Here is a 140232-nt window from a genome sequence, read left to right on the forward strand (position 1 = left end):
AATCACAAAAAAAACCTCCATCATTGCAAATTATAGAGAGCTTGACAAATCCCCTGCCATCAACTCCATAATTGTCAATAAAACCATCATTGGAAATTAGAGTTGGGGTTCAAATCCGGTGGGTTAATTAAAATGACTCGATGGGTACTAATTAGTCTCTTAAACGACAACACTTTGGTTGCAATTAATACTGCTAAAGTACCATTAAATTCAAGTGTGGTCCACTCTCAAGTCTCAACAGCACGCCAAAACTAGGGCCCCACTTCTGAAGTTATTGTTCATCATAGGGAGGGCAATGAGTGTACAGGCGCCCACACAACTTCAAACCTAAGTAAACGGTGTGACAAAAACTTTGACAATTGACAAAGAAAAGATGGATGAAAAAAAGGAGCTGCTGCTTCTACTCAGATGTGAAGGATCACCAACCACCTTCTTCTTCTCAGTAATTGCTTTATATTTGGCAACGTGGGCCTCCAGTGTTCCAACCCTTTATGACACTTTCTGTAAAGAAAGTTCTGTTTGGTGTGTAGTATTAATGTCATATTCATTAACAACAATGCCATGCAAGTCAAGTAGAATCCAATGTAACCACAACTAGGTTGCCTGTTTTCACCCCCCCCCCCCCCCCCCCCCCCCCCCCCCCCCCAAAAAAAAAAAGTCTTTTGGTTGTCTTTGCCTCTTGGTTCATCAGGTTCTGTTCACTCAATTGGTTTGGGACTCAAGATTCTCTTAGATTTCTTGTCCCCGGATAATTAATAGAGGCTCTCGGTAGAGCCTACATGACCAAGTAGGTCTTTAATTATTTGAATATCTGTTGGGACGGGTAAACCGTATAAAAAAATTTCACACTTTGAACCTTTTGCAATCCAGGCAGGGAATTGTAGCCAATCCCGATCCATTATTTTGAGACTTTGAGCCGAGCATTGAAGAATGTTGGGGTGGCCATTGATACCCATGTATTTTCACTAGTTTTTATTATCGATGTTAGCGAGAAGTGAGAACTTCTCACAAACCCTATTATGTTTTGGTTCCAGTTCATCCAACCAATTGAAAGATAATATAATGCGAAATATAAAAATAAGCAGACACACAAAATTATATGGTTTGGTCTATAATCCACGTCTACGGGATAAAATCCAAATGGCTACATTTTGCTCTTCTTTCTTTTAGTAATGTTTACAACATAACAAACTTCTATTAATAGGAGAATTAGATAATACAAACAAATTTCAACTATAACTAAATAACCGTAGCTAAGTGATAGACTTCAATTGTAGTTATGTCATAATCTTCACCCGTAGTTAAGATCAAATGTAGACCATTGATTGCCTAGGGTGTTTTGGCCCTCCCATCCAATTGACTTTGGACTACTTTAATCAGGTCAGGAGACTCAGGACGAGTATCAAACAAACTAGTCGAAATAGTTATACCATACCTACTTTTGCTTTAAGGACACCTTCCTTTGATTTTTTTTATTTTTTATTTTTTCTCTCCACCCTTTTGGCTTATTTTTCTCCAAAACAAAAAATACTATGGGATAAATATAAAAAACCTCAATCAACTATTGGTCATTTTAAATAGAGCCTCACAAGGTGATAAGGGTGACAGTTTGATACGTCAAATTATCATTTTGTCAAAAATAAAAATGTCACTTTTCTATCATTCTTCCTAAAACACCCCTATTTTATTAAAAACTAAAATAAAAATACTAAACAAACGAAATTGAAAAGGTGGCATTTCTTATTTTAGTTTTTTAATTTTTTTATTTTTTTTATTTTTGTTTTGAAGAAAATAGGGGTATTTTATGAACAAATGACAGAAAAGTGGCTTTTTTAACACAAAATAGTAGTTTGATGTATCTAATGTCACCCCTCACTTTGTGGGGTTTTATTGAAAATGATTGATAGCTGAAAGAGTTTTTTATATTTTTTTCAAAATATTAATAAACACTTCAAAACACAAAATACTCAAAAACTACTTTTATATTTACGTTATACGAACATATTTTCAAACAATAAACATAAAACACCCTCCTATAGAAAGCATTAACAAACGGAGCAATTGCTGTAAACTTGATGTTTTTTCATTCAAAGTTGAAATAAACATGAACTCAAATTTGTTCCAACTTAAGTTTGATATATAGTATATATATATATATAAAGGAGGACAAATTCAAAAACTGACTTGATTTGCACTTTAGATTTGGTTCAAAACCAAACATCCCTATAAAAATAAAAATACAAATACAAATACAAATACAGCGTATAGCATTGCTCGATGATTCAGGTTGTTGGTGAACTCAACAACCAAATGCACTGCCGAAAGAGAGGGACCATTGGCCTACTAATTAATTGTCGTGGTCATGTGATTGGGACCAAAAAATTTGTCATATTCATAGTTATTGTTGTTAAATTAAAATAAAGTTGAGAGTTTGTGGACAGGTAACCAGGTTGTAAGCCTAATAACTACAGGCTATACAATATATGCATGATCTTATCTTGTACTACACGGTTCAGACAAAGAGCATGCTTGGAGTCTTGGAAAGAAAAAGAAGACAAGTAACAAAAACATTTTTTCTATTCTTTTACGAGAATAAATAAAGAAAAAGCAACAAGGTCAAAACACCTTTTGTTTTCCTACATATGCTATATATTCCTTATTCCACTGTCTTTAACGAAGTGAAATCCCATCTAAGTTCGCCTACTCCACTACCATGTAGTACCACCAATCAAAACGAATGAATGGTTATGGCTTTTAGGTAGAGAATAAAAATAATGTACATTTTTTTGTACATTAAATTAAGAAAGAAATAAAGAAATGGCATGATGATAAAAAGGATAAAGATGAATACAACAGCAATGGCAAATAGCTAAATAGTATTACTCAAATCATCCTAATCTCTCCCTATAAACAAAACATAGAAAGATATGTGGTGCGAGAAATTCAAGAATAAAGTATTTCGATTCGTTTGGACAAACAAACCAAAACACCCTAATATTTATTCCATCTCACTCCAAATCTTGGTCTGTTTCGACCTGTTCTACTCCTCTTCGTATATGATCATCATGTCAGCTAAATGAAATTTAAGGATCTAAAATAGTGAAGAACAGTTTAGTCCAATCACACTCAATCCCTCAACCAATCACCCACATCTTTTTTCCTCCTCCTCCACGCCCAATCCAAACCACCATAATCGCCACCTCCACTAGTACCACCGTTACTATCAACCACCATAGAATCTAGCTCTCATTCACCTTTACTTTCTCCCAATATGTCGCCGTCCAAAACCTCAACGGTGTCGTCTTCTCCTACTTAGACAACACGCTCCAACTCCTCTACTCAGCCTCTAGGTTAGGTTTATGTTCCATACCTGTCAACTAGATCCACCCGGGTCAGACCCGCCTACTATAATAACTTTAACCTCAACACCACGGACAAGCTCAACGAATAGACCATCCAACAAATTGTGCAGTCTAGATGCGGCATTCTTGGCGTCGTCAATAGCTCGACAACCATAGACTCTAAGAAAGGAAGCGATGGCGACATAGAGTTGTCCAATGGAGTGTTGGGAACGAAGCCACACGTTCTTGTCATCGAGCGAGCGATTCTGCTTGGATGGTGACAAGGCAGGCGTGTATGGTTTTTGGTGACATCAGCGCCTCCTCTACGACAATCGAGGGTGGCAGTAGACATGAATTTAAGCAATAAATTGAAAGAAATGGGATCGAACTCAATTGAAGGTGAGCTCTGAGCTGTCCCATTTAAGATATATATTGACTTTTTCACATTTTTAAAGTTTAAGAACTAATTTTGTCAAATTTTCTCAGAATACATTTCAAGCTTATTTTGTGCTCATCAATGTATATACATACAGACATACTTGTAATTTGTAAATACATTTCTTAAAGAAAGAGCATTGAGAGGTGATAAAGACCTCCGCGCTTCCGGTCCGTCAGATCAAAGCGAATCGAAAGCAAAAGGGGAACCGAACCGCGCAAAACGCAACGAAGCACTGCGTCAGATCCCAGCCGACACTTTGCTCAAAATCCACATTTCCTCCGTACACTCGCTTTCTTCTAAGAATCTAAGTAGAGTGAGTCTATACTCCCGCTTTTTTTACTTTTCCTGTTTACCAAACACAGACACACACGCGCGCACGCTATAGTCATACTCGTAGTTGCTGAAAGCTATGATGGGTTCTGTTGCTTTTTTTATAATCTCATCCTCTGCTCCGCGAAGCCATCTTTCTGCAAGTATGTGTGTGTGTCGGTGAGATCGGAAGCTACCACACAGTAATCATTATGATATTTAATGATGTCTCTGGGTTCTCTTTGCTTGTTCGTTGTAGCTATATGGAATCGGGTTTCTTTGCATTGATGGCCTTCTTCTCGGCTCTGATAATCCATGCACCGTGAGACCCGGTGAGAGTGCCTTGACGTCCTTCAGATTCAGTGTCTTGTTGATGGTGACTTGGTGGGCATTGGCAATGTGAGATTTGTCGGTTGTCACACTGATCGGTTGGTGAATTTTTTAGTGACGGCCAGCTCACTTATACATGCATTGATGCAAATACTTATAATTGTTTGAGTTTGTCCGGGATTTGGTGGGTGGTGGCCTCTTTTTCTGTGAGTTTTTTCAAATTTTTTTTTTTTAATTACATTTTTATGTGTTCGTACCCATGTTCGAATGAGCAAAACCTTTTGAATTCAATGCTTGATATGTGGCCTTTGGAAAGGCACAAGGTTGTGTAATCTGCAGTATGTAGCTGTAAGAAGTAAACGTGTCACGCTGCTAGTGGTTAGATTTAGAAAAGGAGACTGTGTTTTACTGTTTTGGGTATTGTTTAATGTTTAGTTGGCATATTTGGGTACTTACTAGAGAAATAGGAGTACATTCAGCTGCCCAAAATTTTGTTTTGTACGGTGGAGAATTTCTAGTGTAATAGCCTTTTGGGTGCTTTGAATTTTTCTACTGTATTAAATGGCTGTTTAGTGCATTGGCTAGTATGTTTGTGAAAATTGAGACTTTGGCCTCTTGAAACATGGTTGCCAGTGGTGAACCTCAATGTTCTTTGGTTTTCACGAAAACTTGTTGCAAGAAAAGTCATCATGACCGGATCTTTTTTTCTAGAGATACTTGAATATATATATGGTCAGAATAGATTGCTAATATGAAACAACAATAATAATATTTCTTCTTTCATTTTCAATGCAGATTCCTTGTATGAGATCCTTATAATATTCAAGCTGCACTTGGTAATACAATGGACCAAAAGACATGGCTTTGGAGGAAGAAATCTTCAGAGAAGGCCATTGTCACAACTGACAAAATAAACTCCTCTTCAAAAGGAAATGAAGAAGAGGTAATTCAATTGCTGTTTTGCTCGCTCATTATTTCTTTGCTGCTAATTCTACTGCAAAATTGAATGGTTGATATTCTTCATAATGGATCATTGTTTAAGTTTATAGCACTGTGAGTTCCACAATTCCGTGTTCTCATCAAGCCAATAGGTTCACTGCACTGACATGTTAACATGTTAAAGTCCAGTGCTTTAGCAATTAAGTGTTTAAGCTTCATTCTTTCCTCGTATAATAATGAGGATGTCGTCCCCGGACTATTTGTTGGTCAAATGTACAGTTGATTTCGCAAGGAGTTTAACCATTGAAAGCTTAAATTCTCTTAGGCGACCTTGAATAAAATGCTTCTTTACTTAATATGCTGGATATATATTTTTTTTTTTGTTGAAATGAGATTATTATTAGCGTTAGTTGGGTTTTTCTCACCCAGTCTACTAAAATAAAAGGTCATTTTATTAAGGGGCTGAACCTCAGCTGTCAGATGATTGAATTTATAATTTATAATTAAATGAAAGCAAAGCAGTTTGCTGTTGTAAGGAGGGAAATTTTAGCATTATAATATGTCATGCATGACTTAGAGAGAGGGAACCAACAAAAGCGAAATTGTTTAACTAAACGGAATTGATGGAATCAGGTTTTGGATTTAATGGATCTATCTTTATCTTTTCGGGATCCTAATTTGATATTCTACAAGGGAGTAGGCCAGTAAGGTAATGACGACAAACATCTTAATCAGAATAATAGAATTGACAACCTTTTATCTGCATTCTTGCCATGAACCCTTCCGCTTACAGATTAATTTTCCACATTAGTCGGAGGTTGTCACTGAAAAGCTTGTGTTATGTGAAATTAGCATAACATCTAATAAAAGGATTTGTTTCCATCAGAGTACATCATGGTTGCTTCCCCCCACCCCCACCCAAAAAAAAAGGTTTCCCATTGCTAATACCAAACAATTAATTTAGAAAGAATGGTTGAAATAGAGGTTTGTAAAAAATTTGGTACACTATAAGATGGAAGTAACCTCTTTGAAGGATCAGAGTTCCTTTTTCAGTTCAGCAACTATCTTCAAGGACACACATTAGCATGTTTCGAATCATCCATCTCCACAAAGTAATGCTCCTCAACTGGTGAAAATAATTAAAATTCTCAATAAAGAGATGACATCTGTGGGCAAAGCTTCCTATGAATACTAGATATGCTTCGCCTGTGTGGCTGTAAAAATGTCCAAGCTTTACCAGACTTTGACTATTGAGTATAACAACCTAGCAACTATCATCAAGAAGTTGGTCCCTTGTCAGTATGTGCAAAGAACTTCAAAACTGATTTCCCAAGAGGCATTCGCTCTTGAGCAGCTTTCTGCTGCCTGTCCTTGGTTGTTATTAGTTTTCATTTGGGAACTTTTTTATGCACTCTGAGGCAGTGGTAATACCTTAACTCTTTTTTCTTTAGATACAGACACTTCTAACTGAGAAAGCCGAATTGGAGAAAGACCTGAGAATTTCAAATGATAAGCTTTCTTCAGCCCTTTCCGAGTGTGATGCTAAAGATGAACTTGTGAAGAAACAAGCAAAGATGGCGCAGGAAGCAACTGCAGGTAATATAATGTGCTTTTCCTGCCTTTCCAGGTTCCCTTGTACTTCGTTATGAAGGCCTCCTTTGTTTGAAAAGTAAAATTTTGATGCATAAAAATATCGGTTATGGGTCGCAAATTGCCAATCACATTTTGATGTGCACTTGGTTAAATTATGTCTTCGCTTGACAACATAGTAATCTCTTTGTTAAATGATTTTTACGTAGGCTGGGAGAAGGCAGAAGCAGAAGCAGTGTCTCTAAAGCGAGAATTAGATGAAGCTTCACAGCAGAGAGTAGCTGGTGAAGAACGAGTAGCTCATTTGGATGCAGCACTCAGGGAATGTATGCAACAGCTACGTTTTGTTCGAGAAGAGCAGGAGAAAAGAATTCATGATGCTGTTACGAAGACATCGAAGGATTTTGAAAAATCCCAGATGATTTTAGAGGAGAAGTTATCGGAGACCAGTAAGAGGCTTGCTAAACTAGGTGTTGAAAATTCTCATATTAGCAATGCTCTCCTAGTGAAGGAAAAGTTGATAGAAGATGTCAATAAACAGTTGACTCAGATGGAGTCAGATTTTAGTGCGCTAATGACTAGATTACAATCCACAGAAAAAGATAATGCTTCTTTGAAGTATGAGGTTCGAGTGCTTGAGAAGGAGCTTGAGATCCGAAATGAGGAGAGAGAATTTAATCGTCGAACAGCTGATGCATCACACAAGCAACACCTAGAGAGTGTGAAGAAAATTGCAAAGTTAGAATCAGAGTGTCAGAGGTTGCGTCTCCTGGTCAGGAAGCGATTGCCAGGTCCTGCTGCGTTGGCAAAAATGAAGAATGAAGTCGAAATGCTGGGAAGGGATTCAGTTGAAATGAGGAGGAGAAAGTTGAATGCAACGGCTTTCATGGTTGACTCTGCAGTTGATGACTCTCCTGAAAATCTCACTAAAAGGATTGGTAATCTGACTGAGGAATTATGTTCTATGGAAGAAGAAAACAAGAATCTCAGGGAAGCCCTTCATAAAAAGGCAAATGAACTACAATTTTCGAGGGAAATATATACACGCACAGCTTCCAGTTTATCACAAGTTGAGTTGCAGCTTGATGAAGTGTCAAAAGGTCAGCGAATCGTAGAGCCAACAAGGAGAAGTCTTACATCACGTGATCTTTCTCTGGCATCGATGTCTGAAATTGGCAGTGATGATAAGGTTAGCTGTGCAGAATCATGGGCTTCTGCTTTGATTTCAGAACTGGAGCACTTTAGAAATGGAAAACAAAAGGGCTCACCATCATCTAAAACTGTTGGAACTTCAGACATTAATCTGATGGATGACTTTGTTGAAATGGAAAGATTAGCGTTAGTCTCTGTTGATAAACCATTTGGGAGTTCTCATGTTTCTCCACATGACACTAATGCAATTTATCACCCTTTGGAAACCGAGTTAAACAGGAATCCCTCAGAGTTAACAGGTAGTGAGATTGTTCCAAGGCCTGACTCTGAATCAGGCTTCAGTGCATCAAACCAAGAAATCAGGTCCAACAATGCATTAATGGGAAAAGTTCCTGGTTGGCTTCAGGATATACTGAAAGTGATCTTGGAGCAAAACTGTGTCAGGCAGAGAAATCCAGATGAAATACTTGAGGATATTAGAGCAGCTTTGGCATATATAAATAGTCCAAATCGCACTGAAGTTGTTGATGCAAGGGAAGGCTCAAACGATCCTGATGCATCAAATCCTCCACTTGCAAGTGGTCACATCTCATGGAAACAATTAAATAAATCTTTGGTGGTGATGGATTCATCTGATCGTGTAACTGATGTTGACATATCGTTGGCAGGAAAGAGCAATCCACAGTTGCATTTGGATCTTGGTAAGTCAATAGGCAAAATAATTGAGCTTATTGAAGGTATTAGTATGCCATCTGTGGATGATGATAACCCTGAGACCTTGTCCAGAAAGGATGGGAATATATTCACATATAAGAATTCAGAATCACCTACAGGGTACATGGTTCGGGTTTTCCAGTGGAAAACTTCTGAACTCAGTGCTGTTTTACACCAGTTTGTTCATACTTGCTATGATCTGTTGAATGGAAAAACTAATATAGACAAATTTGCCCAAGGATTAACCACTGCTTTAGACTGGATTATGAACCATTGCTTTTCCCTACAAGATGTTTCAAACATGAGGGATGCAATTATGAAACATTTTGATTGGGATGAATCACGAAGTGAAAGTGAAGCCGAAGTTGGAATGATTAGTCATTTTTCTGAAGCAGGACGTGTTCCAAGAGAACAGTTAGCATATTTGCCCATGACTGCTGCTTCCAATGGCAATCATCTTCGAATTGAAGAACTTCAGTCTATTGTGAGGGAAGAAAATAGGAATCTGAGGGATGAATTGACGAATTTGAAATCTGCAAAGAAAGACTTGGAAATAAGGCTTCAGTCAGCCACTGATAAGAGTGAATCCCTGACGAATCAACTCCTCAAATCAGAAAAAGCAATTGCGAGCTTGCAAACAGAGTTGGAAACTCTGAAACGATCAAAAGGAACGACTGGGGAACAAACCGAAAGTCGCAAGTTGATGAATGAAGATCTTGATAGACAGCTTACAGTGGCTAGATTGGAATTACATGAGGCTCGGCAGAGGTTTTTATCACTAGAAGCGGAGCTGGATGATAAAAATAACTGTTATGAAGAATTAGAGGCCACTTGTCTTGAACTGCAGCTCCAGCTTGAAAGGTACTGATAATTTTTCTTTTTCTGATTTTACTTCGGTAAATATGATGATTACTTATAATATCTGAAATGTTGAGGTGTCTCTTGTATCTGATATATTTCAGCATTACAAAGAAGGAAAGCCCGGACAATGACCTCAATCAGGAAGAAAAGCAACTTCGGACTGTAAGTTCATATTGTCTTTACTGGATGTACCTTAGTTGTGGAGAAATACTCCCTTTTGTTTTTGGCAGTTTTACCATCTGATAAGTTTGATGATAACTCAAGCTGCCTCACTTTAAATGTAAACTCTTTAAGAGTTTATATACATATTTCACTAACATTGGCAATGTAGAAAGGGTATTTCCCTTCTTAAATTCTTTTGTTGCACAGAGAGAATATATATCAGACTATAAGAATTGCCTTTTTTTTTTTTTCTCAATAAACAAATAAATGTGCTTCTCCTACTGGAGCATGATGTTTGAATTGCTTGAAACTGTTTTGAGTTTGTCTTCTCCAGAAAAATGAATCAGCTTTGATCACTGCTGGAAGTTTCTTTATTCTGTATGAAGCCTTGCATGGGAAATCCATGCAGAAAACGACCAAGAAGTCGTAAGGATTAGCATTAAAGTGACCTGGTTAAATTTGATTTCTCCATATGACAAATACCATAGAAAATCAACCACCCCGCCCCCCCCCCCCCCCCCCCCCCCCCCCCCCCAATCCCCCTTTGTGCGTTTTTGAGAATCGCAGTAAGGAATTGTGAAAAGCGAGGAGTTTATGTTGAAAATAAAAATAAAAAAGTGGAAAAATTATTATAAACTATTGAATGTCACTATTTGCGATGTTATTGTAATTTAGAGATGTATGGATGTTTACTTACTGGTGCTTAAGTTATATTGTACACATTACTTGGACTTGAGTGAAGGGCTTTTGATCAATCTGCAGGATTGGGAGATTACAGCTGCTTCAGAAAAGTTGGCGGAGTGCCAGGAGACTATCCTAAACCTTGGAAAGCAGTTGAAGGCATTGGCTGCTCCAAGGGAAGCAGCCCTTTTTGACAAGGTCATTGCTACCCCCACTGACACAGTTACCTCCACCACCATCACAGCCACAGCCACAACCCCAACCCCGCCCAAGGACAAGATCATGAACCAGCGCTCCTCTCTACTTGATCAGATGCTAGCAGAGGATGATTCTGCAGCCAAGTATCTTAAATTCCGTAAGACCAAAGAAACCAATGGCAATTCCACTAGAAAAGATAATGGAGCATTCCAGACTCTAGAAAAAATTATTGTTTTAAATGGGGTTACACGCGAGGATGATGATGCGACAGCCGGTTCGTTGGCTATTGTGCCTAAGAAACGGGGAGGAGGGAGTTTGTGGAGAAAGCTGCTGTGGAGAAAGAAGAAAGTCAATAGCAAGAAACCTCCTCATCCATTTTGCCCGTGACAAACATCTTAAGAGTAATAATGAACTGATGGCAAGCTTGCTTCTCAGGGTTCCTTGTTTGGTTTGTTGTAGAGGAGGTGGGAATTATTAGTCTTTGGCTTTTATTAGTCTTATTATGAGAAAGACAGTGAGAAAGATAATTTTACATGTGTGTATTACTGCTGTATATAAAACTGATGCCGGGACAATTATAGAGTTTACAACGTAATGAAGATGTCCCTAAGGTGATGAAATTTGAGCAATGTCTAATAGTTGTATTAGCAATTGCAAATAAGCCTTCTTGGTTATCCAAAACAGCGGGCCATGCAAGTGAACACGAGGTGCTTCAATGGGTAGCGTTAACTTTATGCCTAAGACAGGGCTGACAATTTTTATTTCATTTCATTAAATGAGTCGAGTTAGAGTTGACCTATATAGTATTATACATATATCTCGACACAGCCTAAACTTAACACCCAACATTTAGAGCTAACAATGTTTGACACAACTTACAAATTCATAACGAACACAGCACAAAATTAACATGTTAAAGTTATTGATCCGTTTAATTAAATGGATCGAGTTAAAATTAATCTATATAACCTTATACTCATGCCTTGAACGACCCGAGCTTGAGATGTAAATGCAAATTGACACCGCTAGCAGACAATACAAATAAAGTTCTTTCTCGTAATTTGGATACCCTGTTTTGAATACGAGATAAAAATAAATAAATAAATAAATGACCATTATGCCAACTCTGGAACCCAATGAAAACGAGTCGAAGCCTTTATTTTGGGTCGGGTTGGGTACTTCTCCTTGGCAGTTGGATTGACATTCTAACACATACATCGCAAGATACAGTTGGGAATAATGGAATATGAGTGTACAGATATCTTGTCAGCAATACATGCATTTTGGCACGAGGAAAATATTCCTTAAGTTCTTAACCCTTGTGAAGAAAAGAAAGCCAAATCCAAGAGTTCTATGACACAGAGGTAAATCCAACATTTGATAACTTTAGTAATCCAATATTTTTCAATATTTACCGTACGATGTACCACCCAATATCTTTCAGTTTACTATTCTTTAAATTGAAAGTCCAGAATTCCAAAACATTTCTAATATTCTGATTCCCTCTTGCATTTAGAAGCAAAAATGACATCCAAAATTTTAACCAAATATGGGTATATTATATTAGATTGCTTACAGAAAGAGGATTAAAAGATATAAAAAGAAACAGATGGACACAAAGTCCCTCTGTGTTCATACTCAATCTCTGTATAGTATGAATCTCGCAACATCAGGGAGTCCAGCTTCTCTGTAACATTCAGAAATCCGCTCAACAGACTCATCCCAAGTCCCTTCAACAGAGGACAAATCCAACAAAAAGGCAGCTTCGTCCAATGCAACCTGCACATTTGAATTAAAGAGGTCGATCAACAGATTGAGGATAAAGATTTTCGTTTGAGATGAATTTTCATATTGAAGTTCATGACATGGTTACTGAAATAATAAATACTGAGCTATAGTTATAGTACCTGAGCAGGTGCCTTTCCCTTCTTAAGATCTTCTTGCTTTCCCTCTTCTGTCACCTTCTCCTTAATGTACTCAATCTGCTCATCCTCCCATTCTGCTATTTCAGCAACCTCCTGGATATAAACTGATCAGACCCATATAATACCAGAAAAGGAGGAGAGGAAAAAGAAGGAAGATAATAAGAGAGAGCTTACAAAGGCAATGCAGGAGATTTCTTGAAAAAGGGTCCATACCTGGTATTTACAGCCCAAAGTCCACCATGGTGATTTTAAAGCTCCCCGGGCAGCATCTTTAGCTTCTGGCTTGCGACCAACCCTTTGAAATACCCCCCAAAAAAATTCCTTTGAGGATGAGGATGAAAGCTAAGCATGTTGGTCAAAAATTAAGAAATACCACTAGTAGAAGGTAATTAGAGATTTCTAGCAACCTTAGCAAAACCTCTGCATTGAACACAAATGGCCGAGCAAATCCTGGAAAATGCTCCTTCTTGGTATAAAACTCTCCAGTCACCAAAGCTGAAACCTTTCACGAAGCACATATATATAATTAAAATTTTATGTTCACTAACCAAATACCGCTTAGAAACAATATCACCAAATCAGTTGTCTTACATGGTCCCCTTCCTCAAAATGACGCATCACTTTGCGCTCTAAGACATCTGGAAATAAACCAACCTGAAAATGAAACATTTCTTATAAAAAAATTGTTATCCAGATTTGAGATCTTGAAATAAACCAACTTTAAAAAAAGAATAAGTGCCATATTCATCACAATGGTCAAGTACAAATTCAGAGATCCCTTTTGTACCTTTCTTAAGAGGTAGACATCTAGGTTTGAGATCTGAGACTTGGCATAGTCACCCTTTCTGTAAAGTTTCTCCCCAGCATCAGCTGAAGCATGAAATAGCTCGTCATTGCTTTCTGGAGAGTTGTTGGCATCTTCTTCAACCAAGAGTCTGTGAACAAATTGGTCCACCTGTATGCAGAACAGAGGCAAAACCAAAATGCATTTACAGTGAATTCTACCCATGCTTCAACACACAATACTATTCATGCTTCACTAACATTCTTGGCTAAAAGCCACACCCCATGCTTTCTGACTTCTACCACTGGCATCTCCATGCTGAGGGTATCGAAGAAGATTAATCAAGCAAAATAAAAGCAACCTTTAAGAAGCCGGTGAAAAGTATACAAATTATTTATACCCAGGTGGAGCTGTAGGCCATCTCAGCAATGCAGTTACAGCACCTGTTAACAAGGCAATCATATAACAGCCTCAACTCAAATATTTCTCAGGAATATCCAGGGCCAAACATATGCAATGCCTTAGCTATACCTGAGCTTTTTTTTGTCAGTGGAATGGCAAGCGGGATTAAACCCTGCTTGGCTCCAGGAGACAAAACGGATTCACCTATAACAGAGCAATAATTATGAGAGATCGTGTTAGAATCTAATAGTAATGAGACAACTAACAAGCATTTACTATATATAAAAGTATAGAACTCATGGGGGCAAATGTTGGTCCACAAATGGCACTTGTGCACTGTAGAAAATAATATATCTATGTCCAACCCAGATTTGTTGGCTCCCTGGATACTAGGACTATTGAAAACTGAAGTTCATGACTAGAGTATGAAGAAAACATCAGTAACCAGAACTGGACAGTAAAAACTCCAAGACAACAAAAGCCTCCTCTCGCATGTTTGTTAAGACAAGCAAAAGCACCAGTTAACAAGCCAGAAATCTTTTTACTCCTTGGAATGCACAGAGAGAAGTAAAACAAAATGGAATCAGATAAAATTTCAAAACCTATCTTGGTAAAAGTAATTCTTTCTTGTAAAGACATTTGGTACAAAAAGTCCGCTTGGGTCAACGATTTCACAGGCCAAAAGTGCATTTTTACACAAAATCATGGATAGTATACCATTTGGGAGCCTAGCTGTAAGGTAGACACTTTGGATCCTGATTGGACAAAATGGAAGATAAATATCAGGCATTTCTCTCTAAAACCAGCAATCCAATCCTTAGAATATTGCCGCCTGTTGAGCTTGCTGATCAAAGACTACAAAAATCAAGGACCTATACGGCACATTCAATCATGAGCATGAATTCTCATTGAGAGGCACTGTACTTTATTTTGACACACGAAACACATTCTGCAAACATAAATTCTGAGACTGCGTTTTTTTTTTAAGAGTATAAATTCTACGACGCATTAATGTTGGGAAAAATAAACACCTGGGGAGTCTTCAATTCCATCACACGCGAGACTCCAACACATAATATGTCACATTCAATGAGACATACATTACCATTGAAGGAAACAACTGACATAATATTCATCCAAAAAAGAAACAACTGACATAAAACAAGATATCCAAGAAACCAAGTGACAATTTCATCCAAAAAAAGACCAAGTGGCAAGAAAACAACATGTTATCAACTTCTGGGAAATCTAGGAACAACAAAATTGATCTTCTTAAACGGACAAACATGCATAATCTATTGTTTCAATAAATACGCTCAACTACCCAAAAAAGAAAAAAAGATTTAAGAGGTTGAGCAATTGACGACCCACCCACCTCTAGTCTTGAGCATTCCCATCAACTGACTCAAATGCTCAGGAGGCTGAGCCGAGGCCACATCCTTTATGAAAGTCATATGGTCTGCATTTCAACAATGCCAACTATCAAAGCAAGCACTTCGAAAAAACCAAGAGAGTTTTTGTCAGCGTTACCGGGAGTTGCAGAGGAAGCACAGCAGCGAAGACGCGCTCTGCCATTTCCGAGAAACAGAGTGGGCAGAGCGGCGCCACGTGAACCACCGCACACCACTCCGCCTCCAACCTTCATGCTTTCAGCCACCGATTTCTTCTGGTGCTTAACTGGCTTCAGGTTCGTCCTTTATCTTCTATTTTTTTTCGGGTCTCTTTGGGCCTAAGATATTTGACCCACGTTACCTCACCCTGATCATGACAAGTCAGAATATTACACCAATATTTGACAACTTTTTAACTAGATTTATGTTTTCTTAAGCTTATTGTTGAATTATAATATCCATTACACACTTACCACGCACATTAAATTTCATGTCAATTATTAGATATCATTCACTATCTGATTCAAAACTTACTTGTTTAATAGATTTTTAATATTAAAAAAAAAAAAAAAAACCCTATAATGTTGAATATTAATGTTTAGATGAGTGAGTATATACACTGATATTTGATAAGTATGATAGGCCTATGAAAGTCTTATAATTCCAAGTAGTTAAAAATGTCGAAACATTTTACACCGAAACAAACGGAGCATTAATAGATTTTGATTCACAAAAGCAAAATTAAAAGATAGGGTTGAACCAAAAAAAAAAATTGGTTAAAAATATTGAACACTATATAACTCACAAAATAAATAAGCAATTCAACAAAATTTAATTATCATGTAAAGCATATATAAATGTAACTTGTTATTTATTTCTTCACGCATAACTTAATTTATTCAATTATTTTTGACGAATTATTATTTTTTGAAATCGCTTGATGATAATTTTTTCTTCTTCTTCATAATTGATATATAGTCCTAATTATATGAACATTAGTCATACAATGCATGAACACAAAAACATGTGATGGGCAATACTTATCAGCATGGGTACGTCATTGATGTTTAATTTGTTATGTATCAAATATATTGATCATGTTAGTTATGTTTAATTGGAAATTAAAGCAAAATTTAGGAAAAGTACTAGTCTAACAATTTATGGTGCATGTGAGAAAGACCGAGAACGGCAAATAGGGTTTTTCCATAACCAAAACTTAATTAAATTCTTTGTTTGTGTATTCAAGCATCCAATTCCTTTGGCATCATTGTGTCCCATTGAGTATTCAAGCCGAAAGGTAAGCCGAAAGCTAGAGAGAGAGAGAACAATAAATATAGGGATAATTACACTTAACCCCTCTGATTTATCCACAGTGTGGCGATTTACCCCCCAATGTACCAAAATTGGTACATGACCCCCCTGAACTTGCCAACGTGTGGCCAAATCAACCTTCCGCCCAATCGACCGTTCATTTGGACGGAAAGTCGGTCACGTGCAAGTCACGTGACTTGGGGAGGGTCTCTGTCTTAAATGGTCATGTGACTTGCACATGACCGATTTTCTGTCCAAACGAACGGTCGATTGGACGGAAGGTTGATTTTGCCACACGTTGACAAGTTCGAGGGGGTCATGTACCAATTTTGGTACATTGGGAGGTAAATCGCCACACCGTGGATAAATCATGAGAGTTAAGTGTAATTATCCCATAAATATATATGTAATTGTTATATGATACATAATGAGCTCTATCTAATTTATGCCTGATACGTAAGCAACAACAGCCAATAATAAACTGATTCGTCCAGTGCTGAGAAGTACGTATGAAATATGCATGTGGCCGATTCTAGGATCACTACAAGAAGATTTGACTTTAGTGACGACAAAAATTTGTTAATGAGTTTTAGCGACGACATGCCGTCGTTAATAAGTCGTTGTTGATTGTTGAATTTGTAAATAAGGTTATTCAATACTCGCTAATATATCATTATCAGCGACAACAAAATGTCGTTGTTGATATATAGCATTATATGTCGTCGCCAAAAATGGCTCAGGTGAGGAGATATGTTGTCGTTGACTGCATAACTTTATGTTGTCGCTGATGATAAGCGTATCAATTAAGACAACTATGCACATATTGATATGTCACTTTTATAATTAACAAGAAATTAATTAATATATTGCATGTCTTGAAATGAAAGGAGAAGCTGACCAGGCTTTGTGAACCTAAGTCATTGGATCAAGGAAGCCTTGATAATTAATTATATTAATTTAATTAAACGTGTTGGACCCATTTACTCTAATTCGTTAATTTCGTATTGAGTTTGTGAGCCATGTTAAAAGTTGTCAACTCAAGCTTCAAGCTCTCATTGGTAGCAGAAACCAGTTTTTTATCATCATACTCTTTCAAATGCATGTACAACTTTTTATTAGTATTATAATGTTCAATGGATCTAAACTTCATCTCTAGCTCTGCAAGTCTCAAATTCCATGGGTTTTAAGGTATTTTTCTCTGCAGATAACTTGCCTTATGCAAAAACCCATATCGCATTTGTGTTGATGAACTGTTCAAACTTTAATCCTTTTAGTGGGTGGAAAGCACGATGAAGCTTTAATGCGTTCTTTACTTTTAAATTCAGCCATCCAAAACAATGCTATGATCAGCATTTAGCATTATTTGTTTCGGTTGAGTTGCGTGCTATGACAGTCACGTAACCTTTGCACAATGGCAGACAATGCTAAAGCCCTGTCTCTCTGTTTTCTTTGAGTCTTCTCTCTTCCATAGCCCTTTCCCAGTGAGCATGGTTTTCACTAGGAGGGGGTGCCTTTCGGTGGTGTTTTTTGTCTGGCTCCTTGTGAGCTAGGATGTTTTTTGTTCTCCTGGCTTCTAGTGGGGTTAATTTTTCTCCCAACCACTAGAGTTGTAGAGCTTTTGTTCTCCTGACTAAATCCAGTGGTGGCCGTGTTTCTCTGAACTTTTAAAGCTATGGAGTTTGTTTTTTCTTCTAGTCATTCTCTAACAGGAAGGTTCATCTTGAGACGTCCGGAGGGGAGCTTGTTATCGTTCGTATAGCCGGTGGAGCGTTTGGCCGGTCTTCATTTTCCTATTTTGATGCCAGATTTTCGCTTTTCCATCGACTTTTGAGAGACATGCACCATTCAGATGGGTCCACCGTGGTTTTCTGGTCCTACCGTCGTTTGCAGCGGCTGTGTGGGTTATTGATGACCGGCGCATGGCTGTCACGCATTAGGGAGATTTTCTTCTTGAGCTGCGTGTAACTATCACGCTCCGTCTTTTTTCGTCGTGCAAAGGTGGCGTCGGGAAACAGGGTGGCCGATCTGATGTTTGAGATGCTTCGGGGGCTGGCGCGTGTCGTACACGTGCCAGCCTCCAACGATGACAGTGGCCCTACAGCCGGCTTGGGTTGATTTTCTGTTAGATGTGTGTTTGTGTATTCCTTTGTTTCTATATACAATTTACCTATGTATGACTCAAATTTTATTGAAAATTTTTATTGTAAGTGGGCTTCTATATAATTCTAATGAGATTTGTGATTCTGCCTAGGTAGCTGCTTGTTAAGTCAGATCCTTCTGACTTAGAGTATGGGGGGTGTAACGCCCCGAATTTGAGCTAGCAAATTCGTAAACAGAAACCTTCGGTTTCCACGTGACATTACTACATCAGAGATAACTCTCGCAGCAGAATATATTTTTCTTTCTCTAAAGTCTTAGGAATTTATAGCATAACACGTTAGAGCTGACTGAAATACCTCGAAACATTAATTAAAAGTTGCTTAGGTTATCATTACACGCTATTTGCACACTAGGTGCATTAAAAATAAGTGCCACAAACGGCACATAAACATACAACATAAAATATTCCAAACAAAACATCATCATAATTATTACAAGCCATGAAATGAAATACACATAAATATGACTAGCACTTTCTAAGCTAACACATATTTCTTCGGCAATGGTTTCAAAAACCATTAAAACTGGCATATGAGTCCATGCCTTCCTCTTCTAGATCTGCATCAGTAACTATGCAAATATGGCGTTATCATATTTGTATAGACAAACAAGTGAGTCATCCATTTTCATATCTAAGTTACCATCAAACTAATAACAGTTCATAAAGAATGCAAATGCGAGGGTTGTATGAATATGCATCGTAGTAACCATTTAGTTTGATGTTTTATGATCATCTTTCTTTAGACCTCTCGTCCTAGGTTATCTGAATCCGTTTACGTCCGTTGCCTCTCACTTTGAAGTCTTACCTGTTTTTACTGGAATCCTACCGGTCCCAGTATTAGTTATTTATTAGGACTTCGGACTCTCCTGCGTCACTCTGAACCCCTTAGGTCCATTGATTAGCCTTCCTTCCACTTGCTACTACATCAGCTATTTAATGGCTATCTCTTCAGCCGTTATATTAATTGGACACAAAATGCAATGCATGAACAACCACATGCAATAAACACACACCACACAGTCCTAATGAAATATAGAATCATTCCTCAGTAAGTACATCCATACTTACTCTCTTTGGTATAGTTTCTTCGCTCCTTTTCTGCATATAAATCAATCCATATAATAAATATATATTAATTATCTATCAAACAAAACATTGTTTATAGACACTCATCTTTTTAAATTTATTATTATCCATTACTTCATTTTTTTTGAGATGATCACTTATAAAAATTTAAAACCTTGGTTCATGATTTGGTGACGAGGCTATATGACCAATACCACCAAATACGAACTTAAAGGATTTAAAATATATCATAAGGACAATAAAAGTAAATACGATCAACGATTCATGTTTAAGCACCGAAACACAGCGTAGCTCTTGTTGACATAACGCTCAAACATGAATCTTAATAATTAATATGGAATGCTATATGATAAATACACAAGTAATAAAAATTACCTATGATGATCCAAGACCATCACAAAGTTGAAATAAAACAAGAATAATATACATATATATCCATAATTTCATAAAATTCATAATAACATCAAATAAGATCAAAGAGAGGTATATGTGTTCTTTTCTTGAATTCTCTTCTTTTTAACCTTAATTATTTCTTTTGCACATAATGAACATAATCAAACTTGAACTAATGAAATCAAAACTTAAACCATAAAATCAATGAAACAAATTATTGGAAGCTTACCAAAATACTTCCTAGCACACTTCAAGATTTGAACCACACAAAACTACACAAATTTCACAATTTTCTCTCTTGATCATGGATGTGTATGTGTGTGAAGCTTGATGGGTAATGCATCATTCCACCTTGGTTCTATTTATAGGAGAATGAATGGTTAAGATCAAGTGGACACATTTTGATCTAATGGATGGGAGTTGATGCATCATAGCCTTATCTCCAATGCAAATGGGTTTCACCATTACTAAGGTAATGCATTTGCATTATAATTAAAGAAATGAAATTTAAGCCAATTCTCTCTCTCTCTCTCTCTCTCACTCATGATGGCTTGGCCACTAGGGGATTTTAATACAAAAATACAGATCTGGAAGATATAAGGGCCGGCTAGTGTTAAGCTTCTAATTCATTTTTGCTAAAAATTGGACAATTGGATCAATTAGGCACCGGTTTTGGTTAAAAAGTCAACTGTTACCAAATTGAATTCTAACTTCACAGGATTTAAGTATAAACTTAATATATACAATATTGAATAATTAAAAACCATAAAAATATATTTATCAAGCTTAAATTTAGAGGTCAAAGTTCAACTAAAAGTGCCACTTGGCACCTAAATAGTCAACTATAAACCCAAAAAGTAAACTGGTAGACTTTTTACCAAATTTTACCATAGGATAGATCTTTCTTTTGTGAGAACAAGGGTCTTTGAATCAACTAAATCCGAGTCCGTTTGACCAGTTTTCGGTTCGATCAAAGTTTAAGGTCTGTTTTGAACTTTTATCAAATTGAAACTATAAACATTTTTTAATCAATGAATATTTATTTTCATAAATATTCATATTTATTCTTTTGCCTTATTATTAGGTCTTAAATCTAATTGAAGACATTAAATCTTATGTCTTAAAATCTGGAGCGTTACATGGGGTATGTCCCTCTATTCTCATCTTGTATGCCTTTGGGCTTCCAAAATTAATGATAGCACATGCTATTAGTAAAAAAAAAAAAAAAAAAACACCTATATATATATAATATGAAAATGCAACTAGTCTTGCAAATAACATCTACCTCCTTCAGCTTTTGCACAAAGCAAATTAACATGGTTCGCTTCCTTTCAATCAGCACTATCCGACCCACGAGTCACCATGACTCAACTCGAAGGATCGAATTAACTCCATGGGATCTCATAGTCCTTTCACTTCATCATATTCAAAGGGGTCTCCTCTTTCTCAAACCTACACTTCTACAAGAACGAGAGCTTAAAACCAACGTGATTGATCACCTAAAGTCCTCCCTCTCCCTCGCATTGGACATTTTCTACCCGCTTGCTGGCCGCCTCGCCATGATCGAATACGACGATAAGACCACCTCTTTCTTCATTGACTGCAATAACCTTGGAGCCCAGTTCGTCCACGCAGCAGCAGATTGTGTCACCGTGGCTGACATCCTTGACTCAATCTATGTTCCCCAGATTGTGGATTCCTTCTTTCTCCTCAATCGTGTTCCTAACTTTGAAGGCATCTCCAAGCCGTTTCTCTCTGTACAAGTAACCGAGCTTGTTGACGGTTTCTTCATCGGTTGCACTGTAAACCATGCGGTCGCCGATGGAACCTCCTTCTGGCATTTCTTTAACACTTGGTCTGAAATTTCCCAGGGCTCCGGTATCAAGTTGCAAGAGTTTCCCATTTTCGAACGCAGTCTTTTTGATGGTATCATCAACTTCCCGGTTCGCTTACCAAACCCCCACAAAGAGAACGCTGATGGGTTTGTTTCTCCACAGCTGAAACAGAGGTTTTTTCCTTTTACCAAGGAAAAGATCGCACAACTTAAAACAGAGACCAACGCCGAAATGGGCACCGACAAGATCTCATCTCTGCAAGCACTGATGGGTCATTTTTGGCGATGCGTAACTCGCAGTCGGTGTCTGGATGCCGATCAACAGGTTAAGTACCTGGTGGCCGTGGGCGCGAGGCAAAGAATGCATCCACCATTGCCAAAACACTACTTCGGGAATGCAGTCCAAGCAGGGATAGTCCTAAGCAGAACAGGGGAGCTGGTAGAACACGGACACGGCTGGGCAGCTTGGCGTATAAACAACATGATTGCTTCAAAGACGCCAGAAGAAGTTAGGAAGTATTTGGGTGATTGGGCGAAAAATCCTTGGCGGCTGTGGAACTTTAGCAGCTCAAGTAATACAATATTGCTTACGGGAAGCTCACCGTGGTTCAACGTGTACGGTAATGACTTTGGTTGGGGAAGGCCCGTCGCGGTGAGAAGTGGTTCTGCGCAAAAGCTTGATGTGAAGTTGAATGTGTTACCTGGGAAGGAAGAGGGTAGCATTGATTTTGAAGCTTGCTTTCTGCCTCAGACGCTGGAAGCCATGGCAGAGGATGCATACTTTATGGAGGCTGTGGCCACATGAACTAATTAACTGTTCATTGTAGACAGTGCTCTTCTCTTATTAGCTATCCTTGTATTGCAATTTATGATGAAGCCCTTGTTGCATTATTGGCTGTTAGTCTGCTCTCTCTTTGAAGATATTTTCTTTTATTTTAGAAGGTAATTCAATTACTATTATTTTGGCTCTTTATCGGCGGCTATCATACAAGATTAACAAATTGTAAATTTATGTGCCCATTATGTAGTAATTTGAGCCGCAACCAGATTACATTTTTGCTATATTCTCATTCTCTCGCATTTATCTGGATCTTCTCGGACCTCTCCCACCTGTTTTGGAAAGGAATTCTCCTCCTCTTTATTTGTTCCTTAGATTTATTTCTCGTGTTTACTGTACTTAAAAAATAAAAAAATTAACTCTTCATTATGTGTAAAAAGCTGGTGGATTTTCTTAGTCCAGACGGTGGTGATCACATCTATGATTAATTTTGGCTCCTGCGTTTTTATTTTTATTGTTAGTAATTCAGATTTAATTTTAAGTTTTCACACACAAAAAAAGAGAGAGAGAGAGAGAGAGAGAATAAAATAAATATAAACCCTTGAAAAAATTACATAAAATTTTGTAATTTTTTTCCCGAGACCTAAACCAATTACCGGTAGATGCCTATTAATTTTTCGTTGGCCTCACTCCTGCTCATTTTACTTTCATGGGATGTTCTATCTTGGAGAATTTAAATTAATTTTCTCAATTTTTATTTTTTTTTTTAATAAGAATCTTGAATTTCAAAATTTTACAATCAAGTCATTCCGTAGGATTTTTGGTTAATTTCATAACATAAAACATATCAAATTCATTTGATAAATGATATTTGGTCACCCATGACATAACTATTAGTTTTTTTTTTTAAAAAAAAAAAAAACACTAAACAATACTCCAACTTATTTACACGGTTTTGTGGCTTTTTCTTTCTTTCTTTCTTTCTTTTTTTTTTAAAAAAAAAAATAGATAATTATGATATGGGGTGGCCAAATATCATTCTCATTTAATTTAATCTCTAAAATCATTTAAAAAAACTATAAATACAGAAAAAAAAAAAAAAAAAAAAAAAAAACTTGAAAGCTTGTTAGAGACCTTGAGTTGAGGTGGTGAACTGACCACCCCTCGTAGGCTTTTTTTTTATTATTATTTTTTAACATTTTTTGTATTTCATAAATTTTTAATTATGTAATTAAAATTTTAACAAGATGATGATCTTATTAAAAGTTTTCAAAAATCTGTAATTGTTATTGAAAAATTAATTAAAACCAAAGTGGTTAATTTATAATTAAAAATCAAGCTGATAACTTCAATTTTTTTTTTTTTTTGTTCCATTTTTAAGAAGCGGATTTAGAAAAGTTTTGCATCCTAGACGTATATTTTCCAGTTATTGGACTGGACAAATTGAACCCCATCTTCACCCACTAGTTTACCTACTCTCCAATCTCCATCAACTTTTGCCCAAAAATCTGTAATTGCCCAATAGAGCTAGATGCCTATATACATGTGAATTCTACGTGTGGATCCCACACAACATGAGAGTCGTAAAGGAATATTTAAAAAAAAAAAAAAAAGAAATTGACAGAAGGAGAGCAGGGGATTCTATAGAGAAGTGGACTCTATCTGGGGAAAGGGGTGGGGGAGAAAATGGGAAAAAATAAAAATGGATATGGAGAAAGAATAGATATGAGCAACCAGGTTTTTAAGAGAATAATTTTTCGATAGAGAGAGAGAGAGAGAGAGAGAGAGAGAGCTGATGCTGTGATGCACGATTGATTTGGGAAAAAAACAGGAGAAAGAAATTAAAACAGAAGAGGTTTTAGAAAGAGAAAAAATAAAAAAGGAATAGAGAAGTATAATTTTTTTTTATTAAAAAAAGGTGCCAGACAGACCACATGCTGACGCAGTAGATGCCTTCTTGGGTCCTTCAAACGCACTACTCCTTTTCTTTTCGCCTTATTATTACGAGGCATCATTGCCTCTTCACAACAGTTTTGTACATGTATGTTGTGCAGAGTGAGTGTAGACACGTGGAATCAGTTTACAGTCTTGCCTCTTTTATTTTCTTATGTGAGGGACCGGACAACGCATCAGTCGTGCATCAGCTTTCTCTCGAGCTCTCGGGCTCTGACATTTCTCTATAAACCCAGGTCTGGTCTGCGTAGCAGCATAGGCGGAACAGGATCCTCTCCATTTATTGAAATGGAGGGGTATTGTTGTTTTTTTTTATAATTTTATAGTATGTAAAATGACAATTATATCTTTACTTTATAATTAAATTGAGAGAAAATGGAGAGATCCAAAATTAGAATAAATGATTTTTTTTAAAAAAAAATTAAAAATTTAATCTATTGGTCCCTGTCCAAAAATTTATTTGGCCACCTACCTCTGCCTCCAGAGAGCATAGAGATAGCAAAGATGACAAACATTCGCTTCGTATCCATGAATACCGTCTGGCCAGCGAGTCAACCCCAAGGATTGAGCTGACTCCATGGGATCTTAAATTCCTCGTAGCTAATCACATCCAAAAGGGCCTCCTCTTCCTCAAACCTACACCCTCACAAGAAGAAAAACTAAAACCCACTCTCATTGATCACCTAAAGACCTCTCTGCCCCGCACATTGGACATTTTCTATCCTCTCGCTGGCCGCCTTGTCATGGTTGAAAACGACGATGAGACTGCCTCTTTCTTTGTCGACTACAAAAACATTGGAGCCCAATTTGTCTATGCAAAGGAAAAGCGCTAGTCACATTTGCGCTATCACCCCAAAAAGACTAGTCGATTTGAAACTTCCCTAGAATCCATTATAAAGCTTAGTTTCACTTAGTAACTAGGCAATGTGGGACTTAGCACCCATGAATATTTTTATAAAACCATTCATTCTATGTGAGCTATGCATCTCTTCTTAATATGGGATCGGGGTATTACAAACTTTCCCCCTTAAACCCCTGACGTCCTCATCAGGGCTATGTCATGCGGTGCTCTGGTATCACATGACCTGGCGTTACTAGATGGATCTGATACCATTTCTAACGACCCAAGGAAAAGCCCTAACCACATCTGCGCTATCACCCCAAAAGGACTAATCAATTTGAAGCTTCCCTAAAATCTATTATGAAGCCCAGTTTTACTTAATAACTAGGCAATGTGGGACTTAGTACCCATGAGTATCTTTATAAAACCATTCATCTCTTCTCAATATGAGATCGGGGTGTTACAAACTTCCCCCCTTAAACCCCTGACGTCCTCGTTAGGGCTATGTCATGCGGTGCTCTGGTACCACATGACCTAGCGTTACTAGATGGATCTGATACCATTTCTAACGACCCAAGGAAAAACGCTAGTCACATTTGCGCTATCACCTCAAAAGGACTAATCAATTTGAAGCTTCCCTAGAATCCATTATGAAGCCCAGTTTCACTTAGTAACTAGGCAATGTGAGACTTAGCACCCATGAGTATCTTTATAAAACCATTCACTCTATGTGAGCTATTCATCTCTTCTCAATATGGGATCGGGGTGTTACAAACTTCCCTCCTTAAACCCCTAACGTCCTCGTCAAGGCTATGTCATGCGGTGCTCTGGTACCACATGACCTGGCGTTACTAGATGGCTCTGATACCATTTATAACGACCCAAGGAAAAGCGTTAGCCACATCTGTGCTATCACCCCAAAAGAACTAGTCAATTTGAAGCTTCTCTATAATCCATTATAAAGCTCAGTTTCACCTAGTAACTAGGCAATGTGGGACTTAGCACCCATAACTATCTTTATAAACCATTCACTCTATGTGAGCTATTCATCTCTTCTCAATATGGGATCGGGGTGTTACACAGATGGCGTCGCCATGTCCGGTATCCTTCAGCCCCTCTACGTTCCCGATGTTGTCAACTCATTCTTTTTGATGAATAGGGTGTCGAACTACGAAGGTGTTTCCAAGCCATTGCTAGCAATGCAAGTGACTAAGCTCGTTGACGGTATCTTCATCGGTTGCACTTTAAACCACAGCGTTGCAGATGGCACCTCCTTCTGTCGTTTCTTCAATAATTGGTCTGGGATCTCTAAGGGTTCTGATCCCACATCACTTGGTCTGGGTCCTCCAATCATCCTATTGAGTCATCTTGATGGTATTATCGATCTCCCCATTCGATTTCCTTTCCATGAGCGTAATGACATTCAGGAGAAATCCACTGCTCCACCACTGAAACAAAGATTTTTTCATTTTTCAAAGGAGAAAATTCAACAACTTAAAGCAAAAGCAAATGCTGAAATGAGCACCGACAAGATATCGTCCTTTCAAGCGGTTCTGGCTTATCTTTGGCGTTCTATGGTTCGCAACTGCCATCTCAATGCCGATGAAGAGGTTTGTTACTTTGTATCTATGGGAATGAGACAAAGATTACAACCACCATTGCCGGAAGAGTATCTAGGAAACACGATTCAATCTGGGAACGTAACGGCCACTGCAGGCGATCTTGAACATGGACTAGGCTGGGCGGCTTGGCAGATAAACAAGACGATTGCTTCTCAAACAACAGAAGAAGGAAGGAAGTACGTGGAGGATTGGATAAAAACCCCCAAGTTTATAAGAATTAGTGCCATGCTAATTAGTAATAAATTGCTCACAAGAAGCTCGCCATGGTTCAATGTGTACGGTAATGACTTCGGTTGGGGAAGACCCCTCATGGTCCGGAGTGGTGTTGCGAACAAGTTTGACGGGCAGTTAACAGTGTTTCCTGGGCCAGAAGAAGGAAGTATGGATCTTGAAGCTTGCCTCTCACCTGAGCAGTTGCTGGCTGGTAGCCGCGAATCGGCTGTATGGATTTTAAATTTATAAATTTTACCACTTCGCAATAGTACGAATCAATTGTACTATAGTAAGGGTTATCGAACCACAAAGATTGGGGGTTGTTTTGTGTAACGGAATACTTAAAGAGCATATTTAACTTAACTTACAAATAAAAATAAAAATAAAGTTGTAGAGAATTGAAGCTACAACGAGTAAAGTAAAGGAAAGCGAAAAATGAAAACTGATATGAATTTTAATTGTACTCGCAAGTGCACGAATCTTTTGCAATAAAGGGTTTTACAAGTGCGAGGTCGATCCCACAGGGAATTGTGTTCTTGAAAAATAATTTTGTTTCTAAACTAATTAAATCTTAACCTAGTTCCAAAACAATGTTTGATTTTTTATAAAAAGAAAAACAACATAAAGTAAATAAAGTAAAATAAAACAAAAGAAAAGATACTAAGGTTTTGGAATCCACACCCACAAAATCATAGCAACATATTCTCATGTTCATCAATACACATCCGAAGTTCTCACCATACAAATCTTATGTATGTTCTACTATGCTTCAAAAAATCATTAAATCATTCAATGAATCCGTTCTTTGCACAAATCACAAAAGATATCCGGTATTAACCAAATCATCAAATGTATCCGTAGAACGAAACACAATGAATATCCAACGTTTTGATAAATAAAAACCCAAGCAATCAATTATGTGAAATTATCTCAAATCATCAAATGTATCCTTGAATCACAAAAGATATCCAAGAATCATCCCACAAATTGAAAAGAAGTAAAACATATGAAAAATTAAACCAAATAAAATCGGATAGTATAAACTTACATGAAAATATTGTTGCTCTTCAATAGTGAGGCTTCATCCTCAACCTTAGTTGAAAAACTAGCTACACATGACTATTGAAAATAAAACCTAAACTAAAGAAAAGCTAAACTAAAAAGAAAAGAATATTTTGGTCTCTAGCTTCTCTCCATTTTTCTTGAGCCTTAGAGGTCTATTTATAGGGAGAAAACAAATCCTAGAAGCTCTAGAATTCTTAGAAAAATTGGAGGTTAATCTCCTAGTTTGAGTAGGAGACTCAAAACACAATCCAAGAAGGAAAAGGACTCCAAATCCGTCCAAATTTGCTGTATTTTATTGCGAGGCACTTTTGGCATAGTAAACGTCCGAATTAGGAAAATCCTATTTCATAAGGATTTGTATAAAATTGAGTTAGCTTTCCAAAGCCACTTGATTCACCTTAATCGGATACTTGAGATGAAAGTTATGGTCAAAATACTATAACCTGTGCAGAATCTGAATTCTAATCCGATTTTGACTCCAATTAGAGAAATTCCGATTTAGTCCTCTCAGAGAAATTCCGATTTAGTCCTCTCCTTGATTTGGTTGAACATAACCACATTATCTAGGTCTTCTCAAAGTGTGCTTTCTTTCACCTTAAAGCTATTGTTTTCTCTCAATGACCTGCAAAATACTAAAATACCAAAACTAACCAAAAACATTAGAAAATAACAAAACTAAAGGTTTAGTAAATGCAAATTAAGGGGTCTACATATGCAATATTTGGTACTCATCAAATACCCCCAAACTTACATTTTGCTAGTCCCTTAGCAAAACAAAACAAAACATAAAATGAAAGCTTGAAACATAAATCCTCTTTTGTGGGAGAAACGATTGCATTTAGCGTATGCAACAAGCCTTTTAAACCTCTAGGACTCCCTAGTGGACGAGTGAAGTCTCGTGAGGGTTTGCCAGGAATGATACCCACAAACATCTTAAAGCACTATGTTGTTGAAAAACAAGAATTCCACACAAACACATAGTTTATACATCATGAGTAAGTTTAACACACTGAACAACACACTCACATCATTAGGACATCAAAAATCATTCAACTCATAGCTAGAAAATTGAGACAACTCAGGTTCAAATGTGTGCAAAGTGAGATTAACATAGACTCATGAGGTTTCAATTTTTCTCAAAGTTTGTGTACCCCAAAATTCATAGGAATCTTGTCAGATGAAACAACCAAGGCTTAAATCATTTTTTTTTTTTTTTTTTTTTTGTGTGTGTAGGCTGTGCAATGTCTGACTCCCTTAAGCTTTCTAGTTGACCCATGTAACGAGTGTTGGGCCAGTGACTCCCAAACCAGATGGTTTTAAGGCACTAGATGTAGAAACATTACTAAGGGCTTAATTACTCAAGTCAAAAAGGCTACGAAGTCAAACTAGTTATATGATCAACCAAATTGAATCTCTCATCTTTTGACGCGAACACTCAATGCTTAGTGAGGCAAGAGGCCCGGTTACTCAATAAGAACCCAAACTGATGATATTATTGTTTTTTTTTTTTTTTTTTGAATTTAAGCCAAGGTTTCGTCAACAAATCATCCTACAAATCTCAAGATACACATACCTCAATTCAAATCTCATACCTCATAGAACCAATGTTAATGTGCTTGTGATAAATAATTCAAACAAGTGAAGTCTCTATAATCCAGCGGACAAGTCAAAAGATTCAGATTTCTAAATACGTGCAGTGTTCAACATGTTAAACGAACCAATGATAGGCAAACCATAGTTGCGATGTAATCATGCTCAATCAACAACATAACACAATTTTATTTTATTTTTTTTTGAAAAGATTTTAGAACAAAAAGACAAATAAACATTGTTTTTTTTTTTTTTTTTAGTTCAAAAAGACAAATAAACAAAGTGTTTTTCCATACCCCCAAACTTGAATTACACATTGCCCTCAATGTGTAGTTTAGAAATACATTACCAGAAGTAAGGAAACATCAAGGTGTGAACAAGGCCAGGGCGTTCCCCAAACTTAAACACCAAAACACCTGTCTACAAAACTACCAGCAATATTTTCTCATAGAAACAAACATCAAAAGGTTAATTACTGTCAGTTCAAAAAATAAAATGACAAGAAATAAAATGAAAAAGGAAAAAGAACTCAAAAATTAAATGCAGAAAATAAAATAACAAAAAGAATTACCATACCTGCCCCGATCATGTGGATGTCCAACCAATCCCTTCCACCCTTTCTTCTTTAAAATTTGATAGCACTCTGGGAGGATATTTCCCCATCGTAGGTAGCCAACTTGCTTGCTTAGAAATATTTTCTTGGAACGATGATTCCTAGATTTATGCCATTGTCTGCATAAATCCTTGAGAATCTTGGCATACGATAGCTCTTTGAGACATTGAAGAATTGAAGCTTTGGATTCATGATGTGTCGCAAGAGGGATAATGATGAAGGAATGAGCTTCAGTACTCACTTCCTTGTCATTGGATGGACTTGTATCTGCTGGGGGCTCAATTTTTTCTTCATGTTCAACTTGCTCCTCTTGTTCAATTTGGTCTCTGTGTTCAATTTGCTCATCTTTCTCTTCTTGTTCCTCTATGTGCTCAATTTGGTCCATCTGCTCAATTTGCTCCTTTTTGTGCCCAATTTGCTCCTCTTTTCCTTTTTCCTCATTGTGCTCAATTTGCTCCTCTTTTCCTTCCTCCTCATTGTTATCAATTTCATTACTCTCGAATATGATGGTGTCAGGGACATGCTCATAACAAGAATGGCTAGCATCATCCTCATCAATCATGTAGTGCCCTTCAGACATCAACTGACTTTGAAGCTCTTCTTCCTCCATTCTGTTGAATTCAGCAACCAGATAATCAATATGTCCTTCTATCTTGGCAAGATTCTATATATTCTCGTTATCGCTTATAGAGGCGGTCTTAAGCTCTTGCATAATCTGGTCGTTGCTCATGGTGACACTCTTAAGCTCTTGCATCATCTGGTTGTTGCTCATGGTGACACTCTTAAGCTCTTGCATCATCTGGTTGTTGCTCATGGTTACCTTCTTAAGCTCTTGTATATTTCGGTTGCTTGTCTGAATGAATGCTTGGAGTGTTTCTTCCAATGATAATCTTTGTGCCGGATAATTGTAGGATGAAGGAGGAGAATATTGGTGATTGATCTGCGGATACTCGGGATGGTGCAGATCATGGTATTGGGGAGCACAATTTCCCATGGCTTGAGCTTGCCACGAGAAATTAGGATGGTTCCTCCAGTCTGAATTGTAAACATTGGAATTTGACTCAAATTCCGGATTGGAGAAATTTTGGTTCATTTGATCATATGAAAAATTGGAGCCTCGTCCCCAGGATGGACAACTACTAGAACTGTGATAAGGATTGGAGCAATATGAACATGATTTATGTGGGTAACAATTGTGAGTGTAGTTGATAGGAGCAAGTGTCCTACCACTAGGCGAAGCATTTTGTGTAGAAAAATTGTTATAATTATTATAAGAAAAATCCATGCTTCGTTCTCACTTTTTAACATGCAAATATCCCACATAAAACATCAACAAATTTTTTTATTTTTTATTTTTATTTTTTATTTTTTTTTTAAGAAATAGGAATAACAAAAACAAATTGCAAATAAAAAATATCCTAATTATAACTAGTAGAAAGAAAAAAATCAATTTAGAAATAAACAGTTTTCAAAAATTCAAACAATTCCCCGGTAACGGCGCCAAAAATTTGTTTCTAAACTAATTAAATCTTAACCTAGTTCCAAAACAATGTTTGATTTTTTATAAAAAGAAAAACAACATAAAGTAAATAAAGTAAAATAAAACAAAAGAAAAGATACTAAGGTTTTGGAATCCACACCCACAAAATCATAGCAACATATTCTCATGTTCATCAATACACATCCGAAGTTCTCACCATACAAATCTTATGTATGTTCTACTATGCTTCAAAAAATCATTAAATCATTCAATGAATCCGTTCTTTGCACAAATCACAAAAGATATCCGGTATTAACCAAATCATCAAATGTATCCGTAGAACGAAACACAATGAATATCCAACGTTTTGATAAATAAAAACCCAAGCAATCAATTATGTGAAATTATCTCAAATCATCAAATGTATCATTGAATCACAAAAGATATCCAAGAATCATCCCACAAATTGAAAAGAAGTAAAACATAGGAAAAATTAAACCAAATAAAATCGGATAGTATAAACTTACATGAAAATATTGTTGCTCTTCAATAGTGAGGCTTCATCCTCAACCTTAGTTGAAAAACTAGCTACACATGACTATTGAAAATAAAACCTAAACTAAAGAAAAGCTAAACTAAAAAGAAAAGAATATTTTGGTCTCTAGCTTCTCTCCATTTTTCTTGAGCCTTAGAGGTCTATTTATAGGGAGAAAACAAATCCTAGAAGCTCTAGAATTCTTAGAAAAATTGGAGGTTAATCTCTTAGTTTGAGTAGGAGACTCAAAACACAATCCAATAAGGAAAAGGACTCCAAATCCGTCCAAATTTGCTGTATTTTATTGCGAGGCACTTTTGGCATAGCAAACGTCCGAATTAGGAAAATCCTATTTCATAAATATTTGTATAAAATTGAGTTATCTTTCCAACGCCACTTGATTCACCTTAATTGGATACTTGAGCTGAAAGTTATGGTCAAAATACTATAACCTGTGCAGAATCTGAATTCTAATCCGATTTTGACTCCAATTAGAGAAATTCCGATTTAGTCCTCTCCTTGATTTGGTTGAACATAACCACATTATCTAGGTCTTCTCAAAGTGTGCTTTCTTTCACCTTAAAGCTATTGTTTTCTCTCAATGACCTGCAAAATACTAAAATACCAAAACTAACCAAAAACATTAGAAAATAACAAAACTAAAGGTTTAGTAAATGCAAATTAAGGGGTCTACATATGCAATATTTGGTACTCATCAAAAACAAACTTAAAAGAAAACTTAGGGTGATGATCTTATTAAATCCTCAACCAATGAAATGCTTCACATCTATATGGATCTTCCTAATATGCATGATATGAGCGCATAATGGGCGTCAACCATTACGATGACCTCGACATGAAAATACTTTTGTTAAGACGTAATCATAAAGCACCTAGTTTCACATCAAACACTTACCACGTAAAGATTTAAACTATAATTGAAAAACGATTATACTACCAAAGATATGGGGGATTGATGCTCCCTAGCTTACTACTCTATAACACATCTTAATAAGCATACACAATACGTGAACACCCTAGCTAGGCCACAATGATAAGGTATCTTAGTTTCACACCGATCTATTCCATGTAAAGATTAAACTACAATGGAAAGACATTTTACACTACCAAAGGTATGAAATGACTGGTGCTCCCTAGCATACCCTATAAGGTGACTCTAATAGGTAAACGCACATCATGTCAAATAGAACTATTGCAAAATGCATCGTTCTCTTTCAAGAACGTTGATTTTATTCATGAATCTAAGAAAACTCATAGACAAGCAATATTATTTTTTTCATGAATAAATGGATTGGAATATTAGATATTTACCAAATATCTTAAATGATATATATATATATATATTTTATTTTTTATTTTATTTTTTTGCAAAAGCCACACACTAGAATTGGCCAAGTCAGAGTTAAAAGAGAGTTTATTCTTTTTCCGTTTTATATATATATATTTCCTTCTTGTTTTCTTTTCTTTTTGTCTTTTTTTTTTGTTCTTTCATTTTCTTTTGAAGAAATGCACTAATCTTAGCCTTTAAAAGAAATTCACTAAAAACCAAAAGGGAGAGAAACTTACGAGAGAGATGGGTCCCCTTCTAGAGAATTCTTCCTGTTTTCTTTTTCGTTCTTTTATGTTCTTCTACCTTTTTGGCCACACATACACACAGAGAGAGAGAGAGAGAAAGAGAGAGAGAGAGAGAGAGAGAGAGAGAGAGAGAGAGAGTCTTTTTCTAGAAAATGATTCTTTCTCGCTTCTATTCTTTTCCTTTGTGAGCCAAAGAGATGGGAGAGGGCCGAGACTTGGGTTCCAGTTTTCTGCAGAAAACATAAACAGAGGAGAGAAGGGAGTTGCTGGGCCGTGTGGGTGTTCTTCTTGTTTCTTAACTTTCTACTAGTTGCTGGAAATAGAGAGACAAGAACGAAGAGAGCGATGAGAGTTAAGAGATGGGGAGTTGCTGGAATTTTAGAGAAATAGAGAGTTTCTGCTGGGGAAAACGAGAGAAATCGAGAAGGGAAGAGAAGAGAAAATGTGAAGAAGAAGGGGGGCTGCTCTCCTCAATTTATACATATTTGGACGGTCAAGATCGCTTGAGCAGATTGTGATCAATGGCTGGGGAAAGATTCATCTCACTTGCGCGTTGAGCTGGGCGGTGACTCATCTCAGAGAGGAACGAAATCAGAGAAAGAAAGAAAGAGGAACGTAGAAGAGGGCTGCACCTTGCTTGGACAGCTGGATTTCTTGGGCTAATTGATCAAAGGTTGGCGTATTGGCAAGTGTCCTATGAGCTAGTTCATAGGTGGAAGAAAATCTGTAAATGATAAGATTCTCTCATCTGTAACTAATTGATACTCAGATCTCAACTAAGAATTTTAATTGAATTCTCCTTCAGTTTGCTTAAGTTGAGCCGGTTCTGGAAGTGGTAGAAATGAGCTTTTTTGATGTTCTAATTGTAGGTGGAATGGGTTGGGTATCAATTGTTTATGGGCTAGGCACTATGAACGTGTGGGCTGAGTTCCTGAAAAATTAAAATGGGCCCATAAACATTAATGTTAAATTTTCGTCCAAAATAAAGATATTATTTTTCGCGGGTGTTTTCATATCCTTAATGAATTCCAAAAATTATAAAATTCAGAGGATAGCTAAAAGACTTCGAGACAAGCGTTTTGGCTTTTGAATCAACCAAAACGGAGTTTGTTTGACCCTATTTCTGTTATTCTAAATTTTAAGGTCTGTTTGAGTTTTTATCAAATTAAAATTATAAATGCTTCTAAATGAATATTTATTTTCATAAGTATTCATATTTATTCTTTTACCTTATTATTAGGTCATAAATCATATTTTAAGATATTTTATTCAATATCTTAAAATATGGGGTATTACACTAGCAAACTTTTAGCAGTCGTTGCCTTCTCCCTTAGACATAACCGTTAGGTTATGTCTGAGATGCACATAACATGGGGGTGGTTCGGCCACCCCCATGGGCAAACCCTCTAAATGTTTTTAGAGGTTTTGACCATTGGGGGTGGCGGCCGGCCTGGGGGTGGCCGAACCATCCCTATGACCCTTGGGGGTGGTTCGACCACCCCTAATGGCCAAAACCCTTCAATTATTTATTTATTTTATTATTTTTTCTGCCATGGGGTGGCCGAACCACCCCCATGGGTGGTTCAACCACCCCAGACCGGCCAAGGGGGTGGCTCAACCACCTCCTCTTCTTTTTTTTCTTTGTTTTTTTTTTTTTTTTTTTTTTTTTTTTTTTTCTTTTTTCAATTAATTTTTAAAGATGGGGTGATTTGACAATTATGTGGGTGCTGACGTGTCGCAAGGAACATGTGTCGTGTTCCTAGTGGTGCTAAGTGGTAGTGACGTGGCGGGTCGTTAGTTTTGGACATAAAACTTGACTGAGGTACTAATTTGGTCTTTTCCCAAAACGGAGGTACAATTTGTGATGCGAATTGAAACTCAAGTACCAAAAAATAAAGTTTTCAAAATTCTGGTACTAAAAACGTATTTAACCAAAAAAAATTAACAGACACCTTATCATATAACACTATAGCATATTCTGGATAAAAATGCTAAAAAGTAAAATAAAGCATGTAATAAAGCAGGTCATGATTTTCACAAAGATCAGGTCATGATTTCCTTTGAAGAGATAGTACAACATGGTATGCTAATAATAATATTTTGCAGAAAATGGTATAATTAACAAAATCATAAGGTTTTCAAGAATAAATTAACTTGTTGCTCTCGTTGGGCCGATTAAAAAAAAAACAAAAAACAAAAGAAAAAAGAAGGCCAAATGATTTTTGGGGCATCGATGCAAGCTATTTGCAGTCATGATCAGTTTCGACACATTTTAAGCCACTTACAGCTTGAGCACAACTGCCTGCAAATGGTTCCCGATCTTTCACTTCAGATAGAGTAAAAAAATAAACACACTAAAATGGAACCTTCTTGATCTAATCGAAACTCTCTCCATCAGAAGCCAATTCATGATGGATCCTGAACCATATCTTTTAAATACCTTAGAACTCAACTGACCTGAGACGGCCTTTAAATCTTTGTAGTTTCATTTCATTTTGATCCTCAACGTACTATTGTAAATATCTTAGAACTCAGCTAAATTAGCTCACAAATATGTGTTTCTTGTTGCTGTTGATACTACACTCTAAATGGCCGTATTAGTAGCCATCAAAACCCCACGTACACACTCGAGGACAAAAGGCATGGTGGTTCAAACCATGTTCAAGCAAAAATATATAGCCATCTCCAGGCTGTCAAAATGCAATATGGACATATTTCAAATTACATTTCCAACATGCCCACATGGAAGAAAGTTCACAAGGAAGTTTATGAGACCAATGCCTCGTTGAACTCTACATCGTCTGCCATATCCAGTGATAAGTCTTGAATTATTCAATTCAAGACCCCTTAATTTGCATTTGTTAGACCTAGTTTGTGTTGTATATATAACGTTTTGTTGTAGTTTTGTGTTATGTCTTATTTTCTGGTCTTAGTTGAAATCTAGTTCAAAACACTTGAATTAGACCTGAAAATACATCAAGGGCAATTTGGTCATTTCTAGAGTTCGAGGTTAATCCTAAAAAGATAAAAAATCGTCCAAGGCATTTCGATTGATCGATTATTTGTACAGCCAATAATTCGATCGATTGACTTTCAGTCGACCCAACTTTGATCGATCGAGATGCGATCGATCGATTCTCAAAGCATACAAAAATCGATCGAAATATGTTCGATCGATCAACTTCGCATCTTCCAGAAGGTCCAGATATTTCCAAATCTTTGTGCGATCCAAATTAAACGTTGAGTTCTATAAACAGAAATGGACGGCGACCAGCTCTGTTTGTGCGGCTATAATTGATCCTTGATGAGTCTTTTGTAAATCTAAATCTCTATATATATGAGATGAGGGTTTAGGGTTTAAACATGCATCTTTTGGGGGTTTCAGATTTTCTCAGGTGTATCACTTTAATTTCTTGTGTTTTAGTTTACTTTGATGCACGTTTTCTGGGCCAAAATCCAGAGAGCAACTTATTCTTTTTTTACTTCTTTGCTCTTCATGTTTTAGCTTAGGTTTTATTTTTCTTTTGTAATCCGAATTTCATAATTTTAATATAGTTGTTTTTGATTCATTTTCTTCTTGTTTCTTTACTATTTTTCATAGATTTCATGCTTAGATTAGATTCAATTATGCATAGCTAAATTAATTCTTAGGATTTGATCAAAATCCTCTCCAAAAACAATGAAGTGTTCTTGATGTTTTTGTTTTTTTCTTGAGATGTTTGATGATTGTGAAAGGCTAGATGATTGCAAAACCCATGCTAAAAGATTTTGTCTTCAAGATTCCAATCCATTTGTTCATGAAAAAAGAATATTGCTTGTCTATGAGTTTTCTTAGATTCATGAGTAAAATCAACGTTCTTGAAAGAGAACGATGTCTTTTTCAATGGTTCTATTTGACATGATGTGTGTTTACCTATTAGAGTCACCTTATAGGGTATGCTAGAGAGCACCGGTCATTTCATACCTTTGGTAGTGTAAAATGTCTTTCCATTGTAGTTTAATCTTTACATGGAATAGATCGGTGTGAAACTGAGATACCTTATCATTGTGGCCTAACTAGGGTGTTCACGTGTTGTGTATGCTTATTAGGATGTGTTATAGAGTAGTAAGCTAGGGAGCATCAATCCCCCACACCTTTGGTAGTATAATCGTTTTTCAATTATAGTTTAAATCTTTATGTGGTAAGTGTTTGATGTGAAACTAGGTGCTATATGATTACGTCTTAACGAAAGTATTTTCATGTCGAGGTCGTCGTAGACTCGTAATGGTTGACGCCCATTATGCGCTCATATCATGCATATTAGGAAGATCCACATAGATGTGAAGCATTCTATTGGTTGAGGATTTGATAAGATCATCACCCTAAGTCTTCTTTTAAGTTTGTTTTCATTTTCCGCTTTCCTTTACTTTACTTGTTGTAGCTTCAATTCTACAACTTTACTTTATTTTTAAGTTAAGTTAAGTTAAATACGCTCTTAAAGTATCCTGTTATGCAAAACAACCCCTAATCCCTGTGGTTCGATAACCCTTATTATAGTACAATTGATTCGTACTATTGCGAAGTAGTAAAACTTATAAATTTAAAATCCACGTAGCCGGTTCGCGGCTACCAATTTTTGGCGCCGTTGCCGGGGATCTAACGGTTGTTTATGGGATATTTAGGATTGTATTTAGTTTGATTTAGTACATATTGTAGATTCTGTCCATAAGCTGTTTTTGGTTCTGTATAAAAATTGTTTTTATTGTTTTAAGTGTTTTAATTCAGTTCTGTCTGTTTTCTGCAGAATTCTGTTTCTACAGAAAATTCGATCGATCGACTTCAGTGAGCTAAAATTTTTGATCGATTGACATAAAATCCAATCGATCGATTTTTGTTTTGGGCAGCATTTCTTTTCTGCTGACTCTAGACTGAACCTACATTTAATTTCTTATTGTCCTGTGCTTATTTAGACTTTGATTTTGTTTAGATTTATTTTTTTGCATTTCTGTTGCATTTTCCTTTCTGCAGAGAATCATTCGATCGATCTAAATTTCGATCGATCACTTTTAAAGTTGATCGATCTACTTTTCCTGCAGTAGCACTCCAGTTGCTGTTGTATTGTCTCACTGCAGAACCGGTTAGTTTTTCTTCCTTTTTTTCATTTTATTTCTTTTCTGTACCTTGTATATATAGATTAAATTTTGTTGGTACATGTTTGGTCGTCGTTCATTATCATTGCCTATTTTTCCATACGACCCAAACTTAGAGCGGATTTCTAGACGAAGTAGATCCAAACGGAACTCACGTCTAAGAGCCCGTTCTAAAGACCCAATGGCTGAAGAACCAAAGCCTGTGCTGTTGAGGGACCACTATGTCCCCTCGGCATACACACCTACTTCAAGCCTTTAGTTGCCAGACATTATGGCAGCTCATTTTGAAATTAAGTCCGGATTCATTCAAATGCTTCCATTATTTTACGGACTTAGTACCGAGGACCCTTATAAGCATTTAGATGAATTTATTGAAATCTGCTACACCATAAGGTTGCAGAATTTTTCAGAAGATGCTTTAAGGATGCGCCTGTTTCCGTTCTCTCTGAAAGATAAAGCTAAGTATTGGTTGAATTCCCTAGAGACTAATTTCATTACTTCTTGGGCTCAGATGCAACACGAGTTCCTTAAGATGTATTTTACTATAGGGAAAACAAATCAAATAAGAAAGGCCATAACTACTTTTTCGCAAATAGAGGGAGAACCATTTCATGAGAATTGGGAGAGGATGAAAGACCTTTTACGAAAGTGTCCACATCATGCTATTCCCAAGTGGCAGTTAGTACAATGCTTCTATGATGGTTTGACTGAGCCTCATAGACAGATGGTAGATGCCTCATGTGGGGGCATGTTTATGTTAAAGAGTGAGGATGATGCATGGATACTTTTTGAAAATTTGTCCGAAAACTCTTTACACCATTCATCATCCGGTCGTAGGACAAACGCTAAGAGCCAAACTCTCTATGAGGTATCCCAACCTTTGGACTTGAATGTCAAAGTGGATGCTTTATCTAGAAAGTTAGATCAATTACTTGCATATAGTTTTGTTCTTGCGACTGCATCTCATATACACACACCACATGATGCATGTTCATTTTGTTCCGACCCATCTCATCAGGCCGAAAAATTGTCCTATTGTTAGACAGTTTTCTGAGCCTCCAGCTGAGCAAATGAACGCAGCTTTCTCTAGATCGGGTGGTGATCATTTTAATAATTCTTATAACCCAGGTTTGAGAAACAATAGTAATATGTGGCGGCCTAATGTTCCACAGTTTAATGGATTGCAAAACCAAGCATATCAGCAGTCCAACAATAAATTTTCTCAGCCGCCACCTAATAGTTGTCCTCCCAACCCACAATAGCAATCAACCCTTCCACCTCCTAGAAATTCTACATTTGAGGAAAAGGTGTTGACCAGTCTCAGTAAATTTGAGTCACAGACTTAGATTCTGAATTCCCATTCTCAGTTTATAGCAAAGCTAGAAGTGCAACTTGGACAACTAGTTAAGTCATTTAACGAGAGAGAGCAAGGGAAGTGTTCTAGTCCACCTGTTACAAATCCTAGGAGTGGGTAGTCGTTAACCCAAAGGTGGGAGAGACAAAGACCGAACCAACAGGGCAATTAAAAAAGACAAAAGTTGCCAAGGGTAAGGGAGTGTTTACCGAAGCACCACACTTCACAACACAATTCCTTGATGCACATTTTAAACCTGAGGTGCCATATCCCTTAAGTCTCAAGGATCCTAATCCGAATGGGCACGAAATGATAAATTTTGCCCAACCACTGCTAGACACAAATCCATTCATTAGCAGTGAGTTTGAGGGTGTGATAAGTCTTGAATTATTCAATTCAAGACCCCTTAATTTGCATTTGTTAGACGTAGTTTGTATTGTATGTATAACATTTTGTTGTAGTTTTGTGTTATGTCTTATTTTCAGGTCTTAGTTGAAATCTAGTTCAAAACAGTTGAATTAGACCTGAAAATACATCAAGGGCAATTTGGTCATTTCCAGAGTTCGAGGTTGATCCTGAAAAGATGAAAAATCGTCCAAGGTATTTCGATCGATCGATTATTTGTACAACCAATAATTTGATCGATCGACTTTCAGTCGACCCAACTTTGATCGATCCAGATGCGATCGATCGATTCTTAAAGCATATAAAAATAGATCGATTGACTTCGCATCTTTCAGAAGGTCCAGATATTTCCAAATCTTTGTGCGATCCAAATTGAAAGTTGAGTTTTATGGACAGAAATGGACGGCGACCAGCTCTGTTTGTGCGGCTAGAATTGATCCTTGATGAGTCTTTTGTAAATCTAAATCTCTATATATATGAGATGAGGGTTTAGGGTTTAAGCATGCATCTTGTGGGGGTTTCGGATTTTCTCAGGTGTATCACTTTAATTTCTTGTGTTTTAGTTTACTTTGATGCACGTTTTCTGGGCCAAAATCCAGAGAGCAACTTATTCTTCTTTTACTTCTTTGCTCTTCATGTTTTAGCTTAGGTTTTATTTTTCTTTTGTAATCCGAATTTCATAATTTTAATATAATTGTTTTTGATTCATTTCCTTCTTGTTTCTTTACTGTTTTTCATAGATTTTATGCTTAGATTAGATTCAATTATGCATAGCTAAATTAGTTCTTAGGGTTTGATCAAAATCCTCTCCAAAAACCATGAAGTGTTCTTGATGATTTATTTTATGTAATTTTTAAGTTATTAACCTTGTTTTAATATTTTAATATTTTATGATTTTATAGTTTTTATTATTTTAAGTATCTAATGTTTTAAGTTGTGTTTTAACAGGGTATTCCAAGTGGCATATTTAAATAATAAATCACGTCGTTATGATGCCCGAGTAAAAAGTAATATTTTACAAAAGCGCTGTTATGCCGCCTAAAATTCTAAAAGTATTTTTAGGCATTAGTAACACTAATGCTGTTATTCCACCAAAATTTCATAAGATTAAAATAAGGATTCTTTATACTGTACCGCTTGTATACTTTTAAAATATAAAATCCGCTATTTATATTAATGGAATTATTATGTTTATTTGATAAAAATATATAAGCTTTTATATTGCCATTTTACTTAAAGGATATTGTGGATATTAATTAATAAATGCCGTAATAATGTCCGCATAAATATGTGGTAATATAATTAACCTATTTTATGCCGTTATAATATCTAAGTGACATTAGAAATTGGGATAAGTGATTTAGAAGTCGAAAGTGATAAACGTGATAAAATAGGTTTCTTAGCAATTTTATACTAACACACTATCACATGCACAAAATTGTATTGCAGTGAGCACTTGTGTGAATATTGTCTAAAGCAGGATAGAACGGTAAGTATTTATTACTTACTGAGGATGATGCTGAATTTTCATAATGTTATGATTTTTGCTTTATTTAATTGTTTGCGCATGTGGAATTTGCATATTTTGTTATTTTAATTTATGAATTTATTTATAAAAGAGTTGGGAGTGACGTCTATATGTGCCAAAAATATCAATAAAAAACAAAGTAGGGAGTGACGTCTGCCTGTGTCAAAAAGATAATAAATTATTAGAGGAGTGACGTCTCCTTAGAACTCGCTAAACGGGAGTGACGTCTCCTATCATTCGCTAAACGGGAGTTACATCTCCTATAACACGTTAGACAAGAGTTACGTCTCCTAGATTTTATATACTGGAGTGACGTCTCCTTGAATCTATTTGTTAGAGTTACGTCTCTATAAGGTGAATGCTAGAAGAAAATGGTTATTTAAATAAATAAGACTATGCATATAAAACTGTCATTTTATTATGTCATTACATTATGTTCTTTATTTCTAATAAATCAGCAATCATAATATTATTAAAAACAGTGGACTCACTAGGTATTTTTGTATTATTGTTTCTCTCTGTATTATATATTAATACAGGTTATGAGGAGGAGGAGGAGTATCAGGATTGTCCAGACCCTTAGATGATCTTGTTGGCAGTATTTGAGGCTAGGTTACCTCCCATTTTTGTGGACTACTGTGTTTAATCCATTATTATAATATTCAGATAACAATATTTATATTTTTGTTGGTATGTATTAATGATGCTATGAATATAATGTTTGTAAAATTATTTGTGCCATACATGGCACAAATACTATTTTAATGTGTAATTATTCAATTACACTCTTTCTATATATTTTGAAGTGTTTTTTTTAAAAGCTCTGATGTGTTAATGTTAAGAAAAAAATATATTCCGCTATTAATTTATAACTCTGATAATGTCGTAATGTCACGTGAAAATCAAAATTTTCACTTACGCCTTTTTGTAAAAGGCGAGGCGTTACAGCTAGGGTTGGAGAAAAGAAGCGAAGGCTTGTAGATTGATGTTTCTGGAAAAGACGTGGCATCATATCCTCTCGTGCACTTAAGGAGAAAGTGAAATACAGCTAGTGAGCAATTAACTAGGAGGTGGATTACAGCTGGCATGCATTGAAGGCTTGGATTGCAGCTGGTGAAGCTACCAGATGAGTTTTGGAGAAGGGGATATCACACACGTTGCTGTTATACAGGAACATGCGTGGGCCGAAAATTCAGCCTGAACTTTAGGGCTGAATTTGTTAGTTGTCTTTTCGTTTGGGCTTTAAGTAGTTTTACTGAGCCTTGTAATAATTCATTGAAAGTTTTAGCCTGTTTGTTCTTTGTGACTTTAGAGACCTTGGGCTTCTCAAATTGCTCAGACCTATGTTCCTTTGATTCAATATAGCTACGACAGTTGTTCTATCCATTCCTATTCATTCATCATTTCCTGAGTACAATTCTATAAAATCAACCATTCATATAACTCTCCTTCCATTATAGCAGAAATTACAGCAAAAGATATTAAGTTCTTTACAATTGATATCAGATTTAGACGATCCTACAAATGGCAAACAACACAAGGATGACGCAGATGCAACGTGATCTTGATGCTATGTAGAAGCAGGTGGGCGATTTAGCTGAGATGAAGAAGCAAATGGAGACCTTGACAACAACTATGAATGCCCTGTTGCATGAGAAATCAGTGCGGTCAGAGAATGAAGATAGAAGGCAGTATCAAGATTAATATGAAGGGAACAGTTCGGAAGGTGGGAGACCTAACCAACATCGGTTCAACAGGATATACTTTCCAAAGTTTGATGGGGAAAATCCTACAAATTGGCTATACAAAGCTACTCAGTATTTTGATTTCAATCAAATCCAAGGTATGGACAGAATTCCCATTGCTTCTTTTCATATGGAGGGTGAAGCCCTTATTTAGTTTTGGGAGGCTGAATTTAGTGGGCTAATCAATACATGGGATACTTTTGCTAAAGCTTGTTTAGTAAGATTTGGACCGACTGCCTATGATGACCCAATGGAGTCCCCAACCCGATTGAGACAAACTCATTATGTGGTTGCTTATAAGGCCCAGTTTGAAGCCTTGTCCAATAGATTAAAGGGCTTAACTGAACCCTACAAACTTAGTTGTTTTTTGAGTAGTCTTAAGGATGATATAAGGCTGCCAGTTCGAATGTTGGCTTCTACAAGTCTTGGGCAAGCTTTTGGCTTAGCTACGATACAAGAAGAGTATGTGTTGAGTTCTAGAAAAGCAATCAGGTTCTTCTGGTTTTTCAGTCTATGGCAAATAGACAACCTATGGCTAGTCCAGTAATTTTGGTGACCAGAATTTGGGTCCTAAGAGGGATGATAATTTAAACCCTTTTGTCAAAAAAGTTTCCCCTACTTTGCCGATTCATAGGATATCTCCTGCCCGTATGAGGGAAAGGTAGGCTAAAGGCCTTTGTTACTCTTGCGATGAGAAGTGGAATTCTTCTCATATTTGCAAGACTCCTAAGTTGTATCTGATGACAAGAGTGGAAATTCAACAAAGCGAGCCAGATGAGGAAGTTTTCTTCTATGGGTGGGATTAATATGGTTGAGGAACAAAATTCTGTGGAGTGTGTAGAAACTCCATAAATTTCTATTCATGCTATTTTTGGTTCTAATAGCCCTAGTACCATGCGGATTGTGGGAATTTTTCAGCAGCAAGTGGTAGTCATTTTAGTGGATTCAGGAAGTACATACAACTTCTTGGATTCGGCTATTGTTTCTTAGGTGTGTTTGCCTAAGTTGACATCTAAGGTGATTGGTGTGAAGGTTGCTAATGGTCAACTTATGTCTAGTTAAGGCACATGTCCTGCAGTGTCTATACGGGTGCAAGTGAATACTTTTTACACAGAATTTTACCTTAGGTCCTATTATTTGGGACTTCTTGAAGTTAACTATGCTCTTTAGTTGGAAGGGAGATCAGATTTTGTTGCAAGGATTGACTCCCACTGAGATTTCAATAGCGGAAGGTTCTACGTTTCTGCAGTCTTCTAATAAAGGGGTGTTGTTACAGTTGATGGGCGGCGAGGATCCTGAACCTCTAGAAACTATTAATCCCTTGTTTAAGAAGTTGTTGACTAAGTTCCAAGTGATTTTTGAAGAATCTACAGGGCTACCTCCTATGAGCACCCATGACCACATAATTTTGGTGAAGGAAAACACGAAGCCAGTGTGTGTTCGGCCCTATAGATACCCTTATTACCATAAAATGAAAATTGAAAAAATTGTACAGAACTTGTTGAAATCAGGGGTCATTCGAGCCAGTCAAAGCCCCCTTTCTTCACCCGTTTTACTGGTTATGATGGTTGATAGGAGTTGGAGAATGTGTATAGATTACAGGGCTTTGAACTAGGAAACTATAAAGGATAAATTTCCAATTCTAGTCATTGATGAGCTGCTGGATGAACTTTTTGGTGCTCGAATATTTCCGAAGTTGGATCTCAAATCGGGATACCTTCAAATTAGAGTAAAGGATGAGGACATTCCTAAAACAACATTTAGGACCCATGAGGGTCACAATGAATTTCTAGTTATGCCTTTTGGGCTAACCAATGCACCATCTACATTTCACGGCTTAATGAATGAAGTTTTCAAGCCTTTCCTCATAAAATTTGTCTTAGTTTTCTTTGATGACATATTGGTGTATAGCAAGTCAACTTAGGAACATGAGGGTCATTTGCGACAAGTGCTGAGAGTGTTGCAAACTCATCAATTGTATGCTAAGAAGTCCAAGTGCAGATTTGGGGTAGGGGTGATCGATTACTTGGGCCATTTCATTTCAGAACAGGGGGTAAGCACTGACCCTTCTAAAATTACAACAATGTCTAATTGGCCAACACCCTCAACAATTAAGTGTCTAAGGGGTTTTTTGGGACTTACCGGATATTATAGAAAATTTATCCGAGGCTATTGGGTTATTGTTGCTCCTCTAACTGCCTTACTCAGATAAAATTCTTTTAAATGGAGTGAAGATGCTACTAAGGCCTTCCAAGCACTTAAGCATGCAGTCACACACCCACCAGTTTTAAGGCTGCTAGATTTTACTAAGCCCTTTACGATTGAATGTGATGCTAGTGGGCTCGGAATAGGGGCAGTTTTGATACAAGAAGGACAACTGGTTGCTTTTATGAGTCAGGCTCTAAAAGGTAAAGCTCTTTTCTTTTCTACATATGAGAAAGAGTTATTATCCTAGTTTCAGCAGTGCAGAAGTGGAGACCATATCTCCTAGGTTGGTCTTTTATTATTAAAATTGACCAGCAATCTTTAAAGTTTCTTTTAGAGCAGAAAATGGGTAGAGTCACTTAGCAAATGTGGATGTCTAAGCTGTTGGGCTATGACTTTGTTATTGAGTATAAGAAAGGAAAGGAAAATAAGGTAGCAGATGCCTTATCATGAGCGTTTGAAGATCCGAGGTTGCAGAAACCTAATTGTTCTTTAATCTCCTTTCCTACACCTACTTGGTTATAGGAGTTGAAGCTCAGTTACTCTACAGACCCAAAGACCTAAAATCTGTTACAGCAGTTGAAAGAAGGCTCTAATGCTCCTAAGGGATTTACTCTACAGTAGGAATTAATATTGAGGAAGGGTAGAATTTATATAGTCAAGTCCTCCCCCTTTAAGGAGAAAATTCTGCATTACATTCATTCAAACCCCCAAGTTGGTCATTCGGGGTATCATAAAATAATGAAAAGAGCTAAAGCTGATTTCTATTGGCCTGGAATGAGGAAGGATATCAGAAAGTTGATTCGGGAATGTTCAGTTTGTCAAGCTTCTAAGGTTGAGAATGGCCATCCTACAAGGTTATTACAACCTTTATCCATCCCAAGTCAGAGTTGGTCTGATAATTCTATGGATTTTATAGATGGATTACCTCTCTCTCATGGTCACAGTGTGATACTAGTCGTTGTGGATCGTCTGACTAAGTGTGGTCATTTCTTCTCCCTGTCCCATCCTTACACAGCAGTGACAGTGGCCAACTTATTCTTTACTCAAGTCTTTAAACTACATGGTCTACCTCAAACTATAGTTTCTGACAGAGATGCTGTTTTTACTAGTTCCTTTTGGAAGGAACTATTTCGATTACAGGGAACTAATTTGGCCTTTAGTTCAGCTTACCATCTTTAGTCAGATGGTCAGACCGAAGCTTTAAATAAGTGTTTAGAAGGGTATCTCAAATGTTATGTGGGAATGAAGGCTACGGCTTGGACTCAATGGTTGCTTATGGAAGAATGGTGGTATAACACTAACCACCATTCTTTTACTGGGTTCACTCCATTTGAAGCTTTATATGGGTATCCTCCCCCTAGGCTGTTATCCTGTGTTTCAGGAACTACAGCCAATGCAGCAGTTGACAATCAGTTAAAGAGCAGGCAACAGATTATTCAACTATTCAAGGAAAATTTGCAAAAAGCACAGAGCAGGATGAGACTTTATGCTGACAAACTCAGAACAGAGAGGAGTTTTGAGATAGGTGACTGGGTTTACCTGCGCTTTCAACCTTACCGTTAGAAATCAGTGGCCCTGTGTAGGAATCTGAAGCTTGCACCCAGGTTCTTTGGTCCCTATCAGATCATTTAGAAAATGGGATCAGTAGCATACAAGCTTGATCTACCCCCAACATCGAAAATACATCTCATATTTCATGCCACCGGTTGATCGACATGGGGAGTTGAAACCCGAACCTGAGACCATCTTGGAGTGCCAGATGCAGAAGATTGGCCACCGACCTGCAACTGAGGTATTGGTCTAGTGGTGTGGCGCACCGAGAGAAGACAACACTTGGGAACTTTTGTACAAATTGCAAGACACACCCACACCTTTTGGGCAAGGTGTTTTAAAGGAGGGACATTTGTTATGTGCATCTCAGACAGCCTAACGGCTATGTCTGAGGGAGGAGGCAACGACTGCTAGAAGTTTGCTAGGGTTGGAGAAAAGAAACAAAGGCTTGTAGATAGATGTTTCTGGAAAAGACGTGGCATCCTCTCGTGCACTAAATGAGGAAGTGAAATACAGCTGGTGAGCAATTAACTAGGAGGTGGATTATAACTGGCGTGCATTGAAGGCTTGGATTGCAATTGGTGAAGCTACCCGGTGCGTTTTGGAGAAGGGGATATCACGCACGTTGCTGTTATACAGGAACGTGCGTGGGCCAGAAATTCAGCCTGAATTTTAGGGCTGAATTTGTTAGTTGTCTTTTCGTTTGGGCTTTAAGTAGTTTTACTGAGCCTTGTAATAATTCATTGAAAGTTTTGGCATGTTTGTTCTTTGTGACTTTGGAGACCTTGGGCCTCTCGAATTGCTCAAACCTATGTTCCTTTGATCCATTCAATATAGCTACGGCAGTTGTTCTATTCATTCATATTCATTCATCATTTCCTGATTACAATTCTATACAATCAACCATTCATATAACTCTCCTTCCATTACAGGAGAAATTACAGTAAAAGATATTAAGTTCTTTACACCCCATGGGCCACGAGGGTGGCCAAAACCCTTCATTTTTATTTTATTTTTTAGTTTTATTATTTTTAATTAATTTTTAAAGATGTGGGTGATTTGACAATTATGTGGGTGCTGACGTGTCAAAAGGGACAAGTGTCGCGTTCCTAGTGATGCTAAGTGGCAGTGACGTGGCAGACTGTTAGTTTTTAAACGAAAAACTTGACTAAGGTACTAATTTTGTCTTTTCCCAAAACGGAGGTACCATCTGTGATGCAAATTGAAACTCAAGTACCAAAAAATAAAGTTTTCAAAACTTAAGTACTAAAAACGTATTTAACCCATTATTTTTTGTTTCAATAAATATCTTTTAAATCAGAATATGTGTTAGAGAATTATGTAATGGGATGTATCTTACATCATATTAAATTTCATCATTATGCATAAGGGTTCTATGAAATCATGCTTTTGTATTTTTCATAAATTTCTTGTTCGTTTAGGATCCATCAACAGAGTTGTAACTAACGAAACAAACCAGATTTGCCTTCACGTTTTCTATTAGACAGGACAAAAGTGCTATGGTTTTTTATTTTTTATTTATTTTTTAAATTTGATTTGCACATGTTGGATTGATAGGTCATGGGTCTGTTGGACTACTTTATTATATGACAATTTGTTCAATACGTGTCTGTTGGACTACTTTATTATTGACATTCAGATTACTTGCTACTTTCTATTATCCCAAACTAATGTGCTACAAAAAAAAAAAAAAAAAAAAGAAGGCATTTCTTGACATTTATATAAATGTCAGGATAATATTTTTTATTGTGTCACATTGTCAAAAAATGTCATGAAAAAAAAAATCTTGGCATTTCACAATGTGCCAAGAATGTTAAATTTTCTTGACACATAATTTTATTGGTTAGAAAAATTGTAAAAAAAATTATGGCGTTTAAATATGTGACAAAATATTATAATTTAATGTCATATAAATTTAAATTCCTGACAGTTAGACATATGCCATAAATTTTTTTGCCAAAATCCAAATCCCGCCTAATACTAATTCTGCTTTCGCGCTTGATATGATCTAGTCAGTCAGTTTTCCACCACTAACTGGTGCACACGTACGCATTAATTTTTTTTTCCTATCTTTTTGCCCTCATCTCCCGTAAGTACGCATTATTTTTTTTTTTTTTCCTATCTTTTTCCCCTCATCTCTCTCTCTCTCTCTCTCTCTATCTTCCATACATGTTATCTTTCAGAGAATGATAAACTACTGATGATCTTTATTTAGAGTTTTCTTATTATGTGAGGTCAGCTTTAGGGTTTTCGTTTTAGAATTTTTAGAGTAAATTAAAATATGCTCTGTTCATAAGCATGTTTGAATCCCTGTTTTGATGGTTTGTAGCCTTTATGATGTTCACTCAAACTATTTTCTTTTATTCTATATGATGGTCTGTTTTGGTGCAAATAAAAGCGGCTTGGACATGGGATTCATCTATTGGGGAGGTGTTGAACTGGGCATTTCTGATGTAGGCTCGTAGCACAGATGTGTAGGAAGGGCTGCTTTGAGCGACTACTTTAGAGATTTGGTCTGGGTGGTTGGTTTGTTTTGATAGGCATTGGACAAATGTATCATAGATTGAATCTGAGTCAGCCCATGAGGTAAGGATTTTAAAAAGAAGAAGCAGAGGAATCATGATAGATACAAAAGGTTTTAAGAAGGAGGTTGATTTTCTCACTGGTATCTAACTGTTTTGGTTTGAAACAATTAATAAGAAGCAAAGCAATCCGCACATCTCATTCCACTTGTAGATTAAAACACAATTCTAGCTCAGTTTATAAAATTGTTGTATTTTCTTAATTTGAGCACGAGCTTCTCACGTACTAAGAGATACATGATAGTTTTATAGATCGTGTTTAAGAAAATTCTTCAAAAATTTATTTATGTCCTAAAAACATCATCAAAATAACATACTTGAAAGTGGGGTGGTCGCTAGCTTAGGAGGAGGATGGGGTGGGTCATGCTTAGGATTAGCCGGCGGGTTGTCGTAGTCATCGACGACCAAATTCTTTTGACTCCCTGGAAACATGCAACCACTATCATATATATATATACACAAATAAGTCTGTTGGCCGCCATTGTTATGACGATCAAAGAATAACATAGGATAATTAACATACCTAAAGGGGCTTCACGAGCAAAGCACATTACGACAGAGGTAAAGAGGAGGAAGAAGAAGCACAACCGAGCTTGAAAACCCATCTCTCTCTTTCACTCCTCCAGGACTGATGATCTCTTGCAAAAACTATCATAGAGAAGTTATATCAAGAAAAAATTAGTCCATGCAATCAAAATTCGTTAAAATATTTGACGAATTGTGTTAGGTGTCACGTTAGCGCCAATAAAATAACGATATATGTCATTCTTAACAAAAAAAAAAAAGGAAAGAAAGAAAGATATATACATTTATTAAAAATATGAATATATAAAATTAAACCAAAAAAAAAAAAAAAAGGCAAAGGGGCGGCTGTCGGTTGGAGGTGGCATGCGAGCCACCCCAACCGGATCTAGGGGTAACTGCTTGTTGGACCGCCACACTTTTCCTTTTTTTGCTTTTCTTTTTTTTTTAAAAAAAAATTTAATTTTAAAAAGAATAACTTTTTTAGTTTGTGATTTATATATTTTTTTTTTTATTAAGAATGACTCATGTAGTTGGCTTCTAGGTGTTGACGTAGTACCTATTAGAGAGTGCGGTCCAAATAATCAAAGCATATTGAAGTAAACTGTCATTCTATTCGAGAAGCCGTGGACACTTGTGTTATATCTCTTCCTCATGTTTATACTAATCTCCAGATCGCTGACGTCTTCACCAAGGCCTTGGCACGCCAGCGCCATCAGTTTCTTGTGGGCAAATTGATGCTTCTTGATCAACCAGCATCAATTTGAGAGGGAATGTTAGCATATATTTAGCCTTGATTTGTTAGCATATATTTAGCCTTGATTATAGTTGTAGATATTCTGTAACTATAGGTTAGTGATGGTTACCTTATTTGATTTTCGAGAATCGTGTAATTGCTGATATTCAGCATTGTAATTAACTGATTTATTTTCTATATAATACGAGAACCCTCACAATGAAAGGCATTCGATCCAATTGACAGGGTAGCTGCTTGTTGGGTCGCTACACTTTTCATTTTTTTCATTTTTTTTTGTTTGAATTTTTAATTTTAAAAAAGATAACGTTTTTAGTTTGTGATTTATATATTTTTTTTTTATTAAAAATGACTCATGTAGTTGGTTTCTAGGTGTTGACGTGGTACCTATTAAAGAGTGCGGTCCAAATAATTAAATCATATTGTCTTTGTCATAAAGATGTGATAGATATAAGTTTCCACGATCAAAGTCAATGGAAAAAACGTAGAGCTAATGCTCACCTAATATCAATTCCTCTTTATTTTGACAACTGACAATCAACTCTCCGTTTTTTCCAAACCAGCCAGCACGCCAAGCTTTAATTTGCTTGCCCAAAACTAGTTCATATAATTAATCATATTGAAATGTCCAGGTACAGAAATCGCCAAAGTCTAATCCCTTGCAGGCTCTTTAATTAGCTTCCTCTCTCTCCGTCTACGCAGTTTTATTGTTGAAGGCGACTTGCATATCCGAGTATTTCACAAGATTGGAAAATTGCATCCCTCGTTATTGACTTTATTGGCTCTATCCAAGCTCTCTCTCATTGGGATAAGAGCTTGAAAAAAAAATCTTATTCATCATGTGAGATTTTTCATGATCTTTTTACACTAAGCCGGAAAACCGAATTTCTTTACAGATAACTTATGTATTAAGAATTTTTCCTACCACATAATTAATGGGTCAGAAAATTGTGTTTTTTTACAAATATATTATGCATCAGAAAATCAAATTTCCTAACATATAATTTATGTGTTAAGAAATTTTTCTGTCACATAAGTTATGTGTCAAAAAAACAAACTTTCTCGACGTCAAAGCTATGACAATAGAAATAGGTAAAGAATTAAAGGTCATGAATGGTTTCTTTTTTCTTTCTTTTTCTTTTTTTTTTTTTTGAAAAATAAAAAATAAAAAATTAAGTGAACATGATTGCTTGAAAGACGCCGGAAGAAGTTAGGAAGTATTTGGGTGATTGGGAGAAAAATCCTTGGCGGCTGGGGAACTTTAGCAGCTCAAGTACTACAATATTGCTTACGGGAAGCTCACCGTGGTTCAATGCGTACGGTAATGACTTTGGTTGGGGAAGGCCCGTCGCGGTGAGAAGTGGTGCTGCGCAAAAGCTTGATGGGAAGTTGAATGTGTTACCTGGGAAGGAAGAGGGTAGCATTGATTTTGAAGCTTGCTTTCTGCCTCAGACGCTGAAAGCCACGGCAGAGGATGCAGACTGTATGGAGGCTGTGGCCACATGAACTAACTAAACTCTTCATTGTGTGTAAAAGCTGGTGGCTTTTCGTAGGGGATTATGTTTACTTTTTTCAAATAAAATATAGCTATCTTATATTATTAACCACACTAACCTAACTTATTTTTTTTTAATCATAATAAACCTATTAAATAATTTATTGGACATTAATTACAGAAGTGGTGAGTGGACCACCCCTCATATGCTTTAGCTTTCTTTTTCTTTTTCTTTTAGCATTTTTTGTATTTCATAAAATTTTAATTATGTAATCAAAATCTTATATCATTTTTGTCAAGAGATTGACAAAAAAATTAACAAGATGATGATCTAATTAAAATTTTCAAAAATCTGTAATTGTTATCAAAAAATTAATTAATAAAAACCAAAATGGTTAATTTATAATTAGAAATCAAGTTGATAACTTCATTTTTTATTTTTATTTTTTGTTCCATTTTTAAGAAGCGAATTTAGAAAAGTTTTGAATACTAGACGTATATTTTCCAGTCCTTGGACCGGACAAATTGAACCCCATCTTCACCCACTAGAGCTAGAGCTGATCATTCACCGAAAAGAGACTTGAGAGAGTTTCCTTTTTCAATTGATTTTCGGTGAGTGACTAGCCATAAAGGCTGGCGCCTTTGCTTTATTCTTCTTTCCTCGTATTCTCTCACCTTATTATGAAGCATTATTGCCTCTTTTATTTTTAGATGCGGGACAACCAGCGGGGTTGTGAAAGGTGGATTAGGTTTCTCAATAATTATTTATTTAAATTTAAAAAAATTCAAATGGACGATTATGAAAAATTATTTATAAGATTCATCTGATCAAATAAAAATTAGAGGTGAGTTTTATAAGTGATTTCTCACAATCATTTATTCGAATTCTCTCAAATTCGCACAAATAATTATAGTCGATACTATCCTAGGAAAGACTCCATATACCTCAATATATATATATTATTTAATAATTATTTTTCTTGCTTTTAAGATTTTACATTTTATTGCTAGTAATAAATTTGCCAGAAGATTTTTTTTAAAATTCAATTATATATATTTTTTCGTCTATGTTTAAAACTTTTCATAAGTCGTCAATAATTATATTTTTAGCATACATTTATAATTAAATATATTATAAATAAAAAATAAAATCATGTAACAATTTTAACCTGCATAGTAACTAATTTATATAGGCAAAATAATAAACCGGCATCCTTTAATAATTTCATACACCTAATATTAGTTTATTAATGTAAGTTTTTGTTGAAAAAAATAATAATACTATTTTATAAGTAACTCCTTTCCCTTAATGTTTTAAGAAAAGAAAAAAAGTTACTTTTTCGCATGGGAAAATGACCGAAAAAGAAAAAGTAAAAACAAAGAAAAGATCACAGCCACACCTTTTCATCTTCATCTCTTGTCAAAGATGTGAAACAGCCACACGTTTTCATCTTATTTCTGACATTTGATATACCCATTTAATGAAAAAAAAAAATAAAGAGCCATCTTTATACAGGAAAACAAAGGAAAGGCTTTACTCTTTAGAGCCAGAGTGGAGTGGAGAAGAGATTGCCGACTGTGTGCGAGAGATTGACGAATGGAGCGTAGGAGAGAGGCCGGAGGTTAGAGTTGGCTGGTGGTCAAGCGGGCGAGCTTGTAGCAGTGTCCTGCGCCTCCTAGGCTCCTACTTCTTGGCTGCCGGAGGAAATTGCAGCACATTTTAGAGAGTGATTTTGGTAATTTGCTGAGAGAGATTGTTTTGTATTATTTTTTTGTTCAAAACAAAGAAAAGTGTTATTAATTTGCTTCTTCTATTGATTTTTCTGTGCGGGAGTTACAGAGTCTCAAATGGAGAGATTGCTCTTTTTTTTTTTTTTTTACGAACTTTTTGTGTTCCTAGGCATCTGACGGTTGGTTTTTCTATATATGTGAGGGTTCTTTAATCTATCAAAGGAAAAGATAAATCACTGTATTTATTTTTCTTTGGCAAAATCTTGTGTTCCTGGGCTTACGGTTGACTTATCCATGGGATTTAGAGTTAATGCATTTTATTTTTGGGGGCCTTTTTCCACCGGAGGCCTTAAGCGACTGGAAGAGCCGGCCCTGATTATATTAGTGTACGTTGTTAAATGTTAAGTACCCAGGTCTGGTCTGCGTAGCAGCGTAGAGATAGCAAAGATGACAAACATTCGCTTCGTATCCACGAGTACCGTCCGGCCAGCGAGTCCCAGCGAGTCAACCCCAAGGATTGAGCTGACTCCATTGGATCTTCAATTCCTCTTAGCTGATCACATCCAAAAGGGCCTCCTCTTCCTCAAACCCACACCCTCACAAGAAGAAAAACTAAAACCCACTCTCATTGATCACCTAAAGATCTCTCTGTCCCGCACATTGGACATTTTCTATCCTCTCGCCGGCCGCCTTGTCATGGTTGAAAACGACGATGAGACCGCCTCGTTCTTTGTTGACTGCAAAAACATTGGAGCCCAGTTTGTCCATGCAGTGGCAGATGGCGTCGCCTTGTCCGATATCCTTCAGCCCCTCTACGTTCCAGATGTTGTCAACTCCTTCTTTTTGATGAATAGGGTGTCGAACTACGAAGGTGTTTCCAAGCCATTGCTAGCAGTGCAAGTGACTGAGCTCGTTGACGGTATCTTCATCGGTTGCAGTTTAAACCACAGCGTTGCGGATGGCACCTCCTTCTGGCGTTTCTTCAATACTTGGTCTGGGATCTCTAGGGGTTCTGATCCCACATCACTTGGTCTGGGTCCTCCAATCACCCGATCGAGTTTTCTTGATGGTATTATCGATCTCCCCATTCGATTTCCTTTCCATGAGCGCAATGACATTCAGGAGAAATCCATTGCTCCACCTCTGAAACAAAGATTTTTTCATTTTTCAAAGGAGAAAATTCAACAACTTAAAGCAAAAGCAAATGCTGAAATGAGCACCGACAAGATATCGTCCCTTCAAGCGGTTCTGGCTTATCTTTGGCGTTCTGTGGTTCGCAGCCGCCGTCTCAATGTCGATGAAGAGGTTTGTTACTTCGTAGCTATGGGAATGAGGCAAAGATTACAACCACCATTGCCGGAAGAGTATCTAGGAAACGCAATTCAATCTGGGAATGTAACGGCCACTGCAGGTGATCTTCTTGAACACGGACTAGGCTGGGCGGCTTGGCAGATAAACAAGACGATTGCTTCTCAAACAGAAGAAGAAGGAAGGAAGTACGTGGAGGATTGGATAAAAACCCCCAAGCTTTTAACAACCAGTGCCGTGCTAATTAGTAATAAATTGTCCACAGGAAGCTCGCCGCGGTTCAATGTGTACGGTAATGACTTCGGCTGGGGAAGACCCCTCGCGGTCCGGAGTGGTGTTGGGAACAAGTTTGACGGGAAGTTAACAGTGTTTCCTGGGCCAGAAGAAGGAAGTATGGATTTTGAAGCTTGCCTCTCGCCTGAGACGCTGCTGGCAATGGCAGACGATGTAGAGTTCAACGAGGCATTGGTCTCATAAACTTCCTTGTGAACTTTCTTCCATGCATGCAAAAATTATGAAGGTGAACTTAAACTAGGAATCACTTAGTTTAAATGTCATGTGACGTAATATAACACAATACTTATTATTTTGCGTAAAGTCATCAACATTATGATTCCACTCTTGTTGTAGGTGAACACCCAATTGCGGTAAATGACGATAATCGAGCGGGAGATGACGACGAAACACAAATATGAAGGTGTGTTAAGTAACAATATTTAGTTGCACTTACTTTTTACCAATTTTTGGATTACTTTATCATTTTCCCATCCCACCTAGCCTCCTAGGTTTAGCCTTTGTAATTGTTGTTGCTAACTCGACTTATGTATATGGTTTTGTTAGTTAATATTTACTCGCCACTTTCCTATAGAATTCATTCAACTTATGATCAATAGAGCATCTTGAAGCATTTGGCAGTTAGCATCCACTAAACTGTGTCGAATATCTGATTTGTACTGTAATTCATAGATACTTAGAGATTTTGGAGGTATTTAATGAAGATATTGACTTATTGATGGATGCAAGTCCATGGCTATGATAAAAGAAGACTTATTGTCTAGCAAATGTGTATCTGGATTTAGCAAATGGCTGATTCTGTGTATTTTCCTAGGGCTTTGTTAAGTTAACTCTGATTTCATGAGGCCTCTTGGATGATTATTTTGATCATATTTTAGGTTGCATTGCAGCTGACTAACTTTCCCCTTAATAACACATAATCTAAATGTTGAAGTCTAGCTAATTAATGACTATAAGTTGACGGACATTGACGGTTGATGTTTGGTTTATACTGCTGGATACTTGGTGAAGTATCAGAGATTTTGTGTTGATGTCGGTTTTTTTCTCCTTCAGCCAAATATTTTCATATAGTAATTAGATGGTGTAATGCCTTTTCTCTGGGGGCATACATAAATAGATTGGATATTTCTTTGCCTTTGCAGGAGTTTAACTTACAAGATTTATGGTACTGTGTTAAAAAATTCTGATTTGTTGTTGGAGACAGCATAGAGTCTATGGATGACTTTTGTTGTTAATCTACACATGCATTTGGACTCTTGTGCTTAAATAATTGAGAGTAGGAGGAACACTTCTATTCGTACTTCACTAGCTAGGTTAATTTAGACATTCATGGATTGTGAAGCCGGTTTTGGGTTTTTAGACAGAATATTGACGATGGTTTTATATGTTTTTCGCTTCCAAGGATCTTGTCAAAACTGGAATATTGGATTGGATGTGTTCAATTAGAAACAATATAATCTGTTAGTCTTTGTACGTAGTATTTGTTGCAGATTTTTTTTTGTAACTGAATTGGTTTTGATTTGTTGTTTGTTAAGTTATGTACCTAGTGCTTCTTGCATCTATGTGAAGATCTCATCCCTCTCACTTCGAAATACTGTAAATAGCTTCCTTTAATTTCTAGCCAACAATTATCATGATTTTGAGAAACAAATTAAGTGGAGGGGGATGAAATAGTACTCATTCAACCCCTTAATTAATTAATTCCCTCCTCTCGATCTCAACAAGTTTGCATTTTGCTCTTATTCTAGTACGTGCATGTATAGCCATTGCCCACATGGAACTAGAAATAAATAGAAAGGAAAGCAGGGGAGCTTCTTCCTGTTTTATTAAAATTACAGTGCCTGAGTTTTCTTTCTTCTCTTTTGATAACAGATAGGTTATGCAATTTGTCTGCTGGTCTATTTCTTCACTTTTATAGTTCTCTTAGCTTCTTGGTTTAGGTATATTTTGCTTAAGTACTTGTTAATTGTTTATGAAACCTGGAAGCCCTTTTCCGTTTACTCGTTTGTTTGTTTGTGGGCTAGCTTGAAGCAATATTCATTAGATGAACTACATAGATTTAAAGATTGTTTGTTTATACTTGTTCCATCCATGCATAAGCATCAAAACCAAAATGTTCCTTAATTAGAACAGACAGACAAAAATGCTTACAATTTGTATGAGATAAAGATATTGTCCATATATATATATATATATGTTAAGTTTGATGTGCGATCCTAGTTGTAATGTTTTGACTACTAGTACTAATTTATTTGACTATTATATGGATGACCCTAACATTTTGTTCTCCTAATTGTAGGATTTAGAGCAGTTGTTGAATTTCATTGGTGCAGAACAAGGCTAATATATATATACAACAGGATGTCAAGCAGAACATGCAATATGATGTTTTGGTCTTCTTTTTTGAAATTTTTTGTAATTAATGAGTTGAAGCAATGGTACTATGAGTACATTACTTTTAGGTGTTTGCGTATTTTGAAACAATGGTACTATGAGTACATTGCTTTTAGTTGTTTGCTTATTTTGAAACAATGGTGCAATATATACCCAAAATCTGAAGACAGTATTCTGGGAAGTTCATACTAGAATTTCTGGTTCAAGAAAGTTTAAGAAGACTAGGGAGAATATTAGCATTTGTCAATTCTGGAACTTAGCAGCTTGCTCTGTGTTGTAATATTAGTTCCAGTTTGTTTCAGTTGTATGCAATTGCTGTAGTTTTTTGCTGTTATGTTGGTATTGGTGTTTGTTGTTTTGCTTTGGTGTTGTTTGCTGCTACATATATATTGCTGTTATAGCTGGTTTTGGTTGTAATGTTGATACCTTTTCACTTTGGTGATTCATAGTTGCTAATAATAATAGCTTACTTACTCATCAAAAAAAAAAAAAAAAATGGTTCAATATATATATACACGACTACATTGTTGGCAATCTAATGATGTAATATAGTATTTTGTTCATATGATTTTGTTTTCGATTAAGTTAATTTGCAGATGTTTTATGAGGTAAAAACAGATTTAAAAAATGAGGAAATTTCATATTTTATGACATTTACACAAAAAATGTCATAAAATTTAAACATCCTTTATACATTAGGCGTCACCAAATAATGACGTCTCATATATAAGCGACATAAAATTTGAACGTCATTTATACCGTTGCCGTCATAAAATAATGACGTTTACTATGTAAGTGTCGCCAAAAAAATGCGTCATTTACACAGAAACGACATTATTTGCAATTTATGACGCTTACAGAAGAAGTGTCGTTAAAAATATATTTACGAAGCTTATGAAAGAAGTGTCATAATTACTGAATAAGGGTCGTTAAAAAAAAATTCCAAACCTGTGCCCACACGACACTTAGCAAGCGTTGCTGAATAAATGATACCAATGTATTAGCTACGCTTTTTTCGTGAATAGTGACGTTTAAAAAGTGTCAGAAAATGCCGATTTTTTTGTAGTGTCCTTTTTCTTCTAATTTTTAAATTATTTTTAACTTCTATTCTAAAAGTAGTTTATTTTAGGGATAACTTCACAAAATAGTACCGAAGTATACACCGTTTTAAGATAAGGATGCTAAACTAGCAAACGTCTTAAACTGGGGTATCCAAATTTCTAAACGTCTCACTTAAGAGTACTCCATTATGATTTGCTATTAAATCCTAACAGAGTACCCAAAATACCCTCAATTTTTTTAGGAAAAAAAATGTTGGGATCTAGGTGTTGGTCAAAATTTAACGGAATTTACAAAAATGTCCATGCCTTGATCTTTAAAAAATTTTATAAATTTTTTTAAATAAATAAACACAGGGGTATTTTGAAAATTTTTACAAAATTTAATAGCAAATCTAATAGAGAACCCTTAAGTGAGACATTTGAAAACTTTAATACCCTAGTTTGAAACCTTTGCTAGTTCAATACCTTTATCTTAAAACGGCATATAATTTGATACCCTTTTATGAAGTTATCCATTTATTTTACGTCGAAAAAAAATCTCTATTTGATGACTTTTTCCTATACTTATGAATTTCATTGGATTCACAAAAAGTATACAGAAAATGCACTTCTTTTCTATATATATATATTAGTTATTTTTTTTATTTTTTTTTTGGCTTTTTATTGTTTGTGGTTATGTTCTTTTGTAAATTTGACAGTAAATTCAAGGAAATGATGGTGAGCGAGAGAGCTTACTACGTTGTTTTTAGCACGGAGTATTAACCATATTAATATTATTATTAAATTTCGAGAGAACAAAGTATTTTGTAGTTGATCTAGAGGAAGTGGTATTATGGTTAGGATATGATGGCCGGATTGTTTTGTTGGTTGGGTTTTGTTTATGTTGCTTAGTAAAGATATAGGGACATGCTAAGCATTCATCCTCTAAGTATCTCCTACATACCCATTTGCATACATTTTCTGTTTTTTGTTTTAATTTTTTGTTCTAATTTATATATTATTATTTTGTATTCAAATTGATGATTTTTTATTTTATATTTTTTTGAAAATTTTACACTCAATTCATGGAAATGAAGGTGACATAGAAGAGTTTCCTATGTAGTTATTTATTGAATAGCGACTTCTTCTTCTTCTTCTTCTTCTTCTTCTTTTGTTTTTGTTTTGTCTTTTTTTTTTTTTTTCTTGTAATGTACATTGTTTGTTACATATTTAATTGATGGACAACATTGGTTTTTAAGGTTTTATAAATGGATTATTTGATTTTTTTTTCTCATAATTTTTATTGAGATTTTGGTAGTCAATTAGTTAATTGAGTGAGGGGGAAGGAAATTTGTTACTGATAATCCCTTTAAGACCGTTCAAATAAATTACAATGAATAAAAATACCGCGCATAGCGCAGGATACAAGTTAAGCATTCCTAGCAGCTTCCTTTCCTTTTCCCTTCATTTTCCCTAAATGTAGGGTATAAAACTACTTTTTGCTTCCCTATCAAAAAACACCCCACAGCAGCTTCCCTTCATTTTTTCCTATATCATTAAAATATTATTTTGTTACTTTTACTTTAATTAAAAGTAAGAAAAGAAAGAGATAAAGTAAGAGAGAGATTATATTTTTAGAATAAACAATTGAATGGGAGGTGAATAGTGCTTCCCAATGCATTGGAAAGCACTGTTCACTTCATAGGGAACAGATAATTGTAGGGAAGCTGCTGTGGGATGATTTTTTTGACTTTCTTAAAATTTTCTCTAAAATTTAGGGAACAGATCCCTTGTAGGGAAGCTGCTAGTAATGTTCTTATGTCATTAATTGGCCAATGTCTATTGTCCCATCATTGCATATCAAAATTTAATAATTAGATTTGTTAACACAATGACCTCACGAGTCACGACAAACGTCCGGTAAAAGAGATTTGCAAAAAAAAAAACAAGTGACGGTAGAACTATATCTAATGTTTAAGTTATCAAAGGTAAGAACTAAGAAGGAGGGAATCAAATAACAAAATGCAGGTGAAAGCATCTAGAGTAGGCATATCTATAACAGAGATTTCTCCATTTTTATAGAGTTGTCATTTCCATCTCCAATTGGTGACTGGACTCAGTATAGTAAATGCAGAAGGTTAAAAACCAATACGAAAGGAAAGCGGTGTATTGTGCTTATACACATGATACTCAATGAATCCATGCTTCAGTTCAGGCTTTTATCGAGTCAAAACCACATACTCTCTGTGAGTTGATGAACCTTTGACTGAATCTAAAACTGTCTTTTCGTAGTTTGGTTGTATTAAAGTTCATAGGTCTAATTCACTCTCAAAAGACGCCTTAAGAGATGAGGGGACACCATAACTTATAAAGAGGCCAGGTGAATGTAAACTAACCAATGTGAGACATTTTTAGACACCCCTCGCGTGTAGCACTATTGGCCAAACATGTTAGGGGTGAAAAGGCGGTTACGGTTAGTGGTTATTGGCCAAAACCACTAACCGTAACCGCCTAGGCGGTTAGCTAAAATCGCCAACTGCTTAGGCGGTTGGCAGTTATGAAAAAACCGCCGGTTGACGGTTATAAACCGGCAACCGAAAACCAGTTTTATTTTTTTTTATTTTAGCCTTTTTCTGTTGGTGTCCTACCGCCTACGTCGATCGCCGATCATACAAAAACAACTAGTAGATTCACATCATCAACCACAAGGATTCAGATCTAAGACCTAGAATAACAAATCAAGGACTAGAATAACAAATCAAGGTACAAATATTCAAATCTAAGAAGCAATACGATCTCGATGACCTGGTGAAGGCGATCCAATCTCGACGAAGGTGACACGATCTCGGCGACACGATCGGACCATTGGTAAAGGCGGCACGATCTCGGACCATCGATGACGGCAACACGATCCCGACGACACAGAGAGACTGAGAGAGTGAGAGTCGAGAGAGAGGGGGAGGTGTGCGGCGCATTGGGAGTGAGAGAGAGATTTTGTTTACAATAGGAAGAATTAGGTTTTGTTTTAAAACCATATAAACTAAATAATAATAATAATAATAATAATAAAGGCGGTTAGCAGTTATAACCGCTAATCGCCTTTGTAGGGCGGTTAGCGGTTAACATTTTTACGGCGGTTTTAACGGTTTTGCGGTTATACGGTTAGCGGTTAGCGGACGGTTATTTCACCCCTAAAACACGTGGACAGAACGAGGGGAAAGTCTAATAATTGAAATGAACTGACTTCGATATCATGTTAAAGTTCATGGGCCCAATTTACTCTCAAAAGACGCCTTAAGAAATGAGGAGACATTATGACTTATAAAGAGGGCAGGTGAATGTAAAGTAATCAATGTAAGACACTTTAAGAGGTTGTAAGGGATGTCTTTTGTGCAAACTAAAGTGTCAAAATGACTTGATTTAACATATACATATGTGATCATTACATCCTTTTGAAAAGATGCTTCCATGTATTTTAAATTGCACGAATGAATATCGCACTTACGCAATTATAAAAGGTTAATTTGCTCCTTTCTTTTTTTCCCCCGGTTAATGCAAAGTATAAATTCCCCATTATACGTCAATAACACGTTTTTCAACAACCATTGACAAGCAAAAAAAAATGAAAAGAAAAGAAAAAACAAAAATTTAGGAAAGAGTTACCGATTAGCAGGATTGATTCGGGAAGAATATATTTTTGACTTAATTCTCCAGTCTCCACCGATTAGCTAGCCCTAGCTAGCTAGACATGTTTGTTTCTCATGTTTCTTGTTTATCTTATCAGCTAGCTATACTGTGTCAGCATGAGCTACGAATATTTGGATTATTCTTATAGATTTTGATTCCCAAAAGCAAAATTAAAAGATAGAGTTGAACCCAAAAAAAAAAAAAAAAATGGTTAAAATTATTAAACACTATAACTGACAAAATAAATAAGCAATTCAACCAAATTAATTGAATTATTATATTTTGAAATCGCTTGATGATAGTTTTTTTTCTTCTTCATAATTGATATATAGTCCTAATTATATGAACATTAGTCATACAATGCATGAACACAAAAACATGTGATGGGCAATACTTATCAGCATGGGTACGTCATTGATGTTTAATTTGTTATATATCAAATATATTGATCATGTTTGTTATGTTTAATTGGAAATTAAAGCAAAATTTAGGAAAAGTACTAGTCTAACAATTTATGGTGTGGGAAAGACTCAGAACGGCAAAGAAGGTTTTTCCATAACCAAAACTCAATTAAATTCTTTGTTTGCGTATTCAAGCATCCAATTCCTTTGGCATTATTGTGTCCCGTTGCATATTCAAGCCGAAAGGTGCACCTCGAGCTAGAGAGAGAGAGAGAACAAGAAATATATGTAATTGTTATATGATACGTACTGAGTTCTAATTTCTGCTTGATAAGTAAGCAACAACAGCCAATAACTAATAAACTGATTCATCCGGTGCTGAGAAGTATGTATGAAGTATGCATGTGGCTGATTCTGGGATCGCTAAAAGAAGATTTGACTTTAGTGATGACAAAAATTTGTTAATGAGTTTTAGCGATGACATGCCATTGCTAATAAGTCGTTGTCGATTGTTGATTTGTCAATAAAGGTTATCCATGACCCGCTAATTAGGGTTGAGCATTGGGCGGGGATGAGGATTTTTTGACCCCGCCCCGAAGAGGTGCGGGTTTCCCAAAGCGAAAAACCCCATGCACCCGCATGGGGCGGGTGGTGATGGGGCGGGGTTGCGGGGCAGGGATCTCCGCGGGTTATGCCTGTTTGAAAACTCTTGCCAGTTGCCACTTATCAATCTTCTTGGCAAGTAAAGAGGCAGCTCCAATACATGTAAGATTCTGCCCAAATGATTCAAAAAGCTTGGAATTTTTGCTTGTTGATCTTCAAGGTTGGTTTTCTCCACCAAGACTAGTTTTTCATCATCAACATAGGTTAGCAATGGTATGGAAATCTTGCTGATATTTTCGTGGCTATGCACAATCTCTTCATTTCCACAGAAGAAACGAGTGGCCCAGACAACACAAACATAAATCAAGTAGATAGAAGTAAAACAAATGGCACCCCATAAGTTGATTTTTCCATTTGCTATTATAAGGACAAGAGAAAAAAGAGAGAAAAGGAAGAACAAGACATCTCTAATAAAGCTAGGCTTACCGACTGAAATCTGGTGTGGGCTAATTAAGATACTTATAACTCTGACAACAATATTAGAAACAAAGAAGGCACCCCCCAAGACACTATTGAGGCCGACAACGCCATTGCCGGATCTTGTGAAAGAGACAATTAATTGAAGCAAAGACATCAGGAGCACCATTTCCCTCTTATGCGGGCTGCGGCGCTTAGGGAGTTAGAGAAGTTAAAAGTTAGGGTTAAGTTAGAACTTAGAAGGAAAGTAAAAAAAGTTGAAAGGGCTGCAGTGGGCCAGTGGCTGCTTTAGCCTGCTTAACGCTTTTTACATTTTTCTGCCTCTTTTCTCTTTTCTCTTTTCTTTTTTTTCCAAAACCTACGGGGAGGGGCAGGGACCCGAGAAATTTCAAGGTCCCCCCCTCCCCCTCGGCAACCTGCCCCGCACTGAGCGGGGGGCCCAAATAAGGCCCCGTGGCCCGCACCATGGGTGCGGGTTTTAGGCTTTGCGGGGCGGGGATTGCGGGGAGGTGTGGGTTCTGCGGAAATTTGCTCACTCCTACCGCTAATATATCATTAATTATCAGTGACAACAAAATGTCATTGTTGATAGCATTATAATACGTCGCCAAAAATGCCTCAAGTGAGGAGATTTGTTGTCGCTGATATCAGGTTATCGGCGATTGCATAACTTTATGTCGCTAATGATAAGCGTATCAATGAAGACAACTATGCACGAATTGATATGTCACTTTTATAATTAACAAGGGATTAATATATTGTCTTGAAGTGAAAGGAAAAGCTAATCGGGCTTTGTAACCCTAAGTCATTGGATCAAGGAAACCTTGATAATTAATTATATAAATTAATTTAATTAAATGCGTAGGGCTTCTTAATTATAATTTGTGAATTTCGTATTAAGTTTATGAGTCATATCAAAATTATCAACTTTAACTTCAAGCTCTAGCAGAAACCAACTTCTTATCATCGTACTCTTTCAAGTACTGCTTGTACAACAACTTTTTGCTAGTATTATAATGTTCAATGGATCTAAAGATTCTAAACTTCATCTCTAGCTCTGCAAGTTTCAAATTCCATGGGTTTTAAGGTATTTTTCTCTGCAGATAACTTGCCTTATGCAAAAACCCATATCGCATTTGTGTTGTTGAACTGTTCAAACTCTAATCCTTTTAGTGGGTGGAAAGCACTATGAAGCTTTCATGCGTTCTTTACTTTTAAATTCAGCCATCCAAATATCAGCATTTAGCATTATTTGTTCCGGCTGAGTTACGTGCTATGACAGTCACGTAACTCTCTGCATATATATATATAAAGAATATGAAAAATGCAACTAGTCTTGCAAATAACATGTACCTCCTTCCAGAGCTTTTGCAGAAAGCAAATTAACATGGTTCGCTTCCTTTCAATCAGCACTGTCCGACCCATGAGTCACAATGACTCAACTCGAAGGATCGAATTAACTACATGGGATCTCATAGTCCTTTCACTTCATCATATTCAAAGGGGTCTCCTTTTTCTCAAACCTACACTTTTACAAGAACGAGAGCTTAAAATAAACGTGATTGATCACCTAAAGTCCTCCCTCTCCCGCGCATTGGACAGTTTCTACCCGCTTGCTGGCCGCCTCGCCATGATCGAATACGACGATAAGACTACCTCTTTCTTCATTGACTGCAATAACCTTGGAGCCCAGTTCTTCCACGCAGCAGCAGATGGTGTCACCGTGGCTGACATCCTTGACTCAATCTATGTTCCCCAGATTGTGGATTCCTTCTTTCTCCTCAATCGTGTTCCTAACTTCGAAGGCATCTCCAAGCCATTGCTCTCAGTACAAGTAACCGAGCTTGTTGACGGTTTCTTCATCGGTTGCACTGTAAACCATTCGGTTGCCGATGGAACCTCCTTCTGGCATTTCTTTAACACTTGGTCTGAAATTTCTCGGGGCTCCGGTATCAAGTTGCAAGAGTTTCCCATTTTCGAACGCAGTCTTTTTGATGGAATCATCAACTTCCCGGTTCGCTTACCAAACCCCCACAAAGAGAACGCTGACGGGTTCGTTTCTCCACAGCTGAAACAGAGGTTTTTTCATTTTACCAAGGAAAAGATCGCATAAATTAAAACAGAGGCCAACGCCGAAATGGGAACCGACAAGATCTCATCTCTGCAAGCACTGATGGGTTATTTTTGGCGTTGCGTAACTCGCAGTCGGTGTCTGGACGCCGATCAAGAGGTTAAGTACCGGGTGGCCGTTGGCGCGAGGCAAAGAATGCATCCACCATTGCCAAAACACTACTTCGGGAATGCAGTCCAAGCAGGGATAGTCCTAAGCAGAGCAGGGGAGCTGGTAGAACACGGACACGGCTGGGCAGCTTGGCGTATAAACAACATGATTGCTTCAAAGACGCCGGAAGAAGTTAGGAAGTATTTGGGTGATTGGGCGAAAAATCCTTGGCGGCTGGGGAACTTTAGCAGCTCAAGTACTACAATATTGCTTACGGGAAGCTCACCGTGGTTCAACGTGTACGGTAATGACTTTGGTTGGGGAAGGCCCGTCGCGGTGAGAAGTGGTGCTGCGCAAAAGCTTGATGGGAAGTTGAATGTGTTACCTGGGAAGGAAGAGGGCAGCATTGATTTTGAAGCTTGCTTTCTGCCTCAGACGCTGGAAGCCATGGCAGAGGATGCAGACTTTGTGGAGGCTGTGGGCCGTGGCCACATGAACTAATTAAACTCTTCATTGTGTGTAAAAGCTGGTGGATTTTCGTAGTCCAAATGGTGGTGATCACATATATGATTAATTTTGGCTCCTGCATTTTTTTTTTAGTAATTCAGATTTAATTTTAAGTTTTCACACACTCACAAAAAAAAAATATAATAATAAATATAGACCCTTAAAAACATTACATAAAATTTTGTAATTTTTTTTTTTTTTTCTGAGACCTAAACTAATTAACACTAGATGCCTATTAATTTTTCGTCGGCCTCACTCCCGCTCACTTTACTCTCATGGGATGTTCTATCTTGGAGATTTTAAATTAATTTCCAGCCTCTTCAATCGAACCTGACATATAGTGCAAATTTTGGATCAATCGTAAGGACCAACAGCTGAGAACGAGGACCGTTCCGTTAGTCAAGGTTCTATGGCAGAACCATGGCGTACAAGAAGCTTTGTGGAAGCTTCAGCAGGATATGCAGGATCAATATCGATCCACATTTGTTCGAGTAACCAAGGTATGAACATGCTTTACAATAATGTTTAAATATATGTTTTTAAAGTTGAAAAACATGTTTTGGTTGTGAACACGTTGCGAGTTAGGTATAAATTTCAATAACAAAATTCTTATAAGGAGTGAGGGATGTAATGTCTAAAAAATTATTTAATAAATTTATTATGATTAAATAAAAATAAATTGGGTTAGTGTGGTTAATAATATAAAATGATTTTATTTTATTTTATGGGCTAGCTAGTATGGCTTATAAATGGTAGCCTAAGAAGTGAGAACAAAAGTGACCTTAATAGGCCCAAAGTGTAGGTTACATATTTAAGGCCTATCATTCTTTCTTCCTTACTTGTGCTAGAAGGACACTCTAATAAACACATATTCTCACCTTATCTTCTCACCATCCCTGGCCTGCATGTACACCACACATTCCTTCACCATCACTGACATGTGAGTCCCATTCAGAACAAGCCACTCGTCACTTTATCACAAAACACCATTTGGGTCTCTGCCTTTCCATCCTAACCAGGCCATGAGCTCTCTCTCTCTCTATCAACTCTCATCTCTTCTCCACATGAATCTTGGCTTGGCATGAGTATGGGTTGGATTTCATGTTGAAGACAAAGAACAAAGGTTCCAAGAGCTGAAACCATAGGTAATCTTCTCAACTCTTTCTCAACTTTCTTTTGCACGCCCCCTTTCACGTGAATCATGGTTTGAGCATTGATTTTGGCCTATATATTAATGTCACTTTTATTCCCACTTTTTGAGCTACCATTTATAAGCTATACTAGCCCAGAAAATAAAATAGAAAAAGTACTAATACTTATTTCTAACTATTATTCAATTGTCAATGTTCTAAAAAACTACCAATTGTCTTAATATTCCACCTTAAACTATCAAAAAAATGTTAATGTCCCCCTTAAGACCAACAAAAAGATAAAAATGACCATATTTTTTTTTTTGAATAAAACAAAAATGTCTTTATAAATTTGAAAAAAAAAAAAAACTCAAACTAAAAAAAAAAACAAAAACTTAAAAAAATTATTTTTTAAAAAACAATTTTTTTTTTTTTAAAAAAAAAAAATTGAAGAAAAAATTGAGGAGAATACGAAAAAATAGAAAATTATAAAACAAATTTTTTTTAAAAAAAAAACGAAAAAAAAAAAATTTGTTTTTGTATAAATTTTTGTTATTTTATATTTTTTTAATAATTTTTTTAGTTTTTATTTTATTTTAAGGGATAATTGCACCGTTGGTCCCTGTGGTATGCCATAATTATTTTTTACTCCCTATGGTTTAAAAAGTGCATAGGAGGTCCATGTGATATGCAATAATTACAAATCGATCCCTACAGTCAAATTCCGTTAAAAATTTTAACAGATTCCATCAAATGTCACGTCAGCGCCACGTGTCGTCATCTTATTGGCAACACGTTGCGTTGACATGTCCATCTTAATAAAATAATATAAATTTATTAAAAAATAAATAAAAATACTTATTTTTCTGAAAAAATTAAAATTAAAATTCAAAAAAAAAAAAAGACAAAAACAAAAACAAAAAAATGAAAAAGGTGGCAAGGGGGTGGCCGCGCGCCACCCCCAGAGGCGGCCGGGGGTGGCGCGTGGCCTGGGGGTGGCCCAACCACCCCTTGCCTGCCAGTTTTCTTTTTTCTTTTTTTTTGCTTCTTTTTTTTGTTTTGTTTTTTTTTTTTAAAAAAATAAATTTATTTATTAATAAATTTATATTTTTTATGAAGATGGACACATGTCGCCAATAAGATGGCGATACGTGGCGCTGACGTGTAGGGCTAACAGATTTCGTCAAAATGGTGGACGAAAAATCGACCCAGAGAGTAAAACGTAATTATTGCATATCACAGGGACCTCCCATGCACTTTTTAAACCATAGGGAGTGAAAAATAATTATGGCATACCACAAGGACCAACGGTGCAATTATCCCTTATTTTAATAATTTTATTAATGGTATTTTTGTCATTAGGAGGACATTGACATTTTTCGGTAGTTTAAGGAGGAACATAACATTGACACAATTGATAATTTTGGGGACATTGACAATGAGGTGGTAGTTTGAGGGAGTCATGTTTATTTTTCCCAAATAAAATAAAATCATCTTACATTATTAACCACACTAACCCAACTTATTTTTATTTAATCATAATAAACCTATTAAATAATTTATTGGACATTACAGAAGTGGTGGGCGGACCACCTTTAATTTGCTTTAGTTTTTTTTTTTCTTTTTCTTTTTCTTTTTTTTTTCTTTTTTTTTTTTGTATTTCATAAATTTTTAATTATGTAATCAAAATCTTATATCATTTTTGTACGTTAAGAGATTGACAAAAAATTTAACAAGATGATGATCTAATTAAAATTTTCAAAAATCTGTAATTGTTATATATTGAAAAATTAATAAAAACCAAAGCGGTTAATTTATAATTAAAAATCAAGTTGATAACTTCAATTATTTTTTTTGTTCCATTTTTAAGAAGCGAATTTAGAAAAATTTTGAATACTAGACGTACGTATATATATTTTCCAGTCCTTGGACCGGACAAATTGAACCCCATCTTCACCCACTAGTTTACCTACGTACTTTCCGATCTCCATCAACTTTTGCCCAAAAAGCCAAAAATATGTAATTGCCCATTATGCGGGACAACCCAACAGGGGCTACTAACATGTATTTGGATCTTTTATAATTAATTATTTAAATTTAAAAGAATTCGAACAAGTAATTATACTGTTTAATTATTTATCTGATCAAATAAAATTTTTCAAATTCAGATAAATAACAATAGAGTATCATGAGAATCCAAATTTGGTGCACGGTAACCATACCTTGATACCCTACGCCAAGAAAATCACGATATATATTAGTGTACGTACGTTGTTAAATGTTAATTAATTACCCAGGTCTGGTCTGCGTACGTAGCAGCGTAGAGATAGCAAAGATGACAAACGTTCGCTTCGTATCCACGAGTACCGTCCGGCCAGCGAGTACCAGCGAGTCAACCCCAAGGATTGAGCTAACTCCATGGGATCTTCAATTTCTCGTAGCTGATCACATCCAAAAGGGCATCCTCTTCCTCAAACCCACACCCTCACAAGAAGAAAAACTAAAACCCACTCTCATTGATCACCTAAAGACCTCTCTGTCCCGCACATTGGACATTTTCTATCCACTCGCCGGCCGCCTTGTCATGGTTGAAAACGACGATGAGACCGCCTCGTTCTTTGTTGACTGCAAAAACATTGGAGCCCAGTTTGTCCATGCAGTGGCAGATGGCGTCGCCGTGTCCGATATCCTTCAGCCCCTCTACGTTCCAGATGTTGTCAACTCCTTCTTTTTGATGAATAGGGTGTCGAACTACGAAGGTGTTTCCAAGCCATTGCTAGCAGTGCAAGTGACTGAGCTCGTTGACGGTATCTTCATCGGTTGCACTTTAAATCACAGCGTTGCGGATGGCACCTCCTTCTGGCGTTTCTTCAATACTTGGTCTGGGATCTCTAGGGGTTCTGATCCCACATCACTTGGTCTGGGTTCTCCAATCATCCAATCGAGTTTTCTTGATGGTATTATCGATCTCCCCATTCGATTTCCTTTCCAGCGCAAAGAAATTCAGGAGAGATCCATTGCTCCCCCTCTGAAAGAAAGAGTTTTTCATTTTTCGAAGGAGAAAATCCAACAACTTAAAGCAAAAGCAAATGCTGAAATGAGCACCGACAAGATATCGTCCCTTCAAGCGGTTCTGGCTTATCTTTGGCGTTCTGTGGTTCGCAGCCGCCGTCTCAATGCTGATGAAGAGGTTTGTTACTGCGTACTTATGGGAATGAGGCAAAGATTACAACCACCATTGCCGGAAGAGTATCTAGGAAACTCGATTCTAGTTGGGAACGTAACGGCCACTGCAGGCGATCTTCTTGAACACGGACTAGGCTGGGTGGCTTTGCAGATAAACAAGACGATTGCTTCTCAAAGAGCAGAAGTAATGAAGTATGTGGAGGATTGGATAAAAACCCCCAAGTTTGTAACATCCAGTGCCATGCTAATTAGTAATAAATTGGGCACAGGAAGCTCGCCGCGGTTCAATGTGTACGGTAATGACTTCGGTTGGGGAAGACCCCTTGCGGTCCGGAGTGGTGTTGGGAACAAGTTTGACGGGAAGTTAACAGTGTTTCCTGGGCCAGAAGAAGGAAGTATGGATTTTGAAGCTTGCCTCTCGCCTGAGACGTTGCTGGCTATGGCGGACGATGTAGAGTTCAACGAGGCATTGGTCTCATAAACTTCCTTGTGAACTTTCTTCCGCGTGGGCATGTTGGAAATGTAATTTGAAATACGTCCGTGCATGATGGGAAAGTATGTACCAGAGTTATCCCACTTGGATTTACTTTTCTGAGTTTCCTCAAATGTTTGATTTTAATTAATTTGAACTTCGATATATCTCTCTATTTATGCTTTTGTTTTCTGCGTAAGTTTCACTTTCGATCAGAATGCTTTCATATTTGGATTTTGGAACAATTGAGCAACTACCTATTTTGTCAAACTTATGACATCTATGACCTACGTACAGGGATCTTATTCTACATATATAGAAGAAATAATGCACGAAAGTGTAATGTGCTTCAGCAATATACCTGCATCCATAGAGAGAGAGGGGAGACAGCATTTCATTTATGGAAAATATATGCTCTCCTTTTCAAAACTTTTCCCCAAAAGTGATACCCAAATCATGTGTTAGTGTTACAAATTCTAGATACGAGAATGTGACACATTTTTCAAGATAGTAGGTTTCATCCATAATTGACGCATCATTTGGGAATAGGCTTTTGAGAACAAAAAAAAAAAAAAAAATTGCTACATATTTCTTTCATTATTCGATTTTGTATACAAAACTCTATTTATAAAAAAAAAAGTCTTTTTAAAACTTGCACGTCTCTTTTACTTTTACATTTACAGTAATAAATTTAATATATATACATATATACGAAGTATCTTATAACTCTTGAATCAAGCAGTCAATTTGGAGCTTAAAAACCCATGTAGCCCAACACTACCAAAAAAAAAAGCGCCAATTAACATTAGGTGTTTTTAGCGTCTTTTAAAAAAGCGACACTAATTATTATTGTTTTTTACAAAAAATTAAATATATATATATATATATGATAAATGTGCACCATAAATATCGTTTTTTACAAGCGGTGATAATTAAAAACAATATTTATTGGCAGGCAAAGGAAGGCGTGACATAGTTTGGGATGGCTAAAACTATTTGTTTTAATGAGAACCGTTATTGATGCTTGTAACAGCGTTTTTACTGTATTAGAATCCTCTGAAATTATCTGCTTGGATTTGAGAGAATTTGGGTAAGTGATTGTGAAATACTATTTATGAGACCTACCTGATTAGATAAGTGGTTGGACAACTCAAATTTTATTTGGTTAAGTGGATCTCATAAGTGGTCTCTCCCAATCACCTACTCGAATTCTCTCAAATTCGAACAAATAATTTGAGGGATCTCATCATTTTTTTTCTCTCCACCATCATATTCTATCTTAAAATAACACCGGCCTTTTTAATTAGAAGCATGCTTTGATATGGGAAGCTTCGAATACCATTAAATTGGCCATCTGTGCTTGTGCAGAGGCAACCCACTGCAGATCCAAGTTCACAACTCGGGCACGACTGAAAATATGGTACAAGTCCATGGGGCAGGGGGATTGCTTTTTAGCTGGGCGCGCAGCCTTACTTGAACCACTTCAGAGACGACCAACTTTGAAATTTCCCACAATGTTCAAGAATGTGCTGGACTGCCCCTATAACCGATGACAATAGAAATTGAGTTATATAAAATGTGGTGATTGTTCATTTTTTGAAATATTGAAAACTTGTGCATATTGTAATTCTTAGACCCATCATTGCATATCAAATTTTAATAATTAGGTTTGTTAACACAATGACCTCACAAGTCACGGCAAACGTCTGGTAAGAGAGACTTGCAAAAAAGAACAAACGATGGGATCGGAGAACTATACATATAATGTTTAAGTTAACAAATGTGAGAAGGAGGGAATCAAATAACAAAATGCAGTGAAAGCATCAAGAGTGGGCATACCTATAATAGGGATTTCTCCATTTTTATAGAGTTATCATTTCCATCTCCAATTGGTAATTGGTCTCGGTACGGTAAATGCGGAAGGTAAAATACCAATATGAAAGGAATTCGATGTGTTGTGTTTATACGGTACTCAATGAGTTGATTTGAGCTTTTATTGAGTCAAAACTACATACTTTCTTTGAGCCGACAAACCTTTGACTGAACCTAATAAATTTTTCAATAACCAAGTAAGATTGTTTTTTGGTACTTTGGTTGCAAGGGTTGTCTTTTGTGCAAACCAAGTATGAAAATGACTTGATCTAACATATACACATGTGATCTTTACATCCTTTTGAAAAAGAAGCTTCCATGTATTTTAAATTGCACTAATGAATAGCGCACTTACGCAATTACAAAAGGTTAATTTGCTAGTAATTATAAAATATAAAATACTAAAAAAAACAGAATGATAAGCCTAAGAAATAAATGATTATAAGTGAGGAAAAATAAATACAGAATGAAAGTGGGTAATGCTTTAGTTTAAAATAAAGCATTAAAAAAAGAAAAAAACCTCATTCTCAAAGCACTTACATTCCTGTTATGTTCTAAGAAAAGAAGATGAAAAAATAGAAAGAAAGAAAAACCTGATCATAGTTTTTATATAATAAATGGGGATACTAAACAAGGGTTTCCATTAATGTACAAAATCCAAGGAAGAGGGAATATGGTACAGTATATAATTCAAAAATAGAGCACCACCGCTCCTTTTTCCCCCCAAAATTATTGACTACTCAAAACGACAGAGACCCACCCTTTAAAACGCGCTTCACGACCCATCTAGAAAGGGGGATTATTCTAAACCAAATTACTAGATTTAAAAAATCCCTAAACTAAAACGGCCAAAAGTCCCAAATTGAGAGGCGTGGTTAGGGTTTTCATTCAAGCCCCGACCCGCCAAATCCCATCCCACAAAACCAACCCCACCGTGCCGCACGCTTCCTCCGATAATCTCCGGCATTGTCAGTCTCTGCATGAGCCCGATCCAGATCCGAATCTCCATTACCGAATCGGGTCCGGATAGGCTTCGCCAATGGCGTCCAAGGGCTCTGATAACAAATCGGACCCTACGAAAGACTCTTCGGTATTCGCTTTCTGTCTCATATTCTCTTGAAAATCCATGAAAAACTTGAATTTTAGCTCAGCGTCACACATACCAATTTCTGCGTTTATTTTAATAATTGCTTTGGGTTTTTTCTTTTTTTGTTCTCCGCAATTTAATATTAAATTTAAATATGATTTTTATTGACAAGTTAGCTGCATTGTGTAGTAGATGGCTTTCAGTGAATTTTAGGGCAAACTATGTTGATTTAGGTCAAATTATTGGCTCTTTAACCTTCGGGAATGGAGCTCGTTAATCTTCGAGAACTGAGTAATTAATTTTTTTTACAATTAACTTCTTGTTGCTGAGTGTTCAGACGTTAAATTTCCAAATAATTATCTATTAACTAGTGTCTGGTGTACAATACACGAGGTTTAGGTTGTGAGCTCAAGTTTCTATGTATTATTGTTGTCATTGTTGTTGTTGTTATTATTATGGTAAAATATCGTGTACAATACACAGGTTTTCTTATTTTGAAGACTGCATATTGCAACGAGTTTGCTCAAATATGGAAGGCACTTATCTGATTTGAATACGATTTTGAATAGTCTGTTTACAGCATGAAATTAGCCTTGTTGTATATTGTAAGTAGGTTAGACTCCTGTTGATTGTTTGCAGGAGATGAGGCCACAAGAAACAAGTGCAAATGATAAGGATATTTTATCAGTTATTGATTCTGTAAAGAAGCAAGTTGCTGCCGACCGGTCTGTTTCCATAAAGGTGCATTTTATTGTACCTTAGATGATATTTGGTCTTGTCATCTTGTAGCACTGTTTTGAGATTGTCCTCGTTAATCTTTCTTTTCTTTTCTTTTTCTTTTTTTTTTTTCTTTTTTTTTTTCCAGAAAAGAATGGAAGATAATGGGCAGAAATTGCTTGTTGTGTCAAACCATCTGTATAAATTGTCTACAGAAGGAAGGACCAGTAGGACTAATGATAGTGATAGAAGTATAGATCTGCTGACAAAGAGGCAGAAAGATGCACTTGATATGCATAACGGTGTTGATGCAAGTAATGGGGATAGAGATAGCAGTAGCTCCCAAGAGGATGCCCATGCTTCTACAGCAGTTCTTCTAGGATCTAATGTTCCAGTCAAGAATGCTGTTCGTCCTATTAAGCTCTCAGAAGTAAAAAGATTACCTCCTTATACTACATGGATTTTTTTGGACAGGTGTGTTGAAATTTTCTTTTATTTTTTCTAAATACTTGCTTAGCCCATGTGGGCTTATTCCTTTTATTGTCTAGACAATATATTAATCATATTTTTGTTTAAATGTGTTTCAAAACCTGCATCGTGTTATTTACCAGTTTTCTTCTGCACAAAGTGCTAATCACTGGTAGTTTGTGGGTTCTGATTTTCTGGATTTAAAAATACTTTGGTGCTGTCTTTACCCAATTAATGATATATAAACCCCCTCTTTTTTAAGATTGGTAAGTTACACAAGCACCCAGTAGGTTTTGAATATATAAAACATGTGGAATAGTTTATCACTGATGTGATATTCATTTGTCCATTTCTAATAACACCTAATTTTTATCTCTCTCAAGATTTTAGTGATGGGTAATTCTGGTGCAGAAATCAAAGAATGACAGAGGATCAGTCTGTGGTTGGCCGACGCAGAATCTATTATGATCAAAATGGTGGTGAAGCACTAATTTGCAGTGACAGTGAGGAGGAATTAATTGATGATGAAGAGGAGAAGAGAAGTTTTGTGGAATGTGAAGATTATATACTTCGGTTGGTATAACCAAATTAACTAATGCGGTTGATAAGTCTTATATTGGTCTTCTTTTTGCTTCTTTATTTTTGTTAAATTAATCTTGTTTCTGCAATATGTTGCCTGTGGGTTCTCGATTGCTTTTCAACCTTTATGTCAAATGAATTGCCATTGACCATGATTTTTGTCATAGAAAAGAAAATGTAATTGCAATAGGTAGTGCGGTGATTATGTCTGTTAAACCTCTCGAATAATGCTTAATGGCCATGTTCTACTAATATTGTGCTGTTCTTTTTTTGTTGTTGTTGCCTCTCTCTCTCTCTCTCTCTCTCTTTCTCTCTCTCTCTCTCTCTCTCTCTCTCTCTCTCTCTCACACACACACACACACACACACCAACTTTTAGTTTATTCTGTTAGAGACTAATTTGATAGCAGATGATAATAATGAAACCTCAGCAACTACATTTGAATATACTAGGGGTTGGTTAATATGTGACAAATTAGATCAACAGATAAAGAAAGAGGACACAAGAAAAAAGACTTTGTCCTATCATTTATGTGCCTATTTTGCACCCGTCATTATCAAGAAATTTTTACAATGATTTGTAATGTATTCTTGTTTCATCATCACACTTGCAGCAACTTCTGGATGGTTTAGTTTTTATTAGGTTTATTTTAGGTACATATCTCAACCTCTGGTTTCATCATTATTGTTAAGTATTTTAACCAAACATGATCACCTAAACAAGGCCTTTTTTCAATTGCTTGGATTCAGTTCAAGAATTATCTCCCCTTTTTTCTGATTAATCTCCAGCACGTCTTTATTGCATGTGATTGAAGCTACTCAGGCGGTTTTCTGATCTACCTCTCTGTTGGTTTTAAATGTGAACTTATCACAAGCATCCATGTCCATTTCACTTTTTCTGGTTTTCTCATTCTTTCATGATGTTTGCATATTATTTGCTTTTTATATGCAGTTGTATTCTGGCTGATAAAGAAGGAATTTTTCTCAAGTTTGTGTTGATATGGGAAGTATATTGTGTGGATTACTGCCCTTCAATGTTCGACAGTCTTCTATTTATCCCTTTATGTACAACCTTGTTGAGTTGAAATAACTTTTTTATTCTGCTCTCAGTTATTAATTTTGCCAATATTTTCTTATCAGATGGAATTTTCAACTTTAATTTATGTGGTTTTTCAAAAAAAGAAAATTATACTGCATGTGATATAAGACTTATTGGTCTTGTGGTGTTCTTTCATTGTGTTGCTAGCATGACTGCCAAAGAAGTTGGTTTATCTGATGAAGTGCTGGAATCACTGGCACAGTGTTTTGCTCGAAGCCCTTGTGAAGTCAAGGTTTGGATTTTAGTTTGTTGCTTTTTATTCACAGGGGATAATTTTGTCTCTTCTCCGTGCTTCTATCCTATTTTTTATCTGATTAAAACTGGTCATAGTGTAAGCTTTGGTCCAGCCGTTTCCCATTTGGTTTGTGCTGGCTTTACAGAGATATGAAACACGATCAAACATCTTATACAGGCAAGATACGAAATTCTTATTAAGGAAGAGAAGGCTGTGGGTGGTTCTAAGAACGGGGATAATGAAGATATTTTGCAAAATGGGAATTCTTTTCTTGACAAAGATCTTGACGCAGCTCTTGATTCATTTGACAACCTGTTTTGCCGTCGATGTCTTGTAAGCACAGTTCTCGTGCTCTCCATTCATTTCTGTGCTGTTTTGTTCTGTTATCATTTAGATAATTCTGTTGAAATTTGTTTCCCTTTTCTTTTTCCTTTGGTAGGTTTTTGATTGCAGATTACATGGATGCTCTCAGGATCTTGTCTTTCCTGTAAGTTTATTCGTCTAATTCAATTCTTAAACAGGTGTCTGAATATATTGCTGAACTCTTACATTTTTGGTTAATACAAAATATTTTCAGGCTGAGAAACAACCTTCATGGTGCCCTGCAGATGAGGAAAATATACCATGTGGCCCACATTGCTATCGATCTGTATGTGTTTCGTGTATTACTGTGGTGATTTGTGTATCTGGGAACATCTGTTGAGAATTGGCAAACAAACTATTTTCGTTGCTAAATATTGACTCATGTCAGGTACTGAAGTCGCAAAGAACTGCTAGAGTGAGCTCTTCCATGAATGGTGATCTTGAAGAAAAAAATGTCCCTTCATCTGGTTGTACTGGGGCTCAGATATTATCTAGAAAGAAGTCTTCTGGTCCATCTGCTAGAAAGAGGGCCAAGTCCTGCCAAAGTGAAAGTGCTTCATCAAATGCAAAGAATATCTCAGAAAGCAGTGACTCAGAGAACGGACCGGGGCAGGACACAACTTCTACCCACCACTCATCACCTCCCAAAACTAAGCTTGTAGGAAAATGTGGAATTAGTAAGAGGAACAGCAAGCGAGTTGCCGAGCGTGTTTTAGTTTGCATGCAGAAGAGGCAGAAGAAAATGTTAGCTTCTGATGATTGTGATTCCTTTGTGAGTGGAGGTCTTTGTCCTGGTGATATGAAACCTAAATCTAATTCATTGAAAGAAAATGAAGATACTAGTTCTTCTTCACATAAGAATGTGAAATCTCCTACTAGTGGAAGGTCTAGAAGGAAGGATTCATCAAATCAGGATGGTCACAAATTTGTGCAGAGTGATGTTCTTGATGGTTCATCAAATGATATAAATACTGATCCACCTGCCACTAGTAGTGATGACAACTTGAGGAAAGAAGAGTTTGTAGATGAAAATGTATACAAACAAGAACTGGGTGATAATAAACCTTGGAAAGCCATTGAAAATGGCCTTTTTGAGAAAGGTGTTGAAATTTTTGGCAGGAACAGGTCAGTGGATATCACTGTATTTGATTGAATGTTTTACTTTGCCGGTTGTATGTTGTATAGTTATTGGCACGACGGGTGCACAGGATTTAAATATGTGATATAATTGATCTGAACACATATTTGAAAATCTGCTGAACTTTCTAGGAATTGGATAAATTATTGAGGTGTTCTGGTTTTGGTTCAAAGCATGACATTAGCAGTTTCTACTAATAAAAATCATTATCATTGACTTTAATGGTATCTGAAAATCAAAGATATGTTTTTTCCTGTCTCTGTTCTCGCAGAAATTTACTCTGGTTGCTTTTGCACATTGTTACCATGAGATTTCTCCTTCCTGACTGCTCATTAATGTTTGCTCTTGATGTGTCATGACAGCTGTTTAATTGCAAGGAACCTTTTAAATGGTATGAAGACATGTTGGGAGGTTTTTCAATACATGAATTGCTCTGAGAGTAAGCTGTCTTGCCAAGTTGGTGATGGTGCAAACTCTCTTGTTGAAGGCTATTCTAAGGTTGACTTAAATGGAACTGTGCTTTATTGTGCTTGTCCATATCTTGCTTAGGACCCTACCTGCCCTAACAAGTGAATATATTTTTGTCATGGGGAAATAAACTTTAGGGTAATAATGAAGTGCGAAGAAGATCAAGATTTTTGCGTAGGAGGGGTAGGGTTCGCCGCTTGAAGTATACCTGGAAGTCTGCTGCTTACCATTCAATTAGGAAGCGGATTACAGAGAGGAAAGATCAGCCATGTCGGCAGTACAACCCATGTGGCTGCCAAACAGCTTGTGGAAAGCAGTGTGCTTGTCTTCAAAATGGGACCTGCTGTGAAAAGTACTGTGGGTGAGTTTTTATATCTTGCTGTGAGGATTACAGAAATCAAGTATGGTGCCTTTTGTATTTTCATGTCTTTCTCCTCTCCCTTTGTCAAGTTTCTAAACTTTAGAGGTTTCTCTTCCTGAGCTAATTGGTCACTTGATTAGCAATTACAGGTTTCATTAATTTAGATGTATTTTTTTTTGTGTTGATGATATTGATAATGAAGGGATGCTTCCAACTGATATATTCTTTCTAATGAAAACTAGATGTCCAAAGAGTTGCAAGAACCGATTTAGAGGGTGCCATTGTGCTAAAAGTCAATGTCGAAGTAGGCAATGTCCATGCTTTGCTGCGGACAGAGAATGCGACCCGGATGTTTGTAGGAATTGTTGGGTCAGGTGAGTTTATTACTGTTTTCATTTTTTGTTTCACCACTTTCTACCATTCTTTGGGCAAGAAAACTAAAGCGCTAGCGCGCAACAGCTTTCGCGCTAGTGTGCTCGGCCGTTGCTTGTTAGTCAAAGACTTATCTCACCTTTCAATTCAATACATGTTACTGAGACTGACCAGGCAAATTTACATGCTCTCATATGACACGACAACTGTAAAAATCAGATCACCATTGCTAACTAGTGAAAATAATTCAATAGGTAAATTGTTTGTAACGTCTTGGTGGTTGCCTTGTAAATACAAGTACAATTTGCTTCATCCCAAAAAAAGAAAAAAAAAGAAAAGAAAAAGAAGAAGAAAAGGAAATAGAAGAAAAGAAAGGAAAAAAAAAGAGAGTACAGTTTGCCTTGATCAACGGCATCAGCTAGTACTAACCAAATGAAGGATTTGGAATTTGGCAAAGTTAGTTCAGCTTGTTAAAAGCAGGCATTTGTCTCTTTAGGATATAAAATGTAATGGGGTTTAAAAATTATTATTATTATTATTTTGTATGTAAATCAATCTCAATAGAAAGCGTAGAGGGGCGCAATCCCAGTATACAGGAAGTATACAAGAGAGACTCCCAATTAGGGAGAAAAAGAAGAATGCAAGTCCAGAAGTTCAATAAAACTAAAAAAACGAGAACTATTGTATGACGCCATCCAAGCATAAAGAGATTTGACATATCAGCTTTTAACTCTAACACAATCTCTCACAATCTTCAAAATTCCTCGGGTTTTGCTCTTTTCAAATGCACCACATTTAATTTAATTTTTGCTTCTAAAATGGTAGTAATTTGTGAAAAATTGTAAACAAGGCTGAAAACCATAATCAGGGCTCACTACATGTCATGGTTCTTAAGTCTGTCCCTCCGGGTGTGTGTAACTTACCAATAAAAAAAAAATGGTTCTTAAGTATTTTGTTGTCAGTTTTTCTTTTTGAAAAACCAGTTGATTTCAAGATTTTAGTTTAGTAGAGTTCACTTGCTAAATATAATCATGATGGTAATTTTTCTTTTCTTATACAACTTTTGACTTTTTGAATCGTTAAAATTGGCTTTGCAGTTGTGGAGATGGTACTTTTGGGGTTCCTAGCCAAAGAGGTGATAATTATGAATGTAGAAATATGAAGCTTCTTCTCAAACAGCAACAGAGGGTAATTATATATGACTGTTCGTGATTTGTTTCTTCCTTTTCTAATTTATTTGATGCAACTGGTTATGTGAAGCTTTTCTTTTGATAATTCTACTAGTTGTAGGGAGGAATATCAAAGTGGGGTGAAGTCTCTTTGATTTGCATATATGTATCTTATCTTATAAGTACCAATCAGTCCATATTATTTTACGATTACCAACCAATCTTGTCGTACGAGTACCAATGAGTCCAATTTATCTTATTCCTGTGTGCCCTTAAGTCGCTCTCCTTGAAGGGCCCTGTAAGAGAGGAGTTGCAAGTTTTTATTAGACCCATTGAGGGGCTAGTTGATGTTTGGGTTATATTGATACCTACAACTTAGTTTAAAGGTCTGTTGCAGCCATAGTTAACTTTTGCAGCATCACGCTATTTTTTATTTTTTTATTTTTATCTATGTTGAAAGTGATATTGTATTCCTTCTGTGTATGTGCTTTGGTTAATACTGGTCATGGCATTTTGTATTTTGCTGGTGTCTCCTTGCTGTCTAAGGTTATTTATTTTTGTTGTATCTTCGTAATGACAGTAGCTGAATTTTTCTATGTGTGCAGGTTTTACTTGGTAGATCTGATGTATCTGGCTGGGGGGCGTTCTTAAAGGTAACTTATCAACCTGATGTTTTTATGTGCTTCATTTTCTTCTTCCTCACCATTTTTAGCAACCCTCCAGAATAGTGTGGGCAAGCATGAATACCTTGGTGAATACACTGGGGAGCTAATTTCGCATCGGGAAGCGGATAAGCGTGGAAAGATTTATGACCGTGAAAATTCATCATTTCTCTTCAATCTGAATGATCAGGCATGCTTGATACCACCTTCGGATTTTGTATCAAGATTGAATCTCTTTTTCAGTTCATGTTCCAACCTGAATATAATTTGAAACTTTCTGCAGTTTGTTCTTGATGCGTACCGGAAGGGTGACAAATTGAAGTTTGCCAACCATGCTCCAGATCCAAATTGTTATGCAAAGGTACCATTTTGGCTGCCATTGGTTGTGGTTGCCCTGTTATCTGATTCTGCACAATTTTGGGCCTTTGAACTGTGTGGTTAGAAACTTTGGGCATTACACAAGTAGGGTGTTCTCCAATTTCTAATTTAAGTTTTTAACCGAAATTCTGAGGCAGGTTATTATGGTTGCTGGGGATCACAGAGTGGGCATATTTGCCAAGGAACGAATTTGTGCTGGAGAGGAACTTTTCTATGACTATCGTTATGAGCCAGACAGAGCACCTGCTTGGGCTCGAAAGCCCGAGGCATCTGGATCAAAAAAAGAGGACGGTGCTCCTTCAAGTGGTCGTGCTAAGAAGCTTGCTTAATCCGAGGATTTATTTAAGTCTCATTCAAATTTTTCGTCATTCTTTTACAGGAAGAGGCATCATTCTCATTGACCATAGAGGAAAGAAGTATTCTTGATCATTTTGTTTTGGGAGAGGTCATTGCCATCTCCATAGAGAACTTGAATATCACCTAACAATTCCTGTTTATTTCAGAGCTGATTGTACTCCAAAAAAAAAAAAAAAAATTAATATACTAGGAGCTTAGTGATTCGACAGTATGATTTCACATCAAATCAAAATTTTATGTAAAGGGACAATTGGGCCGATCGAATCCCCTGAACAGCCTTTTCAAAATGTATTATTTTTCAAGTGAAATCTGACGCCACTTGATGAATCGAGGGGTTGATTTTGGAGTAATCAGGTACGCAACTAATCCTTTTAGTATATTAATATTCCTAAACGCAATACTAACTTGTCAAACAGAAAGCCAACCAACATGTATTAACAACGACAGCTTCGAAAAGGAACCAAAAAGTATATGCTAACACTTAATCTAGGAGGCATTTCTTACCCAATCAAAAGAATTTAGAAACGTTTCTTGCTCCAGAAGGAATTGTGAGGTCGGAGGTAGGGCCGACTGTAAATGCAGAATTTATGAAGAGGAATGCTAGGCATCCAAATACTTGTTTTCAGAATTTAGTTTCAAACTGATGTGTTATAATCTCATGAGATTTATTATTTTGAGAAGTGTGTCTCAATCTCATAAGATTGTGACAAATCAATTTGGAACCAAATTCTAAAAAAAAGTGTTTAAGAATGTCTAACATTTATCATTTATGAAAAGAAATTAATGTCCAACAGCCAGACTAGTGACTACAGTGCCCTACGGCGCACTGCACACCGCTGAGGAAGGTTAACCTACCCCACCACGTGAGAAGCACTTAGAGGTAACCTGCAAAGTGCGGCAAAATCCAGTGCTTCAAAAAGACCAAAACCATGATACACGGGACACCATTCAATCTTAACTTTACCCCAAAATAAAAAAATCCAATGCTGTTAAAACGACGTCGTCACTTCCTGTTACTAAGTAAAAGTTCCAACCTTGGCAGAACAAAAAGTGCTTGTCAGATCCCCTTAAAATAAAGAGAGAAAAAAAGAAAAGAAAAGGCGATAAAGGCATAAAGCCCGCGTTCTATCTCCAAAGACTTGTCTCCCCTACACAGTAAAAATTCCTTCTTTCGCTGTGTATCTCGAATTGCTTCTCTCTCTCTCTCCCTCGGGCTCTGCACAGGAAGCTGCAATGTTGGGGTGTTTAGCGGATCACTGTAGCAGCATGTGTAGAGCTCCTGCAATTGGAATCCTCTTTATCTCACTCTTCTTCTCAGTTCTCTCCCTCACTTCCACCGCTTGCTCCAATGGGAATTGCCAGGTTCCTCTGTTTTCACTCGCTCTGTCTTTCTTCGAAAGTCTCATTTGGTTTCAAGATCTGTGCAGTTTTACTTTCTTTTTCTAAGTTTGGCACTGAGCTTTCAAGAATTCTCAGGTTCAGGAATCTTGTTCAGCTCCCCAGGACTGTGGGGCAGGCCTCTACTGTGGCAACTGCCCTGCTTTGGGCAAGACCCAACCTTTCTGCATCAGAGGCCAACCTACCATTCCCAATTCAATTGTAAGATTTTCTTTTGCTTCTAGTTTTGGAAATCTTCTGATGGGTGTGAGCTTTATTATTATTATTTATTTATTTTTATATGTCACTTTGCTGTACATGAATTTGGCGGTGGGTTTGAACTATGCTGCAATTATTTGGTATGTAGATTAATGGGCTTCCCTTCAATAAGTATTCATGGGTGGTGACTCATAATTCGTTTAGTATTGTTGACGCGCCTTCTTTGCCGGGTGTTCAGAGACTGACATTCTTCAATCAAGAAGACACTGTGACTAATCAGCTGAGAGTACGTGACTTAATTTTCTTATTACCTATGTTTTTTAATTTCATTGACGCCCTGATTGGTTTAGTTGGTATTCGAGGCCAAAAGACAAGCATACGAGAAATAGTTTTTCCTATATCCCTGATAAAAATTGCTTCTGATTAATTTATAAATTTTCGTTTGATGGGTGTTGTTCAGAATGGAGTGAGGGGATTGATGTTGGATATGTACGATTTCAGTAATGATATCTGGCTCTGCCATTCGTTTCGAGGGCAATGTTTCAACTTCACTGCATTCGTAATCTATCCTCTCCTTCCCTTAACTTCTGCGTTTTGAAGTTTTTTTTTTCAATAATGATTGTGTAAAGCAATTTTGTAATGTTCACACTGCAATCTTTCAGCAACCTGCAATTGACACTTTGAAGGAAGTGGAAGCATTCTTGAGTGAAAACCCGACGGAGATCGTGACCATTATAATTGAGGACTATGTGCATACTCCTAAAGGGTTGACAAAACTCTTCACCAATGCTGGGTTGGTCAAGTATTGGTTTCCTGTGTCCAAGATGCCTAAAAAGGGTGAAGATTGGCCCACTGTGACTGAGATGGTGCAAGACAATCACCGGCTTCTGGTTTTCACCTCTGTTGCTTCGAAGGAGGCAGACGAAGGAATTGCTTATCAGTGGAAGTACATGGTGGAAAATGAGTGTAAGCATTATAAGAGTGTATTGTTGTGATGTCTTGTTATTTTATATGCTATATCCAATAACATGCTCATAATGGATTGGGTTTCAGCTGGAGATCCTGGGGTGGTACGGGGTTCATGCCCAAAAAGAAAAGAATCAAAGCCGCTGAATTCAAGAAGTGCATCTCTTTTCTTACAGAATTACTTCCCAACATATCCAGTTCAGGCTGAAGCTTGCAAGGAGCATTCAACTCCACTGGCTGAGATGGTCAGTACCTGTTACAATGCAGCAGGGAACTTCATGCCTACTTTCTTGGCTGTCAACTTTTACATGGTATTGGAAATTCCATTCATACATGAGTAAAATATGAAAATAGATTTCCGTTTGAGCATCCTAACTGGGAACTAAAATAATACAGAGGAGTGATGGAGGAGGTGTGTTTGATGCTGTCGATAGAATGAATGGACAGACATTATGTGGTTGTAGTACTGTGACTGCCTGCCAGGTTTGTCCACTATAACTGGATACTAATAGCTCCAATTCCACATTTTGCTTAGTTGATTATGAACTCTTTTACATTTTGACTAACCTAGTGGGTTCATGATTTCATTCCCCACCTCATTCTTATGGGAGGGGGGGAGTTGCCATTTGAGCTAGATCTGGTGTTTGAAATGCTATTTGACTCAAATCCAACATTGTCTTGATCACAAAATACAGGGCTAATTTGCTCAGCCTAAAATTATCTGTTCCAAAATCACCAGATGTCCTTGGTCTTTTTTAATTATTTGTCAATTTTGAGCAGAGTTCATGAAAAATATCAGAGTTTTTCTGATATTTTTACTAAATTTCTTAATGGATGTTCTCCTCCTGAATTTTACTCCAACTCTGGGTGTCTTGAGTCTAGAGTGCGCAAAATATTGCAACTAGTCACCAAATTATAAATCCATGCTCTGTGCATTTTTCTTGCTTTTGCATGCAAGAAAATTCTTGTGTCAAGATGCATTGATAGGGAGAAGTTTTTGACTGTTCTGTTGAAAGTTTTTTGTTGGAGAAAAAATGTTGAGAACATTAGAATGATTGAAATTTTATCTTTATATTGTTGAGTTTTTTGTCAACTATAGAGACCTTACTTTGACATCGCACAGCAGATGTCCAATTGTTTGTTGCATTTCTGGATGTAATGTTTTGCTCCATAATTTGGCCAATGTAGGATTGATTTGAGTTCTTGAGAGATTGAATTGCAGAGAGCTTATCTGCTCTTGTTATGACATAGCATTTTAAGTAGGGAGCTCTTTGTGAAACACTATTGATGAGATTTTGCAGGCTGGAGCACCTTTTGGAACATGCAAGAATGTTGCTGTACCTAATACAAGCCCAGTAACCAATACCGAAGGAAGCTTTACTGGATCTGTTCAGTTCTCAAGATCTTCTTCAACAGTCCATTCTCCAAGTTTCTTGATTCTTTTCTTGTTTTATTTTCCATTGAGTTTGTGATGATTACCATAGCTAATTATAGGATTGGGTTAGTGTTAGTGTGTTAGTACGTATATTTTATAGTCAAAACAGGTATACTGCATTCTTGCCTTATTGAGTTGAAGGTCAAGAAATGCTTGCTATTGTTAGGAAATCAGAAGAACTTGTCAGATTCTTGTATTGGCGCATTAAAGTAGGGGGTTGGGCTGGACTCAAGAGGCTGAGATATGTAGTGGCCTAGAGGGAACCAGAGTACCGAGAAGTGGTTCAGGTACGCAGTTTGTCTCAACTACACTAGTGCGGTAGAGACCAACAGTCTATCATGTTTCTGTCATTTGATGCCGTTTGAAATCTCAATGTTTAATGCAGTGCACTTCTCAGTTAGTTTGTTTCTGATGGTTGAATCCTGTAAATTCAGACTGTTTTAGAATGCTTTGATCATGTGCTGTAAGAAAAATGTCTCGCTACGTAATGAATTAAAATATAGTGAGAATTGAACTCTAGGGGGAGGGGGTGAAGGGTGCTTTGAAGGTGTTATAATAGAAGAGATCCTTTTTCTTTTCTTTTTCTTTTTTCCTGCGAAAGAAAATGTACTTTGTTGTTCACGTAGTGGCAAATATCTGTGTGCTATTGCTGAATTTGTAATTTGTGGGCCTGCAATATCTTCTTTGCTCATTTTATCTATCTTTTTTATGCTTTGTTGCACTCAATTAACTTCCCTTTTCATGTCTTTCTTTGTTTCAGGTCTAATGTTGGCTCATAGTATGAAGTAGGGGAATGTGTGGCATAGCATGTGTAGCTGTGGTTTCATTATGTTGCTAGATTTTCAAAATAGTTGTGTTATCTTTCTGATATGCTACATTTTCTCTTCTTTTTCTCGGCTTTCTTGTCTAACTTACATTCACCGGCTATCACAAAAGAGTTCATATTTGACACTGTTGTTAGAAATGATATATGGTATGCAGTTTCTCATTTTAGTAAGGTTTTTTTTTTTTTTCCTCACTATCCAGGGGAAGATCAAGGGGGATCTTCTCAGGGAAGATGGAGATGGAAAATTGGAAATGCTTCATGAGTGCATGACTCAAACGACCCACTTAGATTGTGAGCACGAAAATTTGCGCTATTATTAGGACAATGAGGAGAGTTGACCAATTGTGTTTAAATGTATTCACATGTGGCTTATTGTGCTGATAAAACTTATCATTATATGGAGATACAAAGAAAACAATCTGTACAGAAAGCAATTGGGAAACACAACCATAAGTGTGGGAACCTTATGCAACGGGCCAAAGAGAGGTGCTTCCAACATTTAAAAGTAGTCCTCTTGTTTTTATCTGAAGGGCTGGACTAATAGTAAGCAAACCAATGAAGCAGTCCACAGGAATTCTGGTCCCCCATACATTGATAGATTGAAGCTTTCGACATTTATTTACAAGAACAAGAAGCCCGCCCTCCGTTACATGACGGCAGCTCCATAGGACTATGGTCTGGAAAGAACATGAGGGTATGTGATGCGTGATGAAAATTGACAAACAGAAAAAGATTGTGATTTGAATGAGACATAAATTGATTGCAGTCAAAAATCAAAACCCCTTGTTGCATACTAACTTTTAAATGTGGGCAGCTATCTGCAATGGCAAATAAAGATTCATCTGTGATAAATGTACCACCAACATTGAGGTGTTGCAAGGAATGAGCTCTGGATATCTGTAGAAAAAATTAACATCAACTGAGAAAAGTAGAGCAAAATGCATCTAAGTTAAGTATATTCAACAGATATGTCTGGAAGGAATGTATAAATTCTGGGATGATATAGATGATGAAAAACAGTATAGAAATCTGTTTTTCCAGATTATCACATCTGCTGAGAAAAATTGTAGAACTAATCTACATTGCTTAAGGGTAACTATCACATACCAGTTGAACAACACCTTTGTCTGTGATCCCTGTCATACCCCATAAAGATATGGATGTCAGGTTGCTCACGCACTTGGCCAAAGATATTCTGTAAAGGCCATTGTCAGTGATTTGGCAACCCCAGCGGCTCCTTGAACTGAAAACAAGATAAGACAAATCAGGCACTCAGAAACTCATACATGAAATTACTCCCTTCTAAATCTTGATACAACTACATGACAGTTCCACTCAACTTTTTTTTTATAGGAAAATATCAAACTAGTTCCCTGTGTAAGGATTCATCTACGTGCCAATACGAACTACAGATTTCCCATTTCAACCTTAAGATGGAAAAACCATGCTTTACGTCACTTGGTCTGCCACTAATCTTATAAAAATAAGACAAAATATGCAGTTGTGCTCCATTCAATTCTACTATGCTTTAATACCAACTGATTAGGTTGCAGCATATATCGAAACTAATTCATGTCAGCTATATGGATCCTTTTTCACCATTCAGTCCTATCTAGGACATAAGAATATGGCCATGATATTTACTATGTATATATTCCTGGAAACCAAAAAATAATAATAATAAGCATGAAATTCTGTGGCAAATGGAGTATCAATTGGCAAGGATTAAAGCTGATCAACTACTTAAGACAAAGGTATTAAGACATTGGCAAGGATTCTCTGTGGTCAATTTGCAATGCAACAGAGCAATGTCCTGGACTTGGCAAAAGTGCTCGTTGATGAACTGATGGAAAATGCCAAAGGGATTCAAAGGAATTGTCACCTATCCCACAGAATGAACGTCACACAGTTTGACAACATGAGATGGAGATTTGGATTTTGGTATTGGAGGTGCCCTTCTATAGATTGTCATGAAGTGAGGCCTCCCATTCTAAACTTAAAAGCTCAAATACAATACCAAAGAACCTTGATACAGAGACACTAACTAAAGATAGGTTCAGCTATCAGTGAAGCTGGCAACACGCTCCGAGAAGCAAGCATAAGCAGGTCTACTCACATTTTGTTCATGAAAATTGGAACGAACCATATGTAAACAATTACTTAGCTATGATTGTTGACTCGTAGCAAGACCTCTTGCTTGACAAGATCTTAATGAGGCACAATTGTGCAATTGGCCTAAGATGGACTAAGGTGGAGAGTTGTAGCATATGCAGAACCATACAAAGGACACAATTTACATAAAAGCTAAATCAACTTTTGAAATGGGTTCTGAGCCTCTTCCCTACTACCAGTGGCCTGAGTTCCCCAAGCTCCAATCAAGGGTTTCACCTTTTGAAGCGCCAGTCGTGTAGGGTGACTGGGCCAGGCCAAGTCTTAGCAATTTCTAATGCATTTATAGCTCTAACAAATTTAATTATAATAGAGTTAGCCAATACACATCTATAACCTTCAATAACCCCTGAAATAATAAGCGATATGATTACACTTCAAATCATTTTTTCCTTCCCTGTTAAAGTGGTACTGTACCTGGACATAGCAAACGACTCAGGAAATGGAACAGGCATCCAAGAAAATTATGACTAATATGAAAAGCCAATTAAATTTCTTCATTCGATATTGTTACCAATAAATTAACCTCTTCTCTCTCTGACATTAAACACCCATCACTTAGAAATGTGAATTATAAAGAAAATCAGCAAAGGGGAATTTCCCAGAAACATGTGGCTCCACGTTTTATCATCAAGAACCGAAAAAGAGACAGAATTTGTGGGGGGGGGGGGGGGGGGGGGGGGGGGGAAAGGAATCAGAGAAAGAGGGTTTGTGTGTGTGTACATGTCAAGGTCTTTGAGGCTGTAGGCATAGCGAACAAGGCGGGCAGTGGAGTCATCGTCCATCTTACGACCAGAAAAGCTCAGAGACTCCCTCCGAGCCAGAGACTGCTTCACCCCCTGCTTCCATTTCTTGCACACACCGCTCGCCCTGATCATTCCAAATCATATATATATATATTAACCAAAGAGTTGAATAACAAAAACTAGAATGAATTCAATTTCATGGCACAAGAAGGTGTCAATCATATAACATACTGAGCCAAATCGGTGAAGGAAGTAATCATCACGAATATATGCGCCAGCAAGTCTAAGGGTAACCGATCAATCTCTGCCTCTTCCTTCATCCTCTCAGTCTCACACATTTGAGAGACAGAGACAGAGATTTCTCTGGGCTTTTGTGTACGTGGTTGAAACGTTAAAGGGTAAGAAAGTTAACCAGTTAAGGTACTTTTCGTGAGCCAAGAAAAGAAAGCCGTAGAAACAAGAAAATGAAAAAGGATGTGCTCATTTTTTCGTCATTGTTTCAAGAAAGTACAAAGCTATTTTTCTCAGACCCCATATTCTCCGTTCAACGTTGCTGTCCACTTGGGAAATGATACTGTAAATCTGTCGTACAACCAACTAGGATGATTGAGCCACGTGTCAATTAATTAATGGGTAATAACATAGATTAACGTCTAACCCTTTTTATCAAATAATTGAAGGCTTTGATTTAGATTTAGGTGGTCCCGAGGGGAAGCTCGATTGTTGGGAATCCGACCTCATAAAACCAAAGTTATTATTTGGAATCTATCATTCTCCTTTTATGTTGTGAATATGTCAAAAAAATAAAATTAAAAAAAATAAAATAAAATTAGGTACTATAAAAAAAAATTACAAAAAGGTCTATTAATTTTTTTAACAGTTGAGATATAATTTCAAGTTATTGGTAAGACAAACAAATAGTGACATTAAATCTGCATCGTTAAAAAATTATAAAAAATCTTTAATAATTTTATTTACGGCACCTAACTTAATCCGCAATTGAATGCATTGATATTTTGGACAAGCAGAGCCGTAGGGAACTCTTAAGATATTTTTAAAGCAAATCTCATTGACTAAATAAATAATTTTTTATTTAATTTGTTTAGTTATTATTTATTTTAAAAGCTTAAGTGAATAAAAAATAAAATAAAATAAATTATTTAATTAATATTTTAACACTTTATTTGCATGTGAAAAAATGAAAGGTGAACTGTAGGGTCGGATTTCAAATTCATGACTAATTATTTTAAAAAATTTAAGCTGATAAAAAATGATGAATTCAATCATTTAATTAATATTTTAACATAATTTATAACAGATAAATGAAAATATATTATTGTTGTATTTCAAATTAATTGTAGAGGAAATTATAGTTTTTCACATTCTAATGATGAAAATATAAAGGATAGAAAAATGTTGGACACCAAAAATACAATTCACATAAATCTTCATGTTTGATTTGGAATATATTTGCTTCTTTCTTTTCTTTTTTTTCTCAAAATGTGTGGGCATATCTTGATACTTTCATTTCGATGATAATTAAACGATTGAGACAACCATTGTGAGATAAACATGTTACCATAATACACCTTCTATGAAAATTTGATATTAAAATATTAATTAAATAATTAAATTTTTTATTTTTTTGTTAGCTTAAATTTTGATAACTTCACGTAGTATCATATTAAGGTTATCAATTTGAACTTTCTTTATGTAATTTATTTCTCACGTAAGAAAAAAATATTAAATTATTAATTTTTTATTAACTTAAATTTTGAGATAACTTATTACTTCACTTTAAAATTTACGTTACATTTTTTTTTTTCGTTTTTTGCTAATATTATTTTTGGGTTGTAGATATGGATTGTCAATGGTATTAAAAGGTGCGACATTGACTTATACAATTTCCACCACGTGGGTGCTTTGCCCCACTTGGACTTCAAATGATTTGACATGTTTCTATAATTACACATCATCATCGATATGTAAAATAATAAAGATATGTTTATGTCATTTACTTGTTTATCTCTTATATATTTTTACCGTCAATTTATTATTGAATTTATGGACTAATATATAGTCTTATAAATTTAATGGTGTATTTATAAATCTTTTATACAGAGATAAAAAATATATATATATATAAAAAAATGAAACAAACATTTTTTAAAATAATATTTATTTATGCACTCGTTTGATGTTTAAAGCTTTAAAGGGAATGCATAAAAATAATATCTAATATGTTAGAGAAGAAAAGTATACCGTAATGCTTAAAAATCACTCAATGTCTACAAGAATGACTTTGATTTTTATATCTTTTTTTCATTTGATTTTATACATATAAAATAATTCAACGGTGTTCTATTGTCTATTGATGCTGAAGATCCAAAAGAAAAAGAAAAAAGAAAAAAAAACGTTGGTGGGGAGATATTGGTTTTTTTTTTTTTTTTTTTAAAGGTTTTATTTGTTTCGACGTAAAATATTTTTCATTAGAAATTATTTTTGGTGAAATTATTTTTCAGGAAAATGATGCGAGATCATTTTTCAAGAAAAATGGTTTTAGCTGAAAATATTTTTCGGCGTTTGTCTCGTACGAAAAATAGCAATTGCTGGCAATAGCCGGTGATGGCAAAAAAGGACCAACAAATTTTGGCAAATTTCAATGGAGGCTAGCAAAATCTGTCTGGAATCCAAAAACCTTCAGTGGTAGTGGAGATTGCCGGAGAATAAAGTATAAGAGATAATGTGTACGAGAAATGAGAAGTTTAAATTCAAAAAATGATTTATTATATTAAAAAATGAAACCATTTTTTGAAGATTAAAGAAGCTTTTCTGGGAACCATCATTTTCGATTGCACTAAACATCGAAACAAATATGACCTTAATTTAAAAAAAAAAAACATTGCAATTGAGGTAAAAGTTCAAGAAAATAAGTATAGTTTCTCCAATTTTAAATTGCACCCGCTAATAAGAAGAGGAAAATGCTACAAATTTCATAAAAACATCCCCAAGGTAGAGATAGACAAATAGTCCTAAAAGAGCAGAAATGGGCTGGTAATCAGCTGATACGGCGGCACAGAGTAATCCCATCGCCCACAGGAAGCTGGCAAATCTCAATCCTGGGATCATCGGCTAGGGCCTTGTTGAGCTCCAACACAAAGTCTCTGTAATACTGAATGTATTTTCGAAGCGGTGCATCAGGTGGGGCCACCAGGGACCCGTTCCACAGGGTGTTGTCGTAGCCGATAACTCCCCCAACCTTCACAAGGTCAATGAGCCTCTTGCAGTAGTTCAGGTAATTATCCTTGTCAGCGTCCACAAAAATAAAATCGAACTTTCCATAACATGTACCCTGTACCATTAAAATAACAAATCAACTCAGCTTTTTTTAAAAAAAATTATAAATCATGGAAAATGCTTGAATAGTAAAGCTTTTATTTATAATCTTATAATATAGTTCATAATTGATAAAAAAAAATAAAAATAAAAATAAAAAATGTAGTAAAAGTAATTAGAACAGTACGTCATAAATCAGAGTTAGCATATTTTAAGGTGGGTTTTGTTTTGTACTCACGTCTTCAATCATTTGGTCAAGTACCGGAAGAGCAGGACCTTCTCTGAAATCAATCTTGTGAGCAACACCGGCCTTTTGAATTATAGGCAAACCCAGTTCGTAATTCTTACGGTTGATGTCCATGGCCAATATCTGCAACATTCTCAAACTGATTAATCCTTTCAGAGCTACATATATGCATGGAAGAAGTTGTTCATGACTAATTCGATCTCTTTTTAGAAATGTATGATCTTCAAGTGTTTTGCTTTTAAGTTGCTTTCATTATCTTTTTAAGAATGATGAATATTTAATCAACAACCTTTCCATCCTCTGGAATGGCGAGGGCGGTGGCAAGCAGAGAGTAACCAGTGTAGATCTTGGCGTTGATGAGCTTTAGGAGCATGTTCAAGAACTGCCCTTCATCGGCTGAGGTTGTCATGACATTCCTGTTTATGTTATTTCATGTGAAATCACATTATATATATATAGCTGTCCGACCATGCATAAAACCAGCACGTACAGATCAATGAGCGATTTTGAAATTTACTCACCAGGGGTGTTTTGCTGTCAACTCCCGCAGCTCCTTCAGGGGCTCTGGCTCTCTTGGGTTAGACGCTAGTTTCCAGTATATACTGCAAGAAGCAATAAAAATGAAACTAATTAATTATATACTACCATTTTTTTTGTTTCTTTTTTGTGTGTGTGTATGTGTGGGATGGGTGGTTCCAGATGATGGGTTGGTGTACCTGGTAAAGAGCATCACTCTGTAATAGGCTCTTGTGGCCAACTTCCTGGTGCCTACCAGCTTGTTTTTGCTGCTCTTCCTGAGTGGGAGCCATTGTTGTCTATTTATCTTCTTCGATTCTTTTGAGGCGTTAGGGTTTTAGCTGCTTAATTAGCCTGCTTTACCTTCAATTCAGAGGGCTGGGCTGCTCTATTTAAGAAGAGTTGGGGGGTGGGTGATGATTCGACTGCCCGATAAACAAGAGGGTTTAATTTGTTGCTCACAAAAAAAAAAAATATATATATATATATATATATATGTCGAGCTTTCTGTTTTTGTGAGAGTACATGATCGTTAGTTCAAATTCAAACATAAGCTTAACAATATTCATTAAGGGGACTAATTAACCATCACGTCTCAATAGTTGACGACTCAAATAAAAGAAATTAAAGAACCTGTAATGCTTCTTTTGTTCGTAAAGAAATAATTTAATGATCATTGACTTGGGGGTTATATTCTTCACAAATCACAATTCAACTCTTGTGCATCTTTAATTAGAAAAACTTGTACATTTTGAAATGGATCCAGCAACTAGGATGCTCAGAGAAAGAGAGAAAAAAAGAAAAAAGAAAGAAGATTATTTTATTTTCTACTAGCTAGCCCAACAAAAAAAATGCATAAATATTTTCTATATTCAGACGACTCCCATAAATCAACTAATATAATAAAAGCTCATATCCACAAACCGTTTAATTTATTCTTCTTTTTTTTTGGGGGGGGGGGTCAGAAGTTGTAGTTTTCAATTTTCATTATCTTATTCGATCGGCTAAAATTATTTTGCAAAATGATACAATCCTATTGGGTTGTCACGTACGTACGAAATAAATTTGTCTCTTCTTTGCCTAGTGAATCTAGCTATTAGTTTGCAGGCGTGAAACATGTACCAAATTACCAATAAAATAGGCAGTAGGGCCGCTGCACTCGTCGAGCTCTCCACTCCAGCCTCTATTGGGGATTAAGTCATCCCACAAAATTAAAGCGTGCGAGGGTTGAACTCTTCACCCTCCACACCTATGTGGAGGTGGCCAGAGTGGAGTCACCCCATCGACCCCTTTGTTGGAATGGAGCTTTCCACCTTTGCTCCTTGCTCCTCTGTGGGCGAATCTCCATTTCCACTATCCCTTCTATCAGGTGGGTAAAGGTGGAGCCACTCTATTGCCCTTTTACAAGGGCAGAATCACCTTTCATCACATCTGTTTGTAGAGTGGAGCATCGCAGTGGGGTGGATCTCTTTTTTGCTTTTCTTTTTTTTTTCGTTTGTAATTGCATTGCAAGCTGACATGCATGTATCTAGATACATGAATCACGTTTTCAGGACTCTACATGGACAATATGATGGGTGTTTTTCATTAAATGATCTATTTGTCAGTCCTAGAAGTCAACACTTTAATTGTAAAAATTTGTCAAAATCAAAAGCTCAAGTTCTTAACATGTCAATGTCAATGAAACTCGAAAACTTTTGGAACAATTTGCCAAAAATCAATCCCCATTTTAAGCATCTCCCGAAACAAGTACAATTTAAGGGTACCGACGAACGAGTCTATGACTACAGAAAGCTCTGAGGCATTTCATCGAACACTTTTTGAGCACTTGAATAGGTAACCAAATCAAAAGGCCAAAAAAGTACACAATATATCTCCTGCAGCAATTCAAAGTAGGTCATTTCTACAACTTCGGGGAAGATCCTCGAAATATAGGAAGCAAGCAGAAAAGCAGCTAACAACGCTGGTTGTAGCGGTCTATTATGGAAGTTGTGGGTCTAGCCAATATGCACATTAACAACAAATCTTTATGAAATTAAAAACAATAAAGTTTTCTTTTAAATTGATGGGAGAAAATTATTTCAACTCAGTCTCTTAAATTGACACTTGTATTTAAAGCATTCACATGGTCTATTAAAAATTCATGTGATGATTAAAAATATGCACGCTCTAAAGACATCTGTCAACTTAATAGATTGGATTAAAAGAATTTTTTCTATTTCGGTTTAAAATAAAATTTTGTCCGATTAATTAACAATATAAATATGAAAGAGAACTTCACAAAGAACCTTAATACGCTTCTTTACAATGTATTTGTGTGTGATAATTAACATGATTGAGTACTTAACTTGTATATCAGTTTAGCATATTAATTAGATCTCACATAAGGAATTCTCAAACAAGCATACATGCAACTGTCAAAGATATATTAAATAGGAATTTCCAATCATCAATTTTGTCACAAACCAAAATTTTTGATAGCATCTTTTTCACAAGTCATTATATACCATCAATTTGTTTTTATCTCCCCAATATTGACATCATTAGAATCCATCCCAAATTTTATGGTAATTTTAAAAGCCACATTAACTTTTGAGGGATAAAATGATGGTATATAGCATTATTCAACTTCTTTAATATATGATATATCAATTGATTCTATTATTTTAGTGAAATATTAATCTAAATAAAAATAAATTAAAGGGAAAACTTCACTTAACCCCCTGAATTTTCATCACTTTTGCAATCTCTCTCAAAAGTTCAAAAACTCTCAATTTAGTATATTGAACTTTCAATTTTTTGTAATCGAATCACCCCTCCCGTTAGAGTTTGGGATTAAATCAAACGGTTAAAAGGATAAAACGACCCTTATACCCTTGTAAAACTTCTAAAATTACAAATTTACCCTTTATTTTTTTTATAAGAAAAATGAGGGTATTTTGGGAATCTCTCTCATCTTTTTTAGGATTTAACGGAAAATTCTAATGGATGGGTCAGATTGAATTTTTTTTTTTTTTTTAAAAAAAAAAAAATTAATACACTAAATTGAGAATTTTTAAATTTTAGAAGGAAATTACAAAGGTGATGAAAGTTTAGTAGAGTTAAGTGAAGTTTTTCCTAATCTAAAATTCTAGTAACTTCCCACATCAACACATTCTATTCTCTCCCCACTTCTTCCTCTCTCTCTCTCTCTCTCTACTTTAAAAATCAATAGGTATTAATGGCAGTTATTGATATACCAAAAAAGTGATGCCATACTTCTAAAAGTTATCTGTCAATACACAAGGTAATTAATTATCTTTTGTAGCACAATGAGCATCAATTCTTTGACTCTATAAATTAATCTCCCAAATTAGGAAGGTTATTAAATTTCATATATACCTCTATTTCTAAACACAGGAGAAAAAAAAACATTTTACTCTGCTGGCTTATCATCCTTAAGCCATCTGGCTCACACTTCTATCACCTGAAAATAGGGGCTCAAAGCCATGTGGGGGTACTTTAACCATTGCATGGTTGTAACGGTTATGCAATTTGGGACTGACAGGAGTTTTAGGTTTGGACAAATGGTGAATGATGCACTAATAACTCTCTAACTACTTGCATTGGTACCATAAATTAATACACTGCATTGCCCTTTGAAAAGCTGCATCAGGATTACGACCGCAACCCGGATTAGATTTCACAAATATAACGATATATATGTATGTTATCACATCATTTAAAGTTTTAAATAACATACATGACGCTATGTTTAGATGACGTGACATCATGTACACTGTTAGATGTAACAAAACTAAATTTTGATAATAAAATGATCCTATTCTTTAAAAAGTTAAGAGCGGTAACAAAGCACCCGGGAAGGGGAAAAAAAAAATACAGAAGATCTCTTGTAATTCTTTTAATGGTCTATAATTTTATTTCACTCTTTCGTTTTCATGAAAAATTTGAAATTAAATATATACCGTTGAAAAAACTACAGAAAAAGTATATATATTTTAGCACCTAAGCCAAATGCTTGGATTTAAAAGGGTGACGTTTAACTTAATTATGAGACTGTATATTGTGGGCAGAATGAATAAATAATGTCTTAATTGGTAACAACACCAACATACTCTTCAGAAGGTTAATTCAATGTTATTAAAGCTGTTATTAAAGCATTTTGTAAATGCCTTTCATTTGCCCCACTAAAGAGTCTCTCATTCAACTCTCCGACATGCAAGAATCTAATGACTAAATTACAACCTTATTTAATTTTGACCAAAATGAATAAATTAAAGAGTACTGTCCTCACTGGAAAATATAATTAAGACAACTCAGGTTATTAATTAACTAACGCTGTTAACCTCAAAAGTGTACCCAGAGTTTTAAACTTATCTATGGAAATTATTAAGAACTGTATTTATTTGGTTTCTGCAGAACCATTAAAAGTGTATCTACTGTAAAAATAGGCACCTTTTTCCTCTTAGATGGTAAGTTTTCTAATGCTGTCTATTATTTGAAATTAGTCTTAATTACCTTATATGCATGCATTTTGGGTTGGGCGAGGATGGTAAGGAATTAATTACAGTAAAAAGACAACACTCTGCTTGCAAGCAAATTACATAATTGCCAAGAACTTTTTTTTTTTTTTGGGGGGCAGCTAGCAACTACAAACAATCTATTGTCCAGGGATGGAGTACATGGTGGCTTAGGGTTTTACCCCTAATTTTTTTTTTCAATTTTACCCCCCCAAATTTCAAATGCTGGTTCCGCCCCTGCTTGTCCCTTGATTTGAATATGCCGCTGCCACTAAAATTTACAAGCATCTTTTGTAATTTAAATTGCAAATACTAAGAAGCTCTAGCTTGATTTAATTGTTTGAAATTATTGATTAGTGGTTGCTCATGAAATTAAGTAATAATAAAAAAAATTATACATCTTAACTTTGAGGCTGGAGCTACTAGATATAAGCAAATTTTCATACCAACTATTTAGATAAACAATGGTTTTAAATACTGACTATATACTAAAAAAGAAAAAAACAAAAAAACAAATGTAATGTTATGGAAATAGTAATGTGATTGACCTTTTTTTTTTTTTTTTTTTTTTTTTCCTTTGTGGTCAAATTTCAAAAGTTACCTTGTTTATTTGCTTTTTAACCATATAAAAGAGTTTGTTTGCTCTTGATACAATTGTCTGTTTATGTATCTTTAGTAATTCGAGCAATCAATCAACTTCAAATTGAGAATGTTGATTGAACTAATAGGGAAATGATTATATTATCAACTAAAATACCGATACAACGGTAACAGAATTAACGAAATACCGATACAACGGTAGCGGAATTAACGGCATTCATTTAGTTATTAACTAAATAATGTCGTTACAAACTGTCTAACGACTATCATAATCGAATAACTAAACAACACCCGTCACAATTAAAACATCATATAACGACAGCAGAAAATTAATACTTGAGTTGCTTAATATAAAATCACTCGTTAAAATCCTAAGTTCCAACTAATCGGGATCGATTACAAATAGTCTTTTTATTAATTTAATTAGATCTAAAGTATATATATTATGTCTAATCTTCAAACTCATGTTATATCTTGCCGTCTTCTACCCAAATAATTTTCAATATTTATAAATAAAATAGATCATATCTGTAAAACATTTAATAAAAGAATTAACAAAGAATCCTTTTTTTTTTTTTTTTGTAGATATAAGTTTCTATTTTTTATTTTTTCAGGACCCTTTACCTTACAACAAGTTCAGGAAAATAAAAACAATAAAATAATAAAAGAACCCAGATTCTATTAAGGCAGGTTGGAAAGCAAGCGCCGATAGGCACGAGTAGGGAAAACACAGCGTTCAAGAAAGATAACGGCGCTGGGTGGAGGCAGAGTTGTTTCCATATATTTCAATTCTAGAGAGTCATGCAAAGCGAAGTGACACGAGGCTTACTGAGTGAGGGTCTCAAACTGAATTCACAACCAATTGGTTTGCAGCTAACAATGCCACCTTACTACCAAAGTTGTCTGTTTTCGAAAGAAATAATGATTCCAGTCTATCCTTGCAAATTTCACTATTTCCAGCCACCAATGCTCCACCCCAGTTCACTCTATAAAGCTCCTGTCTTTACTCTCAGTTTGTTTCATACAAAGCCAAGAGAGATAAAGCCCAGTCTTGTGTTCAGTTCTTGTGTCAACCAATTCTCATTTCTACTGGGTATAAACCCTTTTCTTTTTAGTTCTTATATGTGAGATCAGTGGGTGATAATCTTGTGCCAATGCCTATTTATCTATCATGTTCTTTACTTTCTGTTTGTGTTTTCTGTTAGGATTTTTTTTTTTAAAAAAAATAAAAATAAAATATTATGTTCTGGAACTTTTTGTTTTTCCATTTAATTTTGTTGAATCAATCTAATCTTATTTATCCTCTATGGTTTATTTTGAGTCAATTGATACATAAATGTATGTGCATATGTATGTATGTATGTGGGGGTTGTCTGTGTGTATTGATGATAATTATTTGTATATGTTGATTTTGGGATGAAATGTGGTTCTTAGACGGTTCTTCTAGTGCAGAAGTAATCTTTCATGATCAATCTAATTTAATTTTGGGAGTTGAGTACTTTTTTTAAAAAAAAAAATTAAAGAAAAATTTTTATTTATAATTTTATTAACCTTTGTGACCTTAGGCTCCGGATTGACATCTTCAACTGGTTATTGAAAATCCTATTTCTTGAAGTTGTAGTTCTTTGTGATTTAGGTTTATCTACAATGGCATAGGGAAAGATCCTTCTTGCTTTTGCTAATACTTTAATATAGTTCCTGTCATCCATTTTCCTTCTGTAATGTATGTTCCCATATATTAATTTCATGGATGTGCCGATTTTGATACTTTAATTTAAATATTGTAAATGCTTTTGCATACATGCATCAAAGGATATAGGTTAATGCATTTTTATAGCTTTTTTGTCATGCATGCATCAATGTATGTTAGCTATATCTTTAAAAATTAAATGTATAAATTTTTCATCTCAATGTGAAATCAATTTACCAAACTTTTTTCATTTTTCTATTGCCTATTCACTATGCCAAATCATTCTTTTTGAATTGTTGTTTGGTGTTTAGGGTTTATTTTTGACAATATTGGTTAGAGGGAACTCCTTCTTCTTCAATATTCTTTTCTCCTTAAACAGTCTCATAGTATAGCAACTATCAAGCATGCATTCTTGTTGATATCTGCCCTGCATATGTTAGAGTTTTATGGCCAGATCATTCAACCAATGAGGATTCTATATGATTTAAGGTCACCTTGAATTATAAAATAGCCCTATGTCCCTATGCCATAAATAAATGTTTTCATCTGTTTATTTTTTTGGGTTAGGATTGAGACCTGTGGTGGGGAAGGTGCTCCTTTCAATTGATTTGAAGAATTTTCGTTGAATATATTTTGTTTGCTATTAAGTAATTGCTTAAATTAGTTTATGCAATCAAACTATGCTTACCTATGCATCCATCAGTGTCTAAGTCTTTATAGGCATCTTTAATTCCATCCATCATGTAGGGCTACATACTTGAAATTGTTGTGGTGACCTTGATGGTACATTTTCTATTGTAAAAATTTCTTCGTATCCTCTGAATTATTTATGGTCAATATGGTTAAATGGTTGCGAGTTTTTCTTTTTCCTGTTTGGTACTTTTTCGTTATAAATACTCTTTTATTTTTTTTCATTTAATTATTTGTAAAAGTTCCATGAATGTCGATCACTAATATTTTTTTCTTGCATGAATTATTTGGAGCATTTATTTTATACCATTGACTGTTGTAAATGTTTACTTGTTTTGAACTTCTTTTGTGGCATTTAAGGTTTGATTACTGACACTAATTGGGGTAGGTTGATTTTTTAAGTAGGATTGCCTTCATTTTCTTGATCCTCTTTGTTTCTGTTATTTTTTCCAACTTTTTTTATAAAATGAATTTAGGTGTCTAATCATGTTTGGACTGATGATTTTGAGGCAGTATTAAGATTGCCACTGTTTCTCATAACCTTTTGAATAATATTCCTACTTATTTAGTTTGGGGTTAAATATGCAAGAAAATATATTTTTTCCCCCTTCTACTCCATTTTATGCATCTAGTTTGTGACCTTCTCTCGAGCCTGATGGTCATGAAAACTCTAGATTTATAGGTTTCAATGCATGTATTCTTTTTCTCTATTAAATAGTGATACAAGTAAGTAAATATATTTGTGGTAGAACTAAGTACATCAAGATGTGCATTGTGCGTGTGCATGAGTCTGTATTTGTGATGACTTGGGAGTAGCTTGGAGATGCTGCTGTCTTCTTGACCTAGCACTTGTATATAATCTCTTTGGAAGTATAGCTATTGATTTATTAGATAATATAATCCATTTATTGTTTGTACTTTTATTTCGGAATAGTTTGAATGCTTAGTTATTTATACGTATTCAACTACCAAGGAAATTTTATTTTAGTTCTTAAGCTTTTTATCCATATATTATTTATGCATTAGATTTGGTGTTCCTTTTTGCCTTCTGCTTCTAGAAGTCTTTAATCTCTTTAGGCATTTTCAGTTCTTTATATATGTGATTATTTATTTACTATTTGTTCTATTTTTAGTGTACATTTCATCATAAACAATTACTAACACAAAATCTAGTTTTGGACAGAATGTATTACATAGTAGGTTTGTAGTGGCATGGCATATTGCTTGAAAATAATTATCTTATTTGAGGTACAATGATAATGGATGGTGTGCCACGTTTTACTTTTATCACGTCCCATACTTGCGTTTGCTTTGAATTTACAGTCTCTCTCTAAATTTTTTCTTCGCAAATGATTTTGGATACCGTTTTCTGAAAATTTAATGCTCCTTCATTGAGTCTTCTGATTTTACTTTCTTGTGTTTTTCCTTTATCTAGCAATTACGTAATCCCAATTTCTTCTCCTAGTAAATTCAATTCATCGAGTTAGGACATAGCTGAAGTTTGTGGGTGGCGCTTAGTAAGTACTATATATAAGTGTTGTTTTATGGTTTTTAGATGTGAATAGTCAATGCTTCGTGTCCAAGATTTCACCCCATGCACACTGCAACTGCAATCCACTTCTAGTTTCTTATAGTCCATATTGTGAGTGCATGGAAAGTCACCTAGAGAAGTGGAGTTCTATTGAACTACCTTATCTATCACATCCTTGTATTATAATCTTGGAAAAGATGATGTGATCAATTACTTGGCAAAATTATAATTATCTATTAAGACTTTTTAACAATTTCTGCTGATGCAATTTTTTTTAGTCCAGGAGATTGTCATATTATCTTTGTTACTGATGGAGTTGAACAAAACCGGTTTGAAGTACTGTGGTCAATAATAGCATGTCATCTTTCTTTAACTTCATCATTCCATTCAATTTGTAGTACACTTTTTCTTGACATCAAAGGTCTTAGACTTCAATGGGCACATTTAGAGGATATTAGAGCCCTCGTAAGTGAGGGAGGGTACTTAAATAGTTTTTTACATTTTTCCCCTTTATTCCCGTTTTGGTGAACTTGTATCAAGGTGATAACTGGCAGGACACTTTGGCACTTTATTTCAACACATTTTGGTGAAATTGGGAGAAGTTATGAAAGAGCTCTGAAGTTCATGACTATTATTACTTTCAACATAGATGTCATTTCCTGTTTTATAGGGCAAATGTCTGTAAGAAAGGGGCTTGTTTGGTTTACTAAGTAAATTTGTTAGAAATTTAAAATTGTTTTGTAAGGGTACAAGTGGTTAATTGTGCCTTGAACACTCGAGAAAATTATTGATTGAACTGGTTATGGGGAATATATATTTCATATACTTTATTTGATAGTTTTTTTAGGGATATATTAGAAGATGGCTTATAAATATTCTAGGAAAAAAAGGGAAAGGATTTGTGAAGAGACATGTACAAGTAAGAATACGTCTATAGGTGATTAATTTAAATTCTAAAAAGGGTCCTCCACAATGTCTTTATTAACCTAAAAACAGCTAATATTGAGGTTTATGGGTTGCAGATGGAGTAAAATATTCAAACAGAACAAGTTTGAGGGGGCAGTTTAGTTAGATATCTGTTGGTGAGTGGACAATCCAGTAATCATAGGTTTCTAGACAGGCTTATATTTGAGTTAATCTATCTAAATGCAGGCACAGGCCCTCTTCCTCAGCCGCCACTTTGTCCGCAAAGAATATGGCTGCCGAGCATGGGTGCTGTAGATGGACATTTGAGATTTGGTTAATTTAGGCAAATACTAGTATTAATAATTAGCATTTGCTTATTGGAATCAATAAAGCGGCGAGGTCTCATAGCAGTGACATTAAAGTTCTCACTATAATTTGGACCGGAAAGGACTGCAGACAATCTAGCGGATCATGAGAATAATGAGTTGAAGATAGTTCACTTTACATCTTTCTGGTGCTTGGTAACAACCTCCTTGGATAGAGATAAAGAATGAGGAGATGGATAACTGAAGTTGAGATGCACTTTGGAGGTTTCCCTAAATGTCGCATATTAATGAGAAAAGGAAAGTAGATTTATTGTCAATTTGTCAGCAACTCTGTCTATGATTCAAGATTAAATTGTAGAAACTGGTAGAAAATTAAGAAACAGTGTGTTCATATACAAAATTAATTCAGATACAGATTTGAGGAATATTTAGATGAACGACTAGTGAACCAGTAAGATAAAATTTAGAATAACTGCATCTGGAAAATCCTGTAAGTTTTATGAAAGGCAATAGATAGTTGCTTAAACTGGAGAGATGTGTTCGAGTGTTTCTATTGACATCAGTAAGGAAAAACTCTCTCTTCAGTTTTGTAAATGTGAGCAGTTGCAGAAAGCTCTGCTACTGATGTCTTAAATTGCAAATCATTTCATTTGTGGATAGCTGTGCAGGTATGAAATTACTAAATCAAATTATTCCAGATCTTATTCTATTACAGGTGGTGTGATTTCAGGTCTGCAGAGAAGACCTTCTGTTAGGACTCCCTCTGGCATTCTTTTGACTTCTGAAGTGAATCTATTTCGGCCAAGATGAATGGTCAAGGTAGAACCTACAACTCATTTCCTGAAACCCTTCATGTTGATCATGGGCTGGATGTCAACAATCCTGTGTTTGCTCTGAATAATGTGTTTACCACTGCTGTCTCAGTCCATGATAGCCACACTGGTATAGGCTGGATGGGTCAATCTAGCTCCAGTGTGAACACCCAAAACCCGATCAGTTTTCAGGAATTATTAGGTGAGGATGGATGGCTTTCTTCTGCTGATGATCCTGATGGAACTGGTCAAAGGTTTCAAGGAAGGCATTCTGAGCCATATATTGCTCCTTTTCAAGAGAACGCTTATATGTTCCCGAGTGATGGTCAGGTCAGAAACGAGCCATCAATTTTGCAAGGGGTTAATTCTGGCGCTCTCACTCAGAACCTAGACTTAAATGCCTTGTTTGAGAGCAATAACAGTGATGCCAATCAGGATATGGGGGCAGGTTTAAGCCTGCGTCTATTTAATCCCGATGGACTAGAAGCTGATCAAAATCCACTGGCCCACAATTCTTCTATCCCACTTGTAATATCTTCTGGACTTGCAGGATATGTGTTGGAAGAAGATGATGGCAGAGAGGGACTTTCATCAGATGGTAGGCGAGTATCCTGCAAAAGAAGAGCACCTGAAGATGCTCCTGGACTACTGTCTTTGGGTGAAAGTTCAAGATCTAGTCAACAAGCTGGAAATTCTGAATGGGAAGCTGTTCCTGCCCAAGGAAATGCCAATAGTGGCTTGAATGTATCAACTCCTTTGATTATTCCTTCAAATGTTAGTCATCCTGAACAGTTGGAGAATAGACTTGGGGTTGGCATGATGGGAGCAGTTTCTGGCGTGCATCAGACTTCAAGTGGTCCAGAACAAGAAGAAAGTTCTCATAGAGCTATTCGTCTGAGGAGAGCTGCAAATCCACAAGATTCTGTACCATCTTGTATATTGTCTAGTGGGACCACACAAGATTCTCATCTACAGTCACGTACTCAACCAACGATCTTTTTTCCGTTTGATCACTTTCCAAACTCAAGCTCAGCAGCAACATTGCCAGTTAATGCAACTCCTCCAGAGCAGGCTTTTGTGCACACTGCCATCTCTTTGCAAAATCTGCAGCCTTTCCCATGGGATGATTTGACAAGGTCAAGACCTGATGTGTCTTCTATTCCTCCTGTTTATGCTGTCAATGGTGGTGATACTTTGCAGCAAGAACAGAACTCAATGAACATTCCTAGAAACACCCTGCTTGTTCCTGAAACTGAAAGGGGGAATGTAGCCCAGAATCCAACCAACATTAACTTTGTCAATGGGAATTCAAACTCTCTGGGAAATGTTGCTTCAAGTTCGCGAAATGGCACTCTTTCAGGTTTCACATCTGTGCCTACTGGGCTTCCTGAATGCAACGTACCTGAACAGTATGCACAGAGTCGCTCTACGACTGCATCTGCTGGCTTTGAATCTAGAGTGCGGGGTAGTTACTGGCCACTACATTCAGGGACTTCTGCAGCAGCACGGGAAATGGATCTTTCAGTTAGAGGTGGTAATGTAAGACCTTTTCAGGTATACATGGATTCAGAATTGATGACAAGACCTGAGAGACAAGCTGGTGGTTATCCTGAAAATCCCTTCGAGCATCAGTCCATCGGTGCTACTCAAAACATAAGCAGACTGATATCTGAGGTATGCTCAATGGAATACTGACTGATTATTTTTTTCACCCCTTCTTTGAATGAAGTATATCATATAAGACAGGTTAGTCATACAGCAATCTGAATATTTGGGAAATCAAATGGATAAGATCACATGGTATACGATGCAGTATTGGGTGAGCCCAACCCAATTATAATTTCTTTCTTGTGTTGGGTGATTGGGAAAGCACAAAATATGCCATTAAAAAGAGGGATTTTTTAATTTTTTTTTTAATTTTTAAGGAACTTGAAAGTATAACATAGATAGGAAAGAGAAAAGAAGCTTCTCCAATCCTGTAGGATTAAAATACCCCTAATTCCACAAGCCCCAACCATAATATGTTGAACCCAAGGCATCTAAATTTGAAACTTGAAAGGAGAATACTATTTGTATACATAGGCCATTGAGAAGGAGCTCTATCATAGGTTTATTGGAGGACTCAAGGGAGAGAAATTGAAGAGGAAATGGAAGTCAAATAAAATGGAAAAATAGGCCTAATAAGAGTGGAGACCTACCATGATCTTCTCCATTAAAAAATGATGTCTCTCCATCTGAATCTGAGCCAAAGCTTCGGTGGATGCCTGCTGCCAAAGGAGAAGAGGCTCACTTCTTTAAGGGTCTACAGAAAGAACTTTTTATACAATAACTTCACATTCCTCCACAACTCTAAGATAATAGGGAATACAACCTTTTATAGGAGGTAGGAAACCCTAACTTGCCAAGTAACATTCCATATATGTCTAGAGAACATTCTGAGCATCTAGAGAGAATATTTTGTTGGTTGACATGGCCTTTCGGTGGCAAACTTTACATAATTTTTCTCTAGAAAAATACCCGGTCGTTGTCGTTATTTTAAAGCAAGACCTTGTTCTTTTTCAGGCACATCCTATACTATATTTTTCTAGTATTTGAACCAGAGTCTTGTTTGTTTTACATCCTTTTAGTGACTGGGAGTGGATATGCTTGCTTCCATTCATAGAGGGCCTTGGTAAACCCTGGATGCACAGTAACACCCTTGTTGATAAGTTCATTTGTCGCCTCCCCCACATATTTCCATTTTACCTATGGTTATGCAAATTCAATAAGCCTTAGCTTCTAGGTCACGAAGTAGGCTTCCGAAGTTGACCATGATCAAGCTCTTGTTGGGTCATCTCAGACCTTGTGATCAACAGCCAAATTCTATATGAGGAATATTGGATAGTTGGTTTTATCATGTTCAATTTTGAAGATTTTTCCTTAAACATGCATTATACTTCCTGTTTTTAAAATTTGATTTGTGCTTACACCTACATGCAAATTTAAACATACCGGTAATTATTAGGTCAGAAAGAATAATTTCACAATCATGTAACCAATAAGCATATTCAAGCAGCTTATGTACCATGAATTGATTTTCTTTTTCAGTATTCGTGTACTTTCACTTAATCAGATGTCTATTTTTGACATAATAACAGGTTCGAAATGCCGTGGCACTTGTCCGTAGGGGTCGCGCTTTACAATTTGAGGTAGGTTTTAGCTAGATCTCTACATGTTGCTATAAAGTTCCATCTTTGATGTACTTATCAAATAAAAGTTCCATCTTTGCTATGATAAGGCTAAACCTCATTTTATTTTTCATCACATTGTAAATGCTAAAATCATCAGTGGTGGTAAAAAAAGCAGAAACTTGATGGGTAAGTTGTCATATTTGTACACTTCCTCAAAATAATTATTAGCTTGAAGTTCTTGCAAGAATTGGTTTCTACTGTACAAAATGGGCCCCAGTTTGCCTCGATCCCATCAAGGTCTTATAGATGATTTGCACTGATGCTGGTATTCCAGGATGTTATGATTATTGACCGTTCAGTTTTATATGGTGTCCCTGAGGAGGATGATATGCATGAAGACATGCGTCTTGATGTAGATAACATGTCTTATGAGGTAACACTACAAAAAAATTAGTACATTGCAGGTCTTTACAAGGATAACTTCCATATCATTGGCCAAAAAGAATTTTAAGATATACTGTTTCAGTCACCATTTAATTCTGGTCCTTCATTCTGGAAAAGTGCTTGAAAGTTACAATTTTGGGTTTAGGAATTACTGGCTTTGGAAGAGTACATTGGGAATGTCGGCATTGGATTGAGCGAAGAAGCTATTCTCGCAAATTTGAGGCAGCGAAAATATGAGTCCATCACATTAGGATCTCCAGAGGAGACCGTACCATGCTGCATTTGTCAGGTATGAGCCATTCTATTTTTCTTCCTTCCAGGGGTAGATAGAAAGGAGAACACCATAAGACAGTGCAGTCAATGAAATAATTATATGAATTTGTTTTGTAAATATAAATATCATAGTTTTCTTGGCTGTTATAAAGTAGCCCGCTTGGTCCTTTGCTAGATTTTGCTGAAGTGAGATTCTTACCTGCAGATATGTTGTTATCTTTTTTATAGTTTCTTTGTTTAAGCTGTTTCTTTCAATGTGTCTTTCATCTCTGGAAACACTTTGCAGGAGGAATTTGTTGATGGAGATGATCTTGGGAAGCTGGATTGTGGGCATGACTTTCACTTCACCTGTGTTAAACAGTGGCTAGTTCAGAAGAATTCCTGCCCTATTTGCAAAAAGATGGCGCTGGCTTGTAGAGACGCAGATAATTAATTTCGGGGCTCCTTTTCCAAGCTGGAGATGAAACCAGAAAGGTGCTTTCCAGCCCTTGGGATGGCATCTTTAGTTTCTTTATATACATCATCGTTTCATGTTGCTTTGTTATGACAGTTTTTCATTGTATTAATTTGCAACTCCACGAGACGCCTTAGTGCCTCTTGATCTTGCTTTTTCCTCAAAAAGTTAATGGTTTCTGTGGCTGGGGTGACATGCTAGGTAATCCTCCAAGTAGAGGGGATGTGTTATAGAACCAAATTTTCTGTACTTCTATACATGTTCATGAGCGGCTTAGGTTCAAGGATATCCTGCTTGTCAAACTAGCTGGTTAATAGATGGAACCTCAGCCATGGAAATTCAGGAGAACTTGACTTATATTCAGACAATGTTTATGTTTTGAAACTGTGACTTTAAAATGGCAACCTTCTTATATGAAGGCTGCTTCGTTGGCTTAGTCTCTTATCCCCTGCTGGAATGAAACCTGGTTTTAAACTTTTTCCTTTGATGCTGCTATCTATCTTTTTTCGCTGGCTAAATTATTATGTTTTGCTGTTTTGCATCTTTTTATGAGGTTAGTTAATATTTGCTAGGTTGGTAGATTGAATGTTACTAATGGCCGGGCAAAAAAAGAAATAAATAAATAAAGAATTTTACAAATGGCTTAAATGACTGTCTTTAGCTGTCTATTAATTCTTGCATGTTCTCATGCTTCAATGCATCCCCCCTTATTTAATTGCTGTTGCATAGGCCAGGCTAGCACTGGGCTTCTACGTTCTTATCTTGTCCTGGTCTTGATACTTAGGAGCTTTGTCAGATTCTTTCATGTTTAATTCCCTTTTCATCTGCTTTTATTTACATTCCTTTTAACTTCTTGGTGCGTCTTCATTGACGGGCCTGGCTCGAGTCAAGTTGAAACTGAACTTGTTGGGAATGGGACATGTTTTCTTTCTGTCTTGTTATGGGATACGTATCTCGGTCCCAATAGGTCCAATTCCAATTAGAACAACTGAACCGAAGCCGAATCCGGCATGTTCCTACAATTTCAACCTTTGGCTAAGCTGTCTTTTGTAAACACATGGTTGGTGTAATCTTGTGATTGTGTTGTCGCCTTCATCCGTGCACGTTTTCTTCATTCCATCATTGTTGCCTCATTTAATTTTCTCCCAAAATTACTTTCTTTCCCATACCATACACTGCACATGTCTCCGAAACAACATCTCCGTTTGAAACATTTTTGTGTAGCCTTGAATTTGTGATCCTTTCATCATTGTTAAGGTATTCTTAATTTGGTTAAGAAGGACAACGAAATGACTGGTAACAGATTTTGATGAGGCACAAGGATATTTATCTACTATGATATGACTGTTGCCTAATTCAAGTGAGGCCAAATGATATTTGCAATGAAATGACTGTTACCAAATGGAATGGTGGCTTGAAACTGCCTTTTGAACTAGTTGCATTTTAGGGGTATTGGCAAACATGTCTTTGGGGCATCAGATCCTCGATTCTTTGGGTGTGTTTGGTAAAGATTATTGAAGTGATTTTTTTTTTTTTAGTAAAACGGTAAGATAATTGATGTGATATAAAGTATAAAGAATTTGTATTGGAAAAGGTGAGAGTGTTTTGAATTTTTTTTTTTGGGGGGGAGTGAAAATAAAAGGAGGGAAGAGAAAATTGGTTACCAAACACACCTAAAAAATGAAATGGAGAGGATCCTTGTCCGTCGTTGGGGGCAGAGCGCCACTACATACATGCTAGTAGGAGTGAGCAAATCCCCGCAAAACCCGCCCCGCCCCGCAGAAACCGCCCCAACCCGCCCCGTAGAGCCCAAAACCCGCACCCATGGTGCGGGTTTAGGAGTTTTTTTTAGCCCCCCGCGCGATGCGGGGCGGGTTGCGGGGGGGACCCTTGAATTTTTGCGGGTCCCCGCCCCCGCCCCCGCCCCGCAGGTTTTAAAAAAAAAAAAAAAAAAAAAAGAAAAAGAAAAAGGGAGGGGGGGGGCGAAAAACATAAAAAACACAAGCAGCACTGCAGCAGGCAGTGTTTCTAAATTCTAACCTAACCCTACACTTATCTTCTTTAGGTTTGTAAGTCCTTGAGCCGTTGAGCGCCGCAGCCCTGAGCAGTGAGCACCGCATCCCTGAGCACCTCATCCCTGAGCGCCGCAGCAGCCCTGCCACAGTGCCACTAGCCAGCCCTACCCTGCCCTGAGCGCCGCAGCCGTGCCACTAGCCACCTCACTAGTCGTCGCCAGTCACCGGCCCTCCCCGCACGCACGGACACACGTCACACACCGGCAGGCGCCGCAGGCCGCAGCAGAGGAAGGGGAAGGAAGGCCCCTGTAGTCGACTAGTCGGCACTCGGCATGTATTTTCTGGGTTTGACTTACTATGCATTGCTAACTTGTTGTGAGATCTGAATATCTGATTGCTCAAAATTTCTAACTTTGGCTTTATGCCCATTCTTTCAAGTTTAAGCTATTTTAGTTATTTGAATGTGGGTTTGCATGAGTCGTCGATATCCAGGGTTTCTGCTGTTCTTGGTATCGCAAGAAAATCCCTTTCGAATAAACAAAACTTCATGTTGGACAATAACCCATCATAACCCGCGGGGATCCCCGCATACCCGCAGGGATCCCCGCCCCTCAACCCCACCCCATCCCCACCCGCCCCGTGCGGGTGCAGGGGGCAATATGCGGGGTGCGGGGCGGGGGCAAAAAAACCCCATCCCCGCCCCCACCCCCCCCCGCCCCATGCTCAGCCCTACATGCTAGGGCTTATTTGGTCCACTACATACATGCTGGGGCTTATTTGAAACCAAAGAAACATTTTAGTAACATTTTTTAAAAGGTTTTGTTGGTTAGTATTCTTGTTTTTTCCTCTCAAAACAAAAACATTAACGAATAACTCAAACACAAAACGCTCTTAAAAATACAAATATAGTTTTCACTTTTATGTAACATCAAAACATTTTTTTTAAGCCAAAAACAAAAAGATAAATGTTTGTTTTCATTTTCTTACATATTTTTTTTCCATTTCCGTACAAGAAATGTATGAACCCACTATTGAATACAGAGAAATGCTACATTTTTCATTTGTTTTTCCTTCAAAAATTGGTTTTCAAGTGATGTGTCATCAAAACATTTCAAAATTTCCTAGGATGGTGACACATCGCTTGAAAACCAACTTTTACAAAACAAATTTGAGAAGTATAACATTTTTCTTGAATATGCATGTAAAATTTACATGTAGGTCATACAGATTCAATGATAATTTTTTTTTTTTTTTTTTAAAAAAAAAATGGTAGGTAAATGACACCAAATCCATCTCAAACAAAAAATATCATCCCAAAAAGGTTAACAAACATAACTTTTATCTCCTAATTTTCTTTTTCCTTCACTCTTTTTATTCATCTTTCGAAGAAATAAAACTCATTTTATACCCATACGCAACAGCAGCAGAACAATAATGTTGGGAACTAACAACAATCATGTTTATGTAACATTTTTGTTCCTGGGTAATTAAAGCCACAAACAGATTTAAGCAACATTTTTTTTTAGAACAACAGCATTATAAACAGGTTTATAGTTCATTTTTTTCAAAAGAAAAGAAAAAAAAAAAAAAACAAAAACCATTCTTAAATACACTTAGTAACTTGGACGAGGATCCTCTCCAGTTGCTTTCAACGAAAGAGGAGTTGGTCCTTTATACACAAGGGCAGAATTGTAATTTTACATGGTTACAATTCTACCCTTTATACACAAGGATTGGCTCCTCTCCGATTAAAAGCAACCGTAAAAGATCCTGATGCTCATAACTTGGCCAGTTGGCCTTGTTTATCCATGCCAATAAAGCTTATGGAAAACAAATACATGTTATGTGTTTCATTTGAGAAATGCTAGAAGTTCTCTTGTTTTATTTTTGAATTCCTTAAAAAATAAAATAACTTTTAAAATTATTATTTAATTAAAATTTAATATCGACCATAAAAGTTATTTTATTTTTAAAAACGAACACAAAAGTGACGAGGGATAAATTTTTAAAATTCTTTCTCCATAGTCAAAAGCTGTGTACAGACGCCCAGGTGTACGCGAGAGTCTGTCTTCCCTCGATCTGAGCCGTCGGATATCCTCGAAATCACAACAAACCGTACTTGATTGTGTTAAAGAAATAAGAACATGCCACGAACTTCCAATACCTTGGGAATATATGATTTTCCTAAAATTCACGGCCCACCAATCAAATCGGGTCAGTCAATTTGACTTGTAAACAATCCTGAGCCGTCGTATCAGCTATATGATGAAAGTTAAGGGGGTTGGCGCACATCTCAAGGGATCAATCACCCTATCCTCTTGCCACGTCCACATCCAAAATCTGAAACCCTCTATTACTTGCCGTGTGTGGATGTTGATCAACGTTCGTATGACGTCGATGATGTTGACAATGATACTCTGGTGGTCCCTTCCGTAGGGTGGATACGAGATCTCATTTCCCAATCGGATCCAGACACGTCCTGGTACGGATGAAAAGGCTGGCCAAAGATATTGCTAAATATTTGCGACATTATTTTTGTGTCTAGTTAAGGTGACGTTTTGGTCGGACAAGACTGTGATGGAGATGATAAGATGGTGATCAATTGTCTGTTTCTCTCACCCCCTTAAGATAACAGGAGTAATTCTACAACAAGAAGAATTAGACATAACCAGTCACATTGGATCAAACTAGCATATAAATCATTTATTATTCAAACACCATCAAATATCTCTTCATCTTATTTTCAAATTAAGAGAAGAAAGAGTCAAAGACCATTGAAATTAGAGATATGTTCTTTTTTTTTCTGATCATGGAAGGCTGAATTCATGGGCATTTGAAGCCCCAAGAACGTAGGAAAATGCAGAATATTATATGATAGAAAAATGGGAATCCTTTTGAATAATCTGATGCTACAAAAATGGTTGAACTAGACAATCTTGTTAGTATTCTCTGAGAAAATAACAATTTGTGCTCCTTAACATAGATAATGAGAAACCAATTAATCCAGACTTGTTGCACCCATCGGATCGACATTCTTTAGTAGCAAATATTAAAGAAACAGAGATGAAAGGAGTGTAAATTCTCATCTGACACCCATTGGAAATGGAAGGGAAGATGACAAAAGTTCTTTCTGCAAGACAAGAGATCAGAGAAAACCATTTCCTCTGATTCAAACTTGGGACAGAAATCCCTTTCAGTACGGATCCCAGGAAAAAATTAAGCAAATAAAACTTGCTGCATATGGTACGGATTAAGCATGAAGGGTCAAACGATCAAAAACGTTAAAAATGAATAAAAAATTCACACAGAAAAATGCTAGTTGAGCCTCACCTGACACAAGCAAAGCTTTTTTCTTTTTTCTTTTTTTCTTTTTTTAACATTTTGACAGCCCCGGCCATCCCGTAAAAGAACATTGTCAGAGACCTCGGTTAGAATCTGAAGCACTTTACACCCCACTCGCTCTGATGGCGCGTCTACTTTGGCTTTCATCATTTTCGGAGTATAAACCCGCCCACAATTTCCCAAGTCATGCACACACAACACAAACACACGCACACACATACAGTCCCTGTTTCTGCTAAGCACATCACTTTGGTTTTTACAAAGACAAAGCAGCAGACGCAACAAATCCAAGAAAACCAAAACTGAATCAAAGCCCATAACCAAAACAATCTCTCTTTCTCTCTCTCTCTCTCTCTCTGAGAGCCAAAAGACCCAGAAAGGGAAAGTAATGGGGGATGATATGTATGAATATGGCAAACAATACTGTTCATCTTCTGCTTCAGCTCCAGCTCCAGCTCCAGCTCCAGCTCATCAGCCACGGCTTCCTTCGTCTTCTTCTACTTCAGACGAAATCTCGCTTTTTGTTCATCAAATCCTTCTGGGTTCATCTTCATCTTCGCCTTCGTCTTCTCTGATGGGGCACACGGGTGAACGAGCACAGCTCTACAACTCCAAAGTTTTTCCGGGAAATCCTGACCTTTCATGCCGATCAGCGCTCGTCCAGGATGGGATCTCGGGCCTTGACTCCTCCAGTGGAGTGAGCACCACTGGCTCCGGTGTTTTCCTCTCCAATGTGTCCACCTCTTCGCTTGGAGCGAGTGAGAATGAGACTGACGAGTATGATTGTGAAAGCGAGGTGATTGTACTTTTGATTAAAGTTTGGACTTTTCTGTTTGTTTGGTTGCTGAGAAAATGTGGGAAAAAAGTTAATAAATTTTTATGTGTCGTTCTTTGATCGGCTTGAGAAAGGTGGGATCTTTGCTCAGAGATGTGTAAATGCATTTCATTGGAATAGTAAAGTTTCTGAACTTTCTGGGAATACGATGTCGTGCTGGTTATAGAGTTTTGCGTGTCTGTTAGTGCTTCGTTTGGTCACTGAGAAAATGTGGGGAAAGCAGAGAAATTAGCGATTCTTGATCTTTTCATAATTTGGGACTTGAGGAAAGTGTATGGCTCAAAATTGGCTTAGAGAGTTGACCGGGTTTTTAGTTTATAGGAATTTCAACCAAGAGAACATAAAAATTCAAAGGGTTATATTTCAGAATTTTGCTTGCGCCTCTGCAAACAAACAGAGGACTAAAAAAATGTTTTTTTTTTTAAATTATTTTTTGCTCTAAGCCATTGGTGATTTCTAAACATAGGAGGGTCTTGAAACGTTGGTGGAAGATGCGTCCGCGAGGCCGGTTCCTCCCCGTGGTTCATCAAAGAGAAGCAGAGCTGCGGAAGTTCATAACTTGTCTGAAAAGGTTGGCGTGCGTTTAACGATCTACTTCTGAATTTCTGATCTGGTAGTTTTAAATCTTGTTTACTTTCCCTTATGTTATGTTTCTGGGTTTTGATGTGTGGGGTTGTTGGACAGAGAAGGAGGAGCAGGATTAATGAGAAAATGAAAGCATTGCAGAATTTGATTCCAAATTCTAACAAGGTACACAAACACAGATGCAACAAACTTTGTCCTTTATAAGGCTTGGTAGGTTCCAATTTATGAGAGTCATTTCGGCTATTGAATTGAATGGTTTTTTTTTTTCCCGGCAGACAGATAAGGCTTCAATGCTTGATGAGGCTATTGAATACCTAAAGCAGCTTCAGCTTCAAGTACAGGTTTGTGGATCTCTGTAAAAAAACCTGATTCCGTTGTCTACAGAGGCTTCATAGTGCCTTTCCAGTCTTCCTGTTGTTCCATGCATATCTTAGAACTCTTAGGTTATGTTTGGTACTTGGAATAGCTATTCTAATTGAAAAAATGAATAGCTTTTAGTAGGAATGGAAGAATGTTGAATATAATAGCCTTGATGTTAGTATATAATGAGTATTTTAACACTTGGAATAGCTATTCTCATCGCCCACGACGAAATGACTATTCCTTAAATTGAGGAATAGTATTCCTCTAATGGGCAATAGAAATGGCTATTCCAAAACTCTTCATTTTATTGTTTTCAATAAAAACTCTTCATTTTCTTAATAGAATAGCTATTCCACGTATCAAACGCAACCTTAATGTTGAAAACATATATTGAGTTGGTGTGTAAAAGTTTACGCCCATTTCATATGCTATATAGTGGAAGTATTTTGGATGTAAGTTCGTCCAATATTTGTGTCATTGTGTGATAGCAAAACTAGATCCCAATCGTGAAAGCTAAAAAGAAAGTCAAATAACCACACAAGCCACATGATTTATGTGTTTCCCTATGAATTTACATCCATGGGAGAGAGTAGATGAATCCAATAAATAAGTGCACATTATCACAGAGACTCTCACTAGGTTTTCTTATATTCAAATTTCTAAGTTCCCAATGGCTCCAAGGAAAGCTTCCAAAACAGTTATGAGTCCAACGTGGTAATAATAAAGAGATTTTGACAATTTTCTATATAATAAGGGACATTATTGAAGCCTTCATCCCCCTCAATCCTGGCGTTGGAAAGGTTGGGAACTAATCCTTTTGAAAGTGTTTTTGCAAAAGTAGAGACAATGTATGACAAGCTTTTGCCCTGCAACACCTCTCTCCCCCCCCCCCCCCCCAAAAAAAAAAAGCAGGTTTCTTTCTCTTGTTCTTAATATAAATTTTGAATTAATCTGTGCTAATTTCTTCAGAGGTTGATAAAGACAACATCTTGGAGATTGCAATTGCTAGGTAGCATGGCATCGTCACGCCATCATGGTCAATTGCAGATAATTTAAAATTGATGCAATCTCACACAAAAAACCTTCCAAACTCTTTGATAACCTATCAACAGCCTTGTTGACGTAGTACTTGGTTATCTTCCTCTCTTAAGCTGAGTATAGCTGATTCCTAATTCTGTCAGTTAGCTTTTTTTCTGAAGAATAAAGAGACTGAGAACTGTTGGCCTTTATATGTCCAACATAGTTCTTTCAATAACTTGCAGATATCCACTGCCACAAATGTTTTGTCAGTTTGAAAGAACTACATAGTTTAATAATTCTTGAAGTTAATTTTGTATTATATACTTTTTCCACTATTAAATGCAATGACTGAAGCCAACCGAGAAATATGTGATAAAAGATTTCAAGATCCAAATTACTTGTGAGATGTTCCAATTAAAAATAAATTTTCAGCGGAATCTACTGGAAGCTTAAATTATGCTTAATTGCTGAGCCCTAATGCTGCTTGAGTTGGGTGATATCTTGTCTCCTTGTATGCAAATCTCAATTTAAGGCTTGTTCCTCTGCAAAAATAAAAATAAAAAATGATGCCAAAACATAGTGTTGACAGCATTCTGATTTGTTTACATTGTGATCCACATTTCAGATGTTATCAATGAGAAACGGCTTGAGTTTGCATCCTATGTGCTTGCCAGGGGCTTTGCAGCCTATCCAATTCCCCCAAATGAGAATGGACCTTGGTGAGGAATATAGACCTCTGCATCTGAACATGACAGGCACACATAATTTGAACAAAGAAACGCCATTGCATGATGTGTTTGCTCTACCCAACCAATGCACTGCATCAAACCAGCCATCTGTTTCCAATATGTCAAATATAATCAATTCAGAAACCCCATTTGGGTTGGAATCTTCATTCCAGGCTCATTTAGGACCCTTTCAGCTGCATGCATCTTCCGAGGTAAGTTAAAACCTCCTTGAATAAGGCATACAAGATCAAGGAAATGATACTAGCCATTTTACATTTGTTGAACTTGAAGGAGATCTGCAGGGGAGACATTTTGCGGCATCAGCAATCAAATGTAAACCATCTTGATACTAATCCTTTAGGTGAGTCCCCAGGCCTCATGTTTTAATCGTTCAGTTAATCAATATGCTTGCAGCATCTGAGTGCCAGATCCAAGAGGTTATTATCTATAACAGATTTTCACCTGTGCAGTATTCTTAAGCCCTTGGTCTGACATGTAAAATTTTTGGTGAATCTGAAATGTAATTGTTTTTTGAAAGAAATTGAAATGGGAGCCAGTGCAACAGTGTCACTTCCCTTCAATACGCAAGCATCTGATCTAAAGGACAGCAGTTCTCTAGAAACATGCATTCCGGGAAGAGACCAGTCAGAAGATGTGCTTCTAAAGAATATAGAACACAACCTTATACTCACGCCACATTTAAGGTGAATATATTTCGATTCATTTTATCTCGTCTTTTTTAATATGCATGGTATTGGTACCAAGCGACCACCGCGTACCACATAGGCCTAAGCCATGGTACCAAATACTGTAACTTAGTTCTTTGTGGTAAGGGAATGTAAACGTGAAAATCATGTTTGTGTACAAATTGTAGCTTGACTCACACTATAGTTAATCTGGACTTTTCTAAAAGGACCCAAATGTGTTTCTTTTGAAATGGAAGTACAAAATGTTTTCTTCATACTTTATTTCTAAAAGAAAATTTGAAAATCATGTTTGTAGAAATGGTGAGTCAAATTACATTTGTAAATGTAACGCATGCTAATTTTCATTTCGTAACAGTGCCATTGCGAAATCGTGTTGATAAAGATATTTTCTTATTCACATAAGCTTTGTATCAAACCAGCATACACCCAGGAAGAAGTGCCCCCAATGAAGATGTCAAGAGGGAAAGACCAGAATTTTGAAGTTTGCTAAACTGTGTGACGCTCTTTAACTATTTGAATATGGTGCATGTAGCTTCAACTTCTACTACCTTTTGTAATTCTTCATACTGCTTAGGAGAGGATCCGATAATTTTAACTTTTTTATCTCAAGCTGAGCTGCGATTGAGCAGAGAATTTGTCTCATCAATGCATTGGGCAATGTTATAGAACTACTGGTGCAAAATGGGAGATGATCCATGTGTTTCTCCTCGCTAAACCACCTCACCAAAATGGTAACTGATCGTGAGTTTGGAAGTGGAATAACTGATATCTGAAAAGTTATTTTGATACAATGTCTTGACAATCAAATATAGTTTTTACTGCAACATTTTCATGACTGATTGATAAGAACCAACAATATTTTCTTTTAAAAGTCATATAACCAACCTTTACCCAAGTGGATGTGCACTTGTGTTTCTTGTAACAAAGGGATTTGGTAAGCAACTTTGGCTTGCCAGGTGATGTAGTGATGTGTTGCGGGTGGCAAGATAGACATTAATGCAGCAAGTGGATAAGAAGTGCTGAGGAAGGCAATAGAATAACGCTTCTAGCTATCCTATTTTATCTTATCTTGTCATCATTTAGCTCCAAGTCCTTTCCTTATCTTTCGTTAGTTAGCTCTTATCCTTATCACTAGCTATTTTTCACAAATCATCTTAGGAAGATGAGTTGGAGCTCTATTGTAGTGTGGTTTATTTCTGGAAGAGCCATAGAACGAATGGAGACAAAATTGGAGGAAATGGGCGGTGCAATCAACGGAATGTTGGTCAAAGAAAACCAAAAACCATACAATCCAAACGTTCTGAGAAGCCCCAAACAATGCCATCTCCACGTTCGTTTTCATTTGGGAATATCTGGGGTTGGTGCGGGGCTATGAATTTGAAAAAAAAAATTACCGTTAAGAAAATATAAATTTTATAAAATATAATCGTTAGAGATTTGGAGAGAACAAAGAAATTTTTGAAAAACAATATTTAAATGTAATAGTGAAAGTGAATAGTTAAAATGCTGAGTTGATGAATTAGCTTTGAAAAAGTGAATAATTAAAATAGAGAAATATGAATTTATTTTTTTTTTAGCTATTTTGACTAATAAGTTTGCTAAGGCTGCTGTGAGAAAGATGAGTTGGAGCTCCATTGCATGGTGGCTTATTTAAAGACACTTAATCCATAAATAAAATCATATTGAGAATACACTTGAAGGAGACCCAAATTCCCTCAAAGAATACCCTTGAGAAATCAAGCACATGATGTTTTTATGTTTTTTCATGATTCGACAGCTTTGTCAAATGCCAAATTTGAAATCGAGAATTGCATGAAAAACAAACCTCAAAGTAGTCTCAATTTCATAGATTTTTTTTTTTTTTTTTTTTTTTGGTATGTACTTCAGAAATGATCTACAAATAACGACAAAAAACATAATCAAATACAAGCAACTCAACTGAAAAACTTAAATTAGATAGACAACTAGCACCTCACTACATCAGAGAAAAAACAAGAATATGAAAGTGGGAACACAGTCAAGGAAGGCAATGGCCCAATATGATAGATGAAACCATCATGAGTAAGAAAACCTTATGTAACTCAACTCTTAACCAATTTTCAAGAAAACTAGAGAGACTAAGAAGAAAAAACATAATGGAAGCGAGATCTCCTTTTAAGACGGTAAGTCTGAAGTAAAACTGTATCAAATTAGGGAGAAGCTCATATTTGGAACAACAGTAACAGTGCGCATTTGAGGGGAGGCACGCGGAGGCCAATCACATGTGTGAGAGGACCACACGTCGGCACGTGAGAATCATGCACAGACATGGAGGGAAGGAGGTGTTGGGGAGTAGAGTGGTGGAGGACGACAGTGGTGTAACGTGTGGGCGGTAAGGGTAGACTGAGGAGAGCATACCTAGCTTGTAAGGCATGAGCATTTTATCATTTTTATGCCTGGGTCAGTTCAACAAGAATAAAGCTAAAAAGAATATGAATTTGTGCCCCCTAATGTGCCTCGGCCGTCCTAGTAAATGCATGTTAAGGGCTTAATTATTGATCTTAAAAGTCTTAGAACCGTTGGATATTGATTTAATAAATCTTAAATCTTAACCCTTAAGATTGTAAGGATATGTGTTCTAAGTATTTATCCCTTTTATGAGGCGAATCCACTATTTTTTTTTTTTTTAGCTATTTGCAGAGCTCTGGGCCTGGCATATTCCTCTTCTTGTTCAATGCAAGATTATAGTAGATGTCTTCACGAGGAAAAGAAAGTGTTTTTCTTAAACTAATTATTGTTATACCCCAAAAGACAACCACTACTTCAACTTACAATTTTATTTTATTTTATTTTTTTTGAAAAAAAAAAAAAAAAGAGTGGAGAAAATTATTTTAATTGGTCTATTAAACTAATATCTATCACGTAATTGTCACATGCATTTATAATAAAATTAACTAAGTGGGTGCATTTTTAAAAATGAATTTTGAAATTCCGCATTCTAAGAACAAAAATCAATTTAATAGATCGAATTAAAAGAATTTACTCCAAAATTTTGTGGGTAGAGAGTAGCAACCTTTTGGAAAGTGCTATCTCATTCGTGAGGCACACATTCGTTTATTTGTGTGAGGGCCTATTAAGGAAAATGTTGCTGAAATTCAATGGTCAAAACGTTTCGAAATCAGGTTCAGTCCAATTCAACCAAGGAAGGAGCATGGCATCTACTAAATTCAAATTGTTCAATCTGAATCATCTAATTGTGCAGGAAAAAAACGTGGATCACATAGCTCGATTCAGTACGTGAATGACGGACGGGCTTCAGTTTCCAAATGCGTATCAAACGGATACAAAGGACCAAGAATGTGGAATATGTCTAAATAAATCGATGTTAATAGTGAATTGAAACTGAAAATGTCTAAATAAATCGTTATAACTAAATATTCGAGAACAAAAAAAAATGAGCCATGGAATAAATTTGACAAAAATGAAGAAGAAAAAGAGGCATTATATATTATTAATAGAAAGAAAACGCATCGTTTACGGAATGGTCCAAGTAGTCTCTCCCTGAACCCCAGGACACGACCCTTGTCCCTCTGTTTCGTGGTTCTTGCCTTCGTGACCCTCTCGCTCGCTTTTACAGTCCGAATACTACGTATATATAATCGCATAGCTAATCCAAACAACAACAACAACAACAATAACCAAACCCTAGGAATTGGAAGAAGAGAATGGAGGCGAAAGAGAACGGTCCGAATGTGAAGCACTCCGGTCGGGGGCGGGTCCTGGACGGGCCAACCAACCCGATGGTCACGCCTCTGCTCACGGATCTCTACCAGTTCACCATGGCTTACGCCTACTGGAAAGCCGGAAAACACCACGAACGAGCTGTGTGAGTTTTTGTTTTCGTTTTTCCTATTATGCTCTGTTTGGTTCCCGGGAAAATTCATAGGAATTGTCGTGCAATGAAAAAAGGTTGTCAATATGTTTGTTTTGTTGTCGGTTTAATTCTATTCAGTTTTGTTGATTGTGGAAGAGAGTTTAAGCATTTCCTAACCTCTGTTCCAGTAGTGATAAACCCATCATTTTGTTAACTATGCGTTGATATTCACCTTGTATTACTTTCAAAATACTTAGGAATTTCAAGGTACCCAATGATTTTGGCCTCTTATGAATGGTTATGGTTGCAAATGTTCTGTTTGGCTCGGCTATGCCTTGTTGTGTAGCTGGTCGAGTTTTTCGACTCTTACGTTGAAAAGCCTTTGGAGGTCCTCTGATGGTTTCTTTATAATTTAAGTCCATTTTATGTTAGCGCCAGTGGGAAATGAGTTGTTTTGAAAGTATGTAATAAAGGTGTTCATCTTTCTGTGTTATAAAAAGACATGTTGAATGTTGTGCTCAAATTGTCGAAACTTCTTTTTTCCCCACTCTGGTTAATTCCGGATTGATTTGTAAGTGAACTATGGCATCTAATTTGGTTAATTACAGGTAATAAAAAGACATGTGCCATGCCATATGCTTCGTCCCTAAGCTGCTAATTTTGTTGCTTCCATATAGTGTAGCTACTTTTAAGAAGTCGAATGTGCTGTCTACTTGTTTAAGAAGTTTCTATTCGTCTAATTTGTAAAATTTTACTTCAGGTTTGATTTATATTTTCGGAAGAACCCCTTTGGCGGTGAATATACAATCTTTGCTGGCTTAGAAGAATGCATAAGATTCATTGCTAATTTCAAGTTCACAGAGGAGGAGATCTCTTTTGTCCGTGAATCCTTGCCTTCTTCATGTGAGGTAAACAGAATTATTGACTTCATTCGTTGTAATAATATTCTGATCTTTAGTGCAGGAGAGGTAGCCATATGGCTCTTTCAATAATGAGAACAACAATTATTACACACATGTTAACCTTTATAGTTAATACATATAAAAACGCTCCCCCCCAACAAAAAAAAAAAAAAAAAAAAAAAAAACACATACAAAGTCAGCTGTGCAAAATTAATATCTTGTACATGACATTAACATACATTGATCAATGTGCTGAAGGATTTTTTATTCTTTTTTTTTTTCAAAAAGTAGAATGCATTAAAAAAATTTAATACGCATGGTATTACCTGGGTTTTACATAAATTTGTGTGTAAACAACATAAATGTTTGTTAATGTTCTCCCAAATCATATGTGAGAAGGAAGAACTCTGTCCTAGTAGTGCTAAAAGTTTCTGCCTAATCTTTATTGGATTTTGCTACTTGTCTATGGTAGTTTTGTGATGCTATTTGGGGTTGTAATGCTCTGAAAGGGCTTTGGACGTAAACCTGTTAGTTGAGGAAATTAAGTGATGGCCAGGAGAAGCTTTACCATGAACTATTTCAGCTTTCTAACTGTTTATGTTCTTCATCTTTGCAACTCATTTTATTAATTTGTTTTTTATTCTCAAGAATTATAATATGGAATTAGGTGAATTGCCAGAGTATAGGAAAAGAACTCAAAATTGAAGATTGAAATTCATGTTCTTTCTGGCAGTAGTTTCAAAATGCTTTTTTGAATATTGTGGTTCTCTTTGTTTAGTCCGTGAATCATACCTACAAAATAAATTGTTGACTAATCCATTTTTTTTTTATAAACTATAGGAGGGATTCTACAACTATCTTAGAGGAATCGACTGTTCTGATGTTGAAGTGTATTCTGTTTCAGAGGGTTCAGTTGTTTTCCCAAAGGTCCCATTGCTAAGAATTGAAGGGCCGATTGCTGTGAGTACCATCAAACTGGTTTTTCTCCACATTTTGTTAATTTCCTTCTTAAATGAATGTCATGTTTCAATGTTGCTTTGTTTTCAAGACTAACATCTTACATAATATCGTGCAAATATGTCTGTTTCAGGTGGTTCAATTGCTGGAAACTCCATTTGTGAATCTTATTAATTATGCATCATTAGTAGCTACCAATGCTGCAAGGCATCGATTTGTTGCTGGAAAATCTAAAATGCTTCTTGAGTTTGGGCTTCGACGAGCTCAGGTTGCTCATTTGTTTTTCTTCATTTTGAAGTGTTCATCTGTGTTTATCTTCATGAGAATGATGTCTCCATTTTATATGTAGGGACCTGATGGTGGAATAGGGGCATCAAAGTACTGCTACATTGGGGGGTTTGATGCAACAAGGTAGTACCGGTTGAAAATATCACTTGTTGAATTTTCAGCTGCAATATTTTTTTTTATCAATATATGTGTTTCCCATAGCTCAAATTTAGTAGGATTCTGCTTCTTTTATATACCGTCTAAGGTATATGTTAATGATGCAGTAGCATTGCTTGTCTATGCTAAGTTTCATTCACATAGCACTTCTACATCCTAAATTGAGTCCTAAAATCGTAAAGAATAAATTTGGTTATAAGTGCATGTGTCAAGCATCATTGTTTTTTATTATATTCTAATGGAGTGTTTGAGTCCGTCATCATGAACTACATTTGATATAATTATTGAGAAGTATCTGATTATAAAGACAGGACAACTTTTGGGTTTACCTATGCTTGTGGATATGGTGGTTCTTAGAACCCATTAAGGGAAATGTGAATTCCTTCTGTTCCTGACTTAAAACATATATGGTTCGTGTAACTGGGTATATTGTGGTTGGCTGAAACGGTGATGCTTTGGAGTGAGGTGTTCGATTAAATTTAATTGAAGATCCTGTGATTAGTGCATCCATGTGGTATTCAGTCTGCATGGTTTATTTCCAAGCAAAAGCTAATCAGTTGAACTTTTGACCAAGTATTTCATTGCTTATCAGGATTTGTCTCATTCATAAAAGATATGATATTTCATTTCAAAAATAATTGGAAGAATGAAAAACAATAAGGCTGATTACTCTTGCACACATAACACTGTAAACACACTAGTAAATGTTGTTATAAATTTGCTTGTTGCTAATATATTAAAATTCTTAGAGTGGACTAACGGATAAGAGTAGTCTTCTGCTGAATGGGCAGTGTTCTTTGACTTAGCAGTGTTAATTTTATGTATTTTATGCAAACATTCAATCCCAATTGGCTAAATTAGAGAAAAGCAGAGATGTAACTCTCCTCTTTTTTGTCAGTTTGGAGATCACTAAAATTCATTCTCCTTATTTTTCTCGAGTGCTTTTGTTGTTGATCCAAGCTAATGTTTGTTATGGTTTTCTTTGTTTCTGTGTTGTATTGGCAGCAATGTTGCGGCTGGGAAGTTATTTGGAATACCACTTCGTGGAACACATTCCCATGCCTTCGTTAGCTCATTTATGGTTTGTATTTCTTGCAGGGGATTTCATTACATCTTTGTATGGCATTTGCTAAGAGCAAGTTTAATGAACATAAAGTTGATTATAATATGTTTGTAGTCTGTGAATTATGTCTACCTTCTTGCATGAGCTATTCTCTATCTGATTTATTCAGTAATTTGCAGAGCCCTGATGAGATCATAGATAAATCACTTCATAGCAGTGATGGATCAAGTATCTGTGAGGATTTTGTTAGTCTAGTTCAGACATGGTTAAGCAAAATTCAGGTATTGTTTTTAGGCCCTCTAATTCTTTTTTTTCTTTTTTTTTGAAAAAAAAAAAAAACTTTACTGTATGGTTTATGAATACGTCCCCATGTAATTTTCATGTATAGTTAGAGAAAATCTAAGTTAATGTACCGCTGTTTGGAACCACCACCTAAGTTATTACTTGCAAGTGCATTGAACTTGCACGCATATTCAATTACATTTCAATACATACCCATTTGGCTCAAATAGAATTAAGTTAAGAGGCTGTATATGGACAAGTGGAAGGTGGGAAAGAGCATTAGTTGAGCCGTTGAAGTCCTGAGAAAATGCTGGTGAGCTATGGTTAAATAGTGGATGTGGCCCTTGATAGAGTTGTGTGGCAATGGTGCAGCCAAACCCAATGAGTTGGGACTGAATGCTTTGTTGACTTTATATTGTATAAGTTTTGGCCTTTTTTTTTTCTTTGTTTTTTATATCTCTCTCTTTAGTTGTCAGAAAATTATATATCCATCAGCTTCTTTTGATGTTATTTGAAATGCACGAACTTTATACTAACTCATATTATTGGCAAGGTTTTTGTTTTGCCTTTATTAATTCATTACAATCATGTTAACACCAAAATCCATGCATGCTTTGCAGTGGTCAAATTCATTACGTGGCACATTTGGTGAGACCAATCAAAGTGAGCTAGCGGCTTTCTCATCATATGCCTTGGCATTCCCTAATAACTTTTTAGCTCTTGTAGACACTTATGATGTAAGTAAAATTTTTGCGATTTCCTCAAGATGTTTAAATATACTTGTTTATAATGACATTCTTCGGTATCATGTCACTGACATTTGTTGTACAGGTTATGAGGAGTGGAATCCCAAACTTTTGTGCAGTCGCTCTAGCACTTAGTGATTTGGGGTATGTCTAAAAAGTTTTGATGTCTATCCACATACTTCATGATAAGACAGAATCTTGTGATGTGGGCATGAGCAATGAACAAAATATCTTTCATTTTTCAATTGTCACTTCACACTTCATCCATCCCCTTTTTAGTTGGGCAGTATTGTTTTTTTGTGCTTTTAGGATTATGACTGGAACCATGAAACAATATAGGTTTTGCTAGTTCCAGAAGGCACCTATGTTTATAGCAATAGCAGCAATGAGAACAATAACAATGATGATGGTGATGACAACAGTGTCAAAGATTATAAAGAATGTCTACTGGATGGACAGAAACGTAGCACTTTTGTAGAAAGCACTAGGTGCACTTAAGCACAAAGACTCGTAGGGCCTAGGCGCAAAGTGCAACAATGTGCTAAATGAAGTAAAGTGCACATTTTACATGTATATTCCTCTCATTTTTTAGAGGAATAGATATTCCTCTTCGTTAAGGGAATAGTTATTCCAATGGGAATAACTATTCTAAGGAATAGACCCCTACCAAACAAAGTAATTACTATTCCATAGGATAGTCATTCCATTCCAAAGGTCTATTCCGTGAACCAAACGAGGCCTAGGTTTTCTGTATTCCTATATTCCCTCTATTCTTTTACCATTGATACATCAGATTGTTTTGGGGTTTTAGTGACTTGACTTGTGCACAAAACATCTTAAAGACTCTTCAACTTCAATGATTTGATCCTTGTAAATAATGCAATATTTCTATTTCCAGTACTGAGTTTAGATGATGTGCTGAGCAGGTACAAAGCAGTAGGGATTAGATTGGACTCCGGTGACCTGGCATATTTGTCTTGTGAGGCCCGGAAGTTCTTTTATGAGATCGAGAAGGAATTTGGAATGCTTGGTTTTGGGAAGATGGGTATCACAGCTAGTAATGATCTCAATGAGGAAACTTTAGATGCCTTAAACAAACAGGTAATCTTTTGTTAAACAAAATCACTTCAATGATTTGATCCTTCTCAAGTGAATGTCACATGTTCAACTTAGTATGTTGTATCGTTCTTCTCATATCTTTTTCTATCTCTGGATATTCTTTCTCACCAATCTTTTGTTTCTCAGATTTTACTTCTTTCCTTCTCTACCTCATGTTTCTTCTTCTATCTATATCTTATTCTCTATTTCTTTCTTATAAATAGAAGGAATAATATATTTTGTCAAAAGCTTGTGCGCCCTATGTCTTTGATAAATTGCGGTCTGGTACCTAGATTCAATTTATATCAATTTCTAATTGGATTTGCTTTTTCCTGGCCAGGGTCATGAGGTTGATGCATTTGGAATTGGAACCTATCTGGTTACATGCTATGCTCAAGCTGCTTTAGGTTGCGTTTTCAAGCTTGTTGAGATAAATAATCAGCCACGCATCAAACTTTCTGAAGATTTTTCAAAGGTTTGATCATGCTTTCAAGAAATCTCATGATAACATTTTCTGTACATTCCCTAACTTTTTTTCATTTATTTGGTTCTAGGTATCTATTCCGTGTAAAAAACGGTGTTACAGGTTGTACGGGAAAGAAGGTTATCCCTTAGTAGACATAATGACAGGGGAAAATGAACCACCACCAAAGGTACACCACGTACATTCCAAACCTTCTTGGTATATGATGTTGGCTTTCTCATCCATATGTATCCATCCTTCTATCATGACTGATATGAACTGTAGCTAGGAATATGCAAGCTGAGAATATATTTGTCATCACAATGTCAACTTGTGGATTGGGTGTTAAGGACTAGCAGAATTGAGTACAAGAGGAGAGGCCTCCTTTTTCTTTTCCCTTTTCAAACACATAATTTAATTTTTTTTTATTTGGTGTGAAAATAAAATAAGATCTAAACCACATGCTCTAGGGTTGTCTGGAGGAACTAATTCCATGTTTTATTTTGTATGTCCTCCTTTCCAATAGGGCTGGCTAAAGAACACCCTGACGCATATTTTGTGATGCGAATGCTTTTTTATCAAGGATAAATAATTTTGAAGTTCTAGGAATACTGCATCTGGCTCCACTTTCCTTTATGAAGCTTTAGTGTTAAGTGTAGATGTATCAATTGTTTACTTATACTATTTATATATTCTATTTTTTAGTTTTGATTAGGATTTCTAGTATTATACCCTATTCTAGGCTTCCATACAAGTTGAAAATCCATTTAAAAAAAAAAAAAGTTGATAAGAAAATTTTCAATTCAGGTGTGAAGCAGATTCTTAGATCCATCTATCTTCAACAACATATGGCAAATTGGTAGTGTCTTTATAGTACTTGGGGTGGGGAAGTGTGACACCCCAGAAATTTAGTCCCACATTGGGAAAATGAATTACTCACATGGAGTGGGTGAATTATAAAAGACCTCATAAATGCTAAATCCCACATTGACTATATCTTTTGGAGTGATAGCGTAGATGTGGCTAGCACTTTCTCTAGGTCGTTCTAGGAAGACTTTCTCTAGGTCGTTCTAGGAAGACGAAAAGAGTAGACTTGAGAGGCAAGTAGTTCAGGAGATCTGCATGTACTCAGAAGAACCAAAACACTTTGACAGCCAAATGAAAGAGGTGGTATATACCAGGGACCAGGGGACAGAATAACGGCCATGTTCTGTGGCTGTCTCATCTTGAAATTTGGGTTGATAGAATCTTACTAATTTTCCCCTTTTGAAATTGGTCAGTAAAAGTAAAACTTAATCCAGACTCCACCAGTGTCATGTTTAGCATCTTAATTTTTAGACAGCCAGTTCCAAGCTCGAACAAAGGAGGGTTGCAGTAGGTTGATACTTGCCATAAAAGACTTGGTCACTTCTTGTGGTCACGAATCATTTTAAAGATGTACTTGATTATATGAGCTTATATAGGATTTACGTGTAGCCATTTCCAAATAATTTGGATTGGGGGTTATTTGAGTTGAGATTGGATGGTCATAGTCACCAAGCCATTGACTGCTATATATCCTAATTGCAATTTGTTTTTCTGTGTACCCTGTTATTGCTTGCCTTCTCGATTTGATATAAGAGTTCACTGTTTAACTCTTTTAAATTGTGTAAACAGAAAGTTTTCATGTTGTGTTTATTTTCAACATGCAGGTTGGAGAAAGAATCCTGTGTCGTCACCCTTTCAATGAATCTAAGAGAGCATATGTGGTGCCGAAGCGTGTTGAGGAGCTTCTAGAGTGTTACTGGCCTGGAATCTCAGGTGGGTACTTAGGAATATGTAGCGGTCTGAGAAAAACTATAATTTTGAGCGCTCTTATCCTATTTTTAATCTATATTGTGTGCATGGATGCACATGCGTCTGTTTATTGGGAAGGTTTTCTAGTTTTTTGGTTGACACCACTTATCTTCTGCACTATCCAGCCGGTTAAAAACTACAGCTTGTTCAATTAATGTTTGAAATCATCAATACTTCACCGAAAAATTAGATTTATAGTATGTTAATGACTTGCATATTGTTTCAAAGAAGGGGTCATCGACATTTTTATCGGATGCAGCTTGTGACTGATAGTTCGTTTTGTTTAGTATCCGAACAAATGTGTAAACTCAAGTTTTATTTCTTGAAGATAAAGCCAGAGAAGATTTACCACCTCTGAAGGACATTAGGGAACGTTGCATCAAACAACTCGAGCAAATGCGTCCCGACCACATGAGGAGACTGAACCCAACGCCATACAAGGTACTACATAAAATAATATATCATTAGCTCAAAAAAAAAAAAAAAAAAAAAAAATCATCTATCTATTTTCTACTGTTAAAGAAAAAAGATTGCAAATTTGAACTGTTATAAATGGTAAGCAGGTGAGTGTAAGTGCAAAATTGTACGACTTCATTCATTTCCTATGGCTCAACGAGGCACCTGTTGGGGAGTTGCAGTAAGGATTGCATGAAGCACGGTACAATGGCCGGGCAAGTAATTATTCCAATAAACTTGGAGCTTCCAGTAGTAACCACTACACGTTTTTTTTTTTATCACATATGTAAATTGGATTGAGGAAAAATAATTTGTTCTTTTTTTAGTTAATAAAATGATTGGTAGCTCCTTTCTATCAACCTCATCCAAATAAAATGATTGGTAGTTTCTTTCTATCAACCTCCGCCACTATCATTTACGATTGCTGATTGTACGTTACTTGGTACTTTTGAGTTTCAATTATCCTTACATATATGTATATAGGCCTGATTCAACAATCATTTAGAATAGGCCAAGCAAATGAAGCAAAGAGTACTTTGTGGACTTTAAGCACTATCAGGAAAAATAAATAACTAATGTTACTCTTCGCATCCATTTAATACCGGCTGATGTGATCTGTTTTAATTTTCAATGGGTGTCCAGTTGTCAAGAGTAGCTCTACTCTATTTTCAATGGAGTAATGCTATACATTATCTTATTATACCGTATCATCCCAAAGCTTACTAATTTTCAAGGTATGATTTTAAAGGAATCTGATTGGTGGACTTTAAGCACGTTAAACCCAACATTCTAATCATATTATTGGCATATGAATCCTGAAGCATACAATCCAAAGCTGAAAGCAAGGCAGGAATCCTTGACGTTTATTAAAGTTAAACGCTTGAGCTAATCAGTCAATTCTCAAGGTTGGAAATTTCACTGTTAGATATATGCATAAATGCATTTTTTTTGTCCTTATAATTTGAGGTTTTGACAAACAGCTTCATGTAAAAAGTAATTAATCACCTTAGGATAAGCAAAAAATAAAAAAATAAAAAAAAATCCATACCCTTAAAAAAGTTGAAAGAATTCGTTAATGTCACATTCACAAATAATAGTTTGACACATGTCACTTTCAATAAAATTTTATTAAAAAAACACGGTAAAAAAAAAATTGAGTCGGCTAAAAAGCAAAAATAAAAACACAGCTCACAACACTCCCCTATACTTTTTTAACAGCATGGACCAATTTTTTTTCTTACCCTAGGAATTAGAATGATTAATCTCTTTTTAAAACTCCAAAACTTAAAACCAGAAGGAACAAAAATGCGTTTATCACTAATATTTAACTTGCTGCTTATTAGAACATGGCTTACTATCATGGCATTAATTGAAATCCCACTACAACTAAATCTATGTTCTTATTAAAATCAACCGTACAAGAATAAATTTTAATGCACCGAAACTTGTTGAGAATTATTACAAGCTCTCTCGGATTCCAGGGCTGTATACTGTATAGATGTATATCCAATATATATATACGTAGACATAAATACGCCAAGATCTGCATCATTTTAGCAAACTTCATACTGTGATGATAAGATCCTGCATTTGTACCCACCCGTAGGCACAACGATCCCGTATGCTTCGAACTGTTGATGCGGCCAAATTGACAATGGGCCGAATCTTGGTTAACTCTTTCTCAAACGGAAGTCTATTGCTACCCTCCACCTGCAACAAACGACTTGACGTATAAATAGATAGTAGCCAAATGATGAAAACTAAAAAGAGAGCAGAACCGGAACGAAGCAAAAGGAAACAACCTTTTCTATGCAGCGTACGGCATCCAACACATAGCAGAAGTATGCGAGCTGCTTGTACAATTCTGCTTCCGTGTACTAGTTAAGGTACATTCCACACCCAAAAAATACAGTAAAATTGGTAAGGGTGTCATTCAGACCATCTAAAAATAGGAAGAAAAAAAAAGTAATTGCCATAACGTCTTTGTTATTGGCCAGGGAAGCTTCAGGCATGCGAAGTTTTACATCATTTAGGCCATAACAAAATATGCACGGTAAATAATAATTATAAGACCAAAAAAAAAACCGGCATTGTTCAAGAAGTTTGAGATGTAAACCTTTCGAACAAGACGCCCGTTACAGCGAGGATAGTTTGGACAAACAGTTCCTCTCTCAGAATCACCAACGAGCCGGAGGTTGAGACTGCGCGTGGTGTATTTGCAAGTTTCATCATCGCACTGCAAGCAAAAAATAATCAACTTATTCATTATCACTAAAGAAAATTGTCACTACTTCAGTAGTCCAATGTTTCCCATAGTGATCATCCAGCAGGAGATTACCGTCATTAAGCCCTTATAGTACTTTGACATGAACCCCTCTGCTTGCCTTTTGACCTGGCAGTCAAGCACATATTCACAGTAAATATTCCATGAAAATCTTGTATCCAACTTACAAAACCAAAGCATAGGTTCCCATTCAGTGTAAGTTTAGACGAGTGTATTTATACATCTAATGATTATATATCACCAATAAAGAGGGCTTCCCACACTCCAGGGTTAGACCAAAATCAGGCAGTCCACAGCTTTTTGCAAGATATAAGACTGACGGATTTTTTTAAGGTCTAAGATTCTACATATGATGTGGATACCTGGTTGGCGATCATTGCTGGAGATATTTTACCCAATGTGCCTTCTTCTGGGCATTTGGGACAACGCAATCTTTGCCAAAAATTGCAGGTAGATTCCTCTGCTTCTGGCTTTGTTGGCTTCTCACTGATTGAAATACAAATGGAACTGAAGATAGCAGGACAGTCAAAAGTACCAGAGCAGCTGGGACATGACAAGATCAAAGGCTCGCAGCCCCTATATCTGCATTTCAATTAATCACAAGCATCCATCCGTTATTATTATTATTATTATTTTTTTTTTTTTTTTTTTTGAGGAACTAATGGATTATGAAACCTAATCTACAAATTGGACAAATACCATAAAAGGTCAGGGAAACAGTAGACAAAAATTTAAATTTGAAAATGGGAATAATTAGAAACTAGAAAAAAATAAAAAATAAAGAAAATAAGGTCGACAGTTGGGAAAAATGTAATGCATGTTCTCTAACTGTATACTATATCCGCAATATTCATATAAATATCAACTTAATGTGTTGGGCAAAGTGACAAGCACAAGCTTGAAAGAAAAATAGGCATTGAAAGGTATATAAACTCGGGTGCAATAGTGGCACTTATAGACACACCTCTCCTCATCATCTATAGCGAGTGAGCTGGAAGGATCCTTGCTGACAGCTTCGCTTGATCTATTTCGGAACTAAAGGAAACAGTAGTTAACAGTGTCAGAAATACAATCAAGAGGAAAAAAATTCGACCACTGGATGTCAGGCTGGTAAGGAGGAATAATTTACCTTAGATGAGTCAAGCCCTAAGCAATCAGCCAAGCGTTCTGGACTTGTACCTTGAATTGACGCACAAAGACGTGATACCACAGGATGAATCTGTATGGTAAAATCAAGCCTTCAATCAAGCTGTAGAATGGTAGTAACAAATGACTACATTTGTTTGATAATTTGATGAAAATATGCAAAAACAAAACAAAACCTGCTGTGACAAGTAGTAATCAATATCAATCATCCATTTCCCATCTTCTCTTTTAAGTTCATCAGGATGCCTAGCACGGTGAGCAATACCTGTTGAATTACCTGAACTAGTCCCCTGTCCATAAAAAAAGAAAAAGAGAGGAAAAATTATAGAAACATGACGTCCAAAATGCAAGAGAACCATGTGTTCAGGGATCGGCTAATGCTAATTCAACCACCAAAAAAAGAAAAAACCACTGTATATCAAACCTGTTCACAGCATATTATGTAAGGAATTGTATCACCAACATTGCAACCAGTAGAGTAACCACTTTGCTTCAATCGTTGTGCCACCTAGAAAGGTCAGCAGAAGAAATATTTATGCAACATATGAGATGGGAAGAATGCATTAAATAAATAAGTCAAAGTGTCAATTAAATCTGGAATGTGGGACTGAACTCACTTGAACATGTGGTTGGTTTTTGGCGTCCGGGTAAGCTTCAGGGGGTTTAGTCAATGTCTTTGTGATGATGTATTTCTCAAGTGATACCTGTCCATTCCTCATATCTTCTTGTACCTGTTTAGTATGCAGAGTTAATAATTAATCTCTCAATGACAATGACTTTAAACCATGATACACTTGTCAGCTCAATCCAATGATCATCCAATTGAAAATTTGGGGTGTTCCCATATTTCAAAAAGTTGAGTTAATAATAACTTCACTAGAGCAAAACCACTTAATAACTTCATATGCCTGTGGTTGGCGCAAATCAACCACAATCAAACCCACGAGTCAAAATGTCAAAGGGATAGTTTTAATTTTAAGAAAATTTGGGGTGTTCCCACTTTCAAAAAGTTGAGTTAATAATAACTTCACTAGAGCAAAACCACTTAATAACTTCAAATGCCTGTGTTGGCGCAAATCAACCACAATCAAACCCACGAGTCAAAATGTCAAATGGATAGTTTCAATTTTTAAGTCCCAAAAAAAAAAAATGTCAGTGAAGTTCTTCTGTTTGGTATAATCAATGATTGACATGTCCTCAGGTTTACTGGGCTGGGCCTATCAAATTAAATAATTTGACTTAGATCTTTCACAATTTCTAGCAGTGTAAGGTTTTGGGTTCAATGGTAAAGTCAAATGGCAGTTATACCCTTAGCCCGCACTCAAGTATCATAAAAAGTGCAAACATTGTCTCTACCTTCCTCCTAGCAAACTATTTACCAGAGAGAAGGTCACACTAATGAAAGAAAAAAGAAAGCAAAAAGCAAAAAGCAAAAATGACTTCACCTTCATGAGAGAGTTATGTATTGATTCAACAACATCCTCGCACGACCTGTAAGCATAAGAGCCATATATATATGAGATAAAGACAAATAAGTAACCCAGTTGTTTATCTTTGACTGCCAGTTTAGAACAAATCAAAACCACGATATTGACAACAACAACAAAAAAAAATAGTAGAATTCGATGTACCCTCCCGACAAAATTTGACTTAGGCAGAAATCTCCCAACTCCTTTGATAGTAAGCTCCAGTCACGACGAACCATATCAAGGCCCTTACGTTCAATAACCTGCACCAACAATATAAACCCAGTAAACCCACTGCCCTTGTTTCCAATAATGGAATAACTAAACCCAAAAGGGCTTTTGTTTTTCTTTTTTAATATAACCTCATATGGTGTCCCATCCTTGAATTGCACTTTGACGGCAGCATATTTCTTTTTCTTCAGAAGCAGCATTCTCTTGTACAAACCATCAAGATCAATTTCTAAACACCTGTACTTCTTGTTAACCTAGATTACAAAGAGAAAGAGATTGCACATCTTAACAGAGAATCACAAAACATGCATTTAGTGTGAATGAGGCGCCCCCACTGCCAAGTTGGAAGCAAAGCATCAACCAATGTGACCAAAGAAAAATCATAGATCAACGTTCAACCCCTTCGATGGTCTAAATCATTGTTATCAAAAAAGCAATTTGTGCGTCAATAAGTGATATTTATCACAGGTGTCAGATAGGAAGATACAAATTTTAATTCTTATCGAAATCAATTGGACAAAGAACATTTCCCAAGGAAACACTTCAATTGAGGATGTCCTATACAGTTGCATCATGTTTATAGCAAAGTGTGGGAAAAAGGTAATTCTGATGAATTGAATATCATCAAAAAGGCACCAGCTAGGCCTCAAATTTTAAGTTTTTTCACCAAAAGATTCTAAGCTAATATCCGCCTACTAATACCAGGTTCAAAAACATAAGCTCACCTCTTGGATGACTTTCCCTGCTATTGCTTTTGCTTTTCCAATATCATCCAGTCCACTGTAAATCATAATTGAATCTGTATCACCATAAATTACCTGCAGGATACAAAACAATGCATCTTCTAAGAGGTAATATTAACCATCAGTTGAGAAAACACAGATATAAACATTAAGCAACTACAATCACAGCTTCTAAGTTTCGATACAAAAAATTACCTCCAAGTTCAAATTATTCCGAACAAGATCTACAGTACTCTGCAGAATCTCCCTTCCCTGCACAACAATTATTTGAGTGGCCCAGTACTTTACAGAAGCATTCAATATAAAGGACAGAATCTGGTTACTTAAGAGTAGGGACTTGTAGCTATTTAAGCATTAGCCATACATATTTCTCTTACTTGTAGTGTTATAAGCTCTGCTAGAGGCTTTGCATAAAATCGTGAATTGGAAAACCCCAGGCATCCATACATACTGCATTATCAAACATAGCAGACCATATAAAGAAAGAATGAATGAAAAAGACAGTCAAAACTTAAAGTACTTAAGGGGAAAATTATGAATTAAAGGTGCAAGAAAAAACATAAACCTGTTTGCAGTGAGCTTTAGTGCTTGCTGCTGAATGTCTAGTTGCTGGACTTTAAGACCAGATGCAGTCTTCATCCATGACTTCACCATTCTTCTCCTTTGAACCAGGTTTTTTAGCAACTACAAAAGAGTACGTGAGACAAACAATAGGCACCTGCTATTTACATAATAAATGGAAGTAAAAATACACACTACAGAGAGAATCCATATTAAAAAGCCTAATGTAATAACAAACAGTAAGCTTGGATAGCTTGCATAATCGTAATGAATCAGAATAAGTTTCTTTTTTTATTCAAAAGATCACTTGAGCAAGTTCTAATCAAACACCATGATTTCTGTTCAAGAATATATCTGCAAAAGAGAGAAATCCATAATTTTAGGAAATCCAGCGACCATGTCATAGCCAGATATTGAACAGGATTATCAATCCACAAATATCAATGAGGCTGCATTAAAGTTCTAGAGAACAGGTGCAAAGTAGCCTCTCTTAC

The 140232-nt window shown here is 36.3% G+C and overlaps 13 protein-coding genes and 2 pseudogenes across 25 annotated transcripts in view; 11 read left to right on the top strand and 4 right to left on the bottom strand.

Moving 5' to 3' along the window:
• The first annotated feature begins 2965 nt into the window (after positions 1 to 2965).
• LOC133862815 (filament-like plant protein 7) lies at positions 2966 to 11345 on the top strand. 6 transcript variants are annotated; one of them, XM_062298693.1, is made up of 8 exons: positions 2966 to 3740; positions 3875 to 4093; positions 4349 to 4625; positions 5215 to 5362; positions 6816 to 6954; positions 7158 to 9675; positions 9777 to 9837; positions 10600 to 11345. In XM_062298693.1, the coding sequence occupies exons 4-8, from the start codon at positions 5264 to 5266 to the stop codon at positions 11101 to 11103; spliced, it is 3321 nt and encodes a 1106-aa protein (XP_062154677.1). In that variant the 5' UTR covers positions 2966 to 3740; positions 3875 to 4093; positions 4349 to 4625; positions 5215 to 5263; the 3' UTR covers positions 11104 to 11345. The 6 variants fall into 6 exon arrangements, with proteins under 6 accessions (XP_062154677.1, XP_062154673.1, XP_062154672.1 ...); XM_062298689.1 differs by having other exon boundaries at positions 2967 to 3740; positions 3828 to 4093; positions 6810 to 6954; XM_062298688.1 differs by having other exon boundaries at positions 2967 to 3740; positions 6810 to 6954.
• Positions 11346 to 12227: 882 nt separating this feature from the next.
• Positions 12228 to 15530, bottom strand: LOC133864319 (protein IN CHLOROPLAST ATPASE BIOGENESIS, chloroplastic-like). Of its 2 annotated transcripts, XM_062300609.1 has the most exons (11): positions 15358 to 15527; positions 15203 to 15286; positions 13957 to 14031; positions 13826 to 13868; positions 13686 to 13743; positions 13429 to 13596; positions 13233 to 13295; positions 13049 to 13143; positions 12855 to 12936; positions 12624 to 12734; positions 12228 to 12495 (listed from the first exon to the last, which is right to left on the bottom strand). In XM_062300609.1, exons 1-11 carry the CDS (start codon positions 15470 to 15472, stop codon positions 12355 to 12357), a joined length of 1035 nt encoding a protein of 344 aa, XP_062156593.1. In that variant the 5' UTR covers positions 15473 to 15527; the 3' UTR covers positions 12228 to 12354. The 2 variants fall into 2 exon arrangements, with proteins under 2 accessions (XP_062156593.1, XP_062156594.1); XM_062300610.1 differs by lacking the exon at positions 12228 to 12495 and having other exon boundaries at positions 12855 to 12962; positions 15358 to 15530.
• Positions 15531 to 21485: 5955 nt separating this feature from the next.
• On the top strand, positions 21486 to 22893 carry LOC133865061 (uncharacterized acetyltransferase At3g50280-like). Its single transcript, XM_062301531.1, has one exon. The coding sequence runs from the start codon at positions 21486 to 21488 to the stop codon at positions 22806 to 22808; it is 1323 nt and encodes a 440-aa protein (XP_062157515.1). The 3' UTR covers positions 22809 to 22893.
• Positions 22894 to 25022: 2129 nt separating this feature from the next.
• On the top strand, positions 25023 to 53595 carry LOC133862680 (protein ENHANCED PSEUDOMONAS SUSCEPTIBILITY 1-like). The gene is made up of 4 exons (XM_062298526.1): positions 25023 to 25030; positions 25219 to 25556; positions 26656 to 27413; positions 53350 to 53595. Exons 1-4 carry the CDS (start codon positions 25023 to 25025, stop codon positions 53593 to 53595), a joined length of 1350 nt encoding a protein of 449 aa, XP_062154510.1.
• Positions 53596 to 55070: 1475 nt separating this feature from the next.
• Positions 55071 to 59645, top strand: LOC133863854 (uncharacterized acetyltransferase At3g50280-like). The gene is made up of 4 exons (XM_062299974.1): positions 55071 to 55320; positions 55729 to 57143; positions 57254 to 57320; positions 59217 to 59645. Exon 2 carries the CDS (start codon positions 55763 to 55765, stop codon positions 57098 to 57100), a length of 1338 nt encoding a protein of 445 aa, XP_062155958.1. The 5' UTR covers positions 55071 to 55320; positions 55729 to 55762; the 3' UTR covers positions 57101 to 57143; positions 57254 to 57320; positions 59217 to 59645.
• A 7261-nt stretch (positions 59646 to 66906) lies between these two features.
• Positions 66907 to 68263, top strand: LOC133864835 (uncharacterized acetyltransferase At3g50280-like; annotated as a pseudogene).
• An 893-nt stretch (positions 68264 to 69156) lies between these two features.
• LOC133862294 (uncharacterized acetyltransferase At3g50280-like) lies at positions 69157 to 73220 on the top strand. The gene is made up of 2 exons (XM_062298066.1): positions 69157 to 69392; positions 71675 to 73220. Exon 2 carries the CDS (start codon positions 71713 to 71715, stop codon positions 73042 to 73044), a length of 1332 nt encoding a protein of 443 aa, XP_062154050.1. The 5' UTR covers positions 69157 to 69392; positions 71675 to 71712; the 3' UTR covers positions 73045 to 73220.
• Positions 73221 to 75715: 2495 nt separating this feature from the next.
• On the top strand, positions 75716 to 84686 carry LOC133864485 (histone-lysine N-methyltransferase CLF). The gene is made up of 17 exons (XM_062300832.1): positions 75716 to 75997; positions 76634 to 76735; positions 76860 to 77185; positions 77591 to 77752; positions 79004 to 79088; positions 79269 to 79424; positions 79531 to 79578; positions 79669 to 79740; positions 79843 to 80579; positions 80955 to 81090; positions 81198 to 81421; positions 81664 to 81795; positions 82891 to 82981; positions 83568 to 83615; positions 83686 to 83814; positions 83908 to 83985; positions 84140 to 84686. Exons 1-17 carry the CDS (start codon positions 75947 to 75949, stop codon positions 84329 to 84331), a joined length of 2769 nt encoding a protein of 922 aa, XP_062156816.1. The 5' UTR covers positions 75716 to 75946; the 3' UTR covers positions 84332 to 84686.
• Positions 84687 to 85451: 765 nt separating this feature from the next.
• On the top strand, positions 85452 to 89353 carry LOC133862595 (PI-PLC X domain-containing protein At5g67130). Its single transcript, XM_062298435.1, has 9 exons — positions 85452 to 85721; positions 85836 to 85958; positions 86104 to 86241; positions 86416 to 86514; positions 86618 to 86921; positions 87009 to 87232; positions 87318 to 87404; positions 88223 to 88643; positions 89117 to 89353. Exons 1-8 carry the CDS (start codon positions 85593 to 85595, stop codon positions 88391 to 88393), a joined length of 1275 nt encoding a protein of 424 aa, XP_062154419.1. The 5' UTR covers positions 85452 to 85592; the 3' UTR covers positions 88394 to 88643; positions 89117 to 89353.
• Positions 89354 to 89471: 118 nt separating this feature from the next.
• On the bottom strand, positions 89472 to 92595 carry LOC133862597 (F-box protein At5g67140). Its single transcript, XM_062298436.1, has 5 exons — positions 92329 to 92595; positions 92075 to 92221; positions 90290 to 90425; positions 89981 to 90079; positions 89472 to 89859 (listed from the first exon to the last, which is right to left on the bottom strand). Exons 1-5 carry the CDS (start codon positions 92433 to 92435, stop codon positions 89647 to 89649), a joined length of 702 nt encoding a protein of 233 aa, XP_062154420.1. The 5' UTR covers positions 92436 to 92595; the 3' UTR covers positions 89472 to 89646.
• Positions 92596 to 94961: 2366 nt separating this feature from the next.
• On the bottom strand, positions 94962 to 96657 carry LOC133862596 (caffeoyl-CoA O-methyltransferase 1-like; annotated as a pseudogene).
• A 5340-nt stretch (positions 96658 to 101997) lies between these two features.
• On the top strand, positions 101998 to 113792 carry LOC133862593 (E3 ubiquitin-protein ligase MBR2-like). 4 transcript variants are annotated; one of them, XM_062298432.1, is made up of 7 exons: positions 101998 to 102409; positions 107175 to 108945; positions 110409 to 110459; positions 110776 to 110874; positions 111031 to 111174; positions 111445 to 111632; positions 113678 to 113792. In XM_062298432.1, exons 2-6 carry the CDS (start codon positions 107266 to 107268, stop codon positions 111589 to 111591), a joined length of 2121 nt encoding a protein of 706 aa, XP_062154416.1. In that variant the 5' UTR covers positions 101998 to 102409; positions 107175 to 107265; the 3' UTR covers positions 111592 to 111632; positions 113678 to 113792. The 4 variants fall into 4 exon arrangements, with proteins under 4 accessions (XP_062154416.1, XP_062154415.1, XP_062154417.1 ...); XM_062298431.1 differs by lacking the exon at positions 113678 to 113792 and having other exon boundaries at positions 111445 to 112073; XM_062298433.1 differs by lacking the exon at positions 113678 to 113792 and having other exon boundaries at positions 107190 to 108945; positions 111445 to 112073.
• Positions 113793 to 117152: 3360 nt separating this feature from the next.
• Positions 117153 to 122033, top strand: LOC133863810 (transcription factor SPATULA-like). Of its 4 annotated transcripts, none has more exons than XM_062299914.1 (8): positions 117153 to 117765; positions 118271 to 118375; positions 118489 to 118554; positions 118665 to 118730; positions 120398 to 120712; positions 120792 to 120861; positions 121039 to 121204; positions 121611 to 122033. In XM_062299914.1, exons 1-8 carry the CDS (start codon positions 117358 to 117360, stop codon positions 121654 to 121656), a joined length of 1242 nt encoding a protein of 413 aa, XP_062155898.1. In that variant the 5' UTR covers positions 117153 to 117357; the 3' UTR covers positions 121657 to 122033. The 4 variants fall into 4 exon arrangements, with proteins under 4 accessions (XP_062155898.1, XP_062155897.1, XP_062155899.1 ...); XM_062299913.1 differs by having other exon boundaries at positions 120795 to 120861; positions 121627 to 122033; XM_062299915.1 differs by having other exon boundaries at positions 121563 to 121680.
• A 2673-nt stretch (positions 122034 to 124706) lies between these two features.
• Positions 124707 to 133666, top strand: LOC133864493 (nicotinate phosphoribosyltransferase 1). The gene is made up of 15 exons (XM_062300844.1): positions 124707 to 125072; positions 125821 to 125968; positions 126803 to 126922; positions 127053 to 127187; positions 127269 to 127330; positions 128369 to 128444; positions 128606 to 128707; positions 129329 to 129445; positions 129540 to 129598; positions 130381 to 130555; positions 130893 to 131027; positions 131107 to 131205; positions 132707 to 132815; positions 133180 to 133292; positions 133415 to 133666. Exons 1-15 carry the CDS (start codon positions 124912 to 124914, stop codon positions 133490 to 133492), a joined length of 1689 nt encoding a protein of 562 aa, XP_062156828.1. The 5' UTR covers positions 124707 to 124911; the 3' UTR covers positions 133493 to 133666.
• A 1022-nt stretch (positions 133667 to 134688) lies between these two features.
• LOC133864961 (DNA polymerase alpha catalytic subunit) overlaps positions 134689 to 140232 on the bottom strand; it is a 12759-nt gene continuing 7215 nt past the window's right edge. The window contains exons 15-31 of the mRNA XM_062301414.1: positions 139743 to 139861; positions 139555 to 139627; positions 139373 to 139429; positions 139160 to 139252; positions 138566 to 138688; positions 138369 to 138466; positions 138183 to 138228; positions 137355 to 137468; positions 137162 to 137245; positions 136914 to 137027; positions 136721 to 136810; positions 136556 to 136626; positions 135954 to 136173; positions 135646 to 135699; positions 135424 to 135543; positions 135110 to 135184; positions 134689 to 135017 (exon numbers count right to left, since the gene is read on the bottom strand). Of these exons, the coding sequence (XP_062157398.1) occupies positions 134871 to 135017; positions 135110 to 135184; positions 135424 to 135543; positions 135646 to 135699; positions 135954 to 136173; positions 136556 to 136626; positions 136721 to 136810; positions 136914 to 137027; positions 137162 to 137245; positions 137355 to 137468; positions 138183 to 138228; positions 138369 to 138466; positions 138566 to 138688; positions 139160 to 139252; positions 139373 to 139429; positions 139555 to 139627; positions 139743 to 139861 (1698 nt within the window). The 3' untranslated portion in view covers positions 134689 to 134870. The remainder of the gene's footprint in view (positions 135018 to 135109; positions 135185 to 135423; positions 135544 to 135645; positions 135700 to 135953; positions 136174 to 136555; positions 136627 to 136720; positions 136811 to 136913; positions 137028 to 137161; positions 137246 to 137354; positions 137469 to 138182; positions 138229 to 138368; positions 138467 to 138565; positions 138689 to 139159; positions 139253 to 139372; positions 139430 to 139554; positions 139628 to 139742; positions 139862 to 140232) is intronic.

This window comes from Alnus glutinosa, chromosome 3 (genome assembly GCF_958979055.1).
Source record: "Alnus glutinosa chromosome 3, dhAlnGlut1.1, whole genome shotgun sequence".
NCBI classification, from domain to species: Eukaryota; Viridiplantae; Streptophyta; class Magnoliopsida; order Fagales; family Betulaceae; genus Alnus; species Alnus glutinosa.

Bases quoted from the DNA above. Each gene is read 5' to 3' on its own strand.
- LOC133862597 (XM_062298436.1), bottom strand. From the start codon at position 92,435: ATGTGTGAGACTGAGAGGATGAAGGAAGAGGCAGAGATTGATCGGTTA. The intron at 90,426-92,074 runs GTACACACACAC...TCTTGTTTTCAG, and splicing joins AGCCTCAAAGACCTTGACAT to TTCAAGGAGCCGCTGGGGTT. The intron at 89,860-89,980 runs GTTAGTATGCAA...TGTTCTTTCCAG, and splicing joins ATAGCTGCCCACATTTAAAA to ACCATAGTCCTATGGAGCTG.
- LOC133864493 (XM_062300844.1), top strand. From the start codon at position 124,912: ATGGAGGCGAAAGAGAACGGTCCGAATGTGAAGCACTCCGGTCGGGGG. The intron at 127,188-127,268 runs GTTGCTCATTTG...TTTTATATGTAG, and splicing joins TTGGGCTTCGACGAGCTCAG to GGACCTGATGGTGGAATAGG. The intron at 127,331-128,368 runs GTAGTACCGGTT...TTGTATTGGCAG, and splicing joins GGGGGGTTTGATGCAACAAG to CAATGTTGCGGCTGGGAAGT.
- LOC133862595 (XM_062298435.1), top strand. From the start codon at position 85,593: ATGTTGGGGTGTTTAGCGGATCACTGTAGCAGCATGTGTAGAGCTCCT. The intron at 86,242-86,415 runs GTACGTGACTTA...GGTGTTGTTCAG, and splicing joins CTGTGACTAATCAGCTGAGA to AATGGAGTGAGGGGATTGAT. The intron at 87,405-88,222 runs GTTTGTCCACTA...GAGATTTTGCAG, and splicing joins GTACTGTGACTGCCTGCCAG to GCTGGAGCACCTTTTGGAAC.
- LOC133864319 (XM_062300609.1), bottom strand. From the start codon at position 15,472: ATGAAGGTTGGAGGCGGAGTGGTGTGCGGTGGTTCACGTGGCGCCGCT. The intron at 13,744-13,825 runs GTATAAATAATT...CGATACCCTCAG, and splicing joins TGGCCTACAGCTCCACCTGG to CATGGAGATGCCAGTGGTAG. The intron at 13,296-13,428 runs GTACAAAAGGGA...TTTCATTTTCAG, and splicing joins ATGTCTACCTCTTAAGAAAG to GTTGGTTTATTTCCAGATGT.
- LOC133865061 (XM_062301531.1), top strand. From the start codon at position 21,486: ATGGTTCGCTTCCTTTCAATCAGCACTATCCGACCCACGAGTCACCAT.
- LOC133862815 (XM_062298689.1), top strand. From the start codon at position 5,264: ATGGACCAAAAGACATGGCTTTGGAGGAAGAAATCTTCAGAGAAGGCC. The intron at 5,363-6,809 runs GTAATTCAATTG...TTTTTTCTTTAG, and splicing joins CAAAAGGAAATGAAGAAGAG to ATACAGACACTTCTAACTGA. The intron at 6,955-7,157 runs GTAATATAATGT...ATTTTTACGTAG, and splicing joins GGCGCAGGAAGCAACTGCAG to GCTGGGAGAAGGCAGAAGCA.
- LOC133862593 (XM_062298432.1), top strand. From the start codon at position 107,266: ATGAATGGTCAAGGTAGAACCTACAACTCATTTCCTGAAACCCTTCAT. The intron at 108,946-110,408 runs GTATGCTCAATG...ACATAATAACAG, and splicing joins TAAGCAGACTGATATCTGAG to GTTCGAAATGCCGTGGCACT. The intron at 110,875-111,030 runs GTAACACTACAA...TTTTGGGTTTAG, and splicing joins TAGATAACATGTCTTATGAG to GAATTACTGGCTTTGGAAGA.
- LOC133864485 (XM_062300832.1), top strand. From the start codon at position 75,947: ATGGCGTCCAAGGGCTCTGATAACAAATCGGACCCTACGAAAGACTCT. The intron at 81,091-81,197 runs GTTGACTTAAAT...AATAAACTTTAG, and splicing joins TTGTTGAAGGCTATTCTAAG to GGTAATAATGAAGTGCGAAG. The intron at 83,616-83,685 runs GTAACTTATCAA...GCAACCCTCCAG, and splicing joins GCTGGGGGGCGTTCTTAAAG to AATAGTGTGGGCAAGCATGA.
- LOC133862294 (XM_062298066.1), top strand. From the start codon at position 71,713: ATGACAAACGTTCGCTTCGTATCCACGAGTACCGTCCGGCCAGCGAGT.
- LOC133863810 (XM_062299912.1), top strand. From the start codon at position 117,358: ATGGGGGATGATATGTATGAATATGGCAAACAATACTGTTCATCTTCT. The intron at 118,376-118,488 runs GTTGGCGTGCGT...GTTGTTGGACAG, and splicing joins TTCATAACTTGTCTGAAAAG to AGAAGGAGGAGCAGGATTAA. The intron at 118,731-120,397 runs GTTTGTGGATCT...TCCACATTTCAG, and splicing joins AGCTTCAGCTTCAAGTACAG to ATGTTATCAATGAGAAACGG.
- LOC133863854 (XM_062299974.1), top strand. From the start codon at position 55,763: ATGACAAACATTCGCTTCGTATCCACGAGTACCGTCCGGCCAGCGAGT.
- LOC133862680 (XM_062298526.1), top strand. The intron at 25,557-26,655 runs AAAAGCGCTAGT...CGGGGTGTTACA, and splicing joins CCAATTTGTCTATGCAAAGG to CAGATGGCGTCGCCATGTCC. The intron at 27,414-53,349 runs ATTAGTGCCATG...CGGCTGGGGAAC, and splicing joins AAACCCCCAAGTTTATAAGA to TTTAGCAGCTCAAGTACTAC.